Below are 125,449 nucleotides of genomic sequence, written 5' to 3'. Positions count from 1 at the left end.
TCAGAGGCGACAACCCAGGAATTATCATCCTGACCATAGCCCTTCCACTTCACCAAATACTGAAGCCTCCGTCTAGAGATACGAGAATCCAAAATCTTCTCCACCACGTACTCCAATTCACCCTCGACCAGCACCGGAGCAGGAGGGTCAACAGAAGGAACCACAGGTACCACATACCTCCGCAACAAAGACCTATGGAACACATTATGAATGGCAAACGATGCTGGGAGATCCAAACGAAAAGACACCGGGTTAAGGATTTCCAAGATCTTATAAGGACCGATGAAGCGAGGCTTGAATTTAGGAGAGGAGACCTTCATAGGAACATACCGAGAAGACAGCCACACCAAATCCCCAACACGAAGTCGGGGACCCACACCGCGGCGGCGGTTGGCAAAGCGCTGAGCCTTCTCCTGTGACAACCTCAAATTGTCCACCACATGGTTCCAAATCTGCTGCAACCTATCCACCACAGAATCCACCCCAGGACAGTCAGAAGACTCAACCTGACCCGAGGAAAAACGAGGATGGAAAACAGAATTGCAGAAAAAAGGCGAAACCAAAGTAGCAGAACTAGCCCGATTATTAAGGGCAAACTCGGCCAATGGCAAAAAAGTCACCCAATCATCCTGATCAGCAGAAACAAAACATCTCAAATAAGTTTCCAATGTCTGATTAGTTCGCTCGGTTTGGCCATTAGTCTGAGGATGGAAGGCCGACGAAAAAGATAAATCAATGCCCATCTTAGCACAAAAAGTCCGCCAAAACCTGGACACAAACTGGGATCCTCTATCAGACACAATATTTTCAGGAATGCCGTGCAAGCGAACCACATTCTGAAAAAATAGAGGAACCAAATCGGAGGAGGAAGGCAACTTAGGCAAGGGCACCAAATGGACCATCTTGGAAAAACGATCACACACCACCCAGATGACAGACATTTTCTGAGATACTGGAAGATCCGAAATAAAATCCATGGAAATGTGCGTCCAAGTCCTCTTCGGGACAGGCAAAGGCAAAAGTAAACCGCTGGCACGAGAACAGCAAGGCTTAGCCCGAGCACAAATCCCACAAGACTGCACAAAGGAACGCACATCCCGCGACAAGGAAGGCCACCAGAAGGACCTAGCCACCAAATCTCTGGTACCAAAAATCCCAGGATGACCCGCCAACACCGAAGAATGAACCTCGGAAATAACTCTGCTGGTCCATCTATCCGGAACAAACAGTCTCTCTGGTGGACAACGGTCAGGTCTATCCGCCTGAAATTTCTGCAGCACTCGTCGCAAATCTGGGGAAATGGCAGACAAAATCACTCCCTCTCTGAGAATACCAGCCGGCTCAGAAACTCCCGGAGAGTCAGGCACAAAACTCCTAGAAAGTGCATCAGCCTTCACGTTCTTCGAACCAGGCAGGTATGTGACCACAAAGTTGAAACGGGAGAAAAACAGCGACCAACGAGCCTGTCTAGGATTCAGGCGCTTGGCAGATTCGAGGTAAATCAGGTTTTTGTGATCAGTCAAGACCACCACACGATGTTTAGCTCCTTCGAGCCAATGTCGCCACTCTTCAAATGCCCACTTCATAGCCAACAACTCCCGATTACCAACATCATAATTCCGCTCGGCAGGCGAAAACTTTCTTGAAAAGAAAGCACATGGCTTCATCACAGAGCCATCAGAGCTTCTCTGCGACAAAACAGCCCCTGCTCCAATCTCAGAAGCATCAACCTCGACCTGGAAGGGGAGAGAGACATCTGGTTGACATAAGACTGGAGCTGAAGAAAACCGGTGCTTCAGTTCCCGAAAGGCCTCCACGGCCGCAGGAGACCAATTAGTCACATCAGAACCCTTCTTGGTCAAATCCGTCAAAGGTTTAACCACACTAGAAAAATTAGCGATGAAACGACGGTAAAAATTAGCAAAACCCAAGAACTTCTGAAGACTCTTAACAGACGTAGGCTGAGTCCAGTCATGAATAGCCTGGACCTTGACTGGGTCCATCTCCACAGTAGAAGGAGAAAAAATAAAACCCAAAAAGTAGACCTTCTGTACTCCGAAGAGGCATTTTGAGCCCTTCACAAATAAAGCATTAGCACGCAGGACCTGAAACACCATCCTGACCTGCTTCACATGGGACTCCCAATAATCAGAAAAGACCAAAATGTCATCCAGATAAACAATCATAAATTTATCCAGATATTCTCGGAAGATGTCATGCATGAAGGACTGAAACACAGAAGGAGCATTAGAGAGTCCAAAAGGCATCACTAAGTACTCAAAATGGCCTTCGGGCGTATTAAATGCTGTTTTCCATTCATCTCCCTGCTTAATGCGCACAAGGTTATACGCACCACGGAGATCTATCTTAGTGAACCAACTGGCCCCCTTAATCCGAGCAAACAAATCCGACAATAGTGGCAAAGGATACTGAAATTTGACTGTGATTTTATTCAGAAGACGATAATCTATACAAGGTCTCAAAGAACCGTCCTTCTTGGCCACAAAAAAAAATCCTGCACCAAGAGGGGAAGAGGATGGGCGAATATGTCCCTTCTCCAAAGACTCCTTTATATAACTCCGCATCGCGGCATGCTCTGGTATAGACAAATTAAAAAGTCGTCCCTTAGGGAATTTACTACCAGGAATTAAATTTATAGCACAGTCACAATCCCTATGAGGGGGCAGGGCACTGGACCTGGGCTAATTAAATACATCCTGGTAGTCAGACAAAAACTCAGGGACCTCAGAAGGAGTGGAAGAAGCAATAGACACCAACGGAGTATCGCCAGGAATTCCCTGACAACCCCAACTTGACACAGACATAGCTTTCCAATCTAAAACTGGATTATGAGCCTGCAGCCATGGCAGACCCAAAACGACAACATCATGCAAATTATGCAGAACGAGAAAACGAATCACCTCCTGATGTACGGGAGTCATGCACATGGTCATTTGCGTCCAATACTGAGGCTTATTCTCAGCCAATGGCGTAGCATCAATTCCCCTCAGAGGAATAGGAAATTCCAAAGGCTCCAGGACAAAACCACAGCGCCTGGCAAACGACAAATCCATCAGATTCAGGGCAGCACCCGAATCCACAAAAGCCATAACCAGGTAGGACAACAAAGAACAAATCAAAGTAACAGACAAAATAAATTTAGGCTGTATCGTACCAATGGTGACAGGTTTAGCGATTTTTTTTTTAAACGTTTAGAGCATGCTGAGATAACGAGTAGAATCACCACAGTAAAAGCACAACCCATTTTGACGTCTATGACTTTGTCGCTCAATTCTGGTCAGAGTTCGGTCACATTGCATAGACTCAGGTCTCTGTTCAGAAAATACCGCCAAAGGATGAACAGATTTGCGCTCCCGCAAACGCCGATCAACCTGAATGGCTAAAGCCATAGAATCACTCAGACTTGTAGGGGTGGGAAACCCCCACCATAACATTCTTAACGGCCTCAGAAAGACCTTCTCTGAAATTTGCAGCCAGGGCACACTCATTCCATTGAGTAAGCACCGACCATTTCCGAAATTTTTGACAATACACCTCTGCTTCATCCAGACCTTGAGAGATAGAGCAACGCTTTTTCTGCCTGATTCTCAAGATTAGGCTCCTCATAAAGCAGTCCAAGAGCCAGAAAAAATGCATCTACATTAAGCAATGCAGGATCTCCTGGCGCCAGAGAGAAGGCCCAATCTTGAGGGTCGCCGCGCAACAAGGAGATAACAATTTTAACTTGCTGAGCGGAATCACCAGAGGAACGAGGTCTCAGAGACAGAAATAACTTACAATTATTTTTAAAATTCTGAAACCTAGATCTATCTCCAGAAAACAACTCAGGAATGGGTATCTTTGGTTCTGACATAGGGCTATGAATAACAAAATCCTGAATACTTTGCACCCGTGCAGTAAGATGATCCACACTAGAAGTCAGAGTCTGAATATTCATGTCTGCAGCTGAGCTCAGAACCACCCAGAGTTCAAGGGGATGAAAGAAACTAAACAGACTGCAGCAAAGGAAAAGCGAGAAAAAAAAAAAATGTACTCAGGTCTTCTTTTTATCCCACTTCTGCGATGCATTAAACACTTTTTTGGCCTGCTATACTGTTATGATCCTTAGTGGTTGAGGATCACGAATTACTCCAGCTAAGTAACAAACATAGGACAAGCTCTAGGGAGGTGGCAAACTGGACTAACCGCAAATCTGAACCTATCCAAACACACTAGAAGTAGCCGGTGAACGTGCCTAAAAAATCCTAGACATCTCGAGCCAGCCTGAGGAACTAACTACCCCTAGAGAGAAAGAAAGACCTCTCTTGCCTCCAGAGAAATAATCCCCAAAGCTATAGAAGCCCCCAACAAATAATAACGGTGAGGTAAGAGGAAGGCACATAAACAGGGGTGAAAACAGATTCAGCAAATGAGGCCCACTAATACTAGATAGCAGAAAATAGTAAGGGGTCTGTGCGGTCAGTAAAAAACCCTAACAAAATATCCACACTGAGATTTCAAGAACCCCCGCACCAACTAACGGTGTGGGGGGAGAAACTCAGTCCCCTAGAGCAACCAGCAAGCGAGGAGATCACATCTTAGCAAGCTGGACAAGAAATATGATGAATGCTGATAATCAAAAAATGAACGGACAAAAACTTAGCTTGTCTTGGAGAGGCTGGGAGCAAGGTAATCACAAGGAATCTGAAGAGCACTGAATACATTGATAGCAGGCAAGGAACTGAGTATCCAGGTGAGTTAAATAGGAAACGAACCAAGGATAACGAACCAGCTGATGCAGCCAACCTGCAGAAGACAACACTACACAGTACCGCTTGTGACCACTAGAGGGAGCCTAAAAATAGAGTTCACAACAGCTCTGCCTACGCCTCCTTGTATCCTGCGGTGAGGGATGTATGCTGTATGCAGGTGCCTCCTCATGCGCTGTTTTGGCGCTGCGCTGAACGCAGCATGTTGCATTTTGTTGCGGTCGGCGCAGCGCCATTTTGGCACATGCGGAGGCATCCGCATACAGCGTACGTCCCTGCGTCCCCAATGTTAAAGATAAGTACACAGGGCACCGCAGGACGCAAGGAGGCGTAGGCGTAGTGTAAGCGGAGCGTAGGCGTGGTTTAAGGGAGGAAGAACGGAGAAAGTATGCTGCTATCCGCTGCCCTCCCTTACGCAAGTCTGAAACCAGCCTAAGAGAAACACAAACAAAGTAATGGTAATGTCAAAGTGACTTCACTATAGAAATGGATGGTAACCAGTGATACACAAAAGGCCTTATGCCTTATAATAACACACAGGTCAGAAAGACTTTCATGCTTTTTAAAATGAAAAAGAAAAATGGTCCAAAAATTATCTCTTTGATTCATATGTCTGTGGTTCATGCCAAAACCTGGCTGACCATGCATTTTATAAATGATACATGCTGGATCCTAGAATCGATGGACATCTATTCTTGTATCACTGATACATTGTGTCGTATCAAACGAATATGTTATTTTCTGTGCCTAACATAGTGTCCAAACCATGGTAAACATACAGTAAATTCCTTGATTGATCACCCTCTCCAACCATGTGAGTAAGTTTTCACTAAAATAATTGTGAAGCAGAGATGATAAAGAAAATTGTTGTCATGGAAAACCAAGAATTTTTGTTTGTGAAAACGTTTTGCCTTTTGTGCTCAGACATACGCAGGTGCCCAATCTTGTGCATGGTCCTACCCCAGTGAATGCCCAAAAACTTCTTACTTCCACTAAAAATTATGGTGAAATAATGGCAGCTAGGTATATTTCATTGAGGCTTAATATTCATCATCATTTTGCATAAAGCACATTTGTCAAACTCTGGCCCGCAGGGTGAGTATATTTGTCCCACGACGGAGGACAAAATGCAGCAGGCTGCCATATAGGTGTGGCTTGTACAGATTGGAAGACACAAGGTTTCAATCTCTTTACCTTTTACTGGTAGTATGCAGCCACAGTCCAGGGTACCGATCACAGGTGATGGTTAGGTCCAGCTAACCTGGAAGCGATTGGAATCCCCCTAGCCAGGTGGGGTTGGAAGTCTTCCTTACTTCGCTGTGTTGTCCCTTGCTGCCTAAGGCTTCACACAAGGTCCTCCCTTTCTCTCTCTGTCCTATTAGTAGAACAATATCCGTATGGCAGGCAACTTGAGCCTTTTTACAGGTGTCCCACTTGTGGCGACTCTGGGCTCTATATGCTGCTGTGCCTTCAGATGTAATGGTGGACAGGCGACTTGAAATCTCCTGCCTACAGTTGTCCCCACAACCTCGGAATTCCGACCTCCGGTTTCTGCGCTTCAGTGTGAAGGGAGCTCAGTCGCAGCTCCCCTCCAGCTCCTCACTTCTCCTGTGCTCCTTCTCCCCTCACAGTCTCTTACAATCTGCTCTGTCTCTCTCTTCTCTTTCCAGGAGCTGCAGAACCTCGTGTCTGCACTGCCCCAGCTTTCCACTCCTCACTCCTCTCTGACAGATTCCCTCTGTCTCTCCCTCTGACAGACTACTCAACTCCTCCCCCAGCCAGAATATATATAGGGAAGCTCCCCTGAAACCGGGTCTAGAGCTCCCCCTTCTGGCCTGGAGTCAGAACAGTGTTGTGTGTACATGTTACCTGTTAAAGGGATCCTCATTGCTTCCAAGCATGGCATCACCCTCCCCGTCAGGAAGGCAATACCACTGTGACAACCGAACTCCTGGGGTGTCACACTCTGATATCCTTCTTCTCAACTTTCTAATGATGAAACCAACATAGAATAACCTACATCTTTGTTGAACATCATAGAAGCAGTGCTGGTGATTTTGAGTTCTTTGGTATTGAATGTGTTGAATGTCTCACAAAGAGAGGAAACTGGCAATGACTCAATTGGTACAAAAGGCTTAGTGAATACTCACATTGGATACTAAGTGTCCAAAAGGTGTAAACTATAAAAACAATTTGTCATTAATTTATTGATTTATGTTTTGATGTATTTTGGACAGACCGTTGGGTGAACCTAATCGCATAATTAGAATTTTCACGTGGTCACACGTGATTGTCTTCATTTTGTTTCATATTGCAATCCCATGATACATTTGAAGTGACAGCAACCACTATGCTTTTCATGCCTCTGCCTGAGAAAAGTAGTTACTACTTTACTTGCACCATAAAGTGTTTGTGACAGATCAGCAGAGTGCCACCCTACTTACATGCTTGAGCGTTAACCTCAGGAGACATGTCCAATATAGAGACTATTGCATGTGTTAATAGAAATAATGATGGTACATGGAGGATTCTACATTCTAGTAATTCATAGTGAATGGAGAAATCTAGTTCTGAAGTGTGGTTTTTCTCATTGTGCATCTTAACAGAATCATAGAATCATAGAATGTTAAATTTGTAAGGGACCTCCAGGGTCATTATGTCCAACCCCGTGCTCAATGCAGGATTCACTAAACCATCTCAGACAGATGTCTATCCAGCTTCTGTTTGAAGACTTCCATTGAAGGAAAACTCATCACCTCTCGTGGCAGCCTGTTACACTCATTGATCACTCTCAAGGTCAAATTTTTTTTTCTAATATCTAATCTGTATCTTCTCCCTTTCAGTTTCATTCTGTTGCTTCATGTGTTTACATGTAGCAATGAGAATAAGGATGATCGTTCTACATTGTGACATACCTTCAGATATTTGTAGACAGCTATTAAATCTCTTCTTAGCCGTCTTTTTTGCAAACTAAACTTTCCCAGATACTTTATTAGTTTCTTGTAGGACATAGTTTGCAGTCCGCTCACCATCCTGGTAGCTTTTCTATGAATATGCTCCAGTTTTTCAGTGTTTTTAAACTGTGGTGCCCAGAATTGGAAATAGTATTCCAGATGAGGTCTGATCAAGGAGGAGTAGAGGGGGATAATTACTTCACTTGATCTAGACTCTATGCTTCTCTTAATACAGCCTGGAACTGTGTTTTCCTTTTTCCTGCTGCATCACACTCTTGACTCATGTGCAGTCTGTGATCTATTAGTATACGCAAGTCTTTTTCACAAGTGCTGTTGCTTAATTCTATTCCCATTCTGTATATGTAATTTTTGTTTTTCTTGCCCTGATGTAGAATTTTGCATTTCTCCCTGTTAAATACCATTCACTGCCTACTGTTCAAGCTTATTTAGATCCTTCTGAATACTTTCTCTGTTTTCTCTAGTGTTAGACATCCCTCCTAGCTTTGCATTCTCTGCAAATTTGATTAGTTTACCTTCAGTTCCCTTATCTAGATCATTTCTAAAAATGTTGAACAACACTGGGGCCAGGACAGAGCTTTCTGGTACCCCACTTGAAACGCTCTTCTAATTGGATGTGCAACCATTTATTACCACTCTTTGAGTACAATCAATGAACCAGGTATGAATCAACCTAACTTTAACCTTGTCAGTAACATACGTGGTCATTTTTGCAATAAGGATAGTATGAGATACTTAGGACCAATGCCTGATAATAGTTATCCTATAGCCAACATTACACAGGTGGATTGTTAGGCTTTGATCCTCTGCGGATGCTATTAGATTAAGAATGGAGGAACATGAAGGATTTACATAAACAAAGGATTATTCCACTAATCTTTAGGTTTACACAGGAGAGATTTTTAGTTCTTTTCATTAAGATCCAATAATGCTGACCTTTGCGGTTATTGATGTTTCTGTGCTACCAGTATTTACCTCAACTAAGATTTAAGTATTTCTTGTCAGTAGAGAATGCTTTGATCAATACAAAACAATTTTAATTACACAGGTTATGCTCTAAGTGAGTACCCTTATAATACAGTTGCAAACAAAATTATTTAAACAAATATGCTCTTATTCTTATAAATGAACATTTTGGGATTTTTCTCTGTGGAATGATCATAGAAAACTGGAACTTTTCAGGTTGATTAATCTGAGGTATGTCTGGGGGTAGGGAGAATGAAGAATAGGGTGAAAATAACACCCTGTCTACAGTGAGGCATGGCGTTGGCTCAGTGATTTCTATAGTGAAGCTGTCATGTCCCACGACTTGGGAATCATGCAGTATTGTATTGCCATTGTATTGTTTCTGTCACCCTACTATGCAATCAGGTTTGCATTTTTGCAGTTTGTTACCCCTTTCTCCCTGTAGACCAAGCTCTGATGTCAGTAACTCGAAATTCCTTCATTCTTCTTCCTGTGCCAGTGTTGGTCAGCCATAGTCCTCTGAGGATCATCTCTATATAACTTTGCCTCGGAATTACCTTTTTTACCTTCTGCTACTGCAACTGTTGCAGCCAGCGTCGGACTGGAGCACCTTGGGCCCAACAGAGAAAATCATTCTTGGGGCCCACTATGTAGCTACATAGAAATAGATACAAGACCACCAATTGTGCGGTAAAAAGCGCTAATATCAGGGTATAATATAAGGTAGTTCTCGTCTTAATTATGTAGCAAGGGTTGGGGTAGCCCCCTCATAAAATATAATGCGGTCCCCTCTCATAGAATATAATGCAGCACCCCACAAAATATAATGCAACCCCCTCAGGTATGACGCAGTCCCCACCATAGAATATAATGTAGCACCCCCATAGGGTATAATGCAGCCCCCCTCATATAGTATAATGCAACCCACCCCAGAATATAATGTAGTCCCCTGAGAGAATGCAGTTCCACCACAGAATATAATGCAGCCCCCCATAGAGTATACTGTAACCCCTCATATAGTATGATGTAGCCCCCCCATAATATAATGTAGCACCCTGAGTATAATGCAGTCCCCCCACAGAATATAATGTAGCCCCCCAGGGCCATATTTAGAGTTTCTTCTGCCCTAGGCACTTTTAGTACTGCCTCCCCCTTTGGTGAGTATGACACTATCGGCAGTGATTTTGGCAAGAATCGCTGATGTGAAAGTCGCCTTTTGCAGCAGATCCGGCAGTTTTTCTGCATGTGCCGCGTAACGGATCACTTACGGCAACACTGCGCTCGGCCTCATTCATTCCCTATGGGATTTACGGCACTTGCCGTGATCTGGCAAATGCGGTACCATACCTCCCAACTTTTGAAGAATGGAAGGAGGTATAAAGTTTGCGGCGCGCGTAGTGCGCCGTGGCAAATTTTAGGCCACGCCTCTGACCACACCCAATTCACAACTAGTCACAGCCATATCCACGTCCCAACCACAGCCATTTAGCACTGCTGATCACACTGTTTTATATACAATAATTATAAACAAAAAAAATATGGCCACAGTGCTCCATACTGTATAATGGCCACACATGATGCTCAATACTGTATAACGGCCACACATGATGCTCAATACTGTATAACGGCCATCACACATGATGCTCCATACTGTATAATGGCCACACACAGTTCTCCATACTGTATAATGGCCACACATGATGCTCAATACTGTATAACGGCCACCACACATGATGCTCCATACTGTATAATGGCCACACACAGTTCTCCATACTGTATAATGGCCACACATGATGCTCAGTACTGTATAACGGCCACCACACATGATGCTCCATACTGTATAATTGCCACACACAGTTCTCCATACTGTATAATGGCCACACATGATGCCATTGAGAACATGACAGTTTGACCGGACACTAAAGGGTTAAAATCCTTGGCTGAGAAAGGAGAGAAATAAGAAGTCTGCTGAGAATTTTTTTATTTTTTTTTTTCCTCCTTCTAATCTTTGAATGGCTCTGTGTCCACCTGTTTGTAATGGATCTTCAGAGTGTAACTGCAGGTTTGAATAATCTCGCCACGAAGGTACAAAATTTGCAAGACTTTGTTTGTCATGCACCTGTATCTGAGCCGAGAATTCCTTTGCCGGAATTTTTCTCGGGAAATAGATCTGGGTTTCAGAATTTTCGAAATAATTGCAAATTATTTTTGTCCCTGAAATTTCGCTCTGCCGGAGACCCTGCACAGCAGGTCAGGATTGTGATTTCCTTGCTCCGGGGCGACCCTCAAGACTGGGCTTTTTCATTGACACCAGGGGATCCTGCGTTGCTCAATGTGGATGCGTTTTTTCTGGCCTTGGGGTTGCTTTATGACGAACCTCATTTGGAGCTTCAGGCAGAAAAAACTTTGATGTCCCTATCTCAGGGGCAAGATGAAGCGGAAATTTACTGTCAAAGATTCCGTAAATGGTCTGTGCTTACTCAGTGGAATGAGTGCGCCCTGGCGGCGACTTTCAGAGAGGGTCTCTCTGATGCCATTAAGGATGTTATGGTGGGGTTCCCTGTGCCTGCGGGTCTGAATGAGTCCATGACAATGGCTATTCAGATCGATAGGCGTTTGCGGGAGCGCAAACCAGTGCACCATCTGGCGGTGTCCACTGAGAAGTCACCAGAGAGTATGCAGTGTGATAGAATTCTGTCCCGAAGCGAGCGGCAGAATTTTAGACGGAAAAATGGGTTGTGTTTCTATTGTGGTGATTCTACTCATGTTATATCAGCATGCTCTAAGCGCACTAAAAAGCTTGATAAATCTGTTTCCATTTGCACCTTACCGTCTAAGTTTATTCTATCTGTGACCCTGATTTGCTCTTTGTCATCTATTACCACGGACGCCTATGTCGACTCTGGCGCCGCTTTGAGTCTTATGGATTGGTCCTTTGCCAAACGCTGTGGGTATGATTTAGAGCCTTTGGAGACTCTTATTCCTCTGAAGGGGATTGACTCCACCCCATTGGCTAATAATAAACCACAATACTGGACACAAGTAACTATGCGTATTAATCCGGATCACCAGGAGATTATTCGCTTTCTGGTGCTGTATAATCTACATGATGATTTGGTGCTAGGATTGCCTTGGCTGCAATCTCACAACCCAGTCCTCGACTGGAGAGCTATGTCTGTGTTGAGCTGGGGATGTAAGGGGGCTCATGGGGATGTACCTGTGGTTTCCATTTCATCATCTATTCCCTCTGAAATTCCTGAGTTCCTGTCTGACTATCGTGACGTCTTTGAAGAATCCAAGCTTGGTTCATTACCTCCGCACCGAGAGTGCGATTGTGCCATAGATTTAATCCCGGGTAGTAAATACCCAAAGGGTCGTTTATTTAATCTGTCTGTGCCTGAACATGCTGCTATGCGTGAATATATAAAGGAGTCCTTGGAAAAGGGACATATTCGTCCATCATCATCTCCCTTAGGAGCCGGTTTTTTCTTTGTGTCAAAAAAAGACGGCTCTTTGAGACCATGTATCGATTATCGGCTTTTGAATAAAATCACTGTAAAATATCAATACCCATTGCCGTTGCTGACTGATTTGTTTGCTCGCATAAAGGGGGCCAAGTGGTTCTCTAAGATTGACCTTCGTGGGGCGTATAATTTGGTGCGAATCAGGCAGGGGGATGAGTGGAAAACCGCATTTAATACGCCCGAGGGCCACTTTGAGTATTTAGTGATGCCTTTTGGTCTTTCAAATGCTCCGTCAGTTTTCCAGTCCTTTATGCATGATATTTTTCGCGATTATTTGGATAAATTTATGATTGTGTATCTGGATGATATTCTGATTTTTTCGGATGACTGGGACTCTCATGTCCAGCAAGTCAGGAGGGTTTTCCAGGTTTTGCGGTCTAATTCTTTGTGTGTGAAGGGTTCTAAATGTGTTTTTGGGGTACAGAGGATTTCCTTTTTGGGATATATTTTTTCTCCCTCTTCCATTGAAATGGATCCTGTCAAGGTTCAAGCTATTTGTGATTGGACGCAGCCCTCTTCTCTTAAGAGTCTTCAGAAATTTTTGGGCTTTGCTAACTTTTATCGTCGATTTATTGCTGGTTTTTCGGATATTGCTAAGCCATTGACCGATTTGACTAAGAAGGGTGCTGATGTTGCTGATTGGTCCCCTGACGCTGTGGAGGCCTTTCGGGAGCTTAAGCGCCGTTTTTCCTCTGCCCCTGTGTTGCGTCAGCCTGATGTTGCTCTACCTTTTCAGGTTGAGGTCGACGCTTCTGAGATCGGAGCTGGGGCAGTGTTGTCGCAGAAAAGTTCTGACTGCTCCGTGATGAGGCCTTGTGCCTTCTTTTCCCGTAAATTTTCGCCCGCTGAGCGGAATTATGATGTTGGGAATCGGGAGCTTTTGGCCATGAAGTGGGCTTTTGAGGAGTGGCGCCATTGGCTTGAGGGGGCCAGACATCAGGTGGTGGTATTGACTGACCACAAAAACTTGATTTATCTTGAGACCGCCAGGCGCCTGAATCCTAGACAGGCGCGCTGGTCATTATTTTTCTCTCGGTTTAATTTTGTGGTGTCATACCTACCGGGTTCTAAGAATGTTAAGGCGGATGCCCTTTCTAGGAGTTTTGAGCCTGACTCGCCTGGTAACTCTGAGCCCACAGGTATCCTTAAGGATGGAGTGGTATTGTCAGCCGTTTCTCCAGACCTGCGGCGGGCCTTGCAGGAGTTTCAGGCGGATAGACCGGATCGTTGCCCACCTGATAAACTGTTTGTTCCTGATGATTGGACCAGTAGAGTCATCTCTGAGGTTCATTCTTCTGTGTTGGCAGGTCATCCTGGCATATTTGGTACCAGGGATTTGGTGGCAAGGTCCTTCTGGTGGCCTTCCCTGTCACGAGATGTTCGAGGCTTTGTGCAGTCTTGTGACGTTTGTGCTCGGGCCAAGCCTTGTTGCTCTCGGGCTAGTGGATTATTGTTGCCCTTGCCTATTCCTAAGAGGCCTTGGACGCACATCTCGATGGATTTTATTTCAGATCTGCCTGTTTCTCAGAAGATGTCTGTCATCTGGGTGGTGTGTGACCGTTTCTCTAAGATGGTCCATTTGGTTCCTCTGCCCAAGTTGCCTTCTTCTTCCGAGTTGGTTCCTCTGTTTTTTCAAAATGTTGTTCGTTTGCATGGTATTCCTGAGAATATCATTTCTGACAGAGGGACCCAATTCGTGTCTAGATTTTGGCGGGCATTCTGTGCTAGGATGGGCATAGATTTATCTTTTTCGTCCGCTTTCCATCCTCAGACGAATGGCCAGACCGAGCGGACTAATCAGACCCTGGAGACATATCTGAGGTGTTTTGTGTCTGCTGACCAGGATGATTGGGTTGCTTTTTTGCCATTGGCAGAGTTCGCTCTCAATAATCGGGCCAGCTCTGCCACTTTGGTGTCCCCGTTTTTCTGTAATTCGGGGTTTCATCCTCGATTTTCCTCTGGTCAGGTGGAATCTTCGGATTGTCCTGGAGTGGATGCTGTGGTGGAGAGATTGCATCAGATCTGGGGGCAGGTGGTGGACAATTTGAGGTTGTCACAGGAGAAGACTCAGCTTTTTGCCAACCGCCACCGTCGTGTTGGTCCTCGGCTTTGTGTTGGGGATTTGGTGTGGTTGTCTTCTCGTTTTGTCCCTATGAGGGTCTCTTCTCCTAAGTTTAAGCCTCGGTTCATCGGCCCGTATAAGATATTGGAGATTCTTAACCCTGTTTCCTTCCGTTTGGACCTCCCTGCATCCTTTTCTATTCATAACGTTTTTCATCGGTCATTATTGCGCAGGTATGAGGTACCGGTTGTGCCTTCCGTTGAGCCTCCTGCTCCGGTGTTGGTTGAGGGTGAGTTGGAGTACGTTGTGGAGAAAATCTTAGACTCTCGTGTTTCCAGACGGAGACTCCAGTATCTGGTCAAGTGGAAGGGATACGGCCAGGAGGATAATTCTTGGGTGAATGCATCTGATGTTCATGCCTCTGATCTGGTTCGTGCCTTTCATAGGGCCCATCCTGATCGCCCTGGTGGTTCTGGTGAGGGTTCGGTGCCCCCTCCTTGAGGGGGGGGTACTGTTGTGAATTTGGATTCTGGGCTCCCCCGGTGGCTACTGGTGGAATTGAACTGGTGTTTTCATCTTCTCTGTTCACCTGTTCCCATCAAGATGTGGGAGTCGCTATATAACCTTGCTGCTCTGTTAGTTGCTTGCCGGTCAACAATGTTATCAGAAGCCTCTCTGTGCTTGTTCCTGCTCCTAGACAACTACTAGATAAGTTGGACTCTTGTCCATGTTTTGTTTTTGCATTTTTGTTCCAGTTCACAGCTGTAGTTTCGTTACTGTGTCTGGAAAGCTCTTGTGAACAGGAATTGCCACTCTGGTGTTATGAGTTAATGCCAGAGTTTTAAAGTAATTTCTGGATGGTGTTTTGATAGGGTTTTCAGCTGACCATGAAAGTGTCCTTTCTGTCTTCTGCTATGTAGTAAGTGGACCTCAAATTTGCTAAACCTATTTTCATACTACGTTTGTTATTTCATCTTAATTCACCGCCAATACATGTGGGGGGCCTCTGTCTCCTTTCGGGGTATTTCTCTAGAGGTGAGCTAGGACTAATATTTTCCTCTGCTAGCATTATTTAGTCCTCCGGCTGGTGCTGGGCATCTAGAATCAACGTAGGCATGCTACCCGGCCACTGCTAGTTGTGCGTTAGGTTTAGTTCATGGTCAGCTCAGTTCCCATCTTCCAAGAGCTAGTTTCTATATATGCTTATGCTATGTTCTCTTGCCATTGAGAACATGACACATGGCTTATATTCCCCCCCCGTATGCATGGCTCATATTCCTCCCCCCGTATGCATGGCTCATATTCCCCCCCCCGTATGCATGGCTCATATCCCCCCCCTGAATGCCTGAATGCATGGCTCATATTCCCCCCCTGTATGCATGGCTTATATTCCCCCCGTATGCATGGCTCATATTCCCCCCCTGTATGCATGGCTCATATTCCCCCCCCCTGTATGCATGGCTCATATTCCCCCCCCTGTATGCATGGCTCATATGCTCATATTCCCCTCTGTATGCATGGCTCATATTCCCCCCCCTGTATGCATGGCTCATATTCCCCTCTGTATGCATGGCTCATATTCCCCCTCCTGTATGCATGGCTCATATTCCCCCCCTGTATGCATGGCTCATATTACCCCCCTGTATGCATGGCTCATATCCCCCCCCCCTGAATGCATGGCTCATATCCCCTGTATGCATGGCTTATCTCTCCACCCCAACCCCCCGCTCCCGCTCCCATCCTGCATGGCGCGCCGGCTTATGTCCTCCTTCATCCCCCCGTCCCTCACACTCACCTGTCCCTCACCGCGCGGCCGTGGCGACATCCCTCTGGCTCTGTCCTGACTCCTGGCTCAGCACCGTCTTCCTGCGTGAGCGGTCATGTGATACCGCTCATTAAGGTCATGAATATGCGCATATTCATGACCTTAATAAGCGGTACCACGTGATTGCTCATTCAGGACGAGCTGCAGACGCCTAGACAGGCATCGCTGGAGCAGGGTGAGTATCGTCTTCAAGGAGGGTGGGTGGGAGGCAGGCGGGCAGCCGGGGGGGGGTGTGTTGTGGATTCTGTTTGTGGGCTCCCTCTGGTGGTTACTGCTGGTACTGGGTGACTTTGGTGGGTTGCGGCCTTTGGTTTCCACCTGTCCATCAGAGGCTGGGTGTTTCCTATTTTACCTGGCCTTTCTGTCATTCCCTTGCCGGCTATCAATGTATTCAGATGTGCTCTGTTTGGTTCCTGCCTACCTGCTCCCAGATCTTTCAGGATAAGCTAAGTGCTGATTTTCAGTTGTTTGGTTTTTTTGTCCAGCTTGCTTATTATGTCTCTATGCTAGCTGGTAGCTCTAGTGGACTGAGGTTCTCCCCATGTGCCATGAGTTGGCACATGGGTTCTTGTAATCTCAGGATGGTTTTTTTGATTAGGGTTTTTTGCTGACCGCTCAGTCCCCTTTTGTATCGTTCTTCTTTCTAGTTTACAGCGGGCCTCAATTTGCTAAAACTATATATATCATCTCTATGTGTGTGCCTTCCTCTCATTTCACCGTCAATACATGTGGGGGGCAACTATATCTTTTTGGGGTTCATTCCTCTGGAGGCAAGTGAGGTCTTTATTTTCTCTGCAGTACTAGTTAGCTCTTAGGCTGGTGCGTGGCGTCTAGAACCAACGTAGGCACGCTCCCTGGCTATCTCTAGTTGCGTTTGTCAGGCGTAGGGCAGCGGTCAGCCCAGGTTCCATCACCCTAGAGCTCGTCCGTTATTTACTTGTACTTTGCTTGTCCTGTGCTATCCCTAGCCATTGGGATTCATGACAGTATAGCCGGCCCACAAAGTGTTAATTGTTTGGGCTGAAGCAGGAGAAAAAGAAGTGTTTAAGGGAAAAAAAAATTTTATTATTTTTTTTTCCCTTCAGAGTTTTGCTGCCTAGCCCTTAATTGCTGTCTAGCTGCTTCTTACCTCCTCTTAACCCTTGAATGGCTCTGATCTTAGCTGTTTAACATGGATGTCCAGAGTTTGGCTTCCAGCCTGAGTAATCTCGCGGCAAAAGTTCAAAACATACAGGATTTTGTTGTTCACACTCCCATGTCTGAACCTAGAATTCCTATTCCAGAGTTCTTTTCTGGAGATAGATCTACCTTCCTGAATTTCAGGAACAATTGTAAATTGTTTCTTTCTTTAAAATCTCGCTCCTCTGGTGACCCTGCTCAACAGGTCAAGATTGTAATATCTTTCCTGCGGGGCGACCCTCAGAATTGGGCATTTGCATTGGCACCAGGGGATCCTGCATTGCTCAGTGTGGATGCGTTTTTTCTGGCATTGGGATTGCTCTATGAGGAACCTAACCTGGAGATTCAGGCTGAAAAGGCTTTATTAGCCCTCTCTCAGGGGCATGATGAAGCGGAAATATATTGTCAAAAATTTCGGAAATGGTCGGTGCTTACTCAGTGGAATGAGTGCGCCCTGGCTGCAAACTTCAGAAATGGTCTTTCTGAGGCCATTAAGGATATTATGGTGGGGTTCCCTACGCCTACAGGTCTGAATGAGTCTATGGCTATGGCCATTCAGATTGATCGGCGTTTACGGGAGCGCAAACCCGTGCACCAGTTACATAGTTACATAGTTATTAAGGTTGAAGGAAGACTGTAAGTCCATCTAGTTCAACCCATAGCCTAACCTAACATGCCCTAACATGTTGATCCAGGGGAAGGCAAAAAAACCCCATGTGGCAAAGAGTAACTCCACCATGGGGAAAAAAATTCCTTCCCGACTCCACATACGGCAATCAGACTAGTTCCCTGGATCAACGCCTTATCAAGGAATCTAGTGTATATACCCTGTAACATTATACTTTTCCAGAAAGGTATCCAGTCCCCTCTTAAATTTAATTAATGAATCACTCATTACAACATCATACGGCAGAGAGTTCCATAGTCTCACTGCTCTTACAGTAAAGAATCCGCGTCTGTTATTATGCTTAAACCTTCTTTCCTCCAGACGTAGAGGATGCCCCCTTGTCCCTGTCTCAGGTCTATGATTAAAAAGATCATCAGAAAGGTCTTTGTACTGTCCCCTCATATATTTATACATTAACATAAGATCACCCCTTAGTCTTCGTTTTTCCAAACTAAATAGCCCCAAGTGTAATAACCTATCTTGGTATTGCAGACCCCCCAGTCCTCTAATAACCTTGGTCGCTCTTCTCTGCACCCGCTCTAGTTCAGCTATGTCTTTCTTATACACCGGAGACCAGAACTGTGCACAGTATTCTAAGTGTGGTCGAACTAGTGACTTGTATAGAGGTAAAATTATGTTCTCCTCATGAGCATCTATGCCTCTTTTAATACATCCCATTATTTTATTTGCCTTTGTAGCAGCTGCCTGACACTGGCCACTGAATATGAGTTTGTCATCCACCCATACACCCAGGTCTTTTTCATTGACGGTTTTGCCCAGAGTTTTAGAATTAAGCACATAGTTATACATCTTATTACTTCTACCCAAGTGCATGACCTTACATTTATCCCCATTAAAGCTCATTTGCCATTTATCAGCCCAAGCTTCTAGTTTACATAAATCATCCTGTAATATAAAATTGTCCTCCCCTGTATTGATTACCCTGCAGAGTTTAGTGTCATCTGCAAATATTGAAATTCTACTCTGAATGCCCCCTACAAGGTCATTAATAAATATGTTAAAAAGAAGAGGGCCCAATACTGACCCCTGTGGTACCCCACTGCTAACCGTGACCCAGTCCGAGTGTGCTCCATTAATAACCACCCTTTGTTTCCTATCCCTGAGTCAGCTCTCAACCCACTTACACATATTTTCCCCTATCCCCATTACTCTCATTTTATGTAACAACCTTTTGTGTGGCACCGTATCAAAAGCTTTGGAAAAGTCCATATATACTACGTCCACTGGGTTCCCTTGGTCCAGTCCTGAACTTACCTCTTCATAGAAGCTGATCAAATTAGTCTGACATGAACGGTCCCTAGTAAACCCGTGCTGATACTGGGTCATGAGGTTATTCCTCTTCAGATACTCCAGCATAGCATCCCTTAGAATGCCCTCCAGGATTTTACCCACAGTAGAGGTTAAACTTACTGGCCTATAATTACCGAGTTCAGTTTTTGCCCCTTTTTTGAATATTGGCACCACATTTGCTATACGCCAGTCCTGTGGTACAGACCCTGTTATTATGGAGTCTTTAAAGATTAAAAATAATGGTCTATCAATGACTGTACTTAATTCCTGCAGTACTCGGGGGTGTATCCCATCCGGGCCCGGAGATTTGTCAATTTTAGTTATTTTTAGACGCCGCTGTACTTCCTGCTGGGTTAAGCAGGTGACATTTAATGGGGAATTTTTATCACTAGTCATTTTGTCTGCCATGGGATTTTCTTTTGTAAATACTGATGAAAAAAAGTCATTTAGCATATTGGCTTTTTCCTCATCCTCATCCACCATTTCACCCAGACTATTTTTAAGGGGGCCAACACTGTCATTTTTTAGTTTCTTACTATTTATATAGTTAAAGAATATTTTGGGATTATTTTTACTCTCTCTGGCAATGAGTCTCTCGGTCTCAATCTTTGCTGCCTTGATTTGCTTTTTACAGAATGTATTTAATTTTCTGTATTTATTTAATGCCTCCTCACTACCTACTTCCTTTAATTCTCTAAATGCTTTCTTTTTGTCCCTTATTGCGCCCCTTACAGCTCTATTTAGCCATATTGGTTTCCTCCTATTTCTAGTATGTTTATTCCCATACGGTATATACTGTGCACAGGTCCTATCCAGGATGCTAATAAATGTCTCCCATTTTCTTTGTGTATTTTTGTGTCTCAGGATATCGTCCCAGTTAATTGCACCAAGATCCTCTCTCATCCGTTGGAAATTTGCCCTCCTGAAGTTTAGTGTCCTTGTCACCCCCCTACTACCCATCTTATTAAAGGTTACATGAAAACTTATTATTTTGTGATCACTATTCCCCAAGTGACCCCCAACCCTTATATTTGATATGCGGTCTGGCCTGTTGGTTAATATTAGGTCTAGCAGTGCCCCCCTCCTTGTTGGGTCCTGAACCAGTTGTGAAAGGTAATTGTCTCTCATAGTTGTCAAAAACCGATTACCTTTGCTGGAACTGCAGGTTTCTGCTCCCCAATCTATTTCACGGTAGTTGAAGTCCCCCATAATAATGACTTCTCCTTGAGTCGCAGCTTCATCTATTTGCTTTACGAGGATATTCTCCATTGCTTCCATTAGTTTTGGAGATTTATAACAAACCCCTATCAGTAATTTATTTTTTCCCCCTCCCCTTATCTCCACCCACAGAGACTCTACATTTTCATTAGATTCACCTATATTATCACGCAGGATGGGTTTTAAGGTCGATTTTACATACAGACACACCCCACCCCCTCGCTTATCTGTACGGTCATTTCTGAACAGGCTATAGCCCTGCAAGTTAACAGTCCAGTCATGGCTCTCATCCAGCCATGTTTCAGATATTCCCACCATGTCATAATTATGCTCCAACAACATTAGTTCTAATTCATCCGTTTTGTTGGCGAGGCTTCTGGCATTAGTATACATGCACTTGATGTTACTCTCTGTACCTCTATTCTTTCTTAAATTACTAACTGTTCTAACCCCACCCCCCATGCCACCGCCACCCCCAACTTCCTTATTTGTGCCCAGGTCTCTATCTGCACTATCTTCCCCTGCTATAAAATGAATACCCTCCCCCCCAATCCCTAGTTTAAACACTCCTCCAACCTTCTAACCATTTTCTCCCCCAGCACAGCTGCACCTTCCCCATTGAGGTGCAGCCCGTCCCTAGCGTAGAGCCTGTAGCCAACTGAGAAGTCGGCCCAGTTCTGCAGGAACCCAAACCCCTCCTTCCTACACCAATTCTTGAGCCACTTATTAACCTCCCTAATCTCCCGTTGCCTCTCTGGCGTGGCACGTGGTACAGGCAGTATTTCGGAAAATGCCACGTTGGAGGTCCTTGCTTTCAGCTTGCAGCCTAATTCCCTGAAATCATCTTTAAGGACCTTCCACCTACCTTTAACTTTGTCATTTGTGCCAATGTGCACCATGACCGCTGGATCCTCACCAGCCCCTCCCAGTAATCTGTCCACCCGATCAGCGATGTGTCGGACTCGAGCGCCAGGTAGGCAGCACACCGTCCGACGATCCCTGTCTTTGTGACAGATTGCCCTATCTGTTCCCCTAATAATTGAGTCCCCCACTACCAGCACCTGTCTGGCCTGCCCTGCTCTCCTTTTTCCCTCCTTACTGGAGCAGTCACTCCTCCGGCTTTCAGAGGACATGCCTGGCTGCAGCAGTGCTACCCCTGTACTGGCACCCCCCTCATCTGCCAACTTAGCAAACTTATTGGGGTGTGCCAGATCAGGACTAGCCTCCCTGGCACTCTTCCCTCTACCCCGCCTTCTATCTGTCACCCAGCTAACTGCCACACTGTCCTGCAGCTCCATCCTACCATCCCCCACCTCATCTATCCCATTGAGCGTCTGCTCTGTGAGCAGAAGACTCCTCTCCATATTGTCTATGGATCTCAGTGTTGCCAGCTGCACATTTAGATCCAGTATCTGGGTTTCCAAATGCACAATGTGCTCACATCTCGCACAGCAGTATGCACCCTCGACCGGCTGGTCAAGGACTGCATACATGTGGCAAGATGTACACTGGATGGCATTAACAATTGTGGAGCACATTTCCTAATGGGGATTGCACCACACAGAAACGTTAATTAAAAATAAATACAAAGTATTAATTAAACCAAAAAAAATAAAAAAACAGAAGCAATTCCTCCCTTGGAAACTCCCTGATTCCAAAGTCACTGAATCACAAGTCACACACTTACCGCCGTTCACACTTACGCTCAGGTCACACTCAGCTCGCTCACACTCGCTGTGCTGAAGATTTATAGATTTTTTTTTTTTTTCTCTCTATCTCCCCTCAACAGCAATCCACCTTGCTGTTCAGATGCACTTCCAAAAAGGACTTGATCCCCAAACAGCTGCCCCTTATATCCCCTTAATTATGAGCCCCCACCCTAAGTTAACTCCTTATGAATATAGCTACTCCCAATTCAGCAACTCACTCCAATTCACACAGGTATTTGTTAAAGGCCTTCCAAATACCTCTTCACTGAATCACAAGTCACACACTTACCGCCATTCACACTTACGCTCAGGTCACACTCAGCTCGCTCACACTCGCTGTGCTGAAGATTTATAGATTTTTTTTTTTTTTTTCTCTCTATCTCCCCCCAACAGCAATCCACCCTGCTGTTCAGATGCACTTCCAAAAAAAAAAAAAAAAAAGTTGGCGGTGTCTTCTGAACAGGCACCTGAGACTATGCAATGTGATAGAATTCAGTCCAGAAGTGAACGGCAAAATTATAGGCGGAAAAATGGATTGTGTTTTTATTGTGGTGATTCAGCTCATGTTATATCAGCATGCTCTAAACGCACAAAAAGGGTTGATAAATCTTTTGCCATTGGTACTCTGCAGCCTAAGTTCATTTTGTCTGTGACTCTGATTTTTTCACTGTCTTCCATTTCCGTCGATGCCTATGTGGATTCGGGCGCTGCCCTGAGTCTTATGGATTGGTCGTTTGCTAAACGCTGCGGTTTTAGTCTGGAACCTCTGGAAGTTCCTATTCCTCTGAAGGGAATTGACTCTACACCATTGGCTATGAATAGGCCGCAGTATTGGACACAAGTGACCATGCGCATGACTCCCGTTCATCAGGAGGTGATTCGCTTCCTTGTACTGTATAATTTACATGATGTACTAGTGCTTGGTCTGCCATGGTTACAAACTCATAATCCTGTCCTGGACTGGAAAACTATGTCTGTGTTAAGCTGGGGATGTCAGGGGGTTCATGATGATGCACCTCCGATTTCAATCGCTTCATCTACTCCTTCTGAGATCCCTGCGTTTTTGTCTGACTATAGGGATGTTTTTGAGGAGCCTAAGCTCAATTCGCTCCCTCCTCATAGAGATTGTGACTGTGCTATAGAATTGATTCCTGGCAGTAAGATCCCTAAGGGTCGTTTATTTAATCTGTCACTGCCAGAGCATACTGCTATGCGGAATTATATTAAGGAGTCCTTGGAAAAGGGACATATTCGTCCATCTTCGTCCCCTCTGGGAGCAGGTTTTTTTTTCGTGGCAAAAAAAGATGGTTCCCTGAGGCCTTGTATAGATTATCGCCTTCTGAATAAGATTACAGTCAAATATCAGTATCCATTGCCATTATTGACTGATTTGTTTGCTCGCATTAAGGGGGCTAGGTGGTTCACTAAGATAGATCTTCGCGGTGCGTATAATCTGGTGCGGATAAAACAGGGTGATGAGTGGAAAACCGCATTTAATACGCCTGAGGGCCATTTTGAGTATTTGGTAATGCCTTTTGGACTCTCCAATGCTCCGTCAGTCTTTCAGTCCTTTATGCACAATATTTTCCGTGAATATCTGGATAAGTTTATGATTGTGTATTTGGATGATATTTTGGTGTTTTCTGATGACAGGGAGTCTCATGTTCTACAGGTCAGGAAGGTGTTTCAGGTTCTGCGGGCCAATTCTCTGTTTGTGAAGGGCTCAAAGTGTCTCTTCGGAGTCCAGAAGATTTCTTTTTTGGGGTACATTTTTTCTCCTTCTACTATTGAGATGGATCCCGTCAAGGTTCAGGCGATTTGTGACTGGACACAACCTACATCTGTTAAGAGGCCTTGGACGCACATTTCCATGGATTTTATTTCTGACCTCCCGGTTTCACAGAAAATGTCCGTTATCTGGGTTGTGTGTGACCGCTTTTCTAAGATGGTTCATTTGGTGCCCTTGCCTAAGTTGCCTTCCTCCTCTGAGTTGGTCCCTTTATTTATTCAGAACGTGGTTCGTTTGCATGGGATTCCGGAGAATATCGTTTCTGACAGGGGATCCCAGTTTGTGTCTAGATTTTGGCGGACGTTTTGTGCCAAGATGGGCATCGATTTGTCTTTCTAGTCTGCATTCCATCCTCAGACGAATGGCCAGACGGAGCGAACTAATCAGACCTTGGAAACTTATTTGAGGTGTTTTGTTTCTGCTGATCAAGATGACTGGGTTGCTTTTTTGCCACTGGCCGAATTTGCTCTTAATAATCGGGCTAGTTCTGCCACGTTGGTCTCTCCTTTTTTTTGTAATTCGGGGTTTCATCCTCGTTTTTCCTCTGGTCAGGTGGAGCCTTCGGATTGTCCTGGAGTGGACGTGGTGGTGGACAGGCTACATCAAATTTGGAATCAGGTGGTGGACAATTTGAAGTTATCTCAGGAGAAGACTCAGCAGTTTGCTAATCGCCGTCGCCGCGTGGGTCCCCGACTTCTTGTTGGGGATTTGGTGTGGTTGTCTTCTCGTTTTGTCCCTATGAAGGTCTCTTCTCCTAAGTTCAAGCCTCGGTTCATCGGTCCTTATAGGATCTCGGAGGTTCTTAACCCTGTATCTTTTCGTTTGGATCTCCCAGCATCGTTTGCTATTCATAATGTGTTCCATCGGTCGTTGTTGCGGAGGTATGAGGTGCCCGTTGTTCCTTCGGTTGAGCCTCCTGCTCCGGTGCTGGTGGAGGGAGAATTGGAGTATGTTGTTGAGAAGATCTTGGATTCTCGTGTTTCCAGACGCAAACTCCAGTATTTGGTTAAGTGGAAGGGTTATGGTCAGGAGGATAATTCCTGGGTGGTCACCTCCGATGTTCATGCGACTGATTTTGTCCGCGCCTTCCATAGAGCTCACCCTGATCGCCCTGGGGGTTCTCGTGAGGGTTCGGTGACCCCTCCTCAAGGGGGGGGTACTGTTGTGGATTCTGTTTGTGGGCTCCCTCTGGTGGTTACTGCTGGTACTGGGTGACTTTGGTGGGTTGCGGCCTTTGGTTTCCACCTGTCCATCAGAGGCTGGGTGTTTCCTATTTTACCTGGCCTTTCTGTCATTCCCTTGCCGGCTATCAATGTATTCAGATGTGCTCTGTTTGGTTCCTGCCTACCTGCTCCCAGATCTTTCAGGATAAGCTAAGTGCTGATTTTCAGTTGTTTGTTTTTTTTGTCCAGCTTGCTTATTATGTCTCTATGCTAGCTGGTAGCTCTAGTGGACTGAGGTTCTCCCCATGTGCCATGAGTTGGCACATGGGTTCTTGTAATCTCAGGATGGTTTTTTTGATTAGGGTTTTTTGCTGACCGCTCAGTCCCCTTTTGTATCGTTCTTCTTTCTAGTTTACAGCGGGCCTCAATTTGCTAAAACTATATATATCATCTCTATGTGTGTGCCTTCCTCTCATTTCACCGTCAATACATGTGGGGGGCAACTATATCTTTTTGGGGTTCATTCCTCTGGAGGCAAGTGAGGTCTTTATTTTCTCTGCAGTACTAGTTAGCTCTTAGGCTGGTGCGTGGCATCTAGAACCAACGTAGGCACGCTCCCTGGCTATCTCTAGTTGCGTTTGTCAGGCGTAGGGCAGCGGTCAGCCCAGGTTCCATCACCCTAGAGCTCGTCCGTTATTTACTTGTACTTTGCTTGTCCTGTGCTAAACCTAGCCATTGGGATTCATGACAGGGGGGGGTCCTGGAGCAGTGGGGGCCCTAGGCAGCTGCTGGCCAGTATGCCAGCAGGTGTCAGTGCCTGGGCCCACCGGAGAGTCCTCCGGTTCTCCGGTGGGCCAGTCCGAGCCTGGTTGCAGCTACTCCAATTGCATAATACAAAAGTTCACCTTGACATAAAAACTTTTGCAATCTTCATACGTGTCTCTGAAGTTGAGTTAGGCTATCTGATTAAATCCCTTTGTGTGAATACTGGTTCATACAGACATATATAGAAATGGTGTCTCAAGAGCCCCACACTCTCAGGCCGGTGTCACACTTGGCGTAAGACAATACGCCACGTATTATACGTCCGTACTACGGCCGTAATACGGAGAAATGTTCCCAAAATATTGATCCGTAGTCAGGGTGTGTCAGCGTATTTTGCGCATGGCATCCTCCGTATGTAATCCGTATGGCATCCGTACTGCGAGATTTTCTCGCAGGCTTGCAAAACCGACATCTACCGTATTTTCCGGCGTACAAGACGACTTTTTAACCCCTGAAAATCTTCTTAAAAGTCGGGGGTCGTCTTGTACGCCGGGAATCGCCTTGTACGCCGGGTGTATATGGTGGGTGGGGGGGGGAGTGATCCTGATGACGACGAGGGGGCGTCTCACAGGAAAGTGAGTATCCCCCATTACCTTATCATAGCGCTGCAGCGTGGGGTCTCTGTGCTGGGAGCGGCGGCTGCTGTGCTGTGCTGTGGCGGCTCCTCTTCTGCAGTGTGGGGCCTCTGTTGCTGTGGGGCGGTGGCAGCGGTGGCGTATCTTCATGCAGTCGGGGCTCCTCCGGCATCTCAAAGCCTAGAAGCCCCGCCGGCAACTCCATCGGTGTAATGCGCTGGCCTCCGGGAAAATGGCCGCTGCTTAGATTCAGATCTCGTGTCCCGAGATTTCGGGACGAGATCTGAATCTGAGCATGCACAGCCCCCAGCGGCCGGGCCACCGCATCGCACCTATTGAGCTGCCTCCGGGAAAATGGCCGCTGCTCAGATTCAGATCTCGTCTCCCGAGATCTCGGGACGAGATCTGAATCTGAGCAGCGGCCATTTTCCCGGAGGCCACCTGACCGCATTGTACCGATGGAGTTGCCGGCGGGGCTTCCAGGCTGAGATGCCGGAGGAGCCCCGACTGCATGAAGATACGCCGCCGCCACTGCCCCACAGCACCAGAGGCCCCACACTGCAGAAGAGGAGCCGCCACAGCACAGCAGCCGCCGCTCCCAGCACAGAGACCCCACGCTGCAGCGCTATGATAAGGTAATGGGGGATACTCACTTTCCTGTGAGACGCCCCCTCGTCCTCATCAGGATCACTCCCCCCCCCCCCAAAAGGCACATATTCACCGGCCCTATAAGACGACATACGGTGTATAAGAAGACCCCCAACTTTTAAGAAGATTTTATTTTTTAACTGGTAAAGTTGGGGGGTCGTCTTATACGCCCAGTCGTCTTATACGCCGGAAAATACGGTAATGGATTTATGTGCTCAAATGTTCAGGAAAACATATATACAGTATATATATATATATATATATATATATATATATATATGTATATATATATATGTCATTGAGACACATATATATATATATTCTGTATTTAGATTTCATTCAGCGCGCTATCTGTGAAAAGCCGGTAATTCAATTGCCGGCTTCTCATTTCTCCTGCACAAACCCGACAGGATATGAGACATGGTTACATACAGTAAACCATCTCATATCACCTTTTTTTTTGCATATTCCACACTACTAATGTTAGTAGTGTGTGTATGCAAAATTTCAGCGCTGTAGCTGCTAAAATAAAGGGTTAAATGGCGGAAAAAATTGGCGTGGGCTCCCGCGCAATTTTCTCTGCCAGAATGGTAAAGCCAGTGACCGAGGGCAGATATTAATAGCCAGGAGAGGGTCCATGGTTATTGGCCCCCCGTGGCTAAAAACATCTGCCCCCAGCCACCCCAGAAAAGGCACATCTGGAAGATGCGCCTATTCTGGCACTTGGCCACTCTCTTCCCACTCCCTGTAGCGGTGGGATATGGGGTAATGAAGGGTTAATGCCACCTTGCTATTGTAAGGTGACATTAAGCCAGATTAATAATGGAGAAGCGTCAATTATGACACCTATCCATTATTAATCCAATTGTTTGAAAGGGTTAAAAAACACACACACACATGATTTAAAAGTATTTTAATGAAATAAACACAGCGGTTGTTTTAATATTTTATTGCTCTCTCAATCCATTTGCAGACCCTCGCTTGGCAAAATAATAAACGCACAAGATACATACCTTCTGATGTCCGATCACGTCCCACGAGGTAATCCATCTGAAGGGGTTAACTAATATTACAGGCACGAGCTGCGATAAACCACTCGCTCGTGTCTGTAATCCCCGGGTGCTGAAAGGAAAGCTGGATCTGTACTTACATTGAGTCGCGGTGATGCGCCCCTGCTGGATGTTCTCATGAACTGCAGCCTGGGAACTTTTTCCCACGCTCCAGGTCATATGAGGACATCCACCAGGGGGCGCATCACCGCGACTGAAGGAAATGTAGGTCAATGACCTACATTTCATTCATTCGCCGGGGAATTACAAGCATGAGCACATAGCTGCATTAGCAGGGCTCCTGCTTGTAAATTATTTTAACCCCTTCAGATGGATTACATCGTGGGACGTGACGGTTCAGCTGAGGGTATGTATCTTGTGCGTTTATTATTTTGCCAAGCGAGGGCCTGCAAATGGATTGAGAGAGCAATAAAATATTAAAACAACCGCTGTGTTTATTTCATTAAAATACTTTTAAATCATGTGTGTGTGTGTTTTTTAACCCTTTCAAACAATTGGATTAATAATGGATAGGTGTCATAATTGACGCCTCTCCATTATTAATCTGGCTTAATGTCACCTTACAATAGCAAGGTGGCATTAACCCTTCATTACCCCATATCCCACCGCTACAGGGAGTGGGAAGAGAGTGGCCAAGTGCTAGAACAGGCGCATCTTCCAGATGTGCCTTTTCTGGGGTGGCTGGGGGCAGATGTTTGTAGCCAGGGGGGGCCAATAACCATGGACCCTCTCCTGGCTATTAATATGCCCTCGGTCACTGGCTTTACCATTCTGGTGGAGAAAATTGCGCAGGAGCCCACGCCAATTTTTTCCGCCATTTAACCCTTTATTTTAGCAGCTACAGCAACCAAATTTTGCACATACACACTACTAACATTAGTAGTGTGGAATATGCAAAAAAAAAAGGGGATATGAGATGGTTTACTATATGTAAACCATGTCTCATATCCTGTCGGGTTTGTGCAGGAGAAATGAAAAGCCGGCAATTGAATTACCGACTTTTCACTAACACCGCTGCGTATTTCTCGCAAGTCACACTGCTGGTCCGTGTGGAATCCGTATTTTTCTCGCCCCCATAGACTTTCATTGGCGATTTTTTTGCGCAATGCGCTGACAAACGCAGCATGCTGCGATTTTGTACGGCCGTAGAAAGCCGTATAATACTGAACCGTAATATACGGCTGATAGGAGCAGCCCCATTGAGAATAATTGTGCCGTTTATTTTGCGAGTTTTACGGACGTAATTTCTGCGCTCTTACGTCCGTAAAACTCGCCAGTGTGACGCCGGCCTCATAGTGAGAATAGAAGAATTGCTGTGGCTTGGTGATGCTCTGGGGCTGCTTTTATTCCTTCGACACTGGAAACCTGCACCATAGAGGGGAAAAATTGATTCAATGAAGCTTTAGGAAATCCTAGGAAACATCATCTCTTCTGTGAAGAAGCTGAAGACTTGTCCTTCTAACAGGACAATGATCCCAATAATACCTCAAAATCCACCATGATTTGGTTTAAAGGGAATCTGTCACCCTAATTTTCACCTATATGCTAAGGCCACTGCCATCAGGGGCTTATCTACAGCATTCTGTAATGCTGTAGATAAGCCCCCGAGGTAACCTGCAAGATAAGAAAAACAGGTTATATTATACTCACCCAGGGGCGGTCCCAGTTCGGTCCGGTCCGGTGGGCGTCGCGATCAGGGTCCGGCGCCTCCCATCTTCATACGATGACTTTCTCTTCTTTGCTTCCTGCCGCGGCTCCTGCCCAGGCGCACTCTATCTGCCTGTCCTGTTGAGGGAAGAGCAAAGTACTGCAGTGCGCAGGCGCCAGGCCTCTCTGACCTTTCCCGGCGCCTGCACACTGCAGTACTTTACGTTGCCCTCAACAGGGCAGATAAAGTACGCCTGCGCCGGAGCCACGGCAGGAAGCAAAGGAGAGGACGTCATCGTACGAAGATGGGAAACGCCGGACTCGGACCGTGACACCAATCGGACCGGACCGAACTGGGACCGCCCCTGGGTGAGTATAATCTAACCTGTTTTTCTTATCTTGCAGGTTACAGCAGGGGCTTATCTACAGCATTACAGAATGCTGTAGATAAGACCCTGATGACGGTGGCCTTAGCTTATAGGCGAAAATTGGGGTGACAGATTCCCTTTAAGGGCACAGTCAGATTACCGTATAATATGGACGATGATCACATTGCAGTGCACCGTCTGCTCTCCTGACCTAAGTGTGACAGCTGCTTAGAAATACATGTGCCACACTCAGGTCAGGAGAGCCAACAGCCAGTCCGAGGATTGTGATTCGATCCTTGCACAAGTAATACGACAGTCTGGCTGCACCCTGAGAAGAGGTTCTGGGTGATTCTGGAGTCTGCAGTGGCCATCCCAGTTGCCTGACTTGGAAAAATTTGGGGATTTGAAAAAGGTAGTTACAACATGCAAACAAAAGTATATTAGTGAATATTCCCCATGAGAAATGGGCTAAGATTCCTCAGGAACACAGCCTAAAAATGGTATCCATCATTTTTGCACCATGTCAAGGCTAATCTACTAAGTACTAAAAAGTGGGGTCAGCCTTAAGCTGAATGGTGCCCTGTGAAAAATTGCCTGTTGGTGTCCTCACCCCTTTTTTTTAACTCCGTTTCCCCAGGAAAAATGTGCTTGCTTCTATCTCTCTTACTTACCTACCTGAGGATCTTAGGATCTTCTGTCAGGCTGCAGTTTTGTGCAGGCTGTGATTGGCTCAGGCATTCTGGTTCCTAGTGTCCACTCTGACACTTCCTGGTCCTGCCTCACTGCCTGCAAACTTCATCGGTAAGTGGAGATGGAATTTATTAGACTTATTAAATGAAGGCATATCATGGTCACTGTGGGGTGAAGGTGAAAGGATGGGGGTATTGTGGGGGCTGAAGTGGGGAGGAGGGACAAGTGGTGGAAGGGGGACAGTGCACTGGCGGATGAATGTGAGAGGATGGGGTATTGTGAAGGAGGGGGGACAGGGCACTGGGGGGGTGAGTGTGAGAGGATAAGGATATTGTGAGGGCTGAGGTGGGTGAGGGGCGACAGGGTACTGGGGGGCTGATTATTATATATTTACTTTTTAGGAGATTATATGCACTCCATTACATGCTCATGGAATATAATCCTAAAATATTAAGTTTTATTAGACATATATTAAAAATAGTGAATACAATACAGAGGCTGCTAAGCTAAATGGGGGAACAAACAGACTGACTGGATAAAGTGCAAAGTGCATAAATATAAACTAATTTTTGGGGCAGATATTACAATGATTCAATCATACAAAGTGCCTAAAGCAAATGTAGCGTGATCCAAGGACTGATACTCGCTCCCACCCCTTTAAGGACTTATCAGGTTCTCATTGTATTCTTGATGTACAGTAATTGCTGTTGTGTCCTTATATGCTGCTATATACATATGTTTATATATTGTCTTTTCAATCTAGGTGTTATGACTGTAATCTGCTAAATGTATATATTTGCTATTTGGGGTACCTGCCCGAAGATTTCATCCATTATAAGTTCATGTTAAAAACATACAACTCTGCCCTTCACCTCTCCAAACAAACCTATTTCAACACCCTCATCACCTCGCTGTCCAATAACCCTAAACGTCTCTTTGACACTTTCCGGTCCCTACTCAACCCAAGAGAGCAGGCCCCAACCACAGATCTCCACGCTGACGATCTGGCCAATTACTTCAAAGAAAAAATTGACCACATTCGACAGGAAATCATTTCCCAATCTCTTCATACCAAGCACTGTCCTCCCTCCCCCACTGCATCTAGTTCACTCTCTGACTTTGAACCAGTTACAGAAGAAGAAGTAAGCAGGCTCCTTGCATCTTCTCGCCCGACCACTTGCACCAGCGACCCCATTCCGTCGCATCTCCTCCAGTCCCTTTCCCCGGCTGTCACCTCTCACCTAACAAAAATATTCAACCTTTCCCTCACTTCCGGTATTTTTCCCTCCTCATTTAAGCATGCCATCATACATCCACTACTTAAAAAGCCCTCCCTCGATCAAAATTGTGCCGCTAATTATAGACCTGTCTCTAATCTTCCCTTCATCTCTAAACTCCTGGAACGCCTGGTCCACTCCCGTCTTACCCGCTATCTCTCAGATAATTCTCTTCTCGACCCTCTTCAATCTGGTTTCCGCTCTTTACACTCTACTGAAACTGCCCTCACTAAAGTCTCTAATGACCTACTAACAGCTAAATCTAATGGTCACTACTCCATGCTAATTCTCTTGGATCTTTCCGCAGCATTCGACACTGTGGATCATCAGCTCCTCCTCACTATGCTCCGCTCCATCGGCCTCAAGGACACCGTTATCTCTTGGTTCTCCTCCTATCTCTCTGGCCGATCCTTCACTGTTTGTTTTGCTGGTTCCTCCTCCTCTCACCTTCCCCTTACTGTTGGGGTTCCTCAAGGATCAGTCCTAGGCCCCCTCCTCTTCTCTTTGTATACTGCCCCTATTGGACAAACAATCAGTAGATTTGGTTTCCAGTACCATCTCTATGCTGACGACACCCAATTATATACCTCTTCTCCTGTTATCACGCCGACCTTTTTAGAAAACACCAGTGATTGTCTTACCGCTGTCTCTAACATCATGTCCTCCCTCTATCTGAAACTGAACCTGTCAAAAACTGAACTCCTCGTTTTCTCTCCCTCTACAAACCTACCTTTGCCCGACATTGCCATCTCTGTGTGCGGTTCCACCATTACTCCAAAGCAACATGCCCGCTGCCTTGGAGTCATCCTTGATTCCGAGCTTTCATTCACCCCCCACATCCGATCACTGGCTCGCTCTTCTTATCTGCATCTCAAAAACATTTCCAGAATTCGCCCTTTTCTTACTTTCGACTCTGCAAAAACTCTTACTGTCTCACTTATTCATTCTCGTCTGGACTATTGTAACTCTCTACTAATTGGCCTACCTTTTACCAGACTCTCCCCGCTCCAATCTGTCCTGAATGCTGCTGCCAGGATCATATTCCTCGCCAACCGTTACACCGATGCCTCTACCTTGTGCCAGTCATTACACTGGCTACCCATCCAATCCAGAATCCAGTACAAAACTACTACCCTCATCCACAAAGCACTCCATGGCTCAGCACCACCCTACATCTCCTCTCTGGTCTCAGTCTACCAACCTACCCGTGCCCTCCGCTCCGCTAATGACCTCAGGTTAGCATCCTCAATAATCAGAACCTCCCACTCCCGTCTCCAAGACTTTACACGTGCGGCGCCGATTCTTTGGAATGCACTACCTAGGTTAATACAATTAATCCCCAATCCCCACAGTTTTAAGCGTGCACTAAAAACTCATTTGTTCAGATTGGCCTACCGCCTCAACGCATTAACCTAATTATCCCTGTGTGGCCTATTAATAAAAAACAACAACATAATCACGTTCCTCCATCATGTTCTCATACACTTTATGCAGTTAATAGCCTCTGTGTCTGTACTGTTACATACTTAGGCAGTTAACTGGTTCATGCAGCTTTACATGAACACCCGAGCCTTACACTATGGCTGGTCCAAATAACTAAAGCAATTGTTACCATCCACCTCTTGTGTCTCCCCTTTTCCTCATAGATTGTAAGCTTGCGAGCAGCAGGGCCCTCATTCCTCCTGGTATCTGTTTTGAACTGTGATTTCTGTTATGCTGTAATGTCTATTGTCTGTACAAGTCCCCTCTATAAGTTGTAAAGCACTGCGGAATATGTTGGCGCTATATAAATAAAATTATTATTATTATTATTAATTAGGGAAAGCGTAGTACTGAAGTTTGCCCACTAGATGGAGTACCTTAGAATAGTGTACATAGTATTAGAAGGGAGTTCCACATAGTTAGGTACTAGTTAATGTAGAAGGGGTCAGCTGCAGCGAAGAGCGGGAGAACTTTCTTAGAGTTAGAAGGACCCGGATGCCCAGACAGTCCACATGGGCTCAAGTGCCCAGGACGATAGCAGCGACCACGCAACCTTCACTAAGGGAGAAGCCCAGCCATCCACAGCATCAGGCCTGACCAGCAGTAGGCCAGTACAGCAGCAAGCAAGGAGACTAAAGACAGAAACAGTGACAGAATGAGGATGCAGGTAGCTCCAGTATGTGGCAGCTTGTAGCATGGGCAGATGCCCTCAGAAGCGGTGTGAAACGGCTAAGGAAAATCTCAGATGCATTGAGCTTGTACCAGGAGTGCGCTGGGTCATCGCAAAGTAGAGTACAGATGGGCAGGTCGCTCTCCAAGTGGCCACTGACTTCAGAGGCTGATAATCTCTTGTTTGGGGGAAAATAGACTAAGGAAGGTCTATCCATAGCAGAGCTGAATTGGGAGGTTTCTGAGGAACCGTGTGGCACAGTCCGACCCGGGTGTGTGCTGTGTGACAGAAAGGAAAGCTCAGGGAAAGCAGTAGAGATGTGTAATGCGAATCCTGCTGTTAATGCTGTTAAGAATATGGATGTGCTGCGTAAAGGAAACAGTTAAGTTGTTTATTTGAAAGTTGAACAGGACTGTGTCTACAACGAAACAGAGGTGACCCTGACGGTGCAGAAAGTGGAGCCACAGGTACACAAGGTGATGGACAATGTTTTCATGTAATGGGATGCCAGGGCACAGAAACACCGGAGTGCTCGGCCATGACTACTGCCCTGTTCGTGGCCCTTACACAAATAGTGTACAAAAGGTACACTCTCCTTAGAAAAAGCTGAAATAACAGTGCAGAATAATCCCAAACTTCCAGGCTTTCACAACAGAAAGTCTGAATGCAGCCAAGCAATGGTGTGGCCCTTGGGAAATAAAAAAAACACTTGGTCTGCTATGACTTAAAGGGAACCTGTCACCAGGTTTGGCCAAAAAGAGATACGGCCATCACCTTTCAGGTCTGATATACACCATCCCATAATGCTGTATATCTGCCTCCACCCGACCTGTAAGAGAAGAAAAATAACACTACCTCACCTGCTGGGCTGTAGGGTTCGGTGGCCATCACTCTTCTTGGTTCGGCGCCGCACTCCTGCTTGCTTCGTGTGGATGACGCGTCTCCTTGGCACTGCACTCCTGCGCTGGCGTACTTCTCTGCCCTGTTGAGGGCAGATCAAAGTACTGCAGTGCACAGGTGCCAAGAAAGGTCAAAGAGCCTCGGCCCATGCGCACTGCAGAGCAGGGCAGAGAAGTACGTCTGCGCAGGAGCGCTGTGCCGAGGAGATGTGTGGATGATGAAGGGACACTTGTGACGTAGCTTCTAGCTTCTGGACAGTCAGATGCTGCACTCACAACTTTGAGCCACGGGAACTGGAGCGGTGGCAGAAAATGGTGAATACGCCGTAGGATGAGTATATGACCGGGGAAGGGGACTTGCGCTTAAAGCACCACTCCAGTGGTGATAAAAAACGGCTAGAGTGGTGCTTTAATAATTTAATAATAAGCAATTTATTATTATAAAATTAATTTCAGCTTGGAATAAATGCAGTCACTTTATGTGACTGCAGACTGCCAAATCAAGACAGGGAGCGCCTGCTGCATGAGCCCCCAATATCACCGGCGTTATCAGGCTGTCATGCGACCACGTGTTTGCTATGTGCGCGTGTCATCTAGAAAGGTTTGATTTCTCTCAATAGAAGAGTATTGATAGAAGTCAAAAGAGTCATCACATGACTGTCTTCTCGAATCTGTGATACTGGGGCCATTGTTACTGCACATGGGGGGACTCAAGGGACATTATGAAATGTTAAGTGGGCACTTAAGAAGCATTACTGTTATAGGGGCACTCAGAGTATTGTGACCATCAAAGTTGCATATGGAGTATTATTACTTTTCAGGGACAAAATGTGGAGGTCACTAGGGCATTTATATGTTTATGAGGAAATTTACTATCTAGAGAGCACAAATATGGCATTATTACTATGTAAGGAGCACAGTGGTGGCATTATTATGTGGGGCGGTAGGAGGAGCACAGTTATTGTACCGCACAGTGGGTGCAGTAATAGAGACACATACGGCAGCACAGGCTCAGTATTGGGGTATCATCAGGATGAGGAGTTTGTGCAGGTTGGGAATAGATGGGGACGGTGTTGGAAATATGAGAAGTGAAATGTGCCTTTGTTGTATTCTCTGCAGATGAGTCCTGTTTGGAGAAGTTGTCATGTCGGTCTGGGCCAGATGGAAAAGATGGGAAAAGTGAACGATTCCATCAGAAAGAACAGCTGTAAGTCACCATCTACAACTGTACTGTGATTACTTATATGGTCTGCAGAACTGATATCTACCACTGTATGGTCCCCATATAGTAATATCAGTGTTCGTTTTTGTATATAGATTTATTTTCAATCACAGGGTTGCGCCACGTCGCTGTAGCCAGGATTTCTTGATTAGGAGCCCACTCTGAATTTTCGCCCCCCCCCCCAGCTGAAACCCTAGCCACGACTCTTGTTTCATTCAAATTAAGCTGCGATGTACTTTGTGTATCGCACCTTTTTATCATATAGTCAGCAATAAGCTTTTCAATATTTATCTACAGTAATGATACTGTTGGATTAGAGCAGACTGCTGACCTTTGCTGTCTTTGTGAATAAATGAGTCTTGAAGCACATGAGTCTCACAGACTGTCTTTCTTTGGACCATTTTTGGTAGTTGCTAAGCACCATACAGGGAACACCCCAAAGCTCTTTCCATGTTACTGACACATCATAATTATCATAATCGTAATCATAATAATTAATTTGCTGATTTTTCCTGTGCAAATCCTTGCGTCTTGACAGGCATGATGATATCATGGTTCTGCTTTATGATTGGAGGACACAAGACTGGAACTGATACAGCGGTAAATGGCAAGAATGGAGAGCGCCGGAGAAGTAAAGCAGCTCAGTGGCAGCAATATAGTGTACAGAGAAAGAGAGAGTAACTTGCATGTCATTGAGAGAAATTAATCCATACAGACTTCTCTGGAGAGGGAACATATCACCCTCATATTGAGCATATGGGATTAATTATAATTGGGGATATGAGAAAGAACTGACACTTCAACATCCATTGAAGTAGGGACCTTCTGCAGTGGTTGGGTAATTACAGCAGGATCTGCTGCGGGAGCCACACACTAAGTCTGGGATCCGTTTACGTCCTCTTCACAGGCCAGAGCTTCCTTTTGATCAAAGCAATATTCTGATATTTGGAGCCAGTGGACAGTGATGAATACTGGAGTTTGCATCGATCTGATATTTATAGGAAATATATTTCCAATGTCGTAGCGAAGGAACGAATATCACACATTTACTTACATCACTGTAAAGGCCGTTCTAACCCCTCCAACTTAATAGATGGTGCTATCCATGCCATGTTTCATCTGTTTAGATAGGTAAAATTGCAATAACAAACATGATGACAATATCTACCTCCTGGGACCTCCAGAAGCGAAGATATTCTAAAAGTTAGGGAATTCATAAAATTATAAGAGACCTAGCATATCCCACGACCAGCCCCCAGAGGTCACGAATCTCTAACTTTCCCGCGTGCACAGTGCAGCTTTTGCTTAGCTGGGGTTAGCGGAACGTCATCTGTGCATCCTGCTCATATGGAGTTGGGACCTATGGATTTATTTTTTGTTCATTCAATCACTCGAAGTCCAAGCTGCCAAACCTTTCTCATCTTGATTTAGCTTCACCAGGGGCGCTGCACCCGGACCTGGCCGGTCAGGGGCCCGCCCACACCAGCAGAAACCAACTGCATGTGAGTCCTTGGCTGGAAAATGCAAAAAAGAAACATATGCAAATTGCCTCTTCAGAGAAAAAGAGGACTTAAACTCTATAGCGCCACCATAGAGAAGACACAACAATCAGAGAAGATCATTATAGCGTCATGTTGTGGGGACACCGGCAGAAAAAAGCAGCAGAAAGAACGCAACATTTACGCTACCTGTGAACATGGCCTCAGCATTTGAGTTTTATTACATTTTTATGGGTTTAATAGAGAAAAAATATCAATCACACCATTTTTTTTAATGTCATTTACCGATTCCTGTAAATAATCTGATCATTGATGTGCTGGTCGTTACAATTACAGGGACACTAAATATGTTCGTGTTATGTGCTAATTTGTGATTTTTATTATTTTAAAAAAAACAAATGCTTTAAAATTTACAATATTATTTTCAATATCAAGTGTTTTTTATTAATATTTTGTAGTAATTTTATAGGAGGAAAAAAAATCTCTTATTCTCCATCTAGAATACAAATACATACATGTGATGGATTTTGATTTATTAATTTCAGGCCCAATATAATATCCAGGGTTCTTCCTCTGCTCCCTGAACTGTGACTCCCACCCATGAGATAAACACACAAATTCTCCAAAGAACAGGAGCTTGCCATATGGCAAGAGAATTAGAAGCCCCATATTAATTAATGCAAAGAAGAAAAGAGCTGGGAATCCCTGCTGTCTTTTGTGCAAGGCTGCCAGCTAACACTGGAAACCCTAGACAACGAGGCACCAACACAGATGAAATATGAAAGTACCGTACATCTCAGGGTTAAGTCCAATATAGCACCAGAATCCTGGGAGCCTGCACACACACCTGTGTTTCATCGTTCTCCAGCTGTTCCAGATACTGAGCTATTAAGACTGGCTCTCTAGAACCATTTAGCCGACCCAAGTTTGGATTCTCCATATCGGTCAAGCCCAAACGAACCCGTTAAGACATCAGTCGTCCCATTTGGACCTCCCACTTGGAAGTTATGACCCATCCTGGATATTGGGAATTATTTCAGCTAGGAGGTCAGGGGAGGACATTTCAGTTCGGCCCAGAGGGGCGGTGGCAAATATGGGAGGGGGCGAGCTAGGGGTTAAAATCGACACACCTTTAGCCAGTGTCAGAGGCATAGCTAGGGCTTTGGTTCAGGGGGGGCGAAGCTTCTGAGTGGGCCCCTAACCAGGTAACCTTGATTACGAATGGGTGACGCACCCTAATAGTGGAGGAGAACCTCAGCAGATGACTAATCTCTATACAAAGACCAACATGGATATTACCGCCATATGGTCAGTGGTAGACACCAGTCCTACAGAACATATAAGAGATCACAGCACAGTTACAGATACCGTTCCTTCATTTTTCCCGTCTTTTCCATCTGGCCCAGACCGATATGACAACTTCTAGCCACGACTCAGATGCAGCGAATACAACAAAGACACGTTTCACATCTTATATTCCAGCCCAATCACCATCTATTCCCAACCTGCACAAACTCCTCATCCTGCTGATACCCCAATACTGAGCCGCTGCTGCCGTATGTATCCCTGTTACTGCACCTGCTGTGTGGTTTTCTGTGCCTTCAAAATTCTAAAGCATCCCTCTATGATATAGTAATACCAGGTGCAATTGCCCTAGAAAACAGTGCTCATCTTTTGCCCCCTAGAAAGTAATGTTGCCCCCTGTGTGCCCCTTTGATAGTCACAGTAACCGGAGTTCCCCTATAACAATAAGCGTCCACTTTACATTTAAGTCTCCCCCCTGTACAGTTCCCCTATACACAGTATAATGCCCCTTCACTGTATAGTACCACCCACACCCCTTAGTAGCCTCCAAACTGTTTGATGTCTCCAACACAGTATGATGGCCCCCTCACTGTAATCCCCACACTGTACGATGGCCCCCTCACTGTAATCTCGCCAATGTATGATGGCCCCCTAGATAGCCTTCATATAGTATAATGCACCAGATAGTCCTCAATATAGTATAATGCACTCCCCATAGGCCTTCATATAGCATAATGCACTCCCCATAGGCCTACTCTTGATTGTATAATGCACCACCATAGGCAGAGTCTATAGCATAAGGCAACCCCCATAGGTAGACTCTATAGCACAAGGCAGTCCCCATAGGCAGACCCTGTAGTATAAGGCAGCACCCCATAGGCAGACTCTGTAATAAGGAAGCCCCCCATAGGCAGACTCTGTAATAATGCAGCCCCCATAGGCAGACTCTGTAATAAGGAAGCCCCCCATAGGCAGACTCTGTAGTATAAGGCAGACCCCATAAGCAGACTCTGTAGTATAAGGCAGTCCCCACAGGCAGACTCTGTAGTATAAGGCAGCCTCCATGAGCAGACTCTGTATAAGGCAGCCTCCATAGGCAGACTCTGTAGTATAAGGCAGCCCCCATAGGCAGACTCTATAATAAGGCAGCCCCCCATAGGCAGACTCTGTAATAAGGCAGACCCCATAGGCAGACTCTGTAGTATAAGGCAGCCACTATAGGCAGACTCTGTAATAAGGCAGCCCCCCATAGGCAGACTCTGTAATAGGAAGCCCCCACAGGCAGACTCTGTAGTATAAGGCAGTCCCCATAAGCAGACTCTAGTATAAGGCAGCCTCCATAGGCAGCCTCCACAGGAACTCTGTAGAATAAGGCAGCCTCCATAGGCAGACTCTGTAATAAGGCAGCCCCCCATAGGCAGACTCTGTAATAAGGCAGCCCCCATAGGCAGACTCTGTAGTATAAGGCAGACTCTGTAGTATAAGGCAGCCCCCATAGGCAGACTCTGTAATAAGGCAGCCCCCCATAGGCAGACTCTGTAATAAGACAGCCCCCATAGGCAGGCTCTGTAGTATCATATCCACGTCCCAACCACACCCATTTAGCACTGCTGATCACACTGTTTCATAAAGAATAATTATAAACAAAAAAATATGGCCACACAGTGCTCCATACTGTATAATGGCCACACAGTGCTCCATACTGTATAATGGCCACACATGATGCTCCATACTGTATAATGACTGCACATGATGCTCCATACAGTATGACTGCACATGATGCTCCATACTGTATATTGACCGCACATGATGCTCCATACTGTATAATTACCGCACATGATGCTCCATACTGTATAATGACTGCAGATGATGCTCCATACCGTATGACTGCACATGATGTTCCATACTGTATATTGACCGCACATGCTCCATACTGTATAATGACCACACATGATGCTCCATACTGTATAATGACCGCACATGATACTCCATACTGTATATTGACCGCACATGATGCTCCATACTGTATAATGACAGCACATGATGCTCCATACTGTGTAATGGCCACACATGATGCTCCATACTGTATAATGACCGCACATGATGCTCCATACTGTATAATGACCGCACATGATGCTCCATACTGTATAATGGCCACACATGATGCTCCATACTGTATAATGGTCCCACATGATGCTCCATACTGTATAATGATTGCACATGATGCTCCATATTGTATAATGGCCACTCATGATGCTCCATACTGTATATTGGATGCACATGATGCTCCATACTGTATAATGACAGCACATGATGCTCCATACTGTATATTGGCCGCCCATGATACTTCGTACCGTATAATGGCCACACATACCTACTCCTACACACGCGGCTGCGCTCCGTACACTTTGCACACACGGTTCTGCTCCTTACACACGCGCTCCGCTCCATACACCTCGTACACACGCAGCTCCGCTCCGTACACCTCGTACACATTTAGCTCCGCTCCAAACACCTCATACACACAAGGCTCCACTCCATACACCTCATACACACACAGCTCCGCTCCGTACACCTCGTACACATTCAGCTCCGCTCCATACACCTCGTACACATTTAGCTCCGCTCCATACACCTCATACACATTCAGCTCCGCTCCCTACACCTCATACACACACGGCTCCGCTCCATACACCTGACCTCATACACACATGACTCTGCTACATCCACACTGTAAACACCTCCTGACCCCACACATAAGGCAGCTTACTTACCTCATCCAGCAGCACCATGGCAAGTTGGGTATGCAGTATTCAGTGTCAGAACACACACTCCATGGCGGGACATGCAGATGCACCACGCACAGAACTTTATGCTCAGTAAGCACTTCCATGAGAAGATATGCAATGTAACACTTGCCTTACGAAACTCCACCGACTCTTCTTCCCGCTCCATCCTTCCTATCTGCCGCTCAGCTCTTCTCTAATTTGTCCACGGAGCTCGGCGAGCAGCTGATTGGTGGTTGGGCCTGTCAGTCAAAGAAGTCTCCAGCAATCAATCTCCGGCGGTGTATTCCCTAACAGAATTCTAAACACAAGAGCGCGCACTTTAATTCACAAGTTTGTCTCCAGATGTTCTAGTGATATCACTGAGGGCAGCCATTTTTCTGAAGATAAAAACATACTTAGTTTAGGAGGCGTTTATAAAATGGCATCGGTAATGGAGTCATAAATTTGCCCTGGTAAGGTGGTGACTGTGTTACGTACCTCAAAGAACTAGTGTCCCCTCTCTGAACTGTACCGCACACACACACTGGAAGACTCAGGAACATACGGAAGGGGCGTGGCCTAACAGATGGGGGCGTGTGACGGCTGCTTCTCCTGTTGTCTGCGGTAAGCAGAGTGTCCCATGCGGGACAGCAGGGAAAAGCATCAAAACCGGGACAGTCCCGCACAATGAGGGACGGTTGGGAGCTATGGGGTTGCATAATAACCAATTATATATTAATGGTAGGTGAACGTCTGTATTCAGATGTCTAGTGTAGAAGAAAGGGAAAAAGTGGGGAATGTGCTCTGGAAGCGGAGCTCTAGATCACTGTGTTATTTTATGCAGAGAGAGTCTGCACTGGATTAAAAAGAAACGCAAAGATGAAGGACTTCAGCTAGAGAAGTCACTGGTGAGTCAGTGTGTTACCTGTACACTGACACCATACACTGTATACAGAGCTCCTGTGTATAATGTCACTAGTGATCACTGTATTACCTGTACACTGACACTATATACAGAGCTCCTGTGTATAATGGCACCAGTGACCACTGTATTACCTGTACACAGACACTGCATACTAAGTACAGATCACCTGTGTATAATGGCACTTATGGTGATAGTACAATACTGATCATTAATAAAAAAAAAATACTATTTAGTCACAATGTGGTGGTAATATGTTGTCCGGCCATGGTGTGGCGCTATTTGTTCCTTGTATGTGCTATTATTTGTTCACTATGTGGTGGTAATATGTGGTCTGTACATGCTGCGGTGGTATTTGTCCCTTGTATGTGATATTGTTCGGTCACTGTACTGGTAATATGTGGTCTGCACATGGTGTGTCGGTATTTGTTCCTTGTAGATGGTATTATAGGTCACTATGTGGTGATAATATGGTGTCAGGTCATGGTGTTGTGGTATTTGTCCCTTGTATGTGGTATTTGTCCCTTGTATGTGGTATTATTGGTAATCTGAAAAATTGAAAAATAAATAAAAATATACCTAAATTGTATTGCATATTTTAACAAATGTTTAATAAGTTAGAGTAGAGTAGGGCCCGGCCAAAAAAAGTCTACCTTGTCGTCATGGCAGATTAAAAAAACCTTTTGGCCAAAACAAAATCTGCTGGCTATGTGTGTGATCTGGTGATGGGAACTGTTAATGTGTGATTGATGAGAAATGGAGTTTTTCTAAGAGAAAGCGGTGGTGCTGTGGCCAGTTCGAGGGGTAAAGGCGGGGCTGGCGTGGAGCCTGGGCGGAGTCTTAAGGGGGCCCCGAAAATGTTACCAGTATGAGGCCCTGAAATTCCTAGTGGCAGCCCTGTCTGTATCCCCTGGCTTTCGTTTGTCACAATACATTGCACGTAGCAGTGAATTTCTATCTATATAATCTGCGTGTGGAGTCAGAGCCAGCAATACAGATCAAGTACACAAAATTCTCCCCATGACATCACCAGAGCTTGTTTGACTGCAGACTTATGAATCCCCCCAATGCACGCACTGTCTGCTGCTGGATTTTTCAGTTTCAGACTTGGGACTAGGTATGGAGTTGTACATACTTCCAGGCCCATTGGCTGGTTGTATCATTACATAGAGCATAGCCTTGCTCAATGCAAGTTTATGGAGCAAGGCCACACCTACTGGCCGGGAATATGTATAACTCATACATACCCTCCGATCCCATGGCTGAAATGGGGGTATACATAAGTCTACAGTCACACAGAATGACTGCAGACTTATTGATTTGGACCCAACAAACCCTTTAAGCATTTGCCTGTAATGTTAAGGTTGTGGGTTCGAATACCGGGAAGACTCTCACAATAACGCCAACCCATAGCGGTACCCCATCTCCTCCTTGCTGCTGTCTGAATGGAAATGGAATTCGGTGCCCATTAGTGATCCAGCCTCTGGCCCATCCATCTGGTCCGTCAAGAGTCACTCATGTCGTCAGTCCATGAAACTTTTGAAAAATCTGTCTTCGGATATTTCTTGGCCCAGTCTTGACGTTTAACCTTCTGTGTCTTGCTCAGTCGTGGTTGGTTTCGGCCTTCTTACCTTGGCCATGTCTCTGAGCACTGAACACCTTGCACTTCTGGACACTCCAGGGAGGGTGCAGTTCTCGTTTTTTGTTCCATTTTTCTTAAGGAAAACGAGCTGCCTAAGAATTCTGCACACCTTGATAAAGGATGTTGGGTCCTTTGGCCTCACCCTCCTCATTACACATCACCTGATCTGCTTCATCCAATCAGCATTCACATTTATATAGCTCAGAGTTGGAAAATCTGCTTAAAAATAATATGGTCGGGGGCGTGGCCTGGATGTGAAGAAGAGCGGTCGCATCTCTGTGGAGCTCCTGCTCAACTCCTGCTTTCCCACGGAGAACAAACGGCAATTTAGGACTAAAACAACCCCCGTGACAGTTGGGAAGACCTGTCTGGCCCTGGAGCAGTCTGCAGGAGGTCGGTGATCTCACCCCGACACGGGAGCCAGATCCGGAGAGAAGAGGGAGAGGACAGGGGTAGCGGCGCCGCCATCTTTACAACCCCACGAGCGGGGCTTAAGCCGGATCACAGTGGACACAGGGAGGTACGTGCTCCTTTCCTCCCAGCACCCCCTCTCCTACCCTGGCTTGCCACCTATGCGGTTTACCGCTCACCTGCGGAGGTCCCTCCCCTGACCCGGCGCTCCTGGCGGTGATCCCTGGCGTGCTGGACGGACGCTGCTGGAGCCTGTCTTCTGCCTTGCAGCGGTGCATGTGGCTGGAGGACGCGCCGGCCGGCGGCTCTGCTAGACAGCTTCGGTTTCTGTGGCGGCACTCTGCTCCCCTGGCGGCCCAGCGACTACCTCGGATGCCACACTGATGTCGGTGTGAGGAGTAGGGGATTTCCCGCCAGTCCCAGCGCCATCTTGGAATCGCCGCGTGTTATCAGAAGAATCCCTGGGCTTTCAAGGGGGGAACTGTGCCTTACTGGAGTCATATTTCATCTGCAGCTTACAGCTGCACACCGTCTCCTGCTAACCCATTCCCACCCACTTACCACCTGCGGAGCTGGATAAACTGCAGGTGGGAGGTGTGGACACTACCACCAGTGTGCATAAATAAGGGGAGCTGCATCCTAGGTTAGGATCGCTTTACATCTGCAACCCATATATATACACTCTATTTCCTGCTGCCTCAAAGCCATTTATCTAACCACCTGATACCCTCTTACTGACAGTAAGGATACATTGCATTCCAACTGGTGGTATTTTTGTAGGGCCTAAATGTATTTTTCTTCCTTGCTGCCTCTATTCGCATACTGAGTAATCTAAAAATCGCTTTACAAGATAATCTCACGGTGACACCTAGTGCCCAATCCGAATACTAACACCACAATCAGTATACTTTGGGGCACATACCCGAGGCAAGATGAAGGTGGCTTGGCGGCAATGAGCTTCAATTCCCGTTAAGTCTATAATTACCCCTATTAGCACGCCGACTACTACAAAAAAAAAAAGGACTTCGGAGTCCCCTTCTTCTATCCTGAACACCGGCAAGCTACCATGCCAAAGAAAGGTGGCACCTCTCAGCCGGCAAGCCGATCAATAGCAGATCTGCTGTCTGATTCTGGCAGCTCCAAAATGGCGGCCACGGCTCCAACCCCAGATATCACTAACACCCTCGCCACGCGGCAGGACACTGCAGGGGACGGCGAGGAGGGGCTGGCACAAGAGGACACTGTGGTGCCTACAGCTATTCTTATAAAAACCCTCCAGGAAACATTCAGGCAAGAACTGACTCTTGCTATGAAATCAGTCACAGCACAAATGCAGGAGATACTACAGCGCACCTCCTCACTAGAGGACAAAATGGATACGGTGGCAGATGCGCTTGAAGAAGACCAGGAACAAATAAGACAACAAATGGAGCGCATTCATGAGCTAGAAATTAAGTGTGAGGACTATGAAAATCGATCAAGGAGAAGCAATCTTCGTATAAGGGGTCTCCCTGAATCAATAGTGTCACTGAAAGAGACTGCATCTGGTCTGTTCTCTGCCCTTCTCCCACAGGCAGACCCGACCACGTTACACATCACTAGGATACACAGAGCACTGGGCAAGCCAAGGTCTGATAATACTCCAAGGGATGTAGTCTTGAAATTACACTACGAAGAGACCAGAGACCTCATTTTAACAGCAGCTCGGGACTCCCCAAATCTCCCTGGTGTTCCAAACTCAGTTCATCTATATGCTGACATAGCTCCCGCCACTCTGAACAGGCGCAGGGAGTTCAGACCACTCACTACAACTTTGCAAGCTGCCAAAATAAGATACAGATGGGGCTTCCCATTCGCACTGTCTTTCTCCCACAATAATAAGCTCTTTACATGTCGATCATTTGAGGAGGGTAGACGTGTGATTGAGCAATTGGGTTTCAAGATTCCCGAAGATCCACAACCTCTGCCTCAGAGGAAACCCAGACCAAGTAGGGAGTGGAAAGAGGTCCCAAGAGTAACAAGAAGCCAACGTGCGATTGTCACTTGAAAGATATTGAACAAAGAGGCGTTCCCATTTAACTGTATCAATCACTACTTCTCTCTGCGCTTAACACCTAAGAGGGCTGTAGCTCATCTAAGAAAGAATGATTTAAGTTGTTCGGATGGAGTTGGAGGATTTTGATACCTCCCAAGGAGCTCACTCATATTCCTTCCCCCCCTTTTTTTTTTTTTTTTTCTTTTCTTTTTTCTTTTCTTTTCTTCCTTCCCCTTTAATCCTTCCCTTACACCCCCTCACTTTCTCCCCACTACCCCTCCTCCCCACCTTTCACCACTCCTTTCTTCCCCCCACTCCCCTCTTCCCCCACTCTCCTCCCCCCCCTCCCCCCCCCCCAATTTGAAATGGATAGTCGGTGCAAATATTTTCACGGGATCCTATGGTTGTGCGAAGTTTCATTAATGCTTTGCTATGGATACCCGTGATATTTAACAATCCGAAGGGGCTGGACTTGTTAGGGGTTTTCACACGTTACCCATTTTAGTGAAGCCTGGTCGTTTCCACATAATATGGACCACCAGTTCACTAAGTTGCATGGGCTTTTAGCCCATTTGATTATAAATGTTTGTTCTATGTTGTCTTGTTTTGTCTTCTCCCCCCCCCCTTCTATTGTATTTGCTTTAAGTAGGTCCGTAGATGTCTGCTCGAAATCCTCTACTTCTTTGCATGGCCTCCAGGTGGATCGTTACCCGGAGATGCTCAGGGTTGGGAGAAAACTTAGGGGTAAGCCTTTATATGCAACACTAACTCAGCCCGTCTATGTGTAGGGTCTTATCCCATAATGTAAGGGGGTTTAATTCCCCCATCAAACGTAAAAAGGCCTTCCTGGACTATAAAAAACAGAATCCTGATGTCCTTTGTCTTCAGGAGACACACTTCTCTACCTCTTCATGCCCAAAGTACTTTGACCAGAACTATTCTCGCGTTTTTACATCTTCAGGCACAAGTAAAACAAAAGGAGTAGCAATCTTCCTCAAAAACAATTTCCCAATACAGATAACAAATTCCCTATCAGATGATGAGGGTAGGTTCTTGATCCTACTAGGCACATTACAAGGGCAAAAACTTTGTTTAGTTAATAGCTACCTCCCAGCCTCATCTCAAGTTCAGGTTTTTAAGTCCATTTTAAACAAGCTGGATAACTACTCTTTCCAGCATCTAATATGGTGCGGAGACTTTAATTTCACGATAAATCCAACATTAGATAGCAATGCTATAAGACGTACTGACATCACTAAAAATGAGAGGAAAAAAATCTCCCGATTGTTAATGGACCATCACCTAGCAGACATATGGAGAGAGATGAATGGTAATAATAGAGGTTATACGTACTACTCTCCCGCCCACAAAACATACTCCAGAATAGATCTTCAATTGACAAAAACCACCTCACTTCCCACAGTCCTATTCTCACGCCACGTACATTCGGCATGGTCTGACCATGATGCTATACTCTCAGTATTCAAATTCAATGTGTCCACCTCTAGCTTATACAGATGGAGACTTAACGAATCACTACTTACTGACCCTGTGATCACAAATACAATTAAGGACGAATTAATCGAATATTTTAAATTTAACACTTCTGGTGATGTATCCCCCGGAACCATTTGGATGGCACACAAGAAATTTATAACGGGCTCAATAATTAAGTTGGCTGCTCAAAGGAAAAAAACGAGAACTGAACTACAAACCAGATTAGAAAATAAATTGGCAAAACTAGAACAAGCCAACCAGGTGTCCACCTCTCTCTACCTTTCCAAACAAATTCAGGAGACCAAAACTCAATTAGATGCCATACTCACCACTAGAACTGAGAGGGCCTTGACTTGGACGCGAGCCAAATTTTACAAATTCGCTAACAAGCCGAGCAAACTATTAGCTCGCAAGTTACGTTCTAGGGAAATGATCAACACAATTTTTTCAATAAAAGATGGTTCGGGGAGGATTTCGTCCCACCCAGATAATATATATAAAACATTCCACGAATATTACCAAAACTTATATACCCAGCCCAAACCCTTATCTCCTCACCCGATTCAACAATTTCTACAAAACCTGCACTTACCTAAAATCACAGATGCAATAGCTAAACAACTACACTCCGAAATATCTATGGAAGAGATCCAATCAGTTATCAAAGCATTAAAAAAGGGAAAGGCCCCCGGCCCTGATGGACTCACGGCCATTTATTACCAAAAATTTGCTGAAATTCTTTCACCCCACATCAAAAACTTTGGAGATGCCCTCCTTCATGGCTCAAAAATGCCCCCAGAGTTTCTGGTTTCCCATGTTACAATTCTACCTAAGCCAAAAAAAGACCATTTACTGACCAAGAACTTTAGGCCTATTTCTTTACTAAATGTGGATTTAAAAATATTCACTGCAATTATCACAAGTAGAATAAATCGCATACTGCCCTCTCTTATTCACAAGGACCAGGTGGGGTTCATCCCATCTAGGCAGGCCCCGGACAATATCAGACGTAATATAAACCTTATCCACACGGCAAACTCCCGCAGGGAACAACTTTTAATACTAGCCTTAGACATTGAGAAGGCATTCGACTCACTCTCCTGGAACTATCTCTTTCAAGTCCTATCTAAATTCGGTTTCACTCGGGAGTTTATAGAATGTATTAAATTACTCTATGACTTTCCCACAGCGTATCTGAAGCTCCCGACGTTGAGCCCTTCTCCTATATCTATTCAGCGTGGTACCAGACAGGGATGCCCACTCTCCCCGGCATTATTTGCTCTGGCCATGGAGCCCTTGGCAGAAGCCATTAGAACGAATCAGAACATTACTGGATTAACTAACTTAGGCGATCAATACAAGGTTAGCTTGTTTGCTGATGACCTCCTTTTGACTATTACCAATCCCCATACAACAATTCCCAATCTCCTCTCTCTGCTTAATATATTTGAAGACATTTCAGGGCTGAAAATTAATATAGACAAATCAGAAGCTCTCTTTATCAATACCAGCAAAACTACGCAGGATAATATCACCTCCCAATTTAAATTCACTAAGAGGGACAATTATTTAACCTACTTGGGAATAAATATTACAACAAACAGAGCTAACCTTTATAAATGGAACTACACGCCACTTATCCAGAATCTTCACACAGACCTATCCAGGTGGGCTTCGCTAAACCTATCTTGGCTGGGTAGGATCCACACAATAAAAATGGTGACCCTCCCGAGGTTGTTGTACCTTTTTAGATCTCTCCCAATACCGATTTCAGCTAAAACGTTTTCAGGTCTTCACGCCATAATCTCTAAATTTATATGGCAGAATAAAAGGGCTAGAATCCCCCAAAAATTAATGTTTTTCCATAGAAGACATGGTGGAGTCTCGCTTCCAAATCTATCCCTATACTATAAAGCGGCACAAATAGCACAACTAACAAGTATATGCGCCCAAAATAACAAGCCAAGGTGGGTTCATCTGGAGACACACCTTATTAAGCCACTCTCATTGCCAGGCCTTATGTGGTCTACGGGAAAAATCCCCAAACAACTATTTATAACAGCACCTTATACTGCTCACTCTTTCAATTTGTGGAGAAGAGTTAGATTCAAATATTCACTGCAATCAGACCCCTCCCCATTGACCTCTATATTAGGTAACCCGATGTTCACTCCTGGCCTGGACTCACGTTTGTTCACTTGGTGGATATTGAGAGGGATTACCACAATAAAACACTTGTGTGACCCTTTCGGTGTCCTGATGGACAGAGCAGAATTCGTGAGGAAGTTTGAACCCCCGATTAGAGAAATAATGCACATTAATCAGATTTTGCACTTTGCAGGTAGCCTAACTCATGGTAAGCGCCCCGTTCCTGTTTCTGGTTATGAACAAAAATGCCTTTCAGACCCAATGGGAAGGGGGACAATATCTTTGCTTTATTCTATTATAAACCCACCCCATGATATGAAGAAGTTGGGTTTCATGAGACGGTGGGAGGAGGAATTGGGTGTCGAGCTGACGTTGGAGAACTGGAGGAGGTGTTGTGACACGCTAACTAAGGGTAGTCACCAGTCATCTTTAGTGGAAACCTCGATCAAGGTCCTTCATAGGACTTATCTAGTGCCAACTAAACTTCATAGCATATTCCCCAATGTCTCGAAGTTATGCTTTCGGGGATGTAATCTACCTGGGGACATGAAACATATATGGTGGACTTGCCCAGTGGTGTCCAACTTATGGCAAAAGATAAACCTCCTAGTTGACCAACTGGCGGGGAAAAAAACCAATCTGGACGCCTCTATTTTCCTGCTGGGGGCGAGACACCCAGCTCTCCCTAAAAATCTATTTAAGTTGGTTTCTTTTCTCTTTATGGCTACTAAAATTCACATTGCTTCGAAATGGAGGAACCCCACGTTGTCGCTACGTATGGTTAAGGAAAGGATGAATAACATTATGTTCTATGAACGCATTGAGGCCACTAGAAATGATATATGGGATCAGTTCTTTAAGATATGGGGCCCTTGGATGGATCTACAACCTAATTTACACTTGAGTCAGACTCTTCATCTGTCCCCCTAGCAATTTGATCCTGTGGGGATAGCGATTGTTGTAAATTAAAAAGTAAATGCAATTTTCCCTCTCCTTCATGTTCTTCCCTTGTGTTGTTTTTGTCTTGTCCACCCTTGTATCTACAAGGAATATGTGTTCTTATATTACTCAGTTATAGACTCCCCTGCGAGGGAGCTCATTCACATTGCAATTTCACGTTATGAATGTTGATGTTGAAATTTCAATAAAACCTTTTTGAAACTAAAAATAATATGGTCACTGTACTCCCTGCCTAATAATTCTGAACAGATCAAAGAGCGTGAAAAGATCAAATGAATTAGGTTAAACAGAACTTTGACGAATCTGGAATAATCTGCCACGTTGTCTCTTCTAATTCTCTATTTTGTACTTATGTCTGCCATCTTGTGGTGAGTTTTAGATAATGCTAGTGAATAAATTACATGCATTACATGACTTGTATACAAGATCCCTATAGAGCATTAAAGATAAGGAATTCTCATATTATCATTTTATTGTGGTCACATGATGCATAATTTCCAGCTGTGACGCACAAGGTAATGAAACATATAACTTTAGTGGAAAAATTAGCTTAATCACTAATATTATAATAGTCGAAGGGCTTATTTTTGTCGGGGCAAATTCATGTTTTTATTGATACCATTTTGACGCAGATAAGATGTTTTGATCACTTTCTATTATAACTTTTGGCAACTTTTTGGGCAGAGTTAATGTTACTGAAAAACACTTTTTCTCTTAAAGGCTTCTATTTAATATCTGAATAGATTAGATTTTTACAGATTCAGTGATACATGAAACCAAATATGTCTAGTTAAAAAAAAAATTATATTATAGATACACATATTACCGGTATATATTATTCCTATCTTTATTGGGGGGGAGGGGCTGATTTAAATTATATATATATATCTTTAAAGGGAACCTGTCACCACGTTTTTGGAAGATGGGATAAAAATAGCGTTAAATAGGGGCAGAGGTGGGCGTTACATTAGTGTGTTTGTTATGCGTTTATTACCCACCTAAGTTGCCGAAATACCTTTGCAAAGTCTCCGTTTTCGCCTGTCAATCAGGCTGGTGTGGTCAAAAGGGCGTTGTCTTCCCCCAGATTTTGCGTAGTTTTCCGTTGGTGGCGTAGTGGTGTGCGCATGCCCAAGGTCCCGAATCCTCTGCCAGGGGATTTAAAAGAGCGCGCTGTTCGTTATTTCATTGGTGATCGGTGGGCGCGGCCATCTTCCTTTGGCCGCGCGTGCGCAGAAGCGGCGCTCTGCTGGCTGCGGCTTCAGGAAAATGGCCGCGGGATGCCGCGCGTGCGCAGATGGAGATCGCGGCGGCCATTTTCCTGAAGCCGCGGCCAGCAGAGCGCCGCTTCTGCGCACGCGCGGCCAAAGGAAGATGGCCGCGCCCACCGATCACCAATGAAATAACGAACAGCGCGCTCTTTTAAATCCCCTGGCAGAGGATTCGGGACCTTGGGCATGCGCACACCACTATGCCACCAACGGAAAACTACGCAAAATCTGGGGGAAGACAACGCCCTTTTGACCAGACCAGCCTGATTGACAGGCGAAAACGGAGACTTTGCAAAGGTATTTCGGCAACTTAGGTGGGTAATAAACGCATAACAAACACACTAATGTAACGCCCACCTCTGCCCCTATTTAACGCTATTTTTATCCCATCTTCCAAAAACGTGGTGACAGGTTCCCTTTAAAAACTTATTTTAAAACTTTATTAGGTTTTTTATTTATTTTTTTAAAACTTGCTCCTGTGATCGTCTGATCGTTTGTTCTATATGCTGTAATGCCACAGTCACAGGCTGGGCCTCACAGGAGGCTGGGCTTCATAGGCGTACTATCATGGCAGGCACAGTGGCCTTCACCAGACCCCCACACTACACTACCAGGGCAAGTTCCCCGATCGTGGACCATAAATGCCACTGTAAAAAAATCTACATTTCATGGGAAAACAGCAGAGATTGGTGCGCTGATCGCTGATGTTAGAGTCAGATGCTGGCTGTGTAATTCAGCATCTATTGGGGATGCAGGCTTAGATTCCGACAGGACTCGGCCTTGAATGTACCAGTAAATTCCATGTCTGGAAGGGGTTAATATCTACATATCTGTTTAATAATTCCGCTTGACCAAGGTCGTTGTCATCAAGGTTATACTCTTCACTCGTTTTATTGGTATGGCTGATCAATGAGTGCTGGAGAAACCACAGCAATATCATAATCTCTACATTATTGGATGCCAGAAATTAAAAATACTGTATACACTGTGTGCAGAATTATTAGGCAAGTTGTACTTTAGAGGATTATTTTTATTATTGATCAACAACTATGTTCTCAATCAACCCAAAAGATTCATAAATATCAAAGCTTAACTCCTTCATGACCTTGGGATTTTCCGTTTTTCCGTGTTCGTTTTTCGCTCCCCTCCTTCCCAGAGCCATAACTTTTTTTATTTTTCCATCAATATGGCCATGTGAGGGCTTATTTTTTGCGGGACGAGATGTACTTTTGAACTACATCATTGGTTTTACCATGTCATGTACTTGAAAACGGGAAAAAAATTCCAAGTGAGCAAAATTGCAAAAAAAGTGCAGTCCCACACTTGTTTTTTGTTTGGCTTTTTTGCTAGGTTCACTAAATGCTAAAACTCACCAGCCATTATGATTCTCCAGGTCAGTACGAGTTCATAGACACCTAACAGGACTAGGTTATTTTTTAACTAAGTGGTGAAAAAAAATTCCAAACTTTGCTAAAAAAAAATAAAAAATGCGCCATTTTCCGATACTCGTAGCGTCTCCATTTTTCATGATCTGGGGTCGGTTGAGGGCTTATTTTTTGCGTGCCGAGCTGGCATTTTTAATGATACCATTTTGGTGCAGATACGTTCTTTTGATCGCCCGTTATTGCATTTTAATGCAATGTCGCGGCGACCAAAAAAATGTAATTCTGGCGTTTCTAATTTTTTACTCGCTTCTCGCTACGCCGTCTAGCGATCGGGTTAATGCTTTTTTTATTGATAGATCGGGCGATTCTGAACGCGGCGATACCAAATATGTGTATGTTTGATTTTTTTTTTTATTGATTTATTTTGATTGGGGCGAAAGGGGGGGTGATTTAAACTTTTAAATTTTTATTTTTTTTTCACTTTTTTTTTTTTTTTACTTTTGCCATGCTTCTATAGCCTCCATGGGAGGCTAGAAGCAGGCACAACTCGATCGCCTCTGCTACATAGCAGCGATCTGATGTTCGCTGGTATGTAGCAGAAAATCAGGTGTGCTGTGAGCGCTGACCACAGGGTGGCGCTCACAGCTACCGGCGATCAGTAGCCATAGAGGTCTCAAGGACCTCTATGGTTACAATGTACAAGCATCGCCGACCTCCGATCATGTGACGGGGGTCGGCGATGCGCTCATTTCCGGCCGCCCGGCTGGAAGCGCAGGTTAAATGCCGCTGTCTGCGTTTGACAGCGGCATTTAACTAGTTAATAGGCGCGGGCAGATCGCGATTCTGCCCGCGCCTATTACAGGCACATGTCAGCTGTTCAAAACAGCTGACATGTCCCGGCTTTGATGCGGGCTCACCGCCAGTGCCCGCGTCAAAGCGGGGCTTCTGACCTCGGACGTACTATCCCGTCCGAGGTCAGAAAGGGGTTAATATTTTTGGAAGTTGGAGTGGTTTTTTTTTAGATTTACCTATCTTAGGAGGATATCTGTTTGTGCAGGTAACTATTACTGTGCAGAATTATTAGGCAACTTACTTAAAAACCAAATATATTCCCATCTCACTTGTTTATTTTCACCAGGTAAACCAATATAACTGCACAAAATTTAGAAATAAACATTTATGACATGCAAAAACAAAACCCAAAAAAATTAGTGACCAACATAGCCACCTTTCTTTATGATGACACTCAACAGCCTTCCATCCATAGATTCTGTCAGTTGCTTGATCTGTTTACGATCAGCATTGCGTGCAGCAGCCACCACAGCCTCCCAGACACTGTTCTGAGAGGTGTACTGTTTTCCCTCCCTGTAGATCTCACATTTTATGAGGGACCACAGGTTCTCTATGGGGTTCAGATCAGGTGAACAAGGGGGCCATGTCATTATTTTTTCTTCTTTGAGACCTTTACTGGCCAGCCACGCTGTGGAGTAGTTGGAGGCATGTGATGGAGCATTGTCCTGCATGAAAATCATGTTTTTCTTGAACGATACCGACTTCTTCCTGTACCACTGCTTGAAGAAGTTGTCTTCCAGAAACTGGCAGTAGGTCTGGGAGTTGAGCTTCACTCCATCCTCAACCTGAAAAGGTCCCACTAGTTCATCTTTGATGATACCAGCCCATATCAGTACCCCACCTCCACCTCACTGGCATCTGAGTCGGAGTGGAGCTCTCTGCCCTTTACTGATCCAGCCTCTGGCCCATCAAGAGTCACTCTCATTTCATCAGTCCATAAAACCTTTGAAAAGTCAGTCTTAAGATATTTCTTGGCCCAGTCTTGACGTTTTATCTTATGTTTCTTGTTCAAAGGTGGTCGTTTTTCAGCCTTCCTTACCTTGGCCATGTCCCTGAGTATCGCATACCTTGTGCTTTTTGTTACTCCAGTAACGTTGCAGCTCTGAAATATGGCAAAACTGGTGGCAAATGGCATCTTGGCAGCTTCACGCTTGATTTTCCTCAATTCATGGGCAGTTATTTTGCGCCTTTTTTTGCCCAACACGCTTCTTGTGACCCTGTTGGCTATTTGCCATGAAACGCTTTATTGTCCGGTGATCAAGCTCCAAAAGTTTGGCAATTTCAAGACTGCTGCATCCCTCTGCAAGACATCTCACAATTTTGGACTTTTCAGAGCCCGTCAAATCTCTCTTCTGACCCATTTTGCCAAAGGAAAGGAAGTTGCCTAATAATTAAGCACACCTTATATAGGGTGTTGATGTCATTAGACAACACCCCTCCTCATTACAGAGATGCACATCACCTGATTTACTTAATTGGTAGTTTGCTCTCAAACCTGAACAGCTTGAAGTAGGACAGCATGTATAAAAGTATCATGTGATCAAAATACAACTTGTTTAACAATTCTGCACACAGTGTAGAAACATTGTGCATATACTACTTTGGGTCAAATAAACCACTAGGAAGATGTATATAATGAATAATATTTATTTTTATGTAATCACACAATATTGAGAAATGCAGGAAAAGCAAAACATATGACCCCTCCCTTTTGGATTAATCTGTATTATCAGCCTTGTCTATATATGTAGTACAATACAGCTGGAAAAGATCAGAGTTACAAAACAATGAGTGCAGACACTTTACATTCCCCGTATTCTGTCTGCAGCAGCCTGTATTCTGTATGTAGAATTCACATACATATCAATAGAGGGCGCTGCAATAGTCTCTATGTGCACGTTATTCACAGAATGCAGACTACTGCAAGTACTGTACACCTGTGAGCAGGAATTCTGACGCCTTTCCCAACACTGTTCTCGATGAGAAGAACTGCTTCTGCTTGTAAAGTAGAATTTATTTCACCAAAACAACATGTTAAGTGCCGCCTGGACTACGTATAGGAAAAGCTAAAAGATGAGTACATGACTATATGTACCATAGTTTATTACATATGCAGCTTTAGGGTGCAGTCAGACGGCCATATTGGACTGTGATCGGAACGCAGTGTACGGACTGGCCGGCAGCTCTCCTGACCCAAGCGTGACAGCGTCATATATTTCTATGCAGCTGTTATGTTCAGGTCCGCTGCTGGCCAGTCCTTCTTGCACCTTTAGGTCACAGTTCACACTTCAATACAATTCAATGGGGTCAGAGTCAGTCTATGGCTAATTATATGGATGCGGTTGCTGAAAAGAACAGGAAATGGGAGTCTAATATTCGGTCTACCAGTGTGAAGAGGAAACGTAACCCCTCCATCTACTGTGCCCTAGGCACTAAACAGGTATCACCCCTTTAAATAAGAAGTCACAATCCAAGCTGCAAATATTAAGTAATAATAAAACAGAATTTCCTGTGACTCGCATTTTTTTTTTCGACATCAAATATATTTTCTTGGTAAAACTGGGCCAAAATGGAATTACCTGAGCTAGTACATTAGTCATTCTGTACAAATAACTACTGCAAAGAATACTATTAAAGTTGTAATAAATTAAAGCTTTAAGATGAATATTGTATCTAAAATCCCCAGAAGAGAGACCCGAGCGCCATCCCTGTAGCGGCTCCAGCCAGCATGCCCATCGCCATGTCCCCGTCATGGTCGTAGTATCTCTCTCTGATGATGATGTGATTAGTGGTTCCTGGTCCTGGATGGGAATCAATGAAAAAGTGGGTGAAAGAAACGGCTTATTGAACAGCAGAAATATAGAAGTCCAACGCCTGTCTTCCATCTTTGCGCTTTTTATCTTTGGTGGCTCCAGATGGAGCATTGGATGCCATTTGTCCAGGGTTAATGACACTGGATGTCAGAAGAGAATGGAAGGAAAGGATCGGCATTCTCTACTTATCTTCTGGTCCAGGGTGTGCTAGAGACTAAGGCTGTGTTCACATGTTGCGTTTTTGCAGCGTTTTTTTTCTTGGCAGTTCCAAAAATCAGGTTTTGCTGCGTTTTTTTTGTTGTCTCATATGCATGCTCATAAAGTTTAGTGCCCCCCAAAAAGATCATGATGGAACTACCTGTGTTTTTCGCACTTACTCATTGCTTTCTATGGGTGAAAAATACTCTACAAAAACGCTGAAAGAAGTGACATGCTGCAATTTGCAAAAACGCAGCAGATTTCCAAATCAGTCAAAAAAAAATAAAAAATGCGTGCATAAGATTTCTGAAATCTCATAGTTTTTGCTGGCATAAAAAACACAACTTGAGAACATTGCCTTAGAGCTTGTTTTTGTCAGTGCGTTTTTCAAGGCTAAAAAAACAAAAAAAATTATGTTACAAAATCAACAAAGTGAATGAGATTTCCAAAATTTCATACACTGCTTCATTTTTCTTTGCTGATTTTAACCATCAAAGTGTTTTTTCAAATCTACAGCATGCCAATTCATTCAGCATTTTTCACCCATTCAAATGAATGAGAAAAAAATGCTATTAAAAACACATCAGAAATGCACATTAAAATACTCTGCTTTATGGTGCAGAAAAAGCTGCTGCTTGGTCTTTTTCCTTGCCTGTTTGCAAAGTAATGAATGGGAAAAAATGCAAGTAAAAACACACACACAAAAAAAATGCATGTATTTTATGCAGAGTTTTTCCCGTTAACACTTTTTTGTTGTAGAAAAAGAGCTGCAAAACACCACATTTGAATATTCCCTGAATATACGTACTCACATTGAGTATTTGCATAACATTTTTCTGGGCAGGTCTCTACTTGGTTTCTCTGGCTTAGAGCAGGAAGATCAGACTCTGCCTACAGTCCGGCCCTGGAGCACGGGCATATCATTAGTTGCAAACTTCCAACACTGAGTACACAAGAACCACAAGACGGATTTCTTCATCCCAGGCATTGTTTTAATCAGTGTAACAGCGGCAACCTGACAGTGTCTGTAGGTTACTTAGCAAAATCCTGCTGATAGGTTCCCTTAAGGCTGGGGTCACACTTGCGAGTTCAGTGCTAGAAACTCGCATCAATTACCAGCACTGCCGCTGGCACTCGGGATCGGAGTTTGTGGCTGCATGTATTTCTATGCAGCCGCACATTCTGGTCCCGGAGGCAGTGCCAGGAATTGATGTGAGAGACTCACGCGAGTTTCTGACATTGAACTCGCAAATGTGACCCCCGGCCTAAATCTTAAAGAAGCACTCCATCTCCCCCCATCAAAGTTTTTATCCTCTTAATAAATTGCAATCATCATATTACATAGCATTGTGTACTTACAATTGCTCATTTTGCCTTTCTACCTATCTAATTCTTCTCTTTTCCATTAGGTCTATGACATCATGTGATTAAAAACTGACTAGCTGAATCCTTCTAAACTCTATGTAGAAACAGGAGGTCAATTTTCTCTGAACAAGTCATAAGTCCCTGGCAGGTAGAGAGCAGCTGGGTCAGGAGTTGAAGAGGGGGATGATTCATGCAGGGACAAGACACTTCCTGTTTCTACATAGAGCAGAGAAAAGAGAAGAATTATGTGTGTAGAAAGGTAAAATGAGCAATTGTAAGTACACATGGCTGTATAATATGATGATTGCAATATATTAAGAGGATAAAAACTTTGATTGGAGTGCTTCTTTATAACTCTGAAAAGAATCAGACCTTGACTTAATGGGCAGCTACCATGAAGGGGAGGCACAAAAGGGACCAGCTATTTTCCTCTTAGAGCTGAGTTAATTTGCACTACTTTTCAGCTTTTTACTCACCTTGTGGGGGATATGGGTAAGAGGCGTATGCCTGCCCATCACTGGTATAGAGGACTTGGGATCCCTGGACTGGATAGCCCCCAGAATAATGGTCATATCCATATGGCTGGTAATGACAAAACAGTATCAGGCTCACTGATTGTCAAGGAGAAGGCAGATATTTTTATAAATGACATTATTAATAGATTGTAGACAAGTGATTTATACAACTTATCATATGCAGTATTAGGTCATTGCTATTTCATACATTAATGTTAAGGCCTCCATACACTTTCGGGCAATGACGAGCAGGATCAGGAGGAGCTGACTGACATGTAAGATTCGGTATAACTTGTATTTATAGAGCCTGCTCAGATCACATGTCAGTGACTAGATGAATGGCGTGAGCCCCCTCTGTCACCCTGTAGACCCTAAGCCCCTGTGCAGCATGATCCCAGAGTGTTGATGTGTTGTCATGGCAACTGGGAGGCCTAATGAAGGTGTAGATAATGAGAAGCAGAGCAGAATTATATATAGATTTTTTTGGAAAAGATTCAGTAGGACTTGTATTTTATTCATTGAAACCCGTGGTGTTTTTATATACGAGTCCAGTGGGCGGTCCTACTAGTGATTGACCGCTATCTCTGCACACACAATCATACAGGAAAGACGGCCCACACCCCAGGACCATATAACCAAGGAGATACCATTAGGCTAAGTGCACACGTTGCAGAATTGCTGCAGAAATTTCTGCGGCAATTCCGCAACTCATGCCGCGGGTATGTCGCATGCGGAATTGGCATGCGTACTTCCGCTAAACACTAGCGTTTTCCAAGCGTAATTAGCTTGCAGAATGTTTTCCAAGCGATCTGTAGCATCGCTTGGAAAACTGATTGAAAGGTTGGTCACACTTGCCAAACATAGTGTTTGACAAGTGTGACCAACTTTTTACTATTAATGCTGCCTATGCAGCATCAATAGTAAAAAGATCTAATGTTAAAAATAATAAAAAAAATTAAAAAATGGTTATTCTCACCTTCCGACGTCCACCGATCTCAGCGGTGCACGCGGCGGCTGGGATGCGGTGTGCGAAGGACCTGGGATGACGTCATGGTCATGTGACCGCGACGTCATCCCAGGTCCTTCGCACAAAGCATCCCTGGGAACGGAAGCCGCCGCATGCACCGCTGAGAGGCGGGAGGATTCCGGGGGCCATCAGAAGGTGAGTATATCCCTATTTTTTATTTTAATTTTTTATTTTTTTTTTTTAACAGCGATATGGTGCCCAGTCCGTGGAGAAGAGTCTCCTCTCCTCCACCCTGGGTACCATCCGCACATGATCTGCTTACTTCCCGCATGGTGGGCATAGCATCAATGCATTTTTATGTGTGCGGAATCCCAGCGATTCCGCAAATTAATGAACATGCTGCGTTTTTTTCCAGAATGCGTTTCCGCTCAGGAAAAAAATGCAGCATGTGCACACAAAATGCGGATTGCATTCTTTTAATAGGATGCTTAATGTGAGTGTTTTTTTCGTGGTTTTATTGCAATTTTATAGCCTTATACTTTACCCCACCAGGGACCACCAGCACTTTTATGGACAAGCTCAGCACATGAAAAACGACTGTGAACAAGCCCAGTTAAAACTCTATGTTGCATCTGTAATTTGCACGTTATGCTTACCCCGAGCTCACATCTACATGCACTTGAATTCGGAAATAAAAAGTAATTGCATTCATCTCAAGCGCATGCGGTGAATTTTCCTAACTAGATGTCCCAGGGGCTCATCACCTCCTTCCACCTGCACCTCACCCATACTACTGTGTGCACGCCAATCTTCCTCTAATACAGGGAAGACTGTCAATCACTGGATAGGACCGCCCACTGGACTCCTATACATAGACACCAAGGATTTCAATGAATTAAATGCAAGTTTTACTGAAACTTTTCCCACAAAATGTAAACGAGTCTGATCATCTCCTCCTGCTCTAACATCCTGCCTGCAGTTCAGACACTTTTCAACATAACTAGAGCAAATTTACTATCAATATTACCCTTTGCCGGGCGGTGAGGTGTCGAACGCAGGATCTACAGGGCTTTATAAGGACAGCATATTGTATGTACTATAGTCACAGAGTACGGATAAAGACCTGATGGCCTTGGACTATGGGTGAGATGGACCTCCCTAACACACAACTCCTTCCACGCACATCAGTTGTGTTCCATCATATTACTGATGTCCTTGCGTTTCCAATCTCAGTGAAATTAGTTTTTCATCAGCTGTAGGTTGGGGACAATAACCAGGTGACATGTTTCCTTCAGTCATCGACAGACAATTAGAAGCTGTTGATTTGATAGCAGTATCGCTATGTACCACTCCTGCCCTTCTGAGGCCTTATGTCAGGTTATAGAGTACAACCCGCTCAGAACAGGACACTTTTCTCTCTGTATAATGTTTGAAGTGTTGTCGACTTACTGGAGGTGCATCAAACTGACTGTACGGTGGGACAGGACCAAGCACGGCGTCATCGTAGAGCAGAGGCTGGGGCAGAATGTGCTATGAGAGAAGAAAACATCATACGATTAGTATGTAGGTGACTGTTTTATTACTACAGAAGTTCTAGGATCTGTGTCATCAGCCCTATAACTTGGTTCCCTATTACAATTCTTCCTAGACAAAGACTCCACATATTAGACTCATTATTAAAACGAATCTCTCAGAAGTTTTTTTCATAGACCTAATAGAAAAGAGAATAATTAGCTGGGTAGAAAGGCAAAAAGCAATTGTAAGTACACAGTGCCATATAACATGAGGATTGCAATAGGTTAAGAGGATAAAAATTTTAATGGGAGGAGGAGTGCTTTTTTAATCTGGGCAACTGTCATTGTGCAGGGACGGTGAGGAGGTGAGCTGTACACTGCTCAAAAAAATAAAGGGAACACTTAAACAACAGAATATAACTCCAAGTAAATCAAACTTCTGTGAAATCAAACTGTCCACTTAGGAAGCAACACTGTTTGACAATTACTTTCACATGCTGTTGTGCAAATGGAATAGACAACAGATGGAAATTATTGGCAATTACCAAGACACTCAATAAAGAAGTGGTTCTGCAGGTGGGGACCACAGACCACATCTCAGTACCAATGCTTTCTGGATGATGTTTTGGTCACTTATGAATGTTGGTTGTGCTTTCACACTCGTGGTAGCATAAGACGGACTCTACAACCCACACAAGTGGCTCAGTTAGTGCAGCTCATCCAGGATGGCACATCAATGCGAGCTGTGGCAAGGTTTGCTGTGTCTGTCAGTGTTGTGTCCAGAGGCTGGAGGCGCTACCAGGAGACAGGCCAGTACACCAGGAGATGTGGAGGGGGCCGTAGAAGGGCAACAACACAGCAGTAGGACCGCTACCTCAGCCTTTGTGCAACGAGGAACAGGAGGAGCACTGCCAGAGCCCTGCAAAATGACCTACAGCAGGCCACAAATGTGCATGTGTCTGCACAAACGGTTAGAAACCGACTCCATGAGGATGGTCTGAGTGCCCGATGTCCCCAGATTGAGGTTGTGCTCACAGCCCAACACCGTGCAGGAAGCTTGGCATTTGCCACAGAACACCAGGATTGGCAAATTCACCACTGGCGCCCTGTGCTCTTCACAGATGAAAGCAGGCTCATACTGAGCACATGTGACAGAGTCTGGAGACGCCGTGTAGAAAGATCTGCTGCCTGCAACATCCTTCAGCATGACCGGTTTGGCAGTGGGTCAGTAATGGTGTGGGGTGGCATTTCTTTGGAGGGCCGCACAGCCCTCCATGTGCTTGCCAGAGGTAGCCTGACTGCCATTAGGTACCGAGATGAGTTCCTCAGACCTCTAGTGAGACTATATGCTGGTGCGGTTGGCCCTGGGCTCCTCCTAATATAGGACAATGCCAGACCTCATGTGGCTGGAGTGTGTCAGAAGTTCCTGCAAGATGAAGGCATAGAAGCTATGGACTGGCCCGCCCATTCCCCAGACCTGAATCTGATTCTGAGACATCATGTCTGGCACCATCCACCAACGTCACGTTGCACCACAGACTGTCCAGGAGTTGGCAGATGCTTTAGTCCAGGTCTGGGAGGAGATCCCTCAGGAGACCATCCGCCGCCTCATCAGGACCATGCTCAGGCATTGTAGGGAGATCATACAGGCACGTGGAGGCCACACACACTACTGAGCATCATTTCCTTGTCTTGAGGTATTTCAACTGAAGTTGGATCAGCCTGTAATTTGATTTTCCACTTTGATTTTGAGCATCATTCCAACTCCAGACCTCCGTGGGATATTAGTTGTGATTTACGTTGATCATTTTTAGGTTTTATTGTTCTCAATACATTCCATTATGTAATGAATAACGATTTACAAATGGAATATTTCATTCAGTGATATCTAGGATGTGGGATTTTAGTGTTCCCTTTATTTTTTGAGCAGTGTATTATCTGTTGTAGAAAGAGGAGATAACCCTTCATTGTAATCATGTCTGTATTGTGAGAGATGTGAAAAGTCTATTGTACAGAACAAGAAGTATGATTCTAACGGCTCGCTCACACAAGCGATGATTCTATATTCCAGAGAGAATCAGATCAACTATAGTAATGACACTCAGCTCAAACTCTGATTAGAGCTGGTGCCAAGTGTCAGTATACTGTGATCTGATTCTCTCCCATGAGAGAATTGTATCACAGGTGCGGAGAAGACAGACGTCGAATACGAATCAACGTGAGGAAAAAAAGAAATATCGCAGATCAGCACTGCCCCATAGTATAACATTGGTCCGGGTGCTATCTGAAAAAACATTGGATATCCCTGTTCCAAGTTGCACACTTGTGTGAGCGAACACTAGTATTAATTCTAGTTTAATACAGAAAATTCTAATTTAATACAGAAACTGAAAAAATACATTATTTTCACGGATTCCAGATCAGGAAGGAATCACACAGGAACTGCCTTTCACTGTTTGTGACAATATCTAACCCTTCCATTCATTAAAAAAAAAATAATTATTGTAGCATCAAATCACACCAGTATAACAACACATACCGTTTTAGTCTTGGCATCCCGGAGAGCGGTTTCCCAGGCTCTGGAAAAAACACAAAAATGTACCATTTCTTCTGTTAAATCTTGATGTAGAGGATTTGTGCTGGTAAAATCTACAGAGGATCACAAATCTCATCTACATTCTGAGGGCACTTTGCTTGAGAAAAGACGAGTAACCTGCAGATATTTAATTCTGAGATGGATACTTACAACAGATTTCATCACTTTGACAGTAACGAGAGTCAATTGTATGGACATTCCTTGCAAAATCCGCAATTTCATGTTCAGATTTTACTACAGATTCACTGCAAGGTCCATTAGTGGTAAGTGGTCGACCCTTAAGGGGAAACTGTCAGGTTTTTGCTATGTAATCTGAGTGCAGCATGATGTTGGGGCTGAGACACTGATTTTAGGGATGTGTCACTTATTAGGCTGTGTGCTGTTTCTATACAATGAGTGGTTATCAGCAGGAGTTTATCACTGCCAGGACTGGTGAGACCTGGTCAATCTCCACTCCCAGCACCGATTCGTAGTTTACTGTTGATAAACAATGTACATAGTAAGATGTATATGTAGAGTCAGCTTTCTGAACTCTGCTTCCTGCTACATCTAAAACTCATGTCACATTGTGTCATAACTGCTGCACCCAGTAAACCAAGTGAAACATCCCTGGTATCAGGGTCGCACTTTCTACATGATGCTGCTCTCAGATGAGGTAGCAAAAATCTGGTAACAAAGTCCCTTTAAAGCTAATGGAGGAGCTAGAATTTTTCATACTTTAAAGGTGTGACCACCATACAAAATATTTCATCCACGAGTGCAAATGATTGAGCAGCACATTAGGATTCGGGTGGTCTTTTCTGCATGGCACAAATTATATGAATAAGGAGATACCTACAAGCAGTCATCCACACTTTCTGCGATAAGGTTTATGACTTTTCCTTCATGGCAAATAATCTGCAGGCAGCAGTCTTGTGATTTCCCCTCCGGTAAATGCACATCTGGAGTATATAACAAAGGGTAAGTGTTAGAAATAGGAAATTGGAGCAGCACAAAAAAGAAAAAAAAACAGGGGGGGGGGGGGGGTAGGGGGGAAGGCAAATTGTTCATACAAAATCCCAAAAATGGTTCCGACAAAATAGTTGGCACCTTTCCCAAAAATTGTGGGTAAACAACTTTATTTCAAGCATATGATGTTCATTCAAACTCACCTGTGGCAAGTGACAGGTGTGGGCAATATGAAAATACTACCAGAAGTGAAATAAAAAGGGGAGAAATTGACTGAATCTTCACACTGTGTGTGCCATACTAAGCATGGAGAACAGAAGAGAACTGTCTGAGGACCTGAGAAACGAAGTTGTTGGAAAAAAAATTATTCAAGGTTACAAGTCCATCCTCAGAGATCTTGATGTTAGTTTGTCCACGATGCACAACATAATCAAGAAGTTTACAAACCATAGCACTGTAGCTAATCTCCCTGGACATGGATGGCAGAGAAAAATTGATAGAAGGTTGCAACGCAGGATAGTCCGGATGGTTGATAAGCAGCCACAATCAAGTTCCAAAGAATTCAAGCTGTCCTGCAGGCTCAGGGTGCATTTATGTCAGCGAAATTTGAATCAAATCAAACACTATTGTCACGCAGTGTTTTGTGACTGTGGGCGCTAACCAGGTCCCTATAACTAGGGGTACTCTAGTCTATCCCTGCCCTCCCGATCACTTCTGAAGGTGGAGATGCCGGGTTTGCATGCCTTGCTATGCTCCTATATCAACTCTTATCTTACCCTCCCCCACCCAGGGAGATGAGAAGGAGAAGTGTATAGGATTACACTCACCAAAACAACAAGGGAAGACAGACACGGATAAATGAAAATAACAATCATTGAAAATATACTCACCAAACAAAGTGGGGCACAGGAGAGTAAAAGGAAGGAGAAACCAAATAGAAGAGGATGAGGATGTGCAATCTACTGAACAAATCTCCAAACGCCAAGCACGAACTAGAACTACACCTCCAACTAACGCTGACAATTCCTAAGTGCCAGAGGTGAGCATATGTAGCAGAGGGGAATAGCGACCACTGAACAGTTGAGACAATCCAGGTAGGAAAGCTCCAACTGAACAGGTTAAGCCTTGCACTGCCAGCAAGGAAAAAAACTGCACTGTTTATAATAAGATGGTGAAGTACTTCTGACCAGTGCAGCAGGACCAGACACCGCGATCTTCTGGCCCCCCTGTTGCGTTATCCCCATGACAGCTATGGCAGGAAACCCAAGAGGACCACACTGCTGACACTGACATAAAAAAGCTAGACTGCAGTTTGCCAAAATGTATGTGATAAGCCAAAAGCCTTCTGAGAAAGAGTCTTGCTTGTGGACAAATGAGACCAGCATACACTGTGTTCCAAATTATTATGCAAATTGGATTTAAGTGTCAAAACGATTTAATTGTTTTGCTTTTCAAATAAACTCATGGATGGCATTGTGTCTCAAGGCTCAATGGATCACTGAAATCAATCTTAAACACATGTGATAATTAGTTTTCCAGGTGATTCTAATTAAAGGAAAACTACTTAAAAATGATGTTCCACATTATTAAGCAGGCCACAGTTTTCAAGTAACATGGGAAAGAAAAAAGATCTCTCTGCTGCCGAAAAGCATCAAATAGTGCAATGCCTTGGCCAAGGGATGAAAACATTAGATATTTCTTGAAAATTTAAGCGTGATCATCTTACTGTTAAGAGATTTGTGGCTGAATCTGAGCACAGTCATGTTCGTGCTGATAAAGGCATAATGAGGAAGGTTTCTGCCAGGCAAGTTCATCGGATAAATGGAGCAGCTGCTATAAAGCCATTTCAAACCAGCAAACAAGATATTTGAAGCCACTGATGCCTCTGGAGTCCCTCAAACCTCAAGGTGTAGGATCCTTCAAAGGCTTGCTTTGGTTCATAAACCTACTATTCGGTCACCCCTAGACAGTGTTCACAAGCAGAAACGGTTGTAGTGGGCCCAGACATACATGAAGACTAATTTACAAACAGTCTTGTTTACTGATGAGTGTCGAGCAACCCTGGATGGTCCAGATGGATGGAGTAGTGGATGATTGGTGGATGGCCACCATGTCCCAACAAGGCTGCAACATCAGCAAGGATGTGGAGGAGTCATGTTTTGGGACGGAATCATGGGGAAACAGCTGGTAGGGCCCTTTAAAGTTCCTGAAGATGTGAAAATGATATCTGCAAAGTATATAGAGTTTCTGACTAACAACTTTCTTCCATGGTATAAAAAGCAGAAACGTGCCTTGAGGAGCAAAATCATCTTCATGCATGACAATGCACCATCTCATGCTGCAAAGAATACCTCTGAGTCATTGGCTGCTATGGGCATAAAAGGAGTTAAACTCATGGAGTGGCCACCATCTTCCCCTCTCCTCAACCCTATAGAGAACCTTTGGAGTATCATCAAGCAAAAGATCTATGAGGGTGGGAGGCAGTTCACATCAAAACAGCAGCTCTGACTTCATGCAAAGAAATACAAGCAGAAACTCTCCAAAAACTTACAAGTTCAATGGATGCAAGAATTGTGAAGGTGATATCAAAGAAGGGTTCCTATGTTAACATGTAACTTGGCCTGTTAGGATGTTTTGGAGTTAAATAGCTTTTTAGTTCAGTGAATGTGACCTCTTAATGCTGCAAATTCCACAAATGAGCATGTTCAGTTCTTTAAAACATATCAAATGTCTAGAAATTCTACTGTGCCTAATAATTTGGAACAGGGCATTTTGAGGTTTTATTCATTTTGGAGATTATACTGTTATCATTGGGAGGTTTCTTCAATAAAATTCGATGTATACTCTAACGGGTGATGACTTTTATTAGACTGACTGTCATATAGACCAACCATTTAGGAAAATCCGAGAAAAATATAATTTGCATAATAATTTGGAATATAGTGTAGAGCTTTTTAGTAAATCACATCCTTCTACTGCTTACTGAAAACAGAATGAGGCCTACAAATAAAAGAACACAGTACCTACAGTCAAATATGGTGGAGGTTCAAAGATGTTTTGGGGTTGTTTTGCTGCCTCTGGCACAGAGAGCCTTGAATGTGTACAAGGCATCATGAAATCTGAAGATTACCAAAAGATTTTTTTGTCACAATGTAGTGAGCAGTGTCAGAAAGCTGGGTTTGTGTCCTAGGTCATGGATCTTCCAGCAGGACAATGACTCAAAACATACTTCAAGAAGCACCCAGAAATGGGTCAAAACAAAGAATTGAGAATTCTGAAGTGGCCAGTAATGAGTCCGGATCTAAATCCCATTGAGCACCTGTGGAGAGATCTTAAAAAATTGCTGTTGGAAGAAGGTGCCCTTTAAATATGAGACACCTGGAGTAGTTTACAAAACAGAGTGGTCCAAAATTCCAGTTGATAAGCACAAGAAGTTTGTTGATGGTAGAAAGGGATTGATTGCAGTTATTTATTCCAAGGGTGTGCAACCAAATATAAACTTGAGGTTGCCAACAATTTTGTCCAGCCCATTTTTGGGGATTTGTATGAAATTATGTCCAATTTTCCTTTTTTTGTGTTGTTCCAATACACAAAAACGTGTATAGCAAAACGTGTAATTTCAATAATTTTCTGCCCAGTTCCAGCCTTGCTGAAGCATACCGAGATTATCTCCGACCCTCCACCAAATTTCTGAGTTAAAATATTAATATTGTTGTTTCTAAATGATTATGAACTTGTTGCTTTTGTTTGCATTATTTGAGGTCTGCAAGCAATGCATTTTTTTGTTATTTTGACCATTTCTCATTTTCAGAAAATAAAAACAAAATTTAGTGCTTGGAAATTCGAAGACATGTTGTCAGTAGTTTATCGAACAGAAGAACAATTTACATTTTACTCAAAAAGTATACCTATACAGTAAAGAGAAAAATTAGACAAACAGAAAATCTTGCAGTGGCCTCTTAATTTTTGCCAGAGCCGTAATATTATATATATATATATATATATATATATATATATATATATATATATATATATATATATATATATATATATATACACACACATATACACATACTATTGAACCCGTTCTACGCCCGGGTGGCGAGCATTTATATTGGTATATGGTCTCCATCCTGGTATGTGCTGCTCCCATCTTGCTCTCCCATCCTGTGCCCCCATCCTGTCATGTGCTGCTCCATCCTGCATCCCCATCCTGTCATGTGCTCCCATCCTGCGCCCCGATCCTGTCATGTGCTGCTCCATCCTGCATCCCCATCCTGTCATGTGCTGTTCCATCCTGCGTCCCCATCCTGTCATGTGCTCCCATCCTGCACGCTGAGTGCGGGCGGCTGTGCTGAGTGCGGGCGGCTGTGCTGAGTGCGGGCGGCTGCGCGTCGCTGTGGTGAGTGCGGGCGGCTGCGCGTGGCGATGCTGAGTGCGGGCGGCTGCGCGTGGCTGTGGTGAGTGAGGGCGGCTGTGCATGCCGGTCCTGAGTGCGGGCGGCTGCGCGTGACTGTGGTGAGTGCGGGCGGCTGCGCGTGGCTCTGGTGAGTGCGGGCGGCTGCGCGTGGCGATGCTGAGTGCGGGCGGCTCTACGTGGCGGTGGTGAGTACGGGCGGCTGTGCGTGGCGTTGGTGAGTGCGGGCGGCTGTGCGTGGCGGTGGTGAGTACGGGCGGCTGCGCGTGGTGATGCTGAGTGCAGGCGGCTGTGCGTGGCGGTGGTGAGTACGGGCGGCTGTGCGTGGCGGTGGTGAGTGCGGGCGGCTGTGCGTGGCGGTGGTGAGTGCGGGCGGCTGTGCTGGGCGCCGAGTGCCGGGGGCCTGAGCAGGCGGGGACACCGGCGCGCTGGGGGGGTCAGGTGCCGGAGTCGCCGCTAGCTCAGGCCCCCGGCACTTGCTATATTTACCTGTCCCCCGTTCCACTGCTGCGCGCCGCTCCATCTTCCGGGTCCTCTGCCTGTGACTGTTCAGTCAGAGGGCGGCGCGCATTAACGCGTCATCGCGCCCTCTGACTGAACAGTCGCAAGCAGAGGATGGAGCAGCGCGCATCACTGGAACGGGGACAGGTAAATATTGCATACTCACCCTCGTCCCTGCTTCTCTGTTGGAGATCACGGTGTGCGTTCAGCGCTTACGCATACCGCGATCTCCTGGGAGCGTCACTCTGTGGGGTCCAGACTGCGCCGGCGCAGTCTATAAAGGCTTTGGACAGAGTGACGCTCCCAGCGTTATATTATAGATTTTATATATATATATATATATATATATATATATATATATATATATATATATATATACACATACATACATACATACATACACACACACAGTTAGGTCCATATATATTTGGACAGAGACAACATTTTCCTAATTTTGGTTATAGACATTACCACAATGAATTGTAAACAAAACAATTCAGATGCAGTTGAAGTTCAGACTTTCAGCTTTCATTTGAGGGTATCCACATTAAAATTGGATGAAGGGTTTAGGAGTTTCAGCTCCTTAACATGTGCCACCCTGTTTTTAAAGGGACCAAAAGTAATTGGACAGATTAAATAATTTTAAATACAATGTTCATTTCTAGTACTTGGTTGAAAATCCTTTGTTGGCAATGACTGCCTGAACTCTTGAACTCATGGACATCACCAGACGCAGTGTTTCCTCCTTTTTGATGCTCTGCCAGGCCTTCACTGCAGTGGTTTTTAGCTGCTGTTTGTTTGTGGGCCTTTCTGTCTGAAGTTTAGTCTTTAACCCCTTCCCGACCCATGACGCCACGTAGGTGTCATGAAACTCGGTGCCAATCCGACCCATGACGCCTATGTGGCGTCATGGCGGGAAAGCTTCCCTGCGGGTCCGGTGACCGGGGTCATTCAAATGTCACCAGACCCGCAGGTGCAGGGGGACCTGTACTTCACCCCAGGGGGTGGTGGCTTTGCCCCCCCCGGTGTACGATCGCTCCGGGTGACCTTTTTTTAACCCCCTCCAGCTCTGATTGGAGCTAGCGTCCATGTGACGCTAGCACTCCAATCAGATGTGGAGGGGCGGAGAAAAACAGTGTCTGCCTCGCTCCTCAGCTTCATCCCATCCGTGGAAGCTGAGGAGCGAGGTGCCCGACTGCTCACCTGCCCCCCCAAACACCGCGATCGCCGCCGCTGCTGCATACCTCTTCAGAGCGCCGCCGCTGCCACCGCCTCCCCCACTGCTACCGCCAGCACCACCGCTGCTGCTGAGGACAGGTACCTCCCCTCTCCTGTCCTCCACTCCCCCAACCTCTGCTCCCTCCCCCCTGCCCCCCTGATCACCCCCCTGCTCCGGTGATCACCCCCCCTGCCCCCCTTTATCACCTGCTGCTGCTCTACTTTCTTTTCTCCTACTGCCCCCTGCATCTGTCAGCCCCTCCTCCCCTGGTGATCACCCTCTAAAGTGATCACTGCTAATCACCCCCTGCCCCCCCTATTCACCCCTACCCCCCCCCCGATCACCCCCTGCCCCCCCTGTCCACCTGATCACCCCCCTGCCCCCCTTTATCACCTGCTGCTGCTGTGTTTTCTTCTCTCCTACCGCCCCCTGCGTCTGTCAGCCCCTCCTCCCCTGGTGATCACCCTCTTCAGTGATCACCGCTAATCACCCCCTGCCCCCCCTGATCACCCCCTGCCCCCCCTGATCACCCCCTGATCACCTGCTGCCAGCTTCATCTCCATCTGACGCTGCATCTCCTCAGCCCCCTCCTGTCCCCCCGCGCCTGACAGCCTCCTCCTGCAGAAGAGTTTCACCAAACACTCGCACATACACATGCACACGCAACACTATAATAAAGTTTAGATTTTTCTTTTTTTTTTACACACGCACACACACCACACCACGTCACAAAGGCTGTACTCAGCTGAGGAGGCATATTCCTTTCTTGCCTCCGAAGCTGATAGTGAGGAAGAGGACCCCACTTTTCTGTATTCCTCCCACTCTTCCTCCTCCAGTGACACGGACTCGCCAACCCCAAGATGTCGCAGGACGAGAAATCGTCCGGAGACAAGGGGAGGAGAGCCGGAGCCCAGGGGAGAAGACCCACAGCCAAGTGTAAGTAACCCCCAACCTAGTGCTAGTCACGCCCAACCTAGCACTAGTGCCCCTGTCTGGACCCCCGTCCCTGAAAATTTTTCTCCACGGATTCCTGATTTCATTCCCCAATCAGGAATCCAATTTGAGACTGCCAACCTCAGGGAAATAGATTTTTTCAAAGTCTTTTTCTCGGAGTCAATTGTCAGTCTCATGGTGGAGCAAACAAACTTATATGCCCTGCAATTTTTTGCCCAAAACCCAAGTTCATCATTTACTACTTGGAATCCCGTTGACTCCGTAGAAATGATGAAATATTGGGGACTGGTCCTTCACATGGGGATTGTGAAGAAATCAGAAATTCGCCAATACTGGAGTACTGATATTTTATATCAAACTCCAATATATGGCATGGTTATGAATCGCAAATGTTTTGAGGCGATTCATAAATTTCTCCACTTTAGGGACAATACGGACATCCTTTCCCGCGATGACCCGAATTTTGATAGACTGTTCAAAATTCGGCCGGTCATCGAACACTTCAGCAACAAGTTTGCTGAAGTGTACATTCCCCAAAGGGAAATTTGTGTGGATGAATCCCTCATCCACTTCAAAGGGAGGCTTCAGTTCCATCAGTACCTGCCAAGCAAAAGGGCAAGGTACGGGATTAAGCTCTATAAGATCTGTGAGAGTACCTCAGGGTACACTCTCAGCTTTAGAGTTTATCAAGGAAAGGACAGCAGTATCCAGCCCCCAGAATGTCCACCTGCTCTGGGGGTGAGTGGGAAAATAGTGTGGGATTTGGTCCACCCACTGCTTGATAAAGGTTACCATCTGTACGTTGATAACTTTTATACAAGCATCCCACTCTTTCAATCCCTCTCTGCCAGAGCTACCGTCGCTTGCGGTACTGTGCGCAGAAACAAGTGGGGTCTCCCTTTGTCACTAATTGAGCAGGCTCTCCCAAAGGGTGAGAGCCGGGCCCAATGTAGAGGCAACATGCTTGCGGTCAAGTTCAAAGACAAAAGGGACGTCTTTTTCTTGACCACAATCCATGGTCCCGGCACCACGGCCACCACCGTTCGAGGTACCCCAGCACAGGTCCACAAACCGGACTGTGCCCTGGGGTACAACAAACACATTGGGGGAGTTGATCTTTCTGATCAAGTCCTCCAGCCCTATAGTGCCATGCGGAAGACGAAGGTGTGGTATAAAAAACTGGCTGTGCACATCGTACAAATGGCACTGTATAACGCATACGTGCTATCACGATGTGCAGGCCAGACCAACAACACCTTCCTTCAGTTCCAGGAGGCGGTGATAAAGGCCCTGATTGGAGGCGTGGAAGGAGCGGGCCCCAGCACCCCTGGAACTCAAGGTTCCCGCATGGTACCAGGGCAACATTTTCCCTGTGAGGGGAGAGCAAAAAAAAGGTGCCGGGTGTGCTATAAAAGGGGGATAAGAAGGGAAACTCGTTTCCAATGTGAAACGTGTCCCGACAAACCTGGACTGTGTTTGAATGAATGCTTCAGAATTCATCACACGTCCGTGGACTAGCCACATCCTGATATTCCACTACAGAACTCACCCACACCAGGCTGATATACACAACACCACACACACACACCAACCTGACGTACACTACACCACACCCCAACCTGACATACATTACACCACACACACCAACCTGATGTAGTGTGTCAGGTTGGTGTGTGTGGCGTAGTGTACGTTAGGTTGGTGTGTGGTGTGGTATAGTGTACGTCAGGTTGGTGTGTGGTGTGGTATAGTGTACGTCAGGTTGGTGTGTGGTGTACACTACACCACACACACCAACCTGACGTACACTACACCACACCCCAACCTGACATACACTACACCACACACACCAACCTAACGAGGTGTGTCAGGTTGGTGTGTATGGCGTAGTGTACGTCAGGTTGGTGTGTGTGTGTGGTGAATACTACACCACACACCAACCTGACAGACACTACATACCTTCCATACACAACATGGTGTCCTCTAACGATTGGAGCTAATTTTTCATTCAAAAAGTCAAATGGCGCTCCTTCCCTTCCGAGCCTTGCCGTGCGCCCAAACAGTGGTTTACCCCCACATGTGAGGTATCAGTGTACTCAGGAGATATTGCCCAACAGGTTTTAGCATCCATTTTACCCTGATGCCCATGTCAAAATGAAAAAAATTGAGGCTTAAATAAAATTTTTGTGAAAAAAAAGGACTTTTTCATTTTTATGGATCAATTTGTGAAGCACCTGGGGGTTCAAAGTGCTCAATATGCATCTAGATAAGTTCCTTGGGTGGTCTAGTTTCCAAAATGGGGTCATATGTGGGGGAGCTCCAATGTTTAGGCACACAGGGGCTCTCCAAACGCGACATGGTGTCCGCTAAAGATTGGAGCTAATTTTTCATTCAAAAAGTCAAATGGCGCTCCTTCCCTTCCGAGCCCTGCCGTGCGCCCAAACAGTGGTTCCCCCCCACATATGAGGTTTCAGCGTTCTCAGGACAAATTGGACAACAACTTTTGGGGTCCAGTTTCTCCTTTTACCCTTGGGAAAATAAAAAAATTGTTGCTAAAAGATAATTTTTGTGACTAAAAAGTTAAATGTTCATTTTTTCCTTCCATGTTGCTTCTGCTGCTGTGAAACACCTGAAGGGTTAATAAACTACTTGAATGTGGTTTTGAGCACCTTGAGGGGTGCAGTTTTTAGAATGGTGTCACTTTTGGGTATTTTCTCTCATATAGACCCCTCAAAGTGACTTCAAATGTGAGGTGGTCCCTAAAAAAAATGGTTTTGTAAATTTTGTTGTAAAAATGAGAAATCGTTGGTCAAATTTTAACCCTTATAACTTCCTAGCAAAAAAAAATTTTGTTTCCAAAATTGTGCTGATGTAAAGTAGACATGTGGGAAATGTTATTTTTTAACTATTTTGTGTCACATAACTCTCTGGTTTAACAGAATAAAAATTTAAAATTTGAAAATTGCGAAATTTTCAAAATTTTCACCAAATTTCCGATTTTTTTTTAGAAATGAACGCAAAAATTATCGGCCTAAATTTACCACTAACATGAAGCCCAATATGTCACGAAAAAAACAATCTCAGAATCGCTAGGATCCGTTGAAGCGTTCCTGAGTTATTACCTCATAAAGGGACACTGGTCAGAATTGCAAAAAATGGCCAGGTCATTAAGGTCAAAATAGGCTGGGTCATGAAGGGGTTAACAAGTGAAATGCATGCTCAATTGGGTTGAGATCAGGTGACTGACTTGGTCATTCAAGAATCTTCCACTTCTTTGCTTTAATAAACTCCTGGGTTGCTTTGGCTTTATGTTTTGGGTCATTGTCCATCTGTAGTATGAAACGACGACCAATCAGTTTGGCTGCATTTGGCTGGATCTGAGCCCACAGTATGGTTCTGAATACCTCAGAATTCATTCGGCTGCTTCTGTCCTGTGTCACATCATCAATAAACACTAGTGACCCAGTGCCACTGGCAGCCATGCATGCCCAAGCCATCACACTGCCTCCGCCGTGTTTTACAGATGATGTGGTATGCTTTGGATCATGTAAGCCCCCCCGCTCAGACAGCGGAAATATAGCGGGGGTCCCATGTCCTCATAGGCCTGGCAAGTTGTTTTATGCTAGGGGTCAAATTAAGGTCAAGGTTTTTTCCTCCATGTAAAAGCAGCCAGATTTGGGTTCTGACTGGCTTTCTTGCCCGTGATTGATTGGTTGTCAATCAGTTGCCGGGCAGATTTGGTTATGTATTCATGTTAAAGCAGTCAGATCTGGTTCTGACTGGCTTGTTTGCCCGCCTAAAATTTTGATGATTGATTGGTTGTCAATCAGTTGCTGGGCAGATTTAGTTGTTATATATACTGGGGCACCGGCGTCGGATACTCAGTTCGCCGGTGCTTGAAGAAAAGAAGATACCTCAGCAAGAGATGGAGAAGCTCCTGCAGGAACTCCTATCAAGAGCTGGCGAGGAAGACGGGGAGGATTGGCTGAGGAGCTGCTTAGCTATAAAACCTCCTTTAGCAGCTTCCGAAGCCATTGCCCCTCCTCCGGTTCCAGTACCTGCGACGCCAGAGGCAAGACATGAAGCTGGAGCCCCGGCACCTGAGAGATCTCCAGCGAGGACCAGGAGGCAGAGCGCAGCTTTCTCACCTGCTCCGTCTCCTGCGGCATCCGGGCTCGGTACGTCAGCGACAAGCAGGAAGTCACGCCGCAGCTGCACGTCGAAGTCTCGCAGCCCTCCGCGAGATTTCGGAAATCATCAGCTGGGAGCGCCGTCCACGTCATCAGGAGCGGCCGGAAGAGCCAGAAAGGGCACCGGCCGTAAAAGCGCTGCGGTGCCCCTCTCCACTGGCACCCGGTCGGCTCTTGCATCTGCTGCACGGGGCTCAAGGTCTGCTCCGCCCCCCTTGTCGTCGGATGAAGAGGAGGTTCGTGTCCCAGGATCTGCCAGGCAGCCGCGCTCGCCCCATTCTGTGGGCTGGAGCGCAGGCTGTGAAGGAGGAAGAAGACCGGACAACCAAGCTGCGAGGGGTGAGACTTCTAATATCCCAATGTCTGTCCCTCAGAATCAGTTAAGAGACTTAATTAAATCTGTAGTAGCCGAGGCATTGTGCGAGGCTAGTAATGTATCTCGGGCAACAGCTTCTCCTGCTCCTTTCTGCTCAGAAGCTCCTGCCCTTAGTATTCCTCCTTTGAATCCTTTCAAGGAGGCTTTAACATGCGAGCTTTCCCCACTGGGATTCCATTTGAGCCCCTCAGTTAAGGAGCTCATCTGGAATAATCAATTTGTGGATTTATTTTCATTATTGCCAAGTAGGGATCATCCCCCTAAGTTAGAGAAGAAAGATGACAAAACTGATCATGATGACCCTAAACGTAATATTAGGTCTTTTAATAACTGGGTCCAAGCGTTTGCCATATATGCTTCTGTGTTGGGAGAGAAATCGCCTAATCTTTGTAGCCGTCTCTTCCAACACGTTGACATCATATTAGAAGCTTATAAGAACTTTGGTGGCTCTGCTTGGCTCAGTTATGATGAGGCCTTTAGACATAAACTATCAGTTCACCCTGAGTTAAAATGGGGCTCTAAAGACATTGGGTTATGGATCAATCTCATGCTTCCTATGAGGAATGCTGTTGCTAGGCAGCCTTCTTCTTCTGTCACCAAAAAAGGCGTTTGTTTTGCTTATAATGATTCTTCCTGTAAGTGGAACAATAATTGCCGTTTTCGTCATGAATGCTCGTTTTGTGGGAATTCCCACCCCATGTCCAAATGCTTTAAGAAGCAGGCTGCCCAGCAATCCTCTAAAGAATCAATTTCAAAGGGCCCCATCGCCAGTGAGGCTGGAAAACATGGTTCACTGGCTAAGCAAATACCCAGACAGGGAGATCAGTAGCTTACTGTTTAACGGGTTTTCTTTAGGTTTTCATGTTCCACAATTCAAAGGTTCAGGTTGTTTTTTAGTTAAAAATCTTTCTTCCGTTAATGACTTCCCTGATGTTGCTAGGGAAAAATTTTTTTCTGAATTAGAACTAGGCAGAGTTGCCGGCCCCTTTTTATCCCCTCCGTATTCAAATTTTCGTTTATCCCCTTTGGGTATTGTTCCCAAAAAGGATCCAGGTTCTTTCCGAATGATTCATCATCTATCTTACCCAGTGGGCCAATCCCTGAATGACGAGGTAGACAAAACGATGTGTTCTGTTACCTATTCCTCATTTGATGGCGCATTGGATATGCTTAGAAAATTCGGTCCTAATGCCCTCTTGTCCAAATCAGACATTAAATCTGCCTTCAGACTTCTCCCTGTTCATCCGGATGGGTTCAATTCACTGGGCTTCCATTTTGATAACTGTTTCTTTTTTGACAAATGCCTTCCCATGGGTTTTTCATTATCCTGCTTTTATTTTGAAAATTTTTCACGTTTTTTGCATTGGGTTTTGGAGTCTAGTGGTTGTAATGCGGGTATTTTGCATTACTTAGATGATTTCCTTTTTGTTGGCCCAGCCCATTCTTCGGCTTGTGAAAATACTCTTTCTAGGTTTCTTGAATTGTGTTCATTTTTTGGAATCCCAATTGCCCATGAGAAAACTGTACCCCCTTCTTGTCTCATTGAGTTTTTGGGCATCATGATAGATTCAGTCAGAATGGAAACCGTCCTGCCTCTAGAAAAAATTGAGAGACTTCATAGTTCTCTTGAAAATTTACTGGCAAGGGACAAAATCACTCTTAAGGAACTTCAGTCCCTGCTTGGGCTATTGAATTTTTCCTTAAGGGTCATTCCGATCGGAAGGGTTTTTTCCAGATCGCTTTATGAAGCTATTAAAGGGCATTCTTCTCCCAATTCTCATATCAGATTGTGTTCTGATATGAAAGAGGACGCAAGAATCTGGCTAGCATTTCTAGCAGGTTTTAATGGGAGATCTATTATTCAATCCCCTTTTGTATCTTCAGATTCTATCCCCCTTGCCTTTTCTGCAGACGCCACTCTAGGGGTGGCTTGCTTGTTTCAATCTCACTGGATTTCCCGGAATTGGCCTGACAATTGGGTTTTTAAGGAATTAAACAAAAATCCTCTTATTATTGAACTGGTTTCAATCCTTCTGTGTATTTGCTTATGGGGTCGTGGTTTACAAAATTCCAGGGTTCTATTACATTCCATGAATCAAGCAGTAGTTTTTTCAATCAATACACTGTCATCCAGGAATGTTGTTGCATCAAAGATTCTGAGAAAATTGGTATTGGAGTGTTTAAACTGCAATATTTGGTTAAAAGCAGTTTCAGGCATTGGTAAAGCTAGTCAGTTAACTGATTTTATTTTGCAGCGTCAGTGGTTTGATTTTTATTTACAGGTTCCATTGGCAGACAAAGAGGCGTACGATTGCCCTCTTTCATTGCAGGACATGATTCCGATATGATTCCCTATTTTATTCAGAATTCCTTATCTAACAGATCATGGGCTAATTATTCAGCCGCATGGAAGAAATGGGTTAATTTTTCTGCTCTTTTTGGCTTTGATGCCTCTGCTCCCGACCCGAATTCGGCTTTAAAATTTGCTGAGTCCATGGTCCAGCAGGGATTATCTTACTCCGCAGTAGCCAAATGCTTTGCGGGAGTCTCTTTCTTTTTAAAATTGCATGGCGGGACTGCGTTGACGGATTTTTTCTCAGTAAAGCAATTTTTGAAAGGGCTGAAAAGGGAAAAGTTTTTTCCGGATTCAAGGTGTCCTATTTCTATTTCTTTATTGACTGACATTTGTTCTGCCCTTTTACATGTTTGTAAGAACTTTGAAGAAGCGCTTTTGTTTAATTCCATATTTTCTATCTCCTTTTTTGGGGCCCTAAGGGTCGGTGAGGTAGTATCAGCCAAAAAATCGGTTTCATCCCCGCTCTTGCTTTCGGACGTCAAAATTTTCGATTCGTTTCTTCTCCTGTTTATCAGGAAGTCTAAGACGGATCAACTCGGGAGAGGAGCGGAGCTAAGATTGAATTCCTTTCCTGATTCTAGAATTTGTCCTGTATCCATTCTGTCCAAATGGATTATGTTTAGGCCCCCGGCTGAAGGGTCTCTGTTTATTCATAAGGATTCTTCCCCGGTAACGGTTTTCCAATTTAGTTTTATTTTAAAGCAGTGTTTGGCATTTTTAGGTAAAAGTAATCTCAAAATTACTTCCCATTCCTTCAGAATTGGTGCGGCTACTGAAGCATCAAGGGCTGGCCTATCTGACGATAAAATCAAGAGAATGGGTAGATGGGAATCAAAAAGATTCAGAATTTATGTTCGGCCTGATTTATATCCCGATTAATTTTATTTCTCTTGTATTCTACAGTTATTTGGATTGTTGGGCATTCATTTGTCTTCTGGGCCCGGAAGAGGGCCAGCCTGCGATCATATTCTGAGAATTTGTCGTTCCATTCATCTAAAGTTCAAGTTTTTTGGCACGGCATTCGCGGCCTGAATTGGCCTTCTTTAGTTTCTGAGGTAAAGAGTTGTCGGGAGAGGCTCCCTCATCCGGATCTAATTATAGTTCATCTCGCTGGGAATGATTTAGGAAGAATCAATACTTTGAACCTTCTGGCTGCTGTTGTGAATTTGGATTCTGGGCTCCCCCGGTGGCTACTGGTGGAATTGAACTGGTGTCTTCATCTTCTCTGTTCACCTGTTCCCATCAAGATGTGGGAGTCGCTATATAACCTTGCTGCTCTGTTAGTTGCTTGCCGGTCAACAATGTTATCAGAAGCCTCTCTGTGCTTGTTCCTGCTCCTAGACAACTACTAGATAAGTTGGACTCTTGTCCATGTTTGTTTTTGCATTTTTGTTCCAGTTCACAGCTGTAGTTTCGTTACTGTGTCTGGAAAGCTCTTGTGAACAGGAATTGCCACTCTGGTGTTATGAGTTAATGCCAGAGTTTTAAAGTAATTTCTGGATGGTGTTTTTGATAGGGTTTTCAGCTGACCATGAAAGTATCCTTTCTGTCTTCTGCTATGTAGTAAGTGGACCTCAAATTTGCTAAACCTATTTTCATACTACGTTTGTTATTTCATCTCAACTCACCGCCAATACATGTGGGGGGCCTCTGTCTCCTTTCGGGGTATTTCTCTAGAGGTGAGCTAGGACTAATATTTTCCTCTGCTAGTTTTATTTAGTCCTCCGGCTGGTGCTGGGCATCTAGAATCAACGTAGGCATGCTACCCGGCCACTGCTAGTTGTGCGTTAGGTTTAGTTCATGGTCAGCTCAGTTCCCATCTTCCAAGAGCTAGTTCCTATATATGCTTATGCTATGTTCTCTTGCCATTGAGATCATGACAGTTTGACCGGCCCTCAAAGTGTTAATTGTTTGGGCTGAAGCAGGAGAAAAAGAAGTGTTGAAGGGAAATTTTTTTTTTTTTTTTTTTTCCCCTCAGAGTTTTGCTGCCTAGCCCTTAATTGCTGTCTAGCTGCTTCTTACCTCCTCTTAACCCTTGAATGGCTCTGTGTCCACCTGTTTGTAATGGATCTTCAGAGTGTAGCTGCAGGTTTGAATAATCTCGCCACGAAGGTACAAAATTTGCAAGATTTTGTTTGTCATGCACCTGTATCTGAGCCGAGAATTCCTTTGCCGGAATTTTTCTCGGGGAATAGATCCGGGTTTCAGAATTTTCGAAATAATTGCAAATTATTTTTGTCCCTGAAATCTCGCTCTGCCGGAGACCCTGCACAGCAGGTCAGGATTGTGATTTCCTTGCTCCGGGGCGACCCTCAAGACTGGGCTTTTTCATTGACACCAGGGGATCCTGCGTTGCTCAATGTGGATGCGTTTTTTCTGGCCTTGGGGTTGCTTTATGACGAACCTCATTTGGAGCTTCAGGCAGAAAAAACTTTGATGTCCCTATCTCAGGGGCAAGATGAAGCGGAAATTTACTGCCAAAGATTCCGTAAATGGTCTGTGCTTACTCAGTGGAATGAGTGCGCCCTGGCGGCGACTTTCAGAGAGGGTCTCTCTGATGCCATTAAGGATGTTATGGTGGGGTTCCCTGTGCCTGCGGGTCTGAATGAGTCCATGACAATGGCTATTCAGATCGATAGGCGTTTGCGGGAGCGCAAACCAGTGCACCATCTGGCGGTGTCCACTGAGAAGTCGCCAGAGAGTATGCAGTGTGATAGAATTCTGTCCCGAAGCGAGCGGCAGAATTTTAGACGGAAAAATGGGTTGTGTTTCTATTGTGGTGATTCTACTCATGTTATATCAGCATGCTCTAAGCGCACTAAAAAGCTTGGTAAATCTGTTTCCATTTGCACCTTACCGTCTAAATTTATTCTATCTGTGACCCTGATTTGCTCTTTGTCATCTATTACCACGGACGCCTATGTCGACTCTGGCGCCGCTTTGAGTCTTATGGATTGGTCCTTTGCCAAACGCTGTGGGTATGATTTAGAGCCTTTGGAGACTCCTATTCCTCTGAAGGGGATTGACTCCACCCCATTGGCTAATAATAAACCACAATACTGGACACAAGTAACTATGCGTATTAATCCGGATCACCAGGAGATTATTCGCTTTCTGGTGCTGTATAATCTACATGATGATTTGGTGCTAGGATTGCCTTGGCTGCAATCTCACAACCCAGTCCTCGACTGGAGAGCTATGTCTGTGTTGAGCTGGGGATGTAAGGGGGCTCATGGGGATGTACCTGTGGTTTCCATTTCATCATCCATTCCCTCTGAAATTCCTGAGTTCCTGTCTGACTATCGTGACGTCTTTGAAGAATCCAAGCTTGGTTCGTTACCTACGCACCGAGAGTGCGATTGTGCCATAGATTTAATCCCGGGTAGTAAATACCCAAAGGGTCGTTTATTTAATCTGTCTGTGCCTGAACATGCTGCTATGCGAGAATATATAAAGGAGTCCTTGGAAAAGGGACATATTCGTCCATCGTCATCTCCCTTAGGAGCCGGTTTTTTCTTTGTGTCAAAAAAAGACGGCTCTTTGAGACCATGTATTGATTATCGGCTTTTGAATAAAATCACTGTTAAATATCAATACCCATTGCCGTTGCTGACTGATTTGTTTGCTCGCATAAAGGGGGCCAAGTGGTTCTCTAAGATTGACCTTCGTGGGGCGTATAATTTGGTGCGAATCAGGCAGGGGGATGAGTGGAAAACCGCATTTAATACGCCCGAGGGCCACTTTGAGTATTTAGTGATGCCTTTTGGTCTTTCTAATGCTCCGTCAGTTTTCCAGTCCTTTATGCATGATATTTTTCGCGATTATTTGGATAAATTTATGATTGTGTATCTGGATGATATTCTGATTTTTTCGGATGACTGGGACTCTCATGTCCAGCAAGTCAGGAGGGTTTTTCAGGTTTTGCGGTCTAATTCTTTGTGTGTGAAGGGTTCTAAGTGTGTTTTTGGGGTACAGAGGATTTCCTTTTTGGGATATATTTTTTCCCCCTCTTCCATGGAAATGGATCCTGTCAAGGTTCAAGCTATTTGTGATTGGACGCAGCCCTCTTCTCTTAAGAGTCTTCAGAAATTTTTGGGCTTTGCTAACTTTTATCGTCGATTTATTGCTGGTTTTTCGGATATTGCTAAACCATTGACCGATTTGACTAAGAAGGGTGCTGATGTTGCTGATTGGTCCCCTGATGCTGTGGAGGCCTTTCGGGAGCTTAAGCGCCGTTTTTCCTCTGCCCCTGTGTTGCGTCAGCCTGATGTTGCTCTACCTTTTCAGGTTGAGGTCGACGCTTCTGAGATCGGAGCTGGGGCAGTGTTGTCGCAGAAAAGTTCTGACTGCTCCGTGATGAGGCCTTGTGCCTTCTTTTCCCGTAAATTTTCGCCCGCTGAGCGGAATTATGATGTTGGGAATCGGGAGCTTTTGGCCATGAAGTGGGCTTTTGAGGAGTGGCGCCATTGGCTTGAGGGGGCCAGACATCAGGTGGTGGTATTGACTGACCACAAAAATTTGATTTATCTTGAGACCGCCAGGCGCCTGAATCCTAGACAGGCGCGCTGGTCATTATTTTTCTCTCGGTTTAATTTTGTGGTGTCATACCTACCGGGTTCTAAAAATGTTAAGGCGGATGCCCTTTCTAGGAGTTTTGAGCCTGACTCGCCTGGTAACTCTGAGCCCACAGGTATCCTTAAGGATGGAGTGGTATTGTTAGCCGTTTCTCCAGACCTGCGACGGGCCTTGCAGGAGTTTCAGGCGGATAGACCTGATCGTTGCCCACCTGATAAACTGTTTGTTCCTGATGATTGGACCAGTAGAGTCATCTCTGAGGTTCATTCTTCTGCGTTGGCAGGTCATCCTGGCATTTTTGGTACCAGGGATTTGGTGGCAAGGTCCTTCTGGTGGCCTTCCCTGTCACGAGATGTGCGAGGCTTTGTGCAGTCTTGTGACGTTTGTGCTCGGGCCAAGCCTTGTTGTTCTCGGGCTAGTGGATTATTGTTGCCCTTGCCTATTCCTAAGAGGCCTTGGACGCACATCTCGATGGATTTTATTTCAGATCTGCCTGTTTCTCAGAAGATGTCTGTCATCTGGGTGGTGTGTGACCGTTTTTCTAAGATGGTCCATTTGGTTCCTCTGCCCAAGTTACCTTCTTCTTCCGAGTTGGTTCCTCTGTTTTTTCAAAATGTTGTTCGTTTGCATGGTATTCCTGAGAATATCGTTTCTGACAGAGGGACCCAATTCGTGTCTAGATTTTGGCGGGCATTCTGTGCTAGGATGGGCATAGATTTATCTTTTTCGTCCGCTTTCCATCCTCAGACGAATGGCCAGACCGAGCGGATTAATCAGACCCTGGAGACATATCTGAGGTGTTTTGTGTCTGCTGACCAGGATGATTGGGTTGCTTTTTTGCCATTGGCGGAGTTCGCTCTCAATAATCGGGCCAGCTCTGCCACTTTGGTGTCCCCGTTTTTCTGTAATTCGGGGTTTCATCCTCGATTTTCCTCTGGTCAGGTGGAATCTTCGGATTGTCCTGGAGTGGATGCTGTGGTGGAGAGATTGCATCAGATCTGGGGGCAGGTGGTGGACAATTTGAGGTTGTCCCAGGAGAAGTCTCAGCTTTTTGCCAACCGCCACCGTCGTGTTGGTCCTCGGCTTTCTGTTGGGGATTTGGTGTGGTTGTCTTCTCGTTTTGTCCCTATGAGGGTCTCTTCTCCTAAGTTTAAGCCTCGGTTTATCGGCCCGTATAAGATATTGGAGATTCTTAACCCTGTTTCCTTCCGTTTGGACCTCCCTGCATCCTTTTCTATTCATAACGTTTTTCATCGGTCATTATTGCGCAGGTATGAGGTACCGGTTGTGCCTTCCGTTGAGCCTCCTGCTCCGGTGTTGGTTGAGGGTGAGTTGGAGTACGTTGTGGAGAAAATCTTAGACTCTCGTGTTTCCAGACGGAGACTCCAGTATCTGGTCAAGTGGAAGGGATACGGCCAGGAGGATAATTCTTGGGTGAATGCATCTGATGTTCATGCCTCCGATCTGGTTCGTGCCTTTCATAGGGCCCATCCTGATCGCCCTGGTGGTTCTGGTGAGGGTTCGGTGCCCCCTCCTTGAGGGGGGGGTACTGTTGTGAATTTGGATTCTGGGCTCCCCCGGTGGCTACTGGTGGAATTGAACTGGTGTCTTCATCTTCTCTGTTCACCTGTTCCCATCAAGATGTGGGAGTCGCTATATAACCTTGCTGCTCTGTTAGTTGCTTGCCGGTCAACAATGTTATCAGAAGCCTCTCTGTGCTTGTTCCTGCTCCTAGACAACTACTAGATAAGTTGGACTCTTGTCCATGTTTGTTTTTGCATTTTTGTTCCAGTTCACAGCTGTAGTTTCGTTACTGTGTCTGGAAAGCTCTTGTGAACAGGAATTGCCACTCTGGTGTTATGAGTTAATGCCAGAGTTTTAAAGTAATTTCTGGATGGTGTTTTTGATAGGGTTTTCAGCTGACCATGAAAGTATCCTTTCTGTCTTCTGCTATGTAGTAAGTGGACCTCAAATTTGCTAAACCTATTTTCATACTACGTTTGTTATTTCATCTCAACTCACCGCCAATACATGTGGGGGGCCTCTGTCTCCTTTCGGGGTATTTCTCTAGAGGTGAGCTAGGACTAATATTTTCCTCTGCTAGTTTTATTTAGTCCTCCGGCTGGTGCTGGGCATCTAGAATCAACGTAGGCATGCTACCCGGCCACTGCTAGTTGTGCGTTAGGTTTAGTTCATGGTCAGCTCAGTTCCCATCTTCCAAGAGCTAGTTCCTATATATGCTTATGCTATGTTCTCTTGCCATTGAGATCATGACAGGCTGCTATTCGGTCAGATCTTACTTATTTAAGACAGATTTTTCCAACCTCGGGTATTGTTTTTTCGGAAATCATTCCCAGGCGTGCTTGGCAATGTACTCAGCTTTCATTCTTGGATAAGATCCGGAAGAGGGTTAATTTCTCCATGAAGAAGTTCCTACCTCTTATTTCTGGTTTTTCTTTTAGACATACAGACTTAGAAGGTTTTTTGCCAGGGATGTTCAGAAATGATTTGGTTCATTTGTCGGATATCGGACTTGATTTATTTAATCTTAACATGGGCAATATAATCGAAAAATGGCTGTGTGGTTTGGGGGGGGCCTCGGCTCTTTGATCCTTGGCCTCTTGGGGTAAAAAATCACCCAACCTTGGGTGGATTTGGTTTATGGAAGTTGATGGAATTTTGGAATTATAAACTTATGGTTATTATTCATTGGTTATTTAGTTAAATTTTATGGAATTTGTAACTCAAAATAAAACCTCACGGCCATTTATTCCAAACTTTATAAAAGTGTCTTGTGTTTTTATTATATTATAATTATAGGCCTTATGGGGACATGTAAGCCCCCCCGCTCAGACAGCGGAAATATAGCGGGGGTCCCATGTCCTCATAGGCCTGGCAAGTTGTTTTATGCTAGGGGTCAAATTAAGGTCAAGGTTTTTTCCTCCATGTAAAAGCAGCCAGATTTGGGTTCTGACTGGCTTTCTTGCCCGTGATTGATTGGTTGTCAATCAGTTGCCGGGCAGATTTGGTTATGTATTCATGTTAAAGCAGTCAGATCTGGTTCTGACTGGCTTGTTTGCCCGCCTAAAATTTTGATGATTGATTGGTTGTCAATCAGTTGCTGGGCAGATTTAGTTGTTATATATACTGGGGCACCGGCGTCGGATACTCAGTTCGCCGGTGCTTGAAGAAAAGAAGATCCCGCCCTCCCTCCCTTTATATTGTCATTTTCTCCTGTCGTTTGGTTTTATTTGTGGGTAAAAAATCACCCAACCTTGGGTGGATTTGGTTTATGGAAGTTGATGGAATTTTGGAATTATAAACTTATGGTTATTATTCATTGGTTATTTAGTTAAATTTTATGGAATTTGTAACTCAAAATAAAACCTCACGGCCATTTATTCCAAACTTTATAAAAGTGTCTTGTGTTTTTATTATATTATAATTATAGGCCTTATGGGGACATGAGCTGTACCACGCCTTCGCTATACTTTTCTCTTTCCATCATTCTGGTAGAGGTTGATCTTGGTTTCATCTGTCCAAAGAATCTTTTTCCAGAACTGTGCTGGCTTTTTTTTAGATTTTTTTTTAAATCTGAATTGTTACAATTCATTGTGGTAATGTCTATAACCAAAATTAGAAAAATGTTGTCTCTGTCCAAATATATATGGACCTAACTGTGTGTGTATATATATATATATATATATATATATATATATATATATATATATATATATATATATATATATATATATATATATATATACATACACACACACACACACACATACACACACATACATGCACACAGTACTGACCAAAAGTTTGGACACGCCTCATTTAGAGATTTCTGTATTTTCGTGCCTATGAAAATTGTACATTCACACTGAAGGCATCAAAACTATGAATTAACACATGTGGAATTATATACTTAACAAAAAAGTGTGAAACAACTGAAATTATGTCTTATATTCTAGGTTCTTCAAAGTAGCCACCTTTTGCTTTGATGACTGCTTTGCACACTCTTGGCATTCTCTTGATGAGCTTCAAGAGGTAGTCACCGGGAATGGTCTTCCAACAATCTTGAAGGAGTTCCCAGAGATGCTTAGCACTTGTTGGCCCTTTTGCCTTCACTCTGCGGTCCAGCTCACCCCATATTATCTCGATTGGGTTCAGGTCTGGTGACTGTGGAGGCCAGGTCATCAGGTCATACCATCACCTTATCTGGTGCGGTGATTTCAACTTCACCATCAACCCACAACTAGACAGTAGCATACAGAAGCGCTCAGACATAGCAAAGGCCGATAGGAAAAAAATCTTACTTAATGAAGGAAAACTGTTTGACAGATGTATGGAGAGAGCTGAGTGGCCCAGTAAAAGGCTACACATACTTCCTCCCTGCACACCATTCTTATTCAAGAATAGACCTACATATAGTCGCTGCTAATACAATTCCTTCAGCCTTATTTTCTCGCCACATTCCATCATCGTGGTCTGACCATGATGTGGTCCTGTCGGCATTCAAATTTAATATTACCACCTCTAGATTATTCAAATGGAGATTGAACGAATCCCTACTTACCGATCCCTCCGTCCTTTCTAAAATTACAGAAGAACTGAAATTATACTTCCAAACTAACATTTCTGAAGACACACCCCATGGTTTTGTCTGGATGGCACACAAAAAATGTATTACTGGCTCACTAATTAAAATTGCATCTAACAAAAAGAAACTAAGATCTGAACTCCAAACATGCCTGGAAAATAAACTTGTAAAACTTGAGCTTTCAAACCAAACTGCCCCTTCCCTCTATCTAACCAAGCAGATCCAGGACACTAAGATACAGTTAAATGCTATCCTTACAAATAATGTAGAGAGAGCGTCAACATGGACTAAATCAACCTTTTATAGACACGCTAATAAACCATCTAGTATGTTGGCGCGTAAACTCAGAAGAAGAGAACTACTAAATAACATTCCCTCCATTAAAGATTCCTTGGGTCGAATTTCAGCTCACCCAGATGCTATCTATGATGCGTTTAGAGAATATTATCAGAAATTATATTCTGCCCCTCAGCCCCCCCCACCACAACTTTTATCTTCCTTCTTGAGGGAACTAACACTTCCCAAAATCCCTAACTCTGCTATTGAACAGCTCCAATCGCCTATTTCTGCAGATGAAATTTCGGCAATAATTAAAAATCTTAAAAAAAACAAAGCCCCTGGACCTGATGGCCTCACGGCGCTCTATTATAACAAATTTGATGACATACTTTTACCCCACATCAAAAACTTTTGCAATGCTCTTCTAACTGGCACTCAAATGCCACCTGAGTTCTATGTTGCCCATGTGACAGTGATCCCCAAACCCAAAAAAAACACCAGTGCCCAAAAATTACAGACCCATATCATTACTAAATGTTGACCTAAAAGATTTTTACGTCTATTATCACCACCAGGCTCAACAAATTTTACCCACACTCATTCACCGGGACCAGGTTGGGTTCATCCCCAAGAGACAAGGGCCTGATAATATTAGAAGAAACCTAATTGTTATACACTCAGCTAATTATCATAAACAACCTCTATTTCTATTGGCCTTAGATATAGAGAAAGCCTTTGACTCAGTCTTGTGGTCTTACTTATTTGAAGTCCTATCCAAATTTGGTATCCCACATAGTCTAGTTTCGTGCCTTCAATTATTATATGATAGGCCCATAGCCTATTTGAAATTACCGACCACTCGGCCTACCCCAATTACTATACAAAGGGGACGAGGCAGGGTTTCCCTCTCTCACCGGCTCTATTTGCCCTAGCCATGGAACCGTTGGCTGAAGCTATAAGAATTAACCCAAACATACTTGGACCCTCTGGGCTTAGTGAACAATATAAGGCTAGTCTCTTTGCCGATGACTTGCTTTTAACCCTTTCCAGTCCTCTTACTACCCTCCCGAATTTATTTTCAGTTCTCCGTAAATTTGAATTAGTCTCTGGCCTCAAAATTAATGTTGACAAGTCCGAAGCCCTATTCATTAATACCCCAAAAGAAATACAAGCCAGTTTAAATTTACTAACAAAGAGCACTTCTTAACCTATCTCGGAGTCAATCTCACTTCTCACAGATCGACCCTATTTAAATGGAACTACCTACCTCTGATAAGGGGTCTTCAAGCAGACCTGGCCAGATGGTCCTCCATGACACTATCCTGGTTGGGTAGGCTGCACGCAATTAAGATGGTCTCCCTGCCCCGATTCCTATACTTATTCCGCTCCCTTCCCATCCCGGTACCCTCCAAGACATTTCATGAAATCCATACTCTGATTTCAAAGTTTATATGGCAGGGGAAAAAAACCCGAATTCGACTAAACCCGAATTCGACTAAAAACTATGTTTATACATAGAAAATTGGGGGGACTTTCCTTACCTAATTTTATATTATATTACAAATCCGCCCAATTAGCAATTGTGTTGCCAACAATAAACCTAGGTAGGTTAACCTGGAATCCTCTTTTTTGAACCCATTTTCCTTATATAGTCTCATATGGTCTACACAGAAACTCCCACAAGGTCAGTGCAGCGCCCCAGAGTCCTGGTCGTTGCAGTACTGTGGCTCCGCCACTAAGGGGAGCTATGGTACGTCTGATGGCACTGAAGGAGTTCATCTGATCAGGTATCACAGACACCAAGACATTTCACAGCCGGGCCTCCGGGGGGAGCTAAGGGTTCTATTCACTAGGCCACTCCCCACCATAGTGGGTAAACTGGGGGTCAGGCAGGAAGTTAGTCAGAAAGCTGACTGGGTTGGAACCAGGCAACACCTTGTGGCAGAGGGTGTTGTGGGGGAAGATACAGTAGGGTCTCTGTCAGGGGTGGGATCCTGACAGAGGCTTGGCAACTTGAACGAACGTAACGGGACCGTGCCTGCTCAGGATAGCGGCGGTGCCCAAGGAAGGACCAGAAGCGAGATAGATTGTGCTGAGTGAGAAACGAGATCAAGCAATAAGGAGAATACCAGTAGGGGTCGTGCCGTAAGACCGAGGCAACACCCTATTGAGGCGCACTACCGGTGGCCGGAACGCCGAGGGAGTATTTCAACATCCAGCTTCAAGCAATACTCTAAACAGCGGCAGGACAGTCAGTCTAATGCGGGCTGTCTAACTTAAATCACCTATGCAGTCTTGGGGGGCAACTTGTGGAGAGGGGAGACTCTAGGGTCCCGGAAGAGCTCCGAGCCTACCCATCAAACGGGTGCCGTCCCAACCGTAACATCAGGGAGGGACGGAGGATTAGCAGAACATCATCTAATCGAGTTGTGAGGGAACTTAAGAAACAGACACAACAGTTGTGGGGACTTTCTGTAAGCACAGCAGGGAAGGACCGCAACACATAGCGCTAGAAGGAAGGCACAGATTTCCACCTGCTAAGAGAACTCTGGAGGTGCCATTGGACCGGCCGGACTTGCGCAGCCTGGTTATCCAGATTCTGGACTGAGGACCCAGAGATCTTCAGTAAAGAGCTAAAGAGACTGCAACCTGGTGTCCTCGTTATTTACTGCACCGCACCACCACAGCCTCACCACCACCATCATCCGTCATACCTATCACCGTACGCCCCTCGGCAGGGTCACGGACCGGGCCTAGCCACCGTGACAACCCCAGAGCAGAGACTCAGAGGCCCGGTACCGGGTACCCCTCGGCCCTGCGGCAGTGGGGGCGTTGCATCTCCATATAACAGCACCATTTACAGCCCACTCTCTAATCCTCTGGAGGAAGGAAAGATTTAAATTTAACCTCCAGTCCAGGTCCTCTCCACTAATCCCCCTCTTCCATAATCCCATGTTTTCACCTGGACTCGATCCCCGCCCTTTCGCCTGGTGGGTGACTACTGGAATAACTATCCTTAAACATCTTTGCTCACCCTTTAATGTAATCCTAACCAAACAGGAATTTATGTAAAAATACGTGCCACCTGCTAGAGAAACTCTACGTATTTGTCAGATATTCCATTTCGCAGAACAGATCTTACAACATAAGGCCCCATTTCGTGCTACTGGTTTTGAACAGAGGTGCCTAGACGATCCTCTAGGAAAGGGAACTATTTCCCTGTTATACTCATCTCTAAACGTTTCACATGGGGACGAAAAATTGAAATATATGAAACAGTGGGAAGAGGATCTGGGTATTGACATGACTTTAGAGAAATGGAGACAAAGTTGCGATGCACTTTCTAGAGGTAGCTGCCAGACTTCCCTGGTGGAAACGTCCCTCAAAGTTCTCCATCGAACATACCAAGTCCCGAGTAGACTTCACGCCATATATCCAAACATAACAGATAAATTCTTTAGAGGTTATGGTCTTATAGGAGACATGAAGCACATTTTGTGGGAGTGCCCAGTCGTCTCAGCCCTATGGCAAAAGGTCAAATTTACAATAGAACGAATGTATGGTAAAGCAATACAACTTGAGCCAGCCGTCTTCCTAATGGGGGCTAAATACCCAGGCTTCTCTAACAAATTCCATAAATTGGTAGGACAACTTTGCATGGCTGCTAAACTACACATAGCTGCCAACTGGAAATCGCCTTCACTCTCTATGTCGTTAGTTAGAGACAAAATGAATACAATCCTTTTATAAGAACGTATACAAGCTACAAGAGACGACATGTGGAACGCTTTCTACTTAGTCTGGGAACCATGGTTGGAACTGGACTCTAATCTACACCTCAGCCAGGCTCTAACCTTGTCTATATGAGAATGCAAATAACGATACCCCGATGAAGACGTTAACATTTAAAGAATGAAGCTAGACTGCCTTCAGTGATTGGAGACAATCTGTTGTGGCGGGAGAAGAAGGATGGGAAAACTTACTACTTAAAAAAGAAAACCCTTCGCCTCGTCGTGCGATCTTGTGGCATGCCAATGTTAGGAATGGTATACCATCTCTTCTGTTACCCTATTTCACCTATGTATTTGATCCTTCGTCTATGTCTTGTCGTGATTGTGTTTGTGAAGTTATGTTTATATACGTATATTCTATGTAAAGTGAGTATAATACACTTCCCTGTGGGGAGGTTGTTGTAAATTTACTTTGTTTATGAAAATAAAATTAATTGAAACTAACACATCGGGGACATCATGTCTCGCACCATCCACCAACGTCACATTGCACCACAGACTGTCCAGGAGTTGGCGGATGCTTTAGTCCAGGTTTCGGAGGAGATCCCTCAGGCGACTATCCGCCGCCTAATCAGGAGCATGCCCAGGCATTGTAGGGAGGTCATACAGGCACGTGGAGGCCACACACACACACAACAGAACGTCATTTCCTTGTCTTGAGGCATTTCCACTGAAGTTGGATCAGCCTGTAATTTGATTTTCCACTTTGATTTTGAGTATCATTCCAAATCCAGACCTCCATGGGATATTCATTTTGATTTACATTGATCATTTTTATGTTTTATTGTTCTCAACACATTCCACTATGTAATGAATAAAGATTTGCAACTGAAATATTTCATTCAGTGATATCTAGGATGTGGTATTTTAGTGTTCCCTTTATTGTTTTGAGCAGTGTATATCTACATACACACACTTAGCGTATGGAAACTTCTAGTTCTATATAAAAAGATGCATATTTTTCTCAATATCTGACATGAAATCAGAATAAACCAGGGGGCAGGTCAGTGAGGGATCAGTGACCCGTCAGAAGCCATACAGATGAATACCTAATCAGAGCACCACAGGAGCCCCGAAGCATATCATTAACTCAAAACTGAAAATAAAGATTAAATAACAACAACCACAAGGCGGATTTCATCACCAGGTATCATTGTAATCAGTATAACAGCGCCGACCTGACACTGTCTGTAGTTTACTGTGCACAATCCGGCTGACAGGTTCCCTGCAGTGGTTTCAGTTCCACATTGCTCAGCTTACAGGGAATCCTGATTGTCACTAAGGGATATTTGGTTTAAAAAAAGGATTGAGGAACACATATATAGGGCTATTTGGATGAGTGCAAGTTTTGGATTTTCAAAAAAAAATTATAATACTACAAGCAATGTCCTATCTAATTATTGTACCAGTGTTTTCCTGGATAAAGTTAGGCTTTGTTGGAGCAAGTCACAACAGGGGACAAACGTCTATGCAACAGCCATCAGGTGAAACTTCTGGGGTTGAAAGCGAGTCAGAGATAGTCCTGCCCCTGAGGAGAGCGATGAACAACAGTTAGGTTGGGGTCACACTTGTATGTGCAATGCCAGAAACTCGCACGAGTCTCTCGCCTCAATACCTGGCACTGCCACCGGCACCCGGACTGGAGCGTTCAGCTGCACAGAAATACATGCAGCCGCACGCTCCGGTCTCGAGTGCCGGAGGCAGTGCCGGGTATCGAGGCAAGAGACTCGTGCGAATTTCTCGCATTGCACATGCAAGTTTGACCCTGGCCTAAGAGGGAAAGTATCCAAAAAATAATAAGATTTTTTAGAGGTCCAGGAGCCACACATTACATGAATATGGTTCAGCTAATGCATAATTTAGGAAATAGTTGTTTTGGAACATGGAAAGAGGGTTCAAGAAATAATGCAGTGAATGGTGCTGAGGCAGGGAAAAATTATATATTTTTTCAGATGAATTAACCAACATAATATCTGTACAATACTTACTCCTATTCGTTAAAAAAAAAAAAATTATATTACAATGCTGTGTGTAATATGTCTACACAGATACGCTAACGTGAAGGAGTACAGAAAAGAAAACGACAATGTCTCGCAGAGAAAAATAATCCTTAATACCTTTGCAATCATTGCCCACCCGGATAGTGATACAGTCTAACTGCATGAGGATTTTATCTTCCATATCTTCTCTCTCCTGATCGCTGTAATATATCAAGTATCCATTTGACCACAGGTCAAACCAATTCTTCTTCCACCTTTTCAAAATGCTACCTGGGGAGAAAATGACAATGTTGTCAGTAAATAATGGAAGAAAACATCCGGAAAATAGCTCTTGTATTATGTCAGCGCCATTCGTACCCTGCACCTTGTAGCACGCAGCCGACCAACCAGGCTCCAATAATGTAATAGGCATTAGAAAGTAGAATTGGCGTGCAGTAGATATGTGGTGCAGCTCCTCAGGGTTTCTGAAAATGTTGTGTGTCGATCCTATCTTACGTAAGGCATCTATGGTTGGATGGATTAGCCATATGGAATTCTGTTACCATCCGCACTTACCTGGGCAGTCCTATCTAATATATAATTGCCTAGAATACTACTTCCTGCAATTTGTGCCAACTTCCGTGGCTTTGTCCGGAGCTAATGTCCGGAGCTAATGTCCGGAGCTAATGTCCGGAGCTAATGTCCGGAGCTAATGTCCGGAGATAAGTGACGTCACCAGTGTCCTACACCCAGGCAGAGCACAGTGGCCCCAGGCAGAGCACAGGGGCCCCAGGCAGAACATGGGGCCCCAGGCAGAGCACAGGGGCCCCAGGCAGAGCACAGGGGCCCCAGGCAGAGCACAGGGGCCCCAGGCAGCATATGGGGCCCCAGGCAGAGCACAGTGGCCCCAGGCAGAGCACACCAAATCGGAGGCCGAGGGGCCCCGCCAACCAAATCGGAGGCCGAGGGGCCCCGCCAACCAAATCGGAGGCCGAGGAGCCCCGCCCACCAAATCGAAGGCCGAGCGGCCCCGCCCACCAAAGCGGAGGCCGAGGGGCCCGGCCCCGCCCACCAAAGCGGAGGCCGAGGGTCCCCGCCCACCACATCGGAGGCCGAGGGTCCCCGCCCACCAAATCGGAGGCCGAGGGTCCCCGCCCACCAAATCGGAGGCCGAGGGTCCCCGCCCACCAAATCGGAGGCCGAGGGTCCCCGCCCACCAAATCGGAGGCCGAGGGTCCCCGCCCACCAAATCGGAGGCCGAGGGGCCCCGCCCACCAAATCGGAGGCCGAGGGGCCCCGCCAACCAAATCGGAGGCCGAGGGGCCCCGCCCACCAAATCGGAGGCCGAGGGTCCCCGCCCACCAAATCGGAGGCCGAGGGTCCCCGCCCACCAAATCGGAGGCCGAGGGTCCCCGCCCACCAAATCGGAGGCCGAGGGTCCCCGCCCACCAAATCGGAGGCCGAGGGTCCCCGCCCACCAAATCGGAGGCCGAGGGTCCCCGCCCACCAAATCGGAGGCCGAGGGTCCCCGCCCACCAAATCGGAGGCCGAGGGTCCCCGCCCACCAAATCGGAGGCCGAGGGGCCCCGCCAACCAAATCGGAGGCCGAGGGGCCCCGCCCACAAAATCGGAGGCCGAGGGTCCCCGCCAACCAAATCGGAGGCCGAGAGTCCCCGCCCACCACATCGGAGGATAAGGGGCCCCGCCAACCAAATCGGAGGCCGAGGGGCCTCGCCAACCAAATCGGAGGCCGAGGAGCCCCGCCCAACAAATCGAAGGCCGAGCGGCCCCGCCCACCAAAGCGGAGGCCGAGGGGCCCGGCCCCGCCCACCAAAGCGGAGGCCGAGGGGCCCCGCCCACCAAATCGGAGGCCGAGGGGCCCCGCCCACCAAATCAGAGGCCGAGGGTCCCCACCCACCAAATCGGAGGCCGAGGGTCCCCGCCCACCAAATCGGAGGCCGAGGGTCCCCGCCCACCAAATCGGAGGCCGAGGGTCCACACCAACCAAATCGGAGGCCGAGGGTCCACACCAACCAAATCGGAGGCCGAGGGGCCCCGCCCACCAAATCGAAGGCCGAGGGGCCCCGCCCACCAAAGCGGAGGCCGAGGGTCCCCGCACACCAAATCGGAGGCAGAGGTACCCCGCCCACCAAATCGGAGGCCGAGGGGCCCCGCCCACCAAAGCGGAGGCCGAGGGTCCCTGACCACCAAATCGGAGGCCGAGGGGCCCCGCCCACCAAATCGGAGGCCGAGGGGCCCCGCCCACCAAATCGGAGGCCGAGGGGCCCCGCCCACCAAATCGGAGGATAAGGGGCCCCGCCCACCAAATCGGAGGCCGAGGGGCCCCACCAACCAAATCGGAGGCCGAGGAGCCCCGCCCACCAAAAGTAAGTGCGGCCCCAAAAGTAAGTGCGCCCCCGGGTGCAAAAGTAAATGCGCCCCCGGGTGCAAAAGTAAGTGCGCCCCCGGGTGCAAAAGTAAGTGCGCCCCCGGGTGCAAAAGTAAGTGCGCCCCCGGGTGCAAAAGTAAGTGCGCCCCCGGGTGCAAAAGTAAGTGCGCCTCCGGGTGCAAAAGTAAGTGCGCCCCCGGGTGCAAAAGTAAGCGCGCCCCCGGCCCCGGGTGCAAAAGTAAGCGCGCCCCCCAGTCCCGTGTGTGAAAAGTGCTGCTGTAAAGCTGATAGCGCTGTTCAAGCACCATGTATTTCCTTCAGGAAATGCCCATCTAATATATAATTGCCTAGAATACTACTTCCTGCAATTTGTGCCAACTTCCGTGGCTTTGTCCGGAGCTAATGTCCGGAGATAATGTCCGGAGCTAATGTCCGGAGCTAATGTCCGGAGCTAATGTCCGGAGATAAGTGACGTCACCAGTGTCCTACACCCAGGCAGAGCACAGGGGCCCCAGGCAGCATATGGGGCCCCAGGCAGAGCACAGTGGCCCCAGGCAGAGCACAGGGGCCCCAGGCAGCATATGGGGCCCCAGGCAGAGCACAGTGGTCCCAGGCAGAGCACAGGGGCCCCAGGCAGCCTATGGGGCCCCAGGCAGAGCACAGGGGCCCCAGGCAGCATATGGGGCCCCAGGCAGAGCACAGGGGCCCCAGGCAGCATATGGGGCCCCAGGCAGAGCACAGTGGCCCCAGGCAGAGCACAGGGGCCCCAGGCAGAACATGGTGCCCCAGGCAGAGCACAGGGGCCCCAGGCAGAGCACAGGGGCCCCAGGCAGAGCACAGAGGCCCCAGGCAGCATATGGGGCCCCAGGCAGAGCACAGGGGCCCCAGGCAGCATATGGGGCCCCAGGCAGAGCACAGCGATATTTTGGACCACTGTGCGGTGTTTCAGACCCCCTGTGTGATGTCTGGGGCCCTGTTCTTAAGTATATTAAAGATTAAAGTAACGTATATTAAAGTATATTATAGATCAAATTTGACACGTTTATGAGCACCATTGAGTGATATACTCAAGAATGACATAATTTTTCAACATTTTATGGTTTCAAACTGTAAACACTCAGAGTTTTTTTTACTTCAACCAGAAAACCTTAACGGTTCATAAAAAACTTGACTGTTCAGGATATGATAAAAGTCATAGTATTCTGAATCTTTAACTTATAAAGATACCTTTACATGGGGTGATTATTGGTTCCAGAGAGGCTTTCGGCCGATAATCGTACACATGGCTGGTGACAGGACAATACAATATAGACGTTCAAAGGTAAACACTGATAACATTAAAATCTAATATATAATTGCCTAGAATACTACTTCCGGCAATTTGTGCCAACTTCCGTGGCTTTGTCCGGAGATAATGTCCGGAGATAAGTGACGTCACCAGCGTCCTACACCCGCTCAGGGTGGACAAAGATATATGCCTTCGTGGTGCGCGGCACTTTTCTGATTGGTTGCCGCCTGCCGCGAGCGACCAATCAGAAATGTGCCGTACTGTCAAGAATTGTCAAGAGCTGGTGAGTGCAGCCATTTTTTGTTCTTTCTTACTATTATTTATTAATTGTATTATTCTTACATTTGAATAAATAAAGTATATATGGATTCTAGACTCCCGATTCTTTAGAATCGGGCTGCCATCTAGTAACATTATAATATAATAGGTCATTTGGGAAGGAAAGAAAATATCACCATGCAGATGTTTTGTGTTTTGTTTTTTTTTTTTGGGGGGGGGGGGTTGGTAGAACTTCTTTGATCTGCTCAGAAGTACTTGCTCTGGCTTCAGGTAAAATACTAATATTTGCAATTTCTTACTTTCTATCCATTTAGATTATAAAAGGATGAAAAACCTTCGGATGGAACTTGAAACAATTACGGTACTATAACTCGTCTGCGACGTTACACACAAATGGGACAAGGGAAATTTGAATTTAGAGTTTTATTAAAATGAATTTTCAACACCCTGAAAAATGTTTAAGTGAAAATTCATGAAGCAGATTTATTTCTGAAAAATGTGCAGGTTCCGTGTATAAATACTTAGAATCCAGAGCATTAAATGGTTCTAAGTGATTCCAGTGGTCCTGTAAAGTAAAGAGCCATGTTTGATGAAGTTCTTGCCGAAAACAAACATTTGGTACAGGTGCCCTAATGTTCTGGTGTTTGGAATGGCTCCACTGAAGTCCCGATTTCACCGTTTGTACCCAATCCTGTAGCAACTCTTCATTGGGGCCCTATGATTGGCTCTTGATAGAGCTTCCTGCGTTGGCACGTCACTACTGCAGTAGGTAAGGAGGGCTGATGAATAGGCATAGAAGGGGGCTGGCTTGGCAGCAGAAATTAGACAGTCGGTGAGTCCGCATCCCAACCAGCACTAATGACATGCCAACACAGAAATATAAACATATTTGTTAAAGTGGACAACCATTTCAACTAGTTAATAGTATTGTTAATTTTTATGGGGCAGATAAAAAGAGGTTGGACTCTTGTCCATAATAGCTGCCATTGTATACATCAATGCAGCATTATTGTATTTTTATAACGGAGTTACCAGGACTCTTTGTGAGTGTTTAACTAAGGGCTTGCTCACGGCCAAGATCTATGCGATGTTTTATCGGATATCACTCGGCCCAGTGTTATACTATGGGGCAGTGCAGATCTGCAATTTTCTTCTCATGCCAATTCAGCATGAGAAAACGACTGCAGCATGCTGGGATTGCATCTGATAATCTGATCGCGAGAACCCATTCTGTGAGTTCACCAGTCTGTGAGTTCATGTGAAACAGACTGCTCTCGGATGTAAAAAAAAAAACAAAAAACAAAAACACAATCGATCTTTAATTCAACAAAAGATTATAAAAATATAATTAAGAGGGGAGAGAAACTGCAGAACGGAGGTGGCTGGCATAACACATGCTTTTATACAATTTATGAAATACTTAAAAGACTGAATTGATCCATGTGAAGAGTAAGCAGATGCAGACATGTACTATCAGTAACAGTAGGTATCAAAGGGTAGCAGAATAGTAATGTGGAAGGAAAAAAATTTTAGACCAAAACTTTTATTTTCACAAGGGTACCAGGAGAAAATGGACCACAAAGTGTGTTGTGCCATTTCTCCTGAGTACACCGATACCCCATATGTGGGGGAAAGCCACTGTCTGGGCGCACGGCAGAGGGAGCACCGTTTGACTTTTTGAACGCAAAATTGGCTGGAATCAATGGCGGGCGCCATGTTGCATTTGGAGACCCTCTGAAGTACCTTAACAATGGAACCCCCCCAATTCTAACTACAACCCTGACACAGCCCTACCTCTGACCCTAATCCCAACCCTAACCCCAACACAACCCTAACCCACACCACAACCCCCACCCCACAACCATAACCCTAGCCCCAACCCCAGTGGCGTATCTAGGGGGGGCAGCCGGGGCATGTGCCCCGGGCGCAGCCGGCAGCGGGGGGGGGGGGGGGGCGCAGTTGGGCCGCCTAAAGCGGCGGTCCGCAGTGTCTCCCCCGGCGGCTGCTTTCTGCTGCCCCCCGGACTGGGAGTCAGCTGACAGCCGGCACAGAGAAGCTGCAGCGTGCCGGCTCCCAGTGTTCAATTGTACTACATCTGAGATGCAGGTCATTTTACCTGCGGATTATGCGGAAAAATCCGCAATGGAATCCGCAACGTGTCGGATGAAAGATTTTTTGTTCATGAATGCATTTTTATTTTTCTTAAGAACGCTCCCAGAAGATTGTTGGTCTTGCACCCTTGTTTATAAGGCTGTATAGGTCCAATTACACTACGCAATAATAATTATTGGAACCCTTGTTACACAATTGTGCAGTCTTAACAGGCTGCCAATCACCAGACAAATAAGCATAATGCTTGTTCGTCAGGTGAAATTATCTTTTTGGCTGCACAAAAGATGATCGTTTATCAGTACATCATCCTATACATAGAGGACATGTGCTGCTGGGAACAATGGCAGCCTATGTGTACTCAGCGACTGTGTTGTTGGTGGTCAGTCATTTAACGCTGCACATTGTAAATGAACCCTAAGGGTACCGTCACACAGTGCCATTTTCATCGCTACGACGGCACGATTCGTGACGTTGCAGCGTCGTATGATTATCGCTCCAGCGTCGTAGACTGCGGTCACACGTTGCAATACACGGCGCTGGAGCGATAATTTCATGACATATTTGCGATGTAGAAGCCGTTGGTTACTGTGCGCACATCGTATACAACCTGTGTCACACGATGCAATCATGCCGCCACAGCGGGACACTAGACGACGAAAGAAAGTTTCAAACGATCTGCTACGACGTACGATTCTCAGCGGGGATCCGGATCGCAGTAGCGTGTCAGACACAACGATATCGTAACGATATCGCTAGAACGTCACGAATCGTGCCGTCGTAGCGATGAAAATGGCACTGTGTGACGGTACCCTAAGAGCCAACATGGACTAAAATGTGTATAAAAGGTGTAAGGGGGAAGAAAAAAAAACCCACACACGAAATATTCCCTTGTTCCACCTCTCGAATATATATTTATGCAGTTTATAACACAACAATTACTCCTTTTGTAAAGATGCCTCCAAATGCAGATTTCATACGACTTACTTTGCCGTAGAAGCCAGCCACTTTTTATATAAGCCATGTCTTCAACTTCTGAAAAAAAAAAAATCAAGTGAGGAATAAATGATTTACTTTATGTCAAATTAATCTGAAGACAGATCACACCACCACATCTCACCGCTACGTTAAGATAGCAAAACATAAAATACATGAATTTATTAGAAAAAAAAGATTTCTTGTTTTTAATGGAATTCTGGGATCCGGACACATGAGGACGGGACAGGATGTGAGGACATTACAAGGTAAGTATATGTATATTTATTATATAGCATATAATTGTCATACAGAGGAGGCTCATGCTTGGGAATTACCATCTACGGCAAACAAGAGCCACCAATATGCAGTTTTTCCCCCTTTGGTATTCTTGGTCTAATTACACGGCAGGATAATTATAGGAGTAGTCACCATGTAAGGCCGGAGACACACTGGTGCGAGATACGGCCGAGTCTCGCTGGTTAAAAGCAAGCTGTGGCACCGGCATTCCGGAGCGGAGCGTGCAGCTGCATAGCAATACATGGAGCCGCACGCTCCGCTCCGGAGTGCCGGTGCCACAGCTTGCTTTTAACCAGCGAGACTCGGCCGTATCTCGCACCAGTGTGTCTCCGGCCTAATACTGTATTTCATCTGTAAGGATTTCTAGGGTGGCAGATCCAGATCACCACTGTGGCCCTCATATTAAAGGGCTTAGGCTATGTACACACGATGCGGATTTGCTGCAGATACGCAGCGGATTTTTCTGCGCAGAAACGCTGCAGGTCCGCACTGTGATGTACAGTACAATGTTATTCAATAGGAAAAATAAAAGTTGTGCAGATGGTGCGGAAAAATCAGTGTGGAATTGCTGCGGATTTCAAAGCAGTGCATGTCACTTCTTTTGTGTGGATCTGCAGCGTTTCTGCACCCCTCAATAATGGAAATCCGCAGTGGCAAAAACCGCATCAATTCCGCATAAAAAATGCACAAGAACCGCGGCAAATCCGCGGCTGCGGATTCTGCCAGGAGATGCGGATTTTGTGCAGAAAATTCTGCACCTCTTTTCCTACGTGTGCACATAGCCTTATACATGATGAAATAACACCTTTATCTTTACATTCTAAAAATATAATACTCCTTATTACTGCTAATTTCTATACTGTCAAAAAGCGCCATCTTCACTTTTAATTTTTTTCTGAACAGCTTATCAAAAAAAAATTATATATATATATATATATATATATATATATATATATATATATATATATGACAAGTGAGAAAAAAAAACACCTTTCATTTTTCTGTTTTTGTTTTTTTTTTATATATATATGCTCATGTGAACCTACCCTTAGGCTGCCGCCACACACAGCAGTATTTGGTCAGTGTTTTACCTCAGTATTTGAAAGCCAAAACCAGGAGTGGGTGATAAATACAGAAGTGGTGCATATGTTTCTATTATACTTTTCCTCTAATTGTTCCACTCCTGGTTTTGGCTTCCAAATACTGAGGTAAAATGCTGACCAAATACTGCTAGTGTGATGGCAGCCTGATTCTGACCAAAAATCGCCATCTGCATTGTGTATGTAGTCTCAAACGTAGTCTTTATACTATACAGAATCTCTTACCAGAGCTATTGACTATATTCTCAGGAATACTGGGTTTTCTCAAAAATACCTAGTCTATAAAAACCACTTAGGTCCTTTAATAACTGATGTGACAAATTATAATAAGGTGTTGGAAAACATAAAGAACCCTAGAGATTTAGGTAGTCTACTGGGGCACATACTGTTGCTACGTATGACATAGATTTTTCTGCTAGTCGGTATAAGACCAACTTACATCTACTGCAATAAGAAATAACACGGGTATCCTAGATCCCAACTATTCTGGTGAATTATTATTATTATTATTCCTGGGGCCCCAGAACTCCTACTGGAAAGCAATACATGGTTAGGACTGTCGCCCTGCATCCCGCTGGTTTTTGATCGTATCGTATATATACGGTATATATGCCTATGTGCCATCAGCATATGGGTTATTTACAGCATTTTGCATCAGATCCCTGCCCAGTGCCCCCTTACCGTCACACAGTGCCATTTTCATCGCTACGACGGCACGATTCGTGACGTTGCAGCGTCGTATAAGTATCGCTCCAGCGTCGTATACTGCGGTCACACGTTGCAATACACGGCGCTGGAGCGATAATTTCATGACGTTTTTGCGATGTAGAAGCCGTTGGTTACTGTGCGCACATCGTATACAACCTGTGTCACACAATGCAATCATGCCGCCACAGCGGGACACTAGACGACGAAAGAAAGTTTCAAACGATCTGCTACGACGTACGATTCTCAGCGGGGATCCGGATCGCAGCAGCGTGTCAGACACAGCGATATCGTAAATGCATCGCTGGAACGTCACGAATCGTGCCGTTGTAGCGATCAAAATTGCACTGTGTGACGGTACCCGGTAAACCTGCCAGAAAAGTGGGTGTACAATTTATGGCCAGTTTTATTATTCTGTTTGCTCGTCTAAAATGAGATCAGTATTTCCTTGATTAGTGTATAAAGAATTGAACTAAATTTTGTGTAGTTATCCATCATTGCGTAACACCCAGCTAATACCCTCAAGCTTTAGGGCCCTTTGACTTAATAGGGGGTCTGTAAGGTTGATTGTTACATCTACATCCCCTATAGCAATGCCCCCAGTAACAACGATACACCCTGTATCCATATTATCTACCTCTAATAACATGTAACTTGCCGGTGCAGGCCGTGCCACAGACCACATACCCTTTTTCTTTTTCTGGCTCAGTACAAAATCAATGTCTTCCGGTGCCGGTTTGCTGCTCATATCGAGGATGCTTCTTTATGATAATGTATCGGAGAAAGCTGAAATATGACCGTAGAAATGAACGTCTGCCAGAAAATAACCTAATGCCAGGCAAATAATAACTCGGAAGCCAGGGCGATTTTTCTGTTGTTGGGCTGGGTGTTTACATGACACCGTTGGCACCCATGGGGGAGGTTGCACCATGGGAAACTAACATCAGGTACCTACGTACTTATGTAACTCAAAAACTTATTCAGAGATGGTTTCAGAGTAGCTAGAAACTATCATGATATTGGTGGCTCAGTGGATAGCACTCTTGGTTTGCAGCGCTGGGGTCCTGGGTTCAAATCCCACCAAGGACAACATCTGCAAGTATTTTGTCTGTCCTCCCTGTGTTTGCGTGGGTTTCCTCCGAGTTTTCTAGTATCCTACCACATTCCAAAGATTTTCTCATAGGGAATCTAGATTTTGAGAATTAATGGCACTATAAGGGAGTAAATAGAAAAAAAATGGTATTTGCTTTCACTTCGATTTCTATGTCATAATGGAGAACGTAGTGCAATCTATGTTATCTACATGTGCAGCTTGAGTTTTGCTATTACTCTATGGCAATATTAACGGAATAGCTGGGTGACATTTGAAACAAAGCACCAGGCTTAATACAAGGCGCCAGTTCTCTAAACTTAAGTTAGGTAATGTACAACTTCCCTGGCTTGCTCAGGGGTATCCCTACCTGTGTACAGACTCCTGGTAAACCAGCACTGCAGTTATGGCTTTCTACTAGCGATGAGCGAACCCCCTCTTAAATTAGTCAGTAAACATTGAATTAGTTTACTCAACAAGCTCGATAGAATCAATAGAATGGTGTGAGGCTAGACAACACAGTGTCCAAAATCAATGTAAAGCAATGTAAACTATTCTTATCAAGGTCATGTGTAAATATCCATTGAAGCCCCCCCAGAGTTGTAACCCCGAAATCATGCAACAGGGGCGCAGATGGGTGGTATTTAACATGCTAACAGCCGCGTGTGGATCGCTATTCCAGCTGCGGCTGTTAGAGGAACATGTCAGCTGATCAAATCAGCTATCATGTGCCCGAAAAGATGCGGGTTCTACGCCAGAGCCCACATCAAAGGGGAGACCCGACATGTGCCATTTATATACGGCAAATGTCGTGAAGGGGTTAATAAGCAGCTGAGGGAAAGAGGACAACTTTTACATGCCACTGTACATGAAAATTAGTGTCTTTTTCCATCTTAGATGTTTATGGAATATCCACTGTATTTACCATAAATTCACCAGAGGTGACACTCTATGGGGAGAGGGAAGTCTTCGACTCCTGTTTCCCTAGACAAAGCATCCAAGTGGAGAATGGAGAGGTGACCACTGACCACCAATGAGCTCAGCACTTTCCAATCATGTCTATGTCAACTACAGGATAGCTGTTGTCCACAGATGGAGCCGAAACTTCGCCCAGACAAGTGGGTTGATTAAATCTTCCACATTTTTCACTGAAGAAATGGAGTGCTGCCTCTTTTTTTGAATCTCTCTCTCTGTATATATATATATATATATATATATATATATATATATATATACACACACACACACACACACACATACACACACACTAGATGGTGGCCCGATTCTAACGCATCGGGTATTCTAGAATATGTATGTAGTTTGGTTATTAGCGAAGCGTGGTTCAAATCCCGTGCCAATTCACGGCCGGACTGCGCCAGTCGCTGATGGTTCGCGGCCGGCCACATAGTATATAGCACAGCCACGTAGTATGTAACAGCCCACGTAGTAAATAGCACAGCCACGTAGTATATTGCACAGCCACGTAGTATATTGCACAGCCACGTAGTATATAACAGCCCACGTAGTATATAACAGCCCACGTAGTAAATAGCACAGCCACATAGTATATTGCACAGCCACGTAGTATATAACACAGCCCACGGAGTATATAGCACAGACCAAGGAGTATATAGCACAGCCACGTAGTATATAACACAGCCCACGGAGTATATAGTACAGCCCATGGAGTGTATAACAGCCCACATACCATATAACACAGCCACGTAGTATATAACAGCCCCCGCATGCAGTATATAACACAGGCCACGTAGTGTATAACACAGGCCATGTAGTGTATAACACAGGCCACGTAGTATATAGCACAGCCATGTAGTATATTGCACAGCCCACGTAGTATATTGCACAGGCCACGTAGTATATTGCACAGGCCACGTAGTATATTGCACAGGCCATGCAGTATATTGCACAGCCCACGTAGTATATAGCACAGCCCACGCAGTATATAGCACAGCCCACGCAGTATATTGCACAGCCCACGTAGTATATAGCAATGTGGGCATCATATCCCTGTTAAAAAAAAGAATTGACTTAAAATAAAAAATAAACATATACTCACCTTCCGAAGGCCCCTTGAAGTCCTGGCGCCTGTGTTCGGTGCACGCGGCAGCTTCCGGTCCCAGGGTTGGTATGAGCGTAGGACCTGTGATGATGTCGCGGTCACATGACCGTGACGTCATGGCAGGTCCTTCTCGCATAGCATCTTTGGCACCGGAACCTGCCAGGACAGCCGTGACGTCAGGTGAGAATAACCTTTTTTTTTATTATTATTTGTAATATTAGATCTTTTTACTATTGACGCTGCATACGTAGCATCAATAGTAAAAGGTTGGTCACACAGGGTTAATAGCTGCGTTAACAGAGTGCGTTACACCGCGGTCCGTTAACGCTGCCATTAACCCTGTGTGAGTGCTGACTGGAGGGGATTATGGAGCCGGCACTGACTGCGGGGAGGAAGGAGCAGCCATTTTGCCGCCGGACTGTGCCCGTCGCTGATTGGTCGTGACAATGGTCGTGGGCGTTTTGCCGCGACCAATCAGCGACTTGGATTTCCATGACAGAGGCTGCAACCAATTAATATCCGTGACAGACAGACTGAAGTGACCCTTAGACAATGATATAGTAGATGCAGGACAATGGGGTGCATTATACTATGTGGAGGACTAGGGCGTGTATTATACTAAACAAACAAAATGCCGCCTATTCATCTTGTGATTGTATTGTTTATGCCGGAAGAAAAATCATTGTTTTCAGCAGCACATCACCCGGTGTAAACTGTAGATATGCTGCTGATTAAATGATACTGTATGGGGACAGATTGATCTACTAGTGATTGTTCTGTTCCCATCATTCTACCTCAGCTGCTGTAAAGAGGCCGGGAAACAAGCGTTGAACGACTTCAATATTGTCGATCATGCTTGTTTAACAGCCTGAACTCAGCGCATGCGCAATATGTGAGCATTTTGGGCCCCACTTTGTCTAAAACCAGCTTTGGTGGGTAGAATCATATTGTTTGCTGTGCATAAGAAAGTGAAAGAAGATCCAGCAAAAAAAAGAAAAATGAAGGAAAAATACGTCAAAATGGCAAAGCAGAAAAACTGCCTATATAAACTAAACAGTGACCTGACTGATTGCTATGGCGACCTTCTCAATTTTTTAGATTTTCCCCCCCTCTTACAATTTTGGATAAAGTTTCCCCATTATCTTTTTATATCTCTGCAAAAACCAGCACTGAAAGTCTCCAGATAACTTGCATTTTTCGCCTTCAGAATATGCAAAACCCAAATCCATGGCCCTGTGTGGGCTCCCTGTGTCGGTGCCAGAAACTAACATTAATAGAAGGGATCGCATGTGATTCCCTTCCACCTCCTCCAATTTACTGACCACGAATATATACACGAACTCTTCCTATTTTCTCAGTCTGAAATACAGAAGTGAATGAACTTATCTGCTGATGGGATCATCACATGTAGCCTCTGACAGTTGTATCTGTTCTTTGTGGTTTATGGATATCAGTACTCGACACATATCTGTGCAGGGTCCATGGCGCTGGAATCTCTTCCTGGCTTATACAAGTCACAAGCAATAGGAGAGAAGGACGCTACATATAGATGGCCATACACCAAAAGTCAGCCGTACTGGCTATGTATAGGGATCTTCAGAGGGCCAGTGGAAAATGTTGGAGAAAAAAGGAAAATTCAAAAGACTCCTACTCTTTGTTCCTACAGAACACAAGCCCCTGCCAGACCCTTCTAATTTCATACTTTCCGTTGATAAACGCACACATGGCAGAGCATAAATGGCTGGGTTTGGGAGGAATAGCTAGAAGAATCATCATCTGACAGCTTAAAAGTATGGCCAGCTTTAGTATGCTTTGCAAGGGCTATAACCTTCCTTTTAGGGCACAGTCAGAGAACCATATACCACGGACGACGATCGCATTGTAATGCTCGGACTGGCTGGCGGCTCTCTTGACCCAAGCGTGACAGCATGTATTTCTATGCAGCTGTCACGCTCTGGTCAGGAGAGCCGCCAGCCAGTCCATACACTGTGATGCGATCGACGTCCGGTTCTACGGCAGCTTAACCTATCCATTAGGGTTTAACAAATGAATATATATAAATAAAGGGTTGGTCCACTACTTGGACAAGCCCCTTCTTAATATTCCACAGTATAAAATTAAAATAAGAGACACTCAGCTCCCACACAGGCACCATTCCAGTGATGTTGGTGCCACTTTCCTCAAGGATTGCGTGACGTTGGCTGCAGTGCTCACGTGGCATAAGGCCGGCCTCACTCAGCGTAGAGGAATACGGTCTGTTTTTTACGGCCGTAATATGCAGAAATGTTCCCAAAATAGTGATCCGTATGTCATCCGTAGGCAGGGTGTGGCAGCGTATTTTGCGCATGTCATCCTCCGTATGTAATCCGTATGGCATCCGTACTGCGATATTTTCTCGCAGGCTTGCAAAACCGACATCTAATGGATTTATGGGCTCAAATGTTCGTTAAAACATACATATATATATATATATATATATATATATATATATATATATATATATATATATATATACACATACTGTATTTATATTTAATTCAGCGCGAGAAAGCACAAAAGCCGGTAATTCAATTGCCGGCTTTTGCTATCTCCTTCCCAAACCCGACAGGATATGAGACATGGTTTACATACAGTAAACCATCTCATATCCCTTTTTTTTTGCATATTCTACACTACTGTTAGTAGTGTGTATGTGCAAAATTTGGGCGCTCTAGCTATTAAATTAAAGGGTTACATCGCGGAAAAAATTGGCGTGGGCTCCCGGGCAATTTTCTCCGCCAGAGTGGTAAAGCCAGTGACTGAGGGCAGATATTAATAGCCTAGAGAGGGTCCATGGTTATTGCCCCCCCCCCCCTGGCTAAAAACATCTGCCCCCAGCCACCCCAGAAAAGGCACATCTGGAAGATGCGCCTATTCTGGCACTTGGCCACTCTCTTCCCACTCCCGTGTAGCGGTGGGATATGGGGTAATGAAGGGTTAATGTCACCTTGCTATTGTCAGGTGACATTAAGCCAGATTAATAATGGAGAGGGGTCAATTATGACACCTATCCATTAATCCAATAGTACGAAATGGTTAATAAAACACACACACACGCACATTATTACAAAGTACTTTAATGAAATAAAGACACAGGGTCTTGTAATATTTTAATATTCTCTTAATCCACCTGAAGACCCTCGTTCTGTAAAAAAGGAAAAATAAAAAATCAACAATATCCCATACCTTCCGTCGTTCTGGCACGTCTCACGATGTAAATCCATCTGAAGGGGTTAAATCATTTTACACCCAGGAGCTCTGCTAATGCAGTTGTGCTCTTGATGTAAAACCCCGGAGAATGAATGGAAAGCAGGGGAATGTCCTGTAGTTACCTTGAGTTGCGGTGATGCGCCCTCTGCTGGATGTCCTCATATGAACCTATTCTATGTGTACACATTTATTCTACCTACTCTATTCTGTCAGTGTGATTTTACTGTACACCGCACTGAATTGCCAGCTTTTCGAGAGAACACCGCTGCGTATTGCATACGGTACAATGATTCTCTATGGCCCAGCTCCTATTTTACTGAAAATTACGGATTACACACGGACCATGCGTGTGACTTGTGAGAAATACGCACCGGTGTTATAGAGAAAAGCCGGCAATTCAATGCGGTGTACATTAAAATCACACTGACAGAATAGAATAGAATAGGTAGAATAAATGTGTACACATAGGATATATATATTATATATTATATATATATATATATATATATATATACACACACACATACACATACAGTGCCTACAAGTAGTATTCAACCCCCTGCAGATTTAGCAGGTTTAATAAGATGCAAATAAGTTAGAGCCTTCAAACTTCAAACAAGAGCAGGATTTATTAACAGATGCATAAATCTTACAAACCAAAAAGTTTTGTTGCTCAGTTAAATTTTTATAAATTTTAAACATAAAAGTGTGGGCCAATTATTATTCAACCCCTAGGTTTAATATTTTGTGGAATAACCTTTGTTTGCAATTACAGCTAATAATCGTCTTTTATAAGACCTGATCAGGCCGGCACAGGTCTCTGGAGTTATCTTGGCCCACTCCTCCATGCAGATCTTCTCCAAGTTATCTAGGTTCTTTGGGTGTCTCATGTGGACTTTAATCTTGAGCTCCTTCCATAAGTTTTCAATTGGGTTAAGGTCAGGAGACTGACTAGGCCACTGCAACACCTTGATTTTTTGCCTCTTGAACCAGGCCTTGGTTTTCTTGGCTGTGTGCTTTGGGTCGTTGTCTTGTTGGAAGATGAAATGACGACCCATCTTAAGATCCTTGATGGAGGAGCGGAGGTTCTTGGCCAAAATCTCCAGGTAGGCCATGCTATCCATCTTCCCATGGATGCGGACCAGATGGCCAGGCCCCTTGGCTGAGAAACAGCCCCACAGCATGATGCTGCCACCACCATGCTTGACTATAGGGATGGTATTCTTGGGGTCGTATGCAGTGCCATCCAGTCTCCAAACGTCACGTGTGTGGTTGGCACCAAAGATCTCGATCTTGGTCTCATCAGACCAGAGAACCTTGAACCAGTCAGTCTCAGAGTCCTCCAAGTGATCATGAGCAAACTGTAGACGAGCCTTGACATGACGCTTTGAAAGTAAAGGTACCTTACGGGCTCGTCTGGAACGGAGACCATTGTGGTGGAGTACGTTACTTATGGTATTGACTGAAACCAATGTCCCCACTGCCATGAGATTTTCCCGGAGCTCCTTCCTTGTTGTCCTTGGGTTAGCCTTGACTCTTCGGACAAGCCTGGCCTCGGCACGGGAGGAAACTTTCAAAGGCTGTCCAGGCCGTGGAAGGCTAACAGTAGTTCCATAAGCCTTCCACTTCCGGATGATGCTCCCAACAGTGGAGACAGGTAGGCCCAACTCCTTGGAAAGGGTTTTGTACCCCTTGCCAGCCTTGTGACCCTCCACGATCTTGTCTCTGATGGCCTTGGAATGCTCCTTTGTCTTTCCCATGTTGACCATGTTTGAGTGCTGTTCACAAGTTTGGGGAGGGTCTTAAATAGTCAGAAAAGGCTGGAAAAAGAGATAATTAATCCAAACATGTGAAGCTCATTGTTCTTTGTGCCTGAACTACTTCTTAATACTTTAGGGGAACCAAACAGAATTCTGGTGGGTTGAGGGGTTGAATAATAAATGACCCTTTGAAAAGACTTTTCACAATTTAAAAAAAAAATAAACAAAGAAATAACATTCTTTTTTGCTGCAGTGCATTTCACACTTCCAGGCTGATCTACAGTCCAAATGTCACAATGCCAAGTTAATTCCAAATGTGTAAACCTGCGAAATCTGCAGGGGGTTGAATACTACTTGTAGGCACTGTACATATACACACACACACACACATATATATGTATACACACACACACAAACATATATATATATATATATATATATATATATATATATATATATATATATACACACTAGCTATTGAACCCGTTCTACGCCCGGGTGGCGAGCATTTATATTGGTATATGGTCTCCATCCTGGTATGTGTTGCTTCCATCCTGCGCCCTAATCTTGTCATGTGCTGCTACCATCTTGCGCCCCCATCCTGTCATGTGCAGCCCCCATCCTGTTTTGTGCCTCCATCTTGTGATGTGCTACTGTCTTCCTGAGCACTCATCCTGTCATGTGCTGCTGCCATCCTGCTCCCCCGTTCTGTCATGTGCTGCTCCCATCCTGCGCCCCCGTTCTGTCATGTGCTGCTCCCATCCTGAGCACCGATTCTGTCATGTGCTGCTGCCATCCTGCGCCCCCATTCTGTCTGTCTGCGCCCCCATTATTAATACAATACAATAGCAAGGTGACATTAACCCTTCATTACCCCATATCCCACCGCTACACGGGAGTGGGAAGAGAGAGGCTAAAGTGCCAGAAAAGGCGCATCTTGCAGATGTTTTTGTAGCCAGGGAGGGTCCTATAACCATGGTCCCTCTCTAGGCTATTAATATCTGCCCTCAGTCACTGGCTTTCCCACTCTGGCGGAGAAAATTGCACGGGAGCCCACGCCAATTTTTTCCGGGATTTAACCCTTTAATTTAATAGCTAGAGACCCCAAATTTTACACAGTGACACTTCTTACATTAGTAAAGAGGAATATGTAATAAATGAAGGGATATGAGATGGTTTACTGTATGTAAACCATGTCTCATATCATGTCGGGTTTGTGAAGGAGATAGGAAAAGCCGGCAATTGAATTACCGGCTTTTCTGCTATCTAGCACTGAATTAAATATATATGTGTATCTCACTGACATATATATACACTCACCGGCCACTTTATTAGGTACACCATGCTAGTAACGGGTTGGACCCCCTTTTGCCTTCAGAACTGCCTCAATTCTTCGTGGCATAGATTCAACAAGGTGCTGGAAGCATTCCTCAGAGATTTTGGTCCATATTGACATGATGGCATCACACAGTTGCCGCAGATTTGTCGGCTGCACATCCCAAAGATGCTCCATACAAGTCAGGATGGATCCATGCTTTCATGTTGTTTACGCCAAATTCTGACCCTACCATCCGAATGTCGCAGCAGAAATCGAGACTCATCAGACCAAGCAACGTTTTTCCAATCTTCTACTGTCCAATTTCGATGAGCTTGTACAAATTGTAGCCTCAGTTTCCTGTTCTTAGCTGAAAGGAGTGGTACCCGGTGTGGTCTTCTGCTGCTGTAGCCCATCTGCCTCAAAGTTTGACGCACTGTGCGTTCAGAGATGCTCTTAGGCCTACCTTGGTTGTAACGGGTGGCGATTTGAGTCACTGTTGCCTTTCTATCAGCTCGAACCAGTCTGCCCATTCTCCTCTGACCTCTGGCATCAACAAGGCATTTCCGCCCACAGAACTGCCGCTCACTGGATTTTTTTTCTTTTTCGGACCATTCTCTGTAAACCCTAGAGATGGTTGTGCGTGAAAATCCCAGTAGATCAGCAGTTTCTGAAATACTCAGACCAGCCCTTCTGGCACCAACAACCATGCCACGTTCAAAGGCACTCAAATCACCTTTCTTCCCCATACTGATGCTCGGTTTGAACTGCAGGAGATTGTCTTGACCATGTCTACATGCCTAAATGCACTGAGTTGCCGCCATGTGATTGGCTGATTAGAAATTAAGTGTTAACAAGAAGTTGGACAGGTGTACCTAATAAAGTGGCCGGTGAGTGTATATACTTATTCTATGTGTAGACATTTATTCTACCTATTCTATTCTGTCAGTGTGATTTTACTGTACACCGCACTGAATTGACGGCTTTTCTATAGAACACCGGTGCGTATTTCTCGCAAGTCACACGCATGGTCCGTGTGTAATCCGTAATTTTCTCGCCCCCATAGACTTTCATTGGCGGATTTTTTGCACAATACGCTGACAAACGCAGCATGCTGCGATTTTCTACGGCCGTACAAGACCGTATAATACGGATACGTTATAAGGCAGATAGGAGCTGCCCCATAGAGAATCATTGGGCCGTGTGCAATGCGTATTTTCTGGACGTATTTTCTGCGCTCATACGTCCGTAAAACTCGCTAGTGTGACGCCGGCCTTACAAAAACAGGTGCGGAAAAATCCGCAGACATCCGACCTACGTGTGCACATACCCTCAGGCCATTGCCATTTTGACATGAGCAGGATACAGGTGCATTATAGTAACAAGTCCAGCCTAAACATGAGTGCTAGGTTATGCTCACACTGTGCCATTTTCTGAGCAGCTGCTAGAAATGTCAGAAGAAAGGCTCATGAAACACTGAAAAGAATCTACCTCTTCAGTTCTATGTAGAAATTACTTGCTGTGCATATGTCCAATCATTTGGGCATCTATTAACTGCCTCAGGCTTTGAACGATGCCAGGTTAAAGAAAGGCGCATGCCACTTCTTTGAAGTAGCTACTGACGGAAAACGCTTCAAACTAGGCATTGGCCAATCAAAAGACTGCAAAAAAGCAGACTGTCTTCCTGAAGCATTTTCATTGGCATGTTTTCTGTTTTTTTGTTTGTTTTTTTTATACAGCAAGCAGCATCCCATTAGAAGCCCCCAAAGAATGAACATGTTACTTTTTTAACTGCTTCCTGGCTTTCAAAGCCTTAAAGGGAGCCTGTCAGCAGGATTTTGTGCAGTAACCTACAGACAGAGTCAGGTCGGCGCTGTTATACTGATTACAATGATACCTGGTGATAAAATCCGTCTTGTGGTTGTTGTTGTTTAATCTTTATTTTCAGTTTTGCGTTAATCATATCCTCGTGCTTCGGGGCGGCCTGTGGGGGTCCTCATGTGGTGCTCTGCTTACATATGCATCTGTATGGCTTGTGACAGGTCACTGGCCCCTATTTTACATACTGTATATCTTATTGTTTTGAAAACTCAAAAATGCTGAACAGAATGATCATGTTAATTTCTATGTAAAAACAACTTGCTGTGCATATGTAAAGGCCTTTGAACATCTTTTAACAAGTTCAGATTTCTAAAAACACCAAGCTGTTAAAAAAAAAGACATCCATTCTTCTGGTGTTTTCTGCCCTGTACCTTATAATGAAAGTTAATGGGAAAGCTCAAAACATCCTGTGACGTATCGATCACTAAGCGGGTTGGGGGAACACTCATGGCAGCGATATTCAAACATACAGCAACCGGTTCTTCATTTAAGTAAGTTTAGTTCTGGTTTATTACACCATCATAAACCACTGCAGGCCATATTTGTCAATTTCCACTCCGGTTATGTACGCACAGTTCAATCACTGACACCCGGCAGTGCACACAATTCCCCATGCTATGGGTTACCTTCTTAACAGACGGGCTTTATATTGGTCCTGTCACTAGTCCAGACCCTCAGTAGCTTTCTGGACTTTGAGGAACTCCAGCCAACTCCAGACTCACACATGGCCTTTTCTCTCCCCATCTCTCTTGTAACCAGGAGCATCTAGGACCTTTCTGAGCTCACAGGAACACCCCCCCTGGAAGGTATGTGGTTAACCATACCTGCCCATCATTTTCTGGTTAACCCTTAAATCCAGCCCTTTTCAAATATACCAGTTTGTGGGAAACCAAGACCTAGAAACCTGTCCTGATTCAGATTGCAGCAAACCTCTGTCTGTGCGATACATACCTGTCTCTCACGATACAACTAGTTGGTACATCACAATACCCAGAAGACGACCCGATGTTTTTTGCATTTTGCTATAAGTTTTGCTTAGTAGTTTCTTCATTATTCAATGGAGTAAAAAAAAACAACTGTAAAAAAGAAGTCATAAAAATCATAGGAAGACCTTCCAAGAAACACTGGTGGCTAATACCATCAGAAAAATGCTTAGGAAGCAATTCAAGAATCTCCAGTTTCTTGAAGCACATGCAGCCAAAAAAAACAAAACAAACTCATCAGTTTTCCAGAGTATCAAAGATGTCATATGCACATAGGCACTGGCTGTGTGCACGTAGAGTTTTTCACAGAGTTTATTGAGCAAAACCTCAGCGGCAAATCCAAATTTTTGTGGCGTTTTGAGTAGGATTTGGAGAGTTTCTGCTCCAAAAAGACTCCATGTGCCCATAGCCACTGAGTGCAGACTTCAAATCCTCCTCCAAATCACAAATCTCTTCAAAAGTTTGAGTTTTTGCTCAGTTTCCTCTAAAATAAAAATCAGCAAAAGTGAATTCGTCGGGCACATAGCCACGTTTGGAGTTTTAGCAATTTTTTCATTTTTTAATTTTTTGTTTAAAGTGGATCCACTTCAAGAAAAAAGTTAGTAATCACTTTCCCTAAACATAAGACTACACAGTGCAGTTTTGACACACTGACGTTTTTGGACTGTATCAAAACTGCACTGTGTAGCCTTACCTTATAGGCTAGAAACTGACAGCATTATGAGGTGCCCATATAAATTAGATAACCTTCAGCCAAATGTTCATTTGGAGCCAAGCTCTTTCTCCCAATTCCACCATTAACATGAATGCTTAGTGCAGCGTACATTGTTGACAGTCACACTACTGTAAAATTAGTGGGTTTTAACAACTTTTCCAATGTGTATCGTAGTCTATAGGGATTTATCATGCTGTCAGTTCGCATCGTTAGGTCACGGTAGATTCAGGTCTAATTACCCGAACCCAACACCCTCATATACATATACATACCTCTCAACTTTTGAAGAAGGCAAAGAGGGACAAAGGTTGCAGTGTGCGCAGCGGCAATTTAGGCCACGCCCTGACCACACCCATTTCACAACTAGTCACACCCACATCCATGCCCCAACCACATCCATTTAGCACTGCTGATCACACTGTTTCATAAACAATAATTCTAAACAGAAAAAAAAATGGCCACACAGTGCTCCATACTGTATAATGGCCACACATGATGCTCATTATTGTATAATGGCCACACATGATGCTCCATACTGTATAATGGCCTCCCATGATGCTCAAGACTGTATAATGGCCACACATGATGCTCAATAATGTATAATGGCCACACATGATGCTCCATACTGTATAATGGCCTCACATGATGCTCCATACAGTATAATGGGCCCACATGATGAACCATACTGTATAATGGCCACACATGATGCTCCATACTGTATAATGGGCTCACATAATGCTCCATACAGTATAATGGGCCCACATGATGCTGCATACTGCATAATGGCCTCACATGATGCTGTGTATGAGTCACCCGCCTGGGCAGTGGGGTACTCGGTACCGGGTCCGGTCGCACTTAAAGGGGATGTCACAGTGGCTGCTACCCGGTCCGTGGCCCTGGGCGCTCACTTTAAAAGGGGATAGGTCTTTAAAGGGTATTTGGAAATAAAGTCTATTTGTGACGCCACCTGTGGTTCTCGGTCAGAGGGGACTGACGCTGCTTAAAGGGGTCCTCTGGGGTGATGTTGTTGCAGCAAGATGGTAATGCTCCCCACAAGTGAAGCGAGGTCCCTAGGGCTCCCAAGGTGTTTGAGCAAGGATGGTGTATGCCGGCAAATAAGTGGAGGACACAGGGTTGTAAAGTCTTTACCTTGTTTACTAGCAGTAGCAGTCCACAGTCCAGGGTACCAGAAACAGGTGATGGTATGGTTCGGCCGGCCTGGAGGCAATAGTGAATCCCTCTCCCAGGTGAGGTCCATAGGCCTTACAACTCAAGCTAGTGTGCGAGGTCCCTGCTGCCTGTAGCTTGCTGGCAAAGTCCTCTCCCTCCTACCCGGAGACAGGTTCATGTATGGTTGGCAGTTTGAGCTGTTTTATAGGGTCTCTATCACGACCCGGGTTCTTCAGGTGCTGCTTCGCCTCCAGGCGTGGTGTGGGCAAATAACAGACAGTCCTATGACCTCCAGTTCTGCTATGTGTCCTTAAGTACAACACAGCCTTGGGCTCCCAGGGCCCGGTTCCTGCGCTTCGGCTCTGAAGGTGCCCGGTCACAGTTCCCCTCTGAGCCCCTTGCTTTCTCCACTGTGCTCCTTTCCTCAATAGCTCACCACTTTCAACCCCTCAGGTTCACTTCCTTTCCCTAGAGCTGCAGCTCAGTCCTGGCTGTACTGCTCTGCCGTCTGCTCTCTGTTCCAGACTTCCTTCTCTGTCCACTGTCTCTCACCAACTGCCTAACTCCTCCTCCAGACCAGAACACTTAAAGCTGGGGAAGCTCCCCTGAATCCGGGTCCTAAGCTCCCCCTTCTGGCCTGGATTCGGAATGTGTTGAATGTGAGTGCGTTACCTGGTAAAGAGGATCTTTCTTGCCTCCAAGCATGATATCACCCTCCCCGAAAGAAAGGCAACATCATTGTAACAGCCGGTTACCTGGGGTGTTACACGTACAGTATAATGGCCCCACATTATGCTGCGTACAGTATAATGGGCCCACATGATGCTGCATACAGTATAATGGCCTCACATGATGCTCCATACTGTATAATGGCCTCACATGATGCTTTGTACAGTATAATTGCCAACATGATGCTGTGTACTGTATAATGGCCCCACATGATGTTGCTTACAGTATAATGGCCCCACATAGTTACCCCACCCCCATCATTGCTCTCACACCCCCATCATTGCCTTCACCATCACCACACTCACACCTAGAGACACACCTCTCACCGCGCTCCCTCGCAGCAGCTTCCTCTCCCGTGGATCCATTGACAATTCTTTTGCTTTCCCCATGATCCAAAAATGTCAGTGGCTGCATGAAAGATGCGAGAGTCTGTCTGGATCCCAGAAACTCACACAGCTTTTATGCGCACACACGGATTACAAGCAAACAGGTCTCAGGTGAGGATGTTACCTTTAGTAGCCATTCAAACCCATTTGTGTCAACTTCTGTGCATGTTATCAGGCCAAAATCACCAGGGTATGTGAACTTTTTATCAGGGTCATTTGGATGTTTTGGGTTGTCATTATGATTTAAAAAAAGAAAGCACAGTAGTTTGACAATAAATGGCTTCACCCAACCACTAACCATGAGTGGAGAAAAAGTTTTGGTGTATCTATATATATAATTGTCTAAGGGGTACTTCCGTCTTTCTGTCCTCAACTTCCGTAACAGAAATCCCGCGTCGCTGATTGGTCTCGCCAGCTGCCTGTCATGGCTGCCGCGACCAATCAGCAATGGGCACAGTCCGATTAGTCCCTCCCTACTCCCCTACAGTCAGTGCCCGGCGCCCGCTCCATACTCCCCGCAGTCACGGCTCACACAGGGTTAATGCCAGCGGTAACGGACCGCGTTATGCCGCGGGTAACTCACTCCGTTACCGCCGCTATTAACCCTGTGTCACCAAGCTTTTACTATTGAGGCTGCCTATGCAGCCTCAATAGTAAAAACATCTAATGTTAAAAATAATAATAAAAAAATAACAAATCATTATATACTCACCTTCCGCCGCCTTTCCGACGCTCCGGTGACCGGTCCATGCAAGCGGCAGGTTCCGGTGCTAAGGTTGGTGTGCGACAAGGACCTGCCATGACGTCACGGTCATGTGACCGTGAAGTCATCACAGGCCCTGCGCGAGAAGGACCTGCCGTGACGTCACAGTCATGTGACCGCGACGTCATCACACCCTCGGACCGGAAGCTGCAGCCTGAACCGAACACAGGCGACAGAACTACAAGGGGCCCCTCGGACCTCGGAAGGTGAGTATATGTTTATTTTTTAACCTGTGACATACGTGGCTGGGCAATATACTACGTGGCTGGGCAATATACTACGTGGCTCTGTGCTGTATACTACGTCACTGGGCAATATGCTACGTGGCTGGGCAATATACTACGTGGCTCTGTGCTGTATACTACGTCGCTGTGCAATATACTACGTGGCTCTGTGCTGTATACTACGTCACTGGGCAATATACTACGTGACTGGGCAATATACTACGTGGCTGGGCAATATACTACGTGGCTGGGCAATATACTACATAACTGGGCAATATACTACGTCACTGGGCAATATACTACGTCACTGGGCAATATACTACGTGGACATGCATATTCTAGAATACCCGATGCGTTAGAATCGGGCCACCATCTAGTCATTCATATTCTCTGAAAAAAGGCCAAGAAAGCAAAAATTCTGCCGGGGTATGTAAACTTTTGAGCACAACTGTATATAGCTTTCTCATGGAGTAAAAATACACAAGAAATGTAGGTATCTAAACAATCTTCACTGCCCACAAACTGCCGGACATAAATATAAGAGTATATTAGGAAGTTAGGGCATGTCACTGCTGTGTTATACGATACGCATCTATCAAAACTAAATGTTCTTTATTAATAGAAGTAGAAGTCCAAACAGAGTGCCTGATAGACAGCACCAACGTTGCAAACCTGACTTTTTTTTTCAGAACAGCTTATCAAAAAATTACAGATAGATGTGAAACCATAATAAATCATTGCGATCCAGGTCTACAGCCCATAATTCTGATATGGAGACGTCTGCTGCATTCACTGTAAATGGTAAAATGATGATAGTTACAGTCAAGATATTTTCTTCAGCGTAAAAGAAAAAAAAAAAAACGCTTTCAATTTGTTTTTACGGACAGGGGAAAAAAAGTGTCATATTCTTACAGACTATCCTGTAATTTTTAGAATGTCTAAACGTTCGGAGAATCAAACTGAACCATGTATGGCACTCTAATAAGAGCCTTATAAATAACTAGATGGTGGCCCGATTCTAACGCATCGGGTATTCTAGAATATGTATGTATATAGCAGCCACATAGTATATAGCACAGGCCACGTAGTATATAGGAGCTATGTAGTATATAGCAGACAAATAGTACGTGGCCTGTGCTATATACTATGTGGCTGCTATATTCATACATACATACATATTGTAGAATACCCGATGCGTTAATACAGGCCATGCAATATGTAACAGTGGCCACGCAGTATATAACACAGCTCAAACAGTATATAACACAGCCCACGTAGTATACAGCAGTGTGGGCACCATATCCCTGTTTAAAAAAATAATTAAAGGGAACCTGTCACCTGAATTTGGCGGGACAGGTTTGCGGTCATATGGGCGGGGTTTTCGGGTGTTTGATTCACCCTTTCCTTACCCGCTGGCTGCATGCTGGCCGCAATATTGGATTGAAGTTCATGCTGTGTCCTCCGTAGTACACGCCTGCGCAAGGCAATCTACCGCTGGCATTAACCCTGTGTTAGCGGTGATCGGAGGGGAGTATGCGGGTGCCGGGCACTGACTGCAGGGGAGTAGGGAGGGACTAATCGGACTGTGGCCATCGCTGATTGGTCGCGGCAGCCGTGACAGGCAGCTGGCGAGACCAATCAGCGACGCGAGATTTCCGTTACGGAAGTTGAGGACAGAAAGACGGAAGTAGACAATTATATATATAGAAGTGCAAGAAAATGAGGTGAAGACAGCGGAGCCATGTAAGGGGCTGAGGGTCTTGTCTGTGAGTAGGGTGTATCCTCCTAGTTAGGCCACGTCCCACCTTCAGTATTTGGTCAGTATTTTACCTCAGTATTTGTAAGCCAAAATCAGGAGTGGAACAATCAGAGGAGAAGTGTCATAGAAACACGTCACCACTTCTGTATTTTTCTCCCTGGTTTTGGCTTACAAATACTGAGGTAAAATACTCACCAAATACTGAAGGAGTGAACGTGGTGTAAATAGACCATACAGGGGGTCATGTATAACTGCAATCGGGTCAGTGCAATAAGAAAAATGTTTTGCATGAAATATTTGACTTATGTGAACAAGAGTGGTATATAAGGGTGTAAATTTCTCTAAGAAACTTTTGTGTGCAGTGTTGGAGATCACGTAGGCCAGCGTCCCGCCCAGTCCTAATATACAACCACAACACTGTCTGCTTCTTTCCTTTCTGTGGGCTCCATTTGGACAAGTGACGACCAATGTTACAGATGTGTTATGTACGAGTCCAAATCAAAGCATCGTACAGAAGTTTACTATAAGTCTGGTGTGTTACTTATGGCACACTGACATGTTAGGTGGAGGCTGCTGCTCACCTGTCCGATCACCTGCTGCTCCCTCTTCTGGTAGTTATGTCTATGCAGCTCCTTCTTCACACAGTTAGATTCTGGCAAGTGTCCTCAGCTCCTGTCTGGCACCTCCTTCAGTGACTTCACTACAGTCTTATGACTGCTGACTGTTTACTTGCAGCTGCTGTCATTTGTTCTAGCTTGTTCCAAAGGCTGCTGGGATTTGTAGTTTCACAGACTATTTTGCTGCATTTTGATTTTCAACATTTTTCACCACCCATTCATGTCAATGGGTGAAAAATGCTGAAAAAAATGAAAGAAATTACATGCTCTGTTGTGCAAAAAACTATGCAAAGCACAAAATACTGATGATAAAACTAACAAGGAGATTTCTGAAATCTTATAGACTTTGAATGTACTGTAAAAAAACAGCTGAAAATTTGCATAAAAAATGCATAAAAAACACCTAGTGTGAACTTACCCTAAGAAACGTGCTGCTAAACAGCTGATTTTGCTTGGTTTCTGTTGTGTTTTTTGCTGCATTTTTGCTCCGTATTGTGTGCATTTTTGTCTTGTTTTGCTTTGTCTTGTCTCTTGTGCATGCTGTAAAGTTTAGTGCCAAAACAAAATCTGATTCTAGTTCATCAGGTTTTGACACAAAAAAGCAGTAAAACCTGATACCTGTATTTTTTCAGTGTTTTTTCACCACCCATTACTTTCAATGGGTGAAAAACGCTGAAAAAACGTTGAAAGAAGTGACAACCCAAGGTTTTGCACAAAGTACTGAGGACGCAAAAACCAAGCTGTGTGCATGGCATTTCTGAAATCTCATAGACATAGCTGGTACTATAAAACACAGCTAGAGTTAGCATTAAAAAAACGCTGAAAAAAATGCACCAAAAACACAAAGGTGTGAATATAATAGGAAACTGTATTTGACCATGTGCATTTTAAAATGTTGATATATTACAGCACGTTGTGTTTCTGCTGCATTTTTTTTAGTGCAGATTTGTCACAAAACCTGAAGGGATTCCTGATAGCAGCAAAATGAATGAGAATCCTGAAGTCTCACGCACACATTGCTTATTTGTGACTTGTAGATATAGATCTGCAGCGTGTCAATTCTTTCAGTGTTTTTGCTGCAGATTTCACCCGTACTAATGAGAGGGGAAAAATCTGCACCAAAAATGCAAATAAAAAATGAAGCAAAAACTTGTTTTTCCACTGCGAATTTCCTGCCAAGAGATGCAGAAATTTCAGCACCAAATACATAAAAATGTGTGCACATACTCTACTAAAGATGCCACATAGAGGTAAAGTACAGGCGCACGGACGGCATACGTAATTTTCATGGATGAAAATCGGAGAATTCCTCATTTGCTTGTCTGACCCCTGACAAACATTGAAGAACAGATGTTGGCAAATTGTATTTCATTTCCAGGAACTGGTGCCACTGTTTTAGCATTTTGGGAAACAATTATGGAAAGTATAGAAAACTGTAGCCCCAGAGGAGCCATGAAAGAAGTGACCCATTAGGGTATGTTTCCACGGTCAGTATTGGCTGCAGATTGGTCGCTGCATACAGCTGCCGGGTCCAATCCGCAGTGTCCAGATGTTACAGCCTAGTGGAGAGGATTTTATGAAATCCCGTCTCCACTATGCATGCAGGGACGCCTCCAGCTTCCCTGCGTAAATGGACATGCGGCGCGTCTTTTTAGACCTCAGCATGTCTATTTATCTTGTGGAGACGCTCAGTCTCCGCAAGATAAATATCACCCTCAACACAAAACTCACAAAGATTGTTAACATACACTTGTGGCCGAGAGCAAAAAATTATTATGTCTCTCCCAATGTTCCTGTCCACACTTGTGGGACAGTATAGGATACTCCCCAGTATATAAGAAACCAAAGAACGGAGTATATAAATCCCAATACGCATTTTACCTTAAAAATATATATAATTTTTATTAATCAAATAGTATCTCTCAAATGAGTCAACAATAATAATACAAGTACATCTATCACAGGATAAGTGAAGGAGGAAACAAATGATAGTGGCGGAGCAGGCAGAGAACCTATCACATCACATGGGCTGCTGGCTTGAGGTCCATAGTTAAGGGACACTATATAGCAGTTGCGCTAATCATCATAACTGAATCACTGGTTAAAGTGCAATAGTGCAAAGCTACATCAACAATTAAAGTGCCACAATACCAAATAGGCTGAACAACTCGTGCCATCTATAGCAGCTTACCCATCTAGTCCGGATGT

At 45.0% G+C, this 125,449-nt stretch overlaps 1 protein-coding gene across 4 annotated transcripts; it reads right to left on the bottom strand.

Annotated features, from left to right (window-relative positions):
• Positions 1-56,846: 56,846 nt before the first annotated feature.
• Positions 56,847-123,328, bottom strand: PLEKHB2 (pleckstrin homology domain containing B2). Of its 4 annotated transcripts, none has more exons than XM_077291104.1 (8): positions 123,206-123,328; positions 102,428-102,475; positions 95,514-95,666; positions 66,026-66,128; positions 65,131-65,170; positions 62,527-62,607; positions 60,072-60,177; positions 56,847-58,020 (listed from the first exon to the last, which is right to left on the bottom strand). In XM_077291104.1, the coding sequence occupies exons 2-8, from the start codon at positions 102,462-102,464 to the stop codon at positions 57,893-57,895; spliced, it is 648 nt and encodes a 215-aa protein (XP_077147219.1). In that variant the 5' UTR covers positions 102,465-102,475; positions 123,206-123,328; the 3' UTR covers positions 56,847-57,892. The 4 variants fall into 4 exon arrangements, with proteins under 4 accessions (XP_077147219.1, XP_077147221.1, XP_077147220.1 ...); XM_077291106.1 differs by lacking the exon at positions 123,206-123,328 and adding an exon at positions 116,847-116,869; XM_077291105.1 differs by lacking the exon at positions 123,206-123,328 and adding an exon at positions 116,522-116,629.
• Between the last annotated feature and the right edge of the window lie 2,121 nt (positions 123,329-125,449).

Source organism: Ranitomeya variabilis, chromosome 2 (genome assembly GCF_051348905.1).
Source record: "Ranitomeya variabilis isolate aRanVar5 chromosome 2, aRanVar5.hap1, whole genome shotgun sequence".
Lineage (NCBI taxonomy): Eukaryota > Metazoa > Chordata > Amphibia > Anura > Dendrobatidae > Ranitomeya > Ranitomeya variabilis.
Note: the sequence above shows the minus strand (reverse complement) of the source record. Positions and strands in the feature narration are given on the sequence as shown.

Excerpts from the sequence above, each read along its gene's own strand:
- PLEKHB2 (XM_077291103.1), bottom strand. The coding sequence starts at position 105,268 with ATGAGCAGCAAACCGGCACCGGAAGACATTGATTTTGTACTGAGCCAG. Across the intron at positions 102,476-105,207 it reads GAGCCAGAAAAAGAAAAAGG|AAGTTGAAGACATGGCTTAT; the intron begins GTATGTGGTCTG and ends TTTTTTTTTCAG. Across the intron at positions 60,178-62,526 it reads GTCAGTTTGATGCACCTCCA|CCATATGGATATGACCATTA; the intron begins GTAAGTCGACAA and ends TGTCATTACCAG.